At 31.9% G+C, this 144,179-nt stretch overlaps 8 protein-coding genes and 1 pseudogene across 12 annotated transcripts; 7 read left to right on the top strand and 2 right to left on the bottom strand.

The window, feature by feature from the left end:
• Positions 1–8,460: 8,460 nt before the first annotated feature.
• On the top strand, positions 8,461–14,687 carry LOC118048486 (transcription factor LHW). 2 transcript variants are annotated; one of them, XM_035058180.2, is made up of 11 exons: positions 8,461–9,323; positions 10,033–10,239; positions 10,511–10,604; positions 10,689–10,730; positions 10,941–11,000; positions 11,417–12,328; positions 12,404–12,577; positions 12,673–12,774; positions 13,982–14,128; positions 14,210–14,335; positions 14,424–14,687. In XM_035058180.2, exons 1-11 carry the CDS (start codon positions 9,226–9,228, stop codon positions 14,511–14,513), a joined length of 2,052 nt encoding a protein of 683 aa, XP_034914071.1. In that variant the 5' UTR covers positions 8,461–9,225; the 3' UTR covers positions 14,514–14,687. The 2 variants fall into 2 exon arrangements, with proteins under 2 accessions (XP_034914071.1, XP_034914070.1); XM_035058179.2 differs by having other exon boundaries at positions 8,462–9,323; positions 11,417–12,577.
• Positions 14,688–19,119: 4,432 nt separating this feature from the next.
• Positions 19,120–21,418, bottom strand: LOC118048487 (tropinone reductase homolog). Its single transcript, XM_035058181.2, has 5 exons — positions 21,263–21,418; positions 20,927–21,134; positions 20,624–20,840; positions 20,408–20,541; positions 19,120–19,495 (listed from the first exon to the last, which is right to left on the bottom strand). The coding sequence occupies exons 1-5, from the start codon at positions 21,349–21,351 to the stop codon at positions 19,316–19,318; spliced, it is 828 nt and encodes a 275-aa protein (XP_034914072.1). The 5' UTR covers positions 21,352–21,418; the 3' UTR covers positions 19,120–19,315.
• A 4,975-nt stretch (positions 21,419–26,393) lies between these two features.
• Positions 26,394–28,702, bottom strand: LOC118048488 (tropinone reductase homolog). Of its 4 annotated transcripts, none has more exons than XM_035058182.2 (5): positions 28,400–28,702; positions 28,103–28,310; positions 27,219–27,435; positions 27,012–27,124; positions 26,394–26,850 (listed from the first exon to the last, which is right to left on the bottom strand). In XM_035058182.2, the coding sequence occupies exons 1-5, from the start codon at positions 28,486–28,488 to the stop codon at positions 26,674–26,676; spliced, it is 804 nt and encodes a 267-aa protein (XP_034914073.1). In that variant the 5' UTR covers positions 28,489–28,702; the 3' UTR covers positions 26,394–26,673. The 4 variants fall into 4 exon arrangements, with proteins under 4 accessions (XP_034914073.1, XP_034914074.1, XP_034914075.1 ...); XM_035058183.2 differs by having other exon boundaries at positions 27,044–27,164; positions 27,264–27,435; XM_035058184.2 differs by having other exon boundaries at positions 26,710–26,850; positions 27,012–27,164; positions 27,264–27,435.
• A 28,936-nt stretch (positions 28,703–57,638) lies between these two features.
• LOC118048490 (zinc finger protein 10) lies at positions 57,639–59,062 on the top strand. Its single transcript, XM_035058186.2, has one exon. It carries the CDS (start codon positions 57,932–57,934, stop codon positions 58,823–58,825), a length of 894 nt encoding a protein of 297 aa, XP_034914077.1. The 5' UTR covers positions 57,639–57,931; the 3' UTR covers positions 58,826–59,062.
• A 9,204-nt stretch (positions 59,063–68,266) lies between these two features.
• LOC118048491 (uncharacterized) lies at positions 68,267–68,758 on the top strand. The gene has a single exon (XM_035058188.2). It carries the CDS (start codon positions 68,267–68,269, stop codon positions 68,756–68,758), a length of 492 nt encoding a protein of 163 aa, XP_034914079.1.
• An 8,063-nt stretch (positions 68,759–76,821) lies between these two features.
• On the top strand, positions 76,822–79,312 carry LOC118048492 (uncharacterized). Its single transcript, XM_035058189.2, has 3 exons — positions 76,822–77,763; positions 77,918–78,463; positions 78,967–79,312. The coding sequence occupies exons 1-3, from the start codon at positions 76,903–76,905 to the stop codon at positions 79,075–79,077; spliced, it is 1,518 nt and encodes a 505-aa protein (XP_034914080.1). The 5' UTR covers positions 76,822–76,902; the 3' UTR covers positions 79,078–79,312.
• Positions 79,313–93,913: 14,601 nt separating this feature from the next.
• Positions 93,914–96,222, top strand: LOC118048378 (L-type lectin-domain containing receptor kinase IV.1-like). The gene has a single exon (XM_035058027.2). The coding sequence runs from the start codon at positions 93,973–93,975 to the stop codon at positions 95,977–95,979; it is 2,007 nt and encodes a 668-aa protein (XP_034913918.1). The 5' UTR covers positions 93,914–93,972; the 3' UTR covers positions 95,980–96,222.
• Positions 96,223–111,692: 15,470 nt separating this feature from the next.
• On the top strand, positions 111,693–113,816 carry LOC118048376 (L-type lectin-domain containing receptor kinase IV.1-like). Its single transcript, XM_035058026.2, has one exon. The coding sequence runs from the start codon at positions 111,721–111,723 to the stop codon at positions 113,728–113,730; it is 2,010 nt and encodes a 669-aa protein (XP_034913917.1). The 5' UTR covers positions 111,693–111,720; the 3' UTR covers positions 113,731–113,816.
• Positions 113,817–118,506: 4,690 nt separating this feature from the next.
• Positions 118,507–120,706, top strand: LOC118048375 (L-type lectin-domain containing receptor kinase IV.1-like; annotated as a pseudogene).
• Positions 120,707–144,179: the final 23,473 nt, after the last annotated feature.

Genomic DNA, 144,179 nt, shown 5'->3' with positions numbered 1-144,179 from the left:
TCGAAATACATGCAAATGATGTTTTTTTCATTTTTAAAAAATCATTTTTGATATCAGCACATCAAAACGATCCAAAAAGTACAACCGTAACTCAATTTTAGCAAAAAAAAAAAAAATTTTGAATTTTGTCAAAACGCCGGTTTGGCAGCAATGCTCTTAGACCTGTCCCGCTTGTCCATAAATACATATATTAGATCATCCACGTAATTTGTCTATGACAAATCTCATCTAATTGTGGTAGACTCATATCTAATTATTGAGAATCACTTGTTATCACAAGTCCGACTACGTCATTAATACTGAAAAACAAAGGACAACTACTATGTAAACAATAACTTTTTGAGATTTTAATTGAATTTTATTTTTTAGTTTAGAAGTTTAACAAAAATATATATTTTAACTCATAAAATATATTAAAAAAAAAAACATAAAATTATGGTTTGTATGGGAAGTATCAACTCGGCTTGTTGTCGTACTCAGGAGCAGACCAGGACACATCCTCCTTCCAGCTCCATATGGAAGAAATTCAAAATCAGTGCCAGTGTAATCAGATATACAAGTTAAGAACATTCTGGATATAATTTCTCGGGTTCAATCCAATAACCTGAATCCCTTCCCATTTCCCATACGTTGATCATTGCTTTACTTTTCTTTTCCATGTATATCATATCCTTGAATCTTGCAACTTTGCCTGCATTCAGTATATTCCAATTTTTTAGAGAAAAAAAAGGGTATTTTTGAAATAATATTTTTGATTCAAAATTATTGTAGTAAATTAGAGAATCTTTTCTGATTTTCTTTTACCTCTTTTTTATGATTTTAATTTCATATCAATACCCTCAAAAGAGTTCTAATTAAATATATGAATTGATTTATATCCTTAAAAATATTCAAAAAACACTCTTTCAATATGAAAATCAGAAGCACAAACTTTTTTTTATTGACTATTATATCCTTAATACAATACTAATATTATAATATATTTATCACTATAAATAAGTAAATTCAACCCCACCTCTAATTAAAAAAATCAATATTTATAAAATTATAAAAAAGAAAATTATTAATTCCTAAAACAAGGCTATTTTAGTTTAATATTTTTTAATTATTATTTTTATTTATACACTACTTAAAACTCTGAAAAAACGTAAAAATAAACTACTTAAATCACTCCTAAACTATGCAATATTATATTGATATTTTATTTTAAATATTAAAACTATAAAAGACTTAAAACAACCCAATGAAGAACATAAATTATTAAAATTTAAAAATAATTAAACTTCATTAAAATTCATCAAATTATTAGAATATTGAATCCTTAGTTATTTTTTATAGGTTATTGTAAATAACCATTTTAATCAGATTTTTAGTTATAACCATTTTAGTCAGATTTTTAGTTGACTTTGATAATTAATTCGTAAATATGCGAGGGAAGTATCTTCTAATTATAACCATTTTAATCATATTTTTAGTTGACTTTGATAATTAATTCGTATTGACAATATTTTAATAACCTCCATAAAATATCAAGGGTTTATATGATGGTTTGCTCATTTTTCTTGACTTTCTAAGTTAAACCTTGAGGTTACCATAGTTTATTAATTTTTTTAAAATGCATCATGTGCTGATATAAGGTGCACCTTTAAAATCGTTTGGAGAGAGGAACTTAGTCTCATTTGATGTTTAAGCTAGCCTGTCAATATCCTTAACGTCGAAATGAAAAAAAAAAAAAAAAAAAACCACTCTAGGAATTAATAATTTCTTACATTAATTTGGGAAGATATATATAAAATCAATTGTGAATGATATCCTCCATAATTAGTGATTTTTAATAGAGTCCTTACAAGGATTAGATAAATAAATACCAGTCAACTTATCTATGGTAATCAAATCAAAAGTTATTTTTCAAGAAAAAAACCACTATCAACTTGTTTTTCAGCTTAAAAATTTTGTTTTTATACAAGAATTATATATGCAAATTAATGTTACAAAGAGATGTCAACATTAATCAAAAACTAAATTGAAAATATAAGAAATTAATACAAATTAGAAAGAATTACAACGATCCACCTATAATTTGATTTTTTTTTTATCTCTATGTTTTGAAAAATTATATTTTATATTCTTGAAAAATTTTTAAATAAAATAAAATAATTAAATTACCCTCAAATATATATATATATATATATATATATATATATATATATATATAATTCACAAACAATAGATCACACGAGTCCTCTCTTCCATCCTTTCTCTCTTTATCTCCTTTTTGTTTCAACCCTAAATCAATTCAATTGAAACTTATGGAGAACTTCTAAATCTCTCAAATTGAAGACACTCACGCCGGTCAACTACCCCATTCCAGGTAGAGCCGGCGCCTCCACTACCTGGCTTGCAACCCCATTCTCAATCCATTGAATGTTATCTAACTTTGAGTGTAGTCAATAACTTTAATGATCTTCCAAATTATTATTTTAGTGCTCCACATTTGTAATGGGTATTATTTTATTGTTTGTTTAATATAAAATTATTCAAGAGATGAACTTAATTTGTAGTGGATATTTTTTTCATTGTTTGTATGATATAGTATATTTGTTTATTTAGTCCTTCCTTTTGAATTGGTGAATTGGACACAATTGCTAGTGAAGTATCTGTACATTGTTAAATTATGCATTTGTTTTTTCTTATTTATGTCTTAATTCGTCAAGATCTCGGTACTTAGATCATAGCAATTTTAATTGGAGTTACTGACACCTTCTATAAGCATCCATATTTGAAAGAATTGTGAGTTCCTTTCCCCTTGGACAATTTTCATGCACAAGCTATGACTTTTTGAGAAGCTAATATGGAATAAGAAAATAGGGTAGAACTTTGAATACTTGGGAAATTTGCATATACTTGAGAAATTGGGTTGTGGTTGATGGCAACCTCCATGTCCACTTGATAAAATTTCTCTTTGATTAGGGTTTTTAATTAGATGGACTATTTACGGTGCCATTTTTTTGCATTCAATTTTTTAAAAACATTTGGCCATTATTGGACCAAATTATAAGTTAATATATTGGGGGGATGGTGAAATTAAAAGATGGAGGAGTACAGTAAAAAATATGTAAAAACTTAATGAGTGGTTTTAAAAGTTTGGGCAATATGTTTCTTGTAGTCCCTATACTTTATAAATTATAGATATTGGCCCCTTCAATTTCCAAAATTAAAAGAAAAATCAGTTTTGGTCCCAAACTTTATTTTTCTAATTTTTTGGCCTGTAGTGTTAGACATGTGAGAGAAAGTTGCTGGAATCCAGCACTACAAAGGGAAACTTTTCCATTGACATTGATTCCAACCATCAAAACGATTGAAATTTATGTGAAATTATTCCTTTCGACGAGGGAAGCTCACATTAGGGGTTTTTTGGTACCTTGTAGTTGTCAAGAAAAATATATATGATATTGATAATATTTTCTGTTTCAGGTTGATTTCAATTTTTTTAGGGATTTTTAGGCCAAAAATGAATTTAACAAGTTGCCTATGATGTTTTCTAGGTGTTTTGTAAAACAAATGGTTTGAAAAAACATCAACCCCTTTTATTGGGCAATATAGAAGATGTTTTGTCTAACTCTTTTTTTTAAAAAAAAAAAAAAAAAATTAAGGCACCCTAGATGCAAAAACAAATAAAAAGACCTAGTCACGTGGGCCCTAACGAAAATGGGTCCAAACAAGCTTTCTTGGCCTTTTTTTTAAAAAAATATTTTTACCATTTTTCTAAATTAACGATTTTCTATATATTTTTTTTTTCAAAATCATTTTTTTATTTATATTTATATTAATACCCCTTGTCTCTTTTATTTTGTTTAGAAAGCCTTTTTTAAATTAATAATTATTTTTTGCTTATTTTTTATGCATTTAATTATTGAATAGGTTTTCCTAATTCATCTATAATTTTTATTTTTTTTTTGTATAGATGAACTTTATTTTTAAAATAAAAAATATTTATTTTCAAGTAATATTTTCAATATGTGTAGCCTTGCATAACATTTTTTTCCCTTCTATTGTATTCAATCAATTTAATGTGTGTATCTATTTCTAATATCGTTTGATTGAATTAAAACTTATTTTAATAAATAAATTTAGTAAAAGACAATCGAGTAAACTTGTTATCTTATGAGATTAAATATCTTGATTTACACCTATCATTAATTTTACTTTTCTAGTTTTATTTTTAGTTCTCATTTATGGATTTGTGTATTGGAATCAACCACTAAAACCGATGAGGATGATGAATGAAGGAGAAGATTTAGATGTTTTGATATGTAATGTCTATGAGAAAAGAACAAAATTAGATGTGGTTCTAAAAGTGATTTTTGATTAAGCATATTATGAAGGATGTGCCTCGTATATATTTGAGGAGAAATTTTAGAATTGATAGGGTCAAAGTTGATTTTATTGTGTTTAGTTTGTATTTTTAGAGACTAGATGAAAAAGAAATAATCAATAATAAAATTTTGAATTTGAGTTTATTTATAATCCCTTTTTTTTATATAAAAAGAAAGAAAGATCATGTACTTGTTATCTTTCTCATGGCTAGAAGATGTAACATAATAAAACATATTGGTGCATGAAAGGTTGAGATGTTTATCAATGTTTTGAAACTGGCTATAGAAGATATACATAGATAAATTATAGAATTGAAAAGAAATGTTAAAAAGCTAGTGATAAAAAATATGTAGAGGTGGATTACAAAATAACTTGTCAATTGACAAAGGTAAGGAGCCCGAAATATTATGAAAAGAATAATCACGAATCCATGATTAATAATTTTGAGATCTCATTTCAAAGACATGAGAAGAGAAAACAACTTCATGATTAAGATGAATATGATGTTGAAATAGAATGTTTTGATAATTATAGTTTTTTTATGGATTGGAATCAACCACTAAAACTTGACAAGGATGATGATGAAGGAGAAGATTTAGATGAAAAATTTCTCATCTATAATGTCCATGAGAAAAGAACAAAATTAGACGTGGTTTTAAAAATGATTTTTTATTAAACATCTTATTAAGGATGTATCTCACATATATTTGAGGAAAATTTTAGAATTGATTGGGTCAAGGTTGATATATATATATATATCAAAAATACTTCTAATCAACTTTTAATAGATTTATAAAAAAAATATTTTCTTTTAATTTTTTCAAGAAATAATAATTTTTGAATGATAGCATGGAGAAAACACCTGCTCACTAACTAGTTAAGTAGATGAAGCTTCCTACGATAAGATAATTAACTCATACCATCCATCATAGATGGTCCATGCACTGTTTCAATTTTTTTGGTGGAATCCAACCGTAGCAAGGGAAGTGAGAGTATTTATCTTGATGTATTTAAGAATATGATGCAGTTATTTTTTAAAATGATTTTTATTTAAAAATATATTATATTAATAGTTTTTTAAAAAAAAAATTATTTTTTATATTAATATATTAAAACAATTAAAAAATATAAAAAAATTAATTTTAAATAAAAAAATTTAAATTTTACCTCACCCTTGAAATACAATACCAAACAAGCGGCTAAGTTAAATATGGAAATCTATTAACCAAATTAGAAACTAGTCGATTCAAAGTTTAAAGGGTAATAACATCATCAGTGACATTACCATTAATTTCTTGTCTAAGATAGCTTCAACCATCAAGCAAAACAAATTAGGATGTAAAACATCCATCCATCCATCCAAATCACGGGGATTAAAATAACATATTTGAGTTAATAATTGTAAAATCTCGGTTTTCCAAAGTCTAATCTACAATGGTAGGGTCAAATATGTGCTCGAAGTTAGACTTTTTGTGCATAAAACTGATAATAATCATAGAAAAGAAAAAGGGACTTCTTCCATTCAGCTGCTAACACGAAACTGATGATGAGTGGAGGTTTGGCACCAAAGTAAAACTTGCTCCCGTATGCCCTACGTCGGTCATCAAGAAGGCAAAGCTGTTTTGGCATCGAACTCCCTCGATAAATAATTATGAGATGAAATCTCTGCATAGTTAGTTTCTCTCAATAAAAACTGCATAGTTAGATTTTATTTGCACTATTATATATTGCTTAACAAAGTGATTTGATTCAAACTATCAATTGTTCTTGAGCAAATACTATTTCTAGTGCAAAGAATATTAAATTTTACCAAACAAAATAATATTTTCATCTTCAAACACTCAAATTATTGGCGATATCGTTAAACTATGTCTAGTTTATTTTTTAGTTTTAAAAAAAAAAAATTTAAAATTTTTAAATTTTTTTTTTGCTTTAAATTGATATATTTTTTTTGTGTTTTTTAGATCATTTTAATGCATTAATATCAAAAATAATTTTAAAAAAATAAAAAATATATTATTTTAATATATTTTTAAATAAATATTATTTTTAAAAAATAATTGCAAGAGACTACCAGCACCAGAGAGAATAAAACACAAGATTTGACTCACATCAATCCCCTAAATTTTTATTGAATCAAGCATGGTTTTTTTTTGTTTTTTTTTTGTGTGTGAATATTAAACACTATATTTAGCACATAATAAATTAAATCCTATCGAAACAGACTAAAATCCTCATCTTCAAACACCCACATTCTTGTGAGATAGCCGAACATAATTTGCTAAGGTGGTTACCTTTATAATTATAGAATGAAAACACAATTATGTAAATAAACATAGCTTAATGATTATGTATTTGATAACTTCTTTCAATAAACTAAGCTCTAATCTTATTATGTATTTAATTATTATATAATGAGAAAAAAAAACTAATGAATTATATATTTATTCCAAGGCCTAACAAATCTCGCGATGAAAGAATTCATAATGAAAATAAAACACAATCTTAGAGAGTTCCCGATCACCCATATATCATATGCATGTTTTTTGGATAATCATATATATATCATATGCATGTATATTATATTTCAGTCTTGATGAAGATGTCTGAAGTACGATAAGAGTTTTCCTAATGAAACATTTAACCTCACTATAATTAAATATTTGTCTGAAGTACGGCCGGTTTTAGTTTTTTTTTTTTTTTGCTATATATATTTGTTTTTAGTTTTAGGTTATTGAAGGGTCAAGCACAACGGCTCCCCCATTAAAGTTTTAAGTCAAGAAAGTACTTCCACTCTAGAGGGACATATTGGCTCTTCGGACATCCTAGCTATATCCTAAAATAACATGATACTATTTTTTATTTTTTTTTATGTTATTACGATTTTGACATTTTCAAAACAAACCAAGTATCGTTTGACATCTTAAATTCTGGATCGTAGAGTAGTTTGATTGATCTGGTCCAGCTTTTGGGATCACATCACTTCAAGTTCTCAAATGGTAATGTCATAATAAAGAAAATTTCCTTGTGATTTTTGCGATACTCTAATCTATATTTATGATTTAGTTTATCTATGCCGGAGTTGTATTATTAATTTAATGTGCAAGAGAGCTAGCACTACACGATATCAATACCGCATATATTATATATGTACAATCGATGGAAGTTAACAAATAACTTTTTTTTTATTATTAATATGCTCGGTCATCTTTTCACCATTTTTAGAATAAATATATATTTTTATTTTATTATTTTTATAAATTTTAAATATTTTCTAGATTTTGAAAATTTTCAAAAGAGTACAATATCCAATCTAATAAAACAAGTATAAATTTTTAGCCGATTATTAAATTAAACTGAAATTTTATTATATTATTCTAAAAGCATAAATAGAATTGCTAGCCTATCAATTGTTTTGTTTTGTTTTTAAGCTCAAATTACGTTAGAAGCTAGTGTTTGTAGGTTTTGAGTTTTTTTTTTTGTTATTTAGAATTAAATTAAAACTTTTAATTTAATTATAATTATAGTAATTATGATTTCACTTACAATATGAATACATAATAAATTTTGAAGCATGTTGTTGCTTCATAGTTAATGAGTCAACATCAAATATATATAATGATATGACAATTTATAGTATAATAATATTTGAATTTTGAAAAGCTCAAGATAGATCGAAACAAACTATTTTATTGATAAATTAGTTATTTAATTGTTGACTTCCCTCATCCTCCTCCTCCTCCTCCTCCTCCTCCTCCTCCTCATTATTATTATTATTATTATTATTATTATTATTAGGGTTAAGTATAAATTAGTCCTAATAAATTAACAAATTAATTCTTTTGATTTTATATTTTTATGTTTTATTTTTTTACCTATTCTACATATTTTTTTAGAAATAGAATAAAAGGGAAAAAACAAAGCAAGCGAGATAGAAATTAAAAATTATTATTATTATTATTGCATTTCGTCTGCAAAGAATCCATCCATCCTAGCGGTGGGCCTGGAATCCTCACGTATCCAAAGTAAATAAATTCCGACATCGTGGATAAATCTAATGTAGAAAAGCAGAGGGGGAGGGGGACACAAACAAAAGTGACGATGTAACCAGTTACCGGTGGGGGAGGTAGTAAGTAGTAAACACTCTATTTAAAGTCAGCTTTAATGGAGGCAACACACTTCATTCATTGCTTTTGTTTCGAGTGGAAAAGCATTTCATAAAAAAAGCATTTTGCCCTCCCATGTCTCTCTCTCTCTCCGTCTCCACCCAACACCATTATGGAATCCACCGAATTTGAACCTCTCTAACTCTTCTCTCGGATTCTCCAATTCTGTCGTCTTCTCCTACCCTTATACATAAACAGATATCTGGTAACCAATCAGCTGATCTTTCGTTGTTTTATTTTTTTTGGGCAGTGGATCTTGCTTCAGCCCTGCTTCTTCCATTCCTTCAATTTCAGGCAATTTGAAGAACCAGAGAGTGTTGCTTTCGTTTGATTGCAGTAAATTTCATGGAATACTGGAACAGAAAAACTGTTGAAATCAAGCCCATCTCTTTATTTTGTGTTGTTTGAGTGTTGTGATTATAACAGATTGCGTAAGAAATAGTTTGTAATTGGGAGCGAGGGAGGGAGAGAAAGGGGGTTAAGGTTTAATGTTAGAAATGAGATTTTTACTACTTAATTTGACAGGGCCACCGATAAAACGAAGAGCAGGTTTGAGGATAAAACAAGCCGGACGAGGGTCTTATCGGGGCAGTTAGTGAAGGGTTTTAGGGATAGAAATAATTATTTGGCTAGAAATTGTTGTATGTAGTAAAGATTTGTGTTTTTGTCGAAAAGTCAACAGATGGGAACTACTGATCTGAGACAGCTGTTGGAGAGTCTTTGCAATAATTCAGACTGGAAATATGCTGTTCTTTGGAAGATGAGATATGGGAGCCCAATGTAAGTTGTTGTTGCCAAACCCATTTTCTTCATCAGATGTTTTATTTGACTATATGTTGTTTTAATTCTATGGCTGTTTTTTCTGTTCTTGAATTTATGGGTTGTAATTTGTTGTAAAACTGTAAGATAAATCTGTAAATATCTTCTTGTTTCTCTTTTAATATATTGGAAACGGTTAACATGAATTTGATGTTTTGATGGATTTCAATTATGTGACTGGTTGGAAGGACTTTGTTGACATATGCAGAATCAAATGTCTGAACTAGAATGAATTACCATTGAATATTTTCTAATAGCTCGGGAGTTAGTTAGTGGATGCATATATGGCTACGATGTTTTAATTCATGCCTGCTAATCAGAACATTTCTAAGAGCTGTCCCATCATATTTGGGTTGATCTTTTCGAATGTTTTATTTTGGTTTCTACAGTCAGGGTATCCTCGGGCCAACTTTGGTTCAAGGAGACTAAGTCCCTCCTTAGTCAGGTTTTAGGCAGGCCTTCTACATGGTGTATTCATAAGAAATTTCTTAAGGAAAGTGTTTCGGCTGTAAAATCCCTGGTTATTAATTGCTCCACAATCTTGCCATAATAAATTTTACTGGAATAGACATGCATGTTTGATTCTATGTCTGCCAATGTATGTAGTCTAGTATCATTTGAAACATAACAACTGATTACGTGAAGTTAAATATCTTCATTTCTGTGTCAGGATTTTGACTTGGGAAGATGGGTATTTTGATTGCTCAAAACCACGAGAACCTTTGCAAACTATATCCTCAGATGTTTACTGCAATGGTGGAAATGATCTAGTTTCTTCCCTCCGCGATGCAAGTGCGTCTAATGCTAACTTTGGGGGACATCAAATCGAACTTGTCATGGCTGAAATGTGGCAGCTTCAGTATCCCTTAGGAGAGGGGTATAATCCCATGCTTGACTCATCTAATTCAATATAACATGCTTTTTTTTTTTCCCTCTCTGTTTTTCCAAACTCGTTTCAGTAGACCGTTTGCAATTATGTACTTCACGAATCTAAAATTAGAGGACTGTATAATTTGTCTGTTGTTTACTTCTTCCAATCTCATATATTTACTTAAGAGATAATTTGCGACTTAAAAAGCAAGGTTTTATGCATGTCATTGAAAAGTTTGAAAAGAGCATAATTGATTTTGGATCCAAAAATTTTTCAGGGTTGTTGGTGAAGTGGCATATACAGGGGACCATTTCTGGCTTTCGTTCAACAATATTTTTTCTTGTGAAATGAGCAAGAATTTAGTTCCTGAGGTGAGATAGATAATCAAAATACCTAAATTTGTTTATATTCAGAAATTAACAGAACCTAAAAAATGGAATTCTTTCCACTGGCAGTTTCCAGAAGAATGGCTACTTCAGTTTGCATCAGGTATCAAGGTAATTTAATTCTGAATTCTATTAACAATAGATCATCATATTCAGTTTGTTGATTCCTCCATATTCATGTGCGTGCTTGCGTGTGCGTGTTAGAGAGAGAGATTTTGGCACTGCTTACGCATGCTGGAAGTTGGTTGTGAACATTTAAAATTTATCATAGTCCCCCTTCAAATGGATAATGTCAGTTGTGAATATGTGATTCATGTGCAGACTATCTTGCTGGTGCCTGTACTTCCACATGGAGTTTTGCAGCTTGGATCATTTGACGAGGTATGTGTTTTTTTATCTTTATTGCACTCATATTCTGTTGAGGTATTTTACTATTTGAATTTGGTTACTATAAAGGTGTGAAAAGTTATTTTTACCGCTGTCATCATTATGCACTAGAAATGGACATGGTAATTATTGTTAGGCAGTTTCTACAGTTGTGGATAACCTGTCAAGTTATTCAAAGGGATTTAATTGTGTAATTTATTAATCTGCTTATGATATCATTTTTCTCCCTATAAAAAATAATGGATGCCGGATCCTGGATGTCAGAATGAGGTCATCAGTGTCCTATGTGCATGTATACATGTATGCATGCATGATAGCGGGTATCTACGAGCATGTGTGTGTTCAAAGCATGCATCTGCCTTGCTTTGTTTCATCTCCTGTAAGGATTTATTTTCCTCTCCTGTTCTCAGGTTGCTGAAAATATTCAAATAGTTGCCTATATTAAAGGTAGATTCAATGATCTCCACAGTACTAGAGAAAATGCAGTTCCTCTCACTTTAAAAGGGGAGTTTAAAGCTCAGTCTACACTAATCTCTTGTCCTGTTGAGCAATTAAATGCAACTTCAGCTATTTCCATTAGCCAAGTGAAAAGTGAAGATTCAAATTATTCAATACCTGTCAATAGTGTCAAGCTACATAAAGATGAGCAACCAGAAGTTTTCAAATGTGAAAGCAAAAATAATAGTCCTTTGCCTATCTTTGCTGATGTGTCCCCTCCAAGTGAATCTCTAAGTGCCAGGCAACCGGGGATGGTTGAGAGTAAGATATTTGAACTCTCTTATCTGATGGATGAATTGCAAGCATATTCTGACTGTAATGAGTACAATGTGGGATGGTTTGGAGAACCCTTGGATGGGATGATGAATACTTATCCTGCTTCAGATATGGTAGAGCATTCATTTGGAGGCATGGATGCCAATGATGTGTATCATAAAAATAGACAGAATTTTCTTAGCTTTCCCAAAGGCAGCGAGTTGCATAAAGTACTTGGACCACCTTTTTTGAGCCAGACCAATGAAAAGACATGGGAACCATCTTTATTGGTGGAGGATAGTTGCAAGAGCTCAAATTTCATCTTCAGCGAAGATCACAGTGCAAGAATTGAGCCTTCTTTGTTTGCTAGAGAAGGTGAGGTCGAGTTTCTGCTGGAACCAGTGGCTGGCAATTCATATAGCAGTTCAGATAATGCGTCTTCTAACAGATCCCATAGTTTGAAGTCATCTGAAAGATTGTCAGGACACCTTCTTGCTACTTCTCAAAACCAATTTCAAACAAGAACCTTGGTGGAGAATGATTTGGCACCATGGAGCCATCTAGCATCTGTATGTATTTCTGGAAGTGGAAATACTGATACTACAGCTGCTTTAGATAGCATGATGAGTACAATTTTTGACCAGGAACAACAGGAAAAGGATCAAAGTTACAAGCACCCTTGGAAAGGCCAGAAGATGTCAAACAATGCCAGAAGAAGGGCCAGACCCGGTGAAAACCAAAAGCCAAGGCCAAGGGATAGGCAGCTGATCCAGGACCGGGTAAAGGAGCTTAGGGAGCTTGTCCCAAATGGTTCAAAGGTGAGGTTTCTTGGGTTTCTGTGTACTTCAGAATTATCTCACATGTTTTTCATATTCTGTATATAAGTTTGCTTGGTGTGGTGTGGTAAATGCAGTGTAGCATTGATGGCCTCTTGGATCAAACCATAAAGCACATGCAGTATTTAAGAAGTGTGACTGACCAGGCCGAGAAATTGAGGCAGTGGGTGCATCAAGAGGTATGTGAAGTCACTTCAGGTCTCATAGATGCTTCATGTCGATCAGTCTCCTGGCAATGCATTGGTTTTGCCAGTCAAATTACTTGCACCAATTATTACCATTAAATGTGCTATTTTTTCCGTTGTTTTTGTGTGGAGAAAACCATTAGATGTGTTATTGAGCTGTAATCAACTTGAGAATAATTGGTGGTCCAGGAGTTTTGTTCCATCCTTTGACTTTCTGAGTTCAATTCTTGGAGCTAGCATTCAAGGAATTTATTCACCTAGAAGCACCAGATCGATGTTTAAAATTACCTGGGGAGATGATTTAGTATTGGTTGATGTGCAAGCTGGCTTAAGGATACCCTTGGCATTCAAACTAAAAGAAAAGAAAAAACTTGGGACATTCATAAGATAGCATCCTACTGCTGCAAGCTTAGTTGGTCAACATTGTAAAGGAGAATGATTTAAGTTTTCTCATCCCAGAAAATAGGGAAAAGGAAAATCGCAGAGCAATAGATCACTTCATCCAAATTGGTCTAGTCATATTCAGTGTAGATGAAATATTATTAATGGTGTTCTTTTAGTTTATGGACAGCATTGGCTACATACTCAAAATTACTTAGAGAAAAGTTGTTCTGAAACCAGGAGAGAGATTTCCTGGATTTGGACAAATTGATACTGATCTGGAGCATGGTCTTTCAAAGTCGGTAGAAGTTTGAAGTTCAAATGAGCAAATGGCTCCGATTAGAGGTGGAGAAAGCCTCAAACACCCATTTATGCACCTCAAAGCTGTGTATTATAATCGAGTTAGGTCATAAGTAGGCAATGCACAATTTCTTTTTAGGTATTCAATAGATTAAACTAAATTAACCCATACCTAGAATGTCAGCTACGAGCATCCATTGAAATCTATTGACAATATGATGCATCCCATGGACCTGATCCTTGTTTGACTAGGTCAGGTCTTGTTGGACCAGGATGAGTATTTCAATATAGTTTGTGCAAAATAACAAAGGCCAGTGAAGTCTGATGACAGTGCATGATGATGAAGCAGTTAGTTTGGGTCCGAACTCAGTTGAAAAAAAATGAAAATTAATATCAAACGCAACATACCATGCTAACAGGGAAAAACAGCTATTAATAAAAAAGAGAACTCACTGCAGTGATTAGGTTACTCTGTATCGTGCAACTGAAATTCACTATAATTGAACTGACATGCGTACAGGTTGCTGATCGCAAGAACTGCAGATTGTCTGAAAACAATGTGAATATCGAAAGTGGGAAAAGCTGGGCCTTTGAATTTGGAAATGATCTACAGATATGTCCTATTGTTGTGGAAGACCTTGCATACCCAGGACACCTCCTCATAGAGGTAGGTCCTGCAATTTTAAATTTTCTAACAACGGAAACTTTGTATGCTTTACAAGGATTTGCTAACTAGCAGCTGCTGCAGATGCTTTGCAATGATCGTGGCGTTTTCTTGGAGATAGCTCGGGTGATCCGCAGTCTAGATTTGACCATCCTGAAGGGCGTGATGGAAAGTCGATTAAGCAACACATGGGCTCATTTCATTGTTGAGGTAATTGGATTCTAATAAAATCATTCCTGACATCATGTGCATATGTAACAATTGCCAACATTATTTAAACATCTGCAAATGTACTCAGGCTTGCAAAGGTTTCCATAGACTGGACATATTCTGGCCGCTGATGCAGCTTTTGCAGAGGAAAAGGAGTTCTATATCTGGCAAGATTTGATGCATCCTTGGCCCGTTAGATGAGATTTTATTAGAAAACCTGGATATGAGGGGCAGTTGTGTTTCTCATCAAACTAAAGTCCTTTGTATTTTAAAATACGTAATTCGAACTGCTGTTGTATTATTACAAGGAGTGATGGTTTGTGTACAAATGAAGAGAGCTTGTTCTTGCAAATGTAATGCTTCGTTAGAGCTGAATTAATTCTGAGAAAGGGGAACGTAGAAGCATGCTCGCATGTTATGTACATTGTACATGAAACGTGAAATGTCACATCTATTCAAAGCAAACTTGCTTAGAAAAGGAAAGTCACAATAAAGGAAAATGATCCAGGCAAAGGAACCTAGCAAAAACTGCCAACTTTCCACCTGTTTCGACAAACCTAGGATTTCAGGGGTGTTTGAGTTAGCAATAACGTGAGCCACCAGCCACACGCAACACTTTTTGGTCGGCAACCTTCGATGGGAACTTAGAAAGGAATGTTACGATCCATTGAATCACCCGCGCAAAGCTGTACGTAACCAATATAACAAATTCCTACGATGTCAGCTTAAGGTATGCATATACCACCGCAATTTCTATCACGAAACACAGAACAGTAGTACCTGGCCGTGCTTGTTCCATCCCCAGGAAAATACTTGGCCATCCTCTTTGAAAATCGCCGAGAGAGAGAGAGAGAGAGAGAGAGAGAGAGAGAGAGCAGAGTCAGCACGTGCTTCAGAGCGTAAAAACAAAGCTCATGATATATGCATACAGCTACAAACAATAGGCCATGCTGGTTTCATTGTTGCATCATCATGGAACTTTATCAGATAAAGGATTCCTCCAATTCAAGTGAAAAGAATAGGAAAAAGCACTATCAATGCTTTGCTGATGGAACTGTGTGGCTACATCTATAAGCTCCTACCAATCACATGAATGTCTTTCACTAATTACGTGCCAGTTTACTAGATAGAATTTCTAGTGCGGTTGCTTTCTAATAAAAATCTTAATCCCCTCATCAGCATAGAGCACTGAAAAAGGAACTCTCGTGGACGATTCCAATATTGACTTGTACCTGTTAGAATAGCACTGTGTCAAGCTCCCCATGAAACCATCTTCGCCTGCTTACTCTCCAGATATGGAGCATCCAAAAGTCTTGGTATACTCTGAGATAGACTTGCAAATGCCTCAGTTGCTAATGAATTTCTTTCAATTGAATTAGTCAATACGTAAACTTTGTATGATCACAAACAAAACACTACTCAGGCAAGTTTGTTAACAGCAGCATAAAACTGCGATGTCAGTTGCATACCTCACCCTGGTCAGATCCAGTTCCCAGATGTCCAAACTGATTCCCACTAAATGCATACACACGACCATCAATGGCGATGCACAAAGTGTGCCATAGGCCACATGAATGAATGTGTTTGGAAAAGTAAAAATGGGTGAATATTGGTTAGTTTTAGGATAGATAACACGGTTAAGACTTGAATTAAAGAGATGGAAAACAAAATTTTGAACTTTAAGGTCAGCCATGCTTAGGGATTTTTAGGGGTTATAATATTTGGAGGAAATGCTAAATTATGCATATTGGTTATAGTTTGGGATGTCTATGACTTGTTATAGGGTTAAATTAGGAAAATGAAAAACCAAATATGGAGAAATTGAATTGTTTTGTGGCCGGTCATGTTGGGAAATTGGGAGATTGAGTAAATGTATTTAATTTTGGTATTTTAATGATGTTAGACATGTTTAGGTTTGATTAAAAATGAGTAAATGTGGATTTTTAAAAGAAATTACATGTTATGGTTATGTGTTGTAATATAAAAAAAATAATATAATTATGTAAATTTGATAATTGAGACAATGTTATATTATGTTTTAAATTGAATGTCTTGATGATAGAATTTATTTGATTTGGATAAGAATAACGTGCAATAATTGTAAAATGTAGTAGGATTTTAAGATGTTGATTAATTTTTTGGAATGCTTTTAAATTAAATTGTTTGCGGTTTTATTTATTGATATATATTTGTAGGTAATAAAATTTTAGGTTTGTCTCTTATATGTAAGAAGTATTACTAATTTTTTTAAAATAGGATGTAATGATAATATTATTATTTTTTTATATTTTAATTTCTTTATATGATAAAGAGAATGTCATTGGACAATAATATGGATACAAGGGGTGCTGGTTCTTCTAGCAGCACTTTTATGATGACCATAATTGTTAGTTGTTGACCATGATTAGGCACATTAAGCACATGCACTCTTTCTTGACACAAGCTTGTTGAGTGCAAGTATGATCGTCAGAGAGAGAATTTTTTTTAGTAGGATGTATATATTGGGAAGTAAATTTCTTTGAAAGTCTGTCCATAATATGTAAGTTTGTTTTTTTTCTTGCATGATAAAAAAAAAACAACAATAAATAATTTCTTAATAATTAATTTCAATGAACAAATAAAATTTTAGATTTACAAATATGGAGGCTACTCGCACGAATGAAATCATAGATGAAAATATCATTTTTTTAGTGGAGTTAGGTTTCCAAAAATCTTGAATAAAAGCATATGATTGATGTTTGGTTTAGAAAGTTTAAGGTTAGTATATAATAAATAATTTTTTTTTAATTCAATTAGTTTTTTAAATTTTAACAAACAAATTATTTTATGAAATTGACTGTAAAGAAAATTTTTATAAAAAAATTCATATTTTTATGAAAAACTACGGGGCAAATAAGTCTTTTTAAAGAAATAAAAAATAATAAAAACAAAAAAGTATGCACACGTCAGCAAATGGCCACCGCTCACCCTGTTTTTTATTTGTTTATTTTTTAATTTTATCCCCTCAACATTTTATTTCAATTATTTTTCTTTATATAATTTTGGTCCTCATTCTTTTATTTGCTCTTCTTTTATTCCTTTTCTTAGTTTTTTTTTTTCTTTCTAATTTACTAAGGATAAAAATTGATATTGGTCAAAAAATAGCCTTTTTCCATGTTTACTATCACAAGGTGTATAAATCTACAATTTAGTACTTCAGTTTTAAATTTTTTAAGTTTAGTCCCTTATGTTTTAAAATGTTCATTTAGGTCTCAAATTCATTTGTTTTGCATTATAATTTTTGAAACTCGACAAGGACCGAATTTTAACTACAAATAATTTGATTTTGGTGTTTGGAAATTCATATTTGATAGGGGAATTTAATAAAGGTTGTTTTCACTTTCAATTAGGGGTAAGCAAAAAAACTGAAAAATCAATTAAACCGAGAAAATAAAAAAAAAATAACCGAAAAAACTGAACCGTGAAAAAAAACCGATTAAAATTTTGAAAAAACCAACCGATTCGGTTCGGTTCGGTTGCGGTTTTATAAGCCTGAAAATAAAAAAATCCAAACCGAACCCAATTAAAAAAACTAAGACAAACCGGAAAAAAAACCTAGCCAAACTGATTTGAAGCGGTTTTTGTCCAAAAAACCAAACCAAAACTGGTTTTTGAACCGGTTTTAGTTTGGTTTTTATTTTTTATTTTTTAAATTTCAGTTTGGTTAGTTTTTTTTAATAAAAATCAAATCAAACAAAAAATAATGACCTCTATTTTTAATGATATCAGAAAAAAATAAAATTAAAGATCAAAAAATGTTTTCTATTTAATTTGATTTTATATTTTTGAGAGCGATTTAAATATATTTTATTGTTAGAAATGGAGTTACGGTGGTTCATGTAATTTTATTTTCATGTTTTGGGGGGTTAATAAATCCCTAAAATCTAGGTTTTTAGAGTCTAAGAACATAGAACATGATTTTCCAGTCACTGTAACCTCCTCTAGTTATCAAAGAAAAAGACCGACAAAAATTATGCATCATTTTGTGGGCAACAAATCATTTGTCAAGTTTGAAAAAAACAACAAACAAACAATTGGGTCCACCCTTTAAGAAAAAAATAAGGAAATAGACGTGGGAGTTTGGGTTTCCAGTTAAATAATTATTGAATTATGCCATTATTTTTCAATATTATATTAACAATTAATTTCTTAATATGTATATTATGGAGCTAATATGTATACTTTTTTAAATGCCTAAGAGATATCTACTTGTAGAATTTTTATTGTATTTTTTTTAATATTAGTTTTTTTATATCTTTTTAATATATTCACATCAACATTATCAATTCATCATTTATTATTTTGTTTTATTAAAACTTGTTATCAATGTCATGATAAGTTTTTTATTTTTAAATAGAACTTCTTTATTAAAAATATATTTTATAAAAAAACCCCGGTCCCATCAATAAGGAAATAAAGATTTGATTAAAGAAATACTTCTCTTATATAAGAATTATTTCAAATAGTTAGAGTTTTTTTGGATACTGATTTTAATTTCTTATAGAATAAAAATTCAAAGAGCCCGACATCATAATATAAAAAATCATCATATGTATCTATATTTTTAATTTTTCACTTTATTCTTTATTTAATATTAACAATTTTTTTATGGTTTATTAGTCCCTTCAATTTTCATTATATTTCATTCAACACATTTATTAACTTTTCAACTCTCAATTAAATTTGTTTATGATAAAAAAAAATACATTCACAATACCAACATATTCTTCTCTTACACTGAAAAATAATTTGAAATCCCGCACCCAGCTTAGTGCGAGTTGTTGGCTAGTTCTTGTATTAAACAACTTATTGAACAACATGAAACAGTACTATTTTTTTTAAGAACAACAACACCAAGACCAACAACATAAAACAGTGTTTTTTTAAAACAAAAACAACACCAACAACATAAAAGACTGTCCTCCGTTGTCCAGAAGATGGTCAAAAACCATTAGCAGTATATCCACCATTGGCGGTATATCCACCGTCAACAGAAATAATCTGCCCGGAGATATACGAGGCAGTAGGGAGGCACAGAAATGCCACTAGAGATGATATCTCATAAGGCTCCCCTAAGCGGCTGATGGGAGTTTGAGAGACAACCCGACTCATACCAGCTCGCTGCCATGGACAAAAAAAAACAATGATGTTATGGGATCATATAACATTACTTGAAATTGAAAGACTAATAAATGGATTCAAGCTTCTTTGAATTTCAAGTGTTTGAGAATTGGTTCTTCAATTAAAAAGTTGAAATTGTCTTCGTGTGATTTTGGTCCATTAAAATTAGATTTTTCATTTAGATTTTATGGGGTTGTGTCCATTAAATAATGGATTTTTGTCCGTGAAACTCACAAATTGATGTATTAACGTTTTTTTAATCTTTTAAATGAATTTGCATAAAATAAAATAAAATAAAAATATATGTATAAAATCCATGAAAAATAAATAAAAAATAAAACTTCCAATAAAAACTTGAAAAGAAAGTGGGTCCTTCTGTTATTATAAAAATAAAATAATAATTATTTTTGTTTTTGTGTGGAGTTTTACAGTTTTTATGAAAAAAAAAACTTAATTATTATTTTTCATGAATAATTCTTAGTGCTTTTTAAATCTTTTTCTGTTCAAAAATCAAATTAATTCATGAATTTCACATGTGAAAATCCGTTAATAAATGGATGGAATCCTACAAAATCTAATAGAAGAATACAGTTTCAAATGGATCAAATTAAGTTACAAGAGGTCAATTACTGACTCTTCTAGTTGGGAACATATTCTCAAATAACTTAAATGGATCAAAAGTTTCGATCAATTTATACAAATTCAAATATTTTTATATGTAGACAGGAAATTTTCAATAAGAAAATTATGCAGCCAAAAGCTTAAATTGTACAAGTTTGAGTAAAAATCCAAGCATGTTGAGAGGTTTAATTCTTGAACTAAATTTGCAGTACAAGCAACACAAAAATTTCAGACACATTAGAAACTTTAGGGAACTCTGGGGGAAACCCATGCAGAACACAAACTAATTACCTGTTCACTTGCACTTTTAGCAAGACTAGCATCCAAAAGAGGAGTTTTGATGATCCATGGCGACACTGCATTAGCTCGGATTTTGTCACGTGCCCACTCACACGCTAAGCTCTTGGTCAACTGATTAAGTGCTCCTGGAATTAAACTACAACCTTCTGAGAAAAAAGAAAAAAAAAATTGACATGAGAACTGCGGCAGATACATAGAGATCCTCACCTTTAGACGCTCCATAGAAGGAAAGTGTAGGTAAGGCTACAACAGCGGCAACAGAGGAAATAAACACAATGCTTCCATTTCCTGATGCTTTTAAAAGAGGGTGTGCAAGCTGACAAAGGTGATAAGAAGCCTCAACATTTGTACCCAAAGTATTTGCCATATCCTCCGCAGTGACTTTTGTGCAGTTCTTGCTTACAACTGCTGCAGCGTTGTTCACCTAAGCAATATTTATGAAGACTTGTTAATTTTCAATATCAAAATCAAATTAGAGACAGCCTCAAATTTGTGGGGAGAAGAACATACAAGGATATTAAGTTTTCCTTGAAAGGTAGATGAGACTTTCTCTATTAGTTTGTCTCTTTGGGTTCGGGATGAGACATCACATACTGATCCAGTCACCCTAAAACCTTTGCTTTCCCATTCTCTTATGCATTCATCAAGCTTTGTCTCGTTACGAGAACAAGTGTGGACTGCAGCTCCAAACCCTGCTAGTTCTTCTACTATTGCAAACCTGTACAACTCACGGACAACAGAAGAAGAAGAACATTCAAGTCTCTGTTTAGTGAAGCGTTGGTGTACGGGCGTGGTAAGAAGAAAATTTGAAGAAAAAAGGAAAAAGAAAAAGCTAGCATCATCAACCCTATGCCTCGTGTTCCGCCAGTGACAAGAGCAGTCATTCCTTTGAGAGACCATCTGCTTTCTCTGCTGCTGACCTCTGCTTCTGCCATGCTTATTTTCGCAATTTCCTGCTGAGACTAGTAGGATGAAGATCATCTTTATAAGCCAATGAAGCTGCAGCTGCCAAGCTTACTTGTAATTTAATTTGTCGAGGAAAAAAAAAAATGCTTTCTTGTATTAGAAGCTATCCTAGTCAAGAATTTCTGAATTTACACGACATAAACTATTGGTGAATGCCAATCGATTACGCACGCCACGCCATCTTTATCAGTATCGATTGCATGCATGATAGAGCGGGCAAGATTTCTTTACAGCAATTTTAGCCACCCCGTGTATGGTGGTTGGGCTGTCTTTAACTATCATTCTTACAGCATTACTATTGGAAGACATTTCTTCATGCACAGCACGGTTCGAATTTTTTAATTCAATTTTAAAGTCTATGGCAGTAGAAGTCTTCTTTTGCAGTGAAGATACACAAGCAAGAACAATGCCTTCTTATTTTAATGGCGTTATTTCGGACTACTAGACGCAAAAGTCTAGTCCTCCAATTTGTGTTTTTGTCTCTCCCTGCAACAGTTTAATGGAATATGACATCACCAATTTCTTTGCCAATTTGTGAAACCCAATTCAAGCCCTCTACTTTTTTTTTTGTTATTGTGCTTAAGATAGACATTTTGTGAATTCATGGATTCATTGGGTGTTTTAGTTTTCCTCTCGTAAATCTAGCAAGGGAGAAGAACAAATTAATTAAAGTACTATATTTTTGTTAAGGAACTTACATACAATTTAATTCTGTATTTTAATTAAAACAATTTACTATAGTTTCAATTGGATTTGTATTCTTAAGTTTTATCAACATGAATTTGTATCCTTAAGTGTTATTAACATTAAGAAAAATGAGATGAAGAGAGAAGAGTGAGGGAAAGGATGAAGAAGGGAGAGAGAGGGAAAAGAAATTAATATCTCCTATGTGTATTTGTATTTGTGCTATATTATTTATCAGGATATTTTTTTTTTTATTTAGATTTTGAATTGATCAAAGATGTAAACTATAATTCTATTTCATAATATTAACTTTTAATTTAATGTTTGAATATTCTATGATGCATCAGCGAAATCAATCTCAATATATAAAAAACTATGTCAGTATAACTATTAAGGATGAAATAGTAAAAAAATAAAGTTAAATAACTGAATTGGGAAAAATCGAAGGAACTCAGAAAAAACCTATGAAAATATGACATAAGTAATTGTCCAGGTAAAAGTCATAGTGTAATAAGAAAAATTGACAGGGCTAGCCCTAAAACCAATGGACTCAACCTCCACTATTCAAATTAAGACACAGCACCATAAAATTTCTCCTTGAAGAGCACCAGGGTCTATGGCTTTTGGCATCTTATCTTGTTCTAATTATTGCGCAAACTTTTTCGAGCAACTACTTCACAACATAATCAAGCAAATAAGATCCTTAAGAACATAATCAAGCAAAGATCATCAATTTAGAGGAAGTGATTAGTGACCATTATCTACGGTAGCTCTACTCAAGATTATTTTCACACCTTGCTTGATTTGGCTTCATATTTTGTTCTTAATTTGTGTTATTTATATTACAACATGTAATTAATTAGAAAAAAAAGGAGAAAGGCTGGCTACTTCACACAAGTTTTTCAATGCCATGAAGCTAGGGGAATATAGATGCAGAAGAGCCACCATTTGTCACAATCAATAATTGCACTTAATTATTGTTTATTTGATTTTGACCCTTATATTGGAATCCTTTTGACGTGATATTTTGCAGAGTCGTGTGCTACACATTGTTGGTTTAGAAATAATGCAAAATCTACTATTTCCTCGTTGCCAGATTGGCTTGCTCAAGGGTGCAATCTTTTGACGAGGATTTGGGGTGATTCTCATTTAAATAAACAACCCTAGCTAATAACTCATGAAAAAAAAATATATATGTTGAAGAATAATATAAATCACATCTTAAAATTTTACCTAACAACTTAATTTATTAGGTTGAGATTATTTTTTGACATGGTATAAGAACCTTGATGACCAAGTAGTCACGAGTTCAAATCTCATCATCCATATTTATTTGATAAAAATTAAGCACAAAATAGTATAGGCCTATGCAAATTTCAAGCCTAGAGAGTTTTTATTTTGAGACTTTAATACAAATAATATCTTGAAAGTTTACCTAATAGCTTAAGCTTTAAGCTATTAGCAAATTAATTAAGATTAGAGATGAACTACATAATTTTATGATAACTAGAAATCATAATCGGTTGTTTGACAAGATATTAGGAAATAATGGAGTGTTAGGGTACCAAAGCATAATTAATTAAGATTAGAGATGAACTGCATGTAAAAGGATTAAAAAATAATAATAAACAATTATCTAATTTTATGATAATTAAAAATCCTAACTGATTGTTCACAGATTTTATATAAAGGTCTTGTTGTGTAACAGGAAAGACAATCACCTTATACATTCTATCTAAAATAAATTACTTTCAATGTGTTTTTAATGATATAGAGATGTGGTGTGCAGACATGCTAAAAGCTTACCTAAACTAGTATGTGTATTTTTTTTTTTTATTAAAAGTTAAAAACCATGATGATCAATGATAATGATTTTGAATTTGGGCTTTGTGATAAGGTACAAATTAATTTGCATGTAATAAAGTATTTGGGTAGTCTTTCATATAGGGGAGATGCTGTTAAATTTATTTTTTAAATAAAAATATTATTATCTTTTTTAATCATTTAATTTGTGTAGATGATAAAGAGAAAAGTCATTGGTGTGCAATATGAACAAGAGCACTGCTAGTTCTTCTAAATACGCATCTAATGATCATGAGTCGCTAGGTGTCAACCATGAACAAGCACATGCACCTTATCTCAATATAGCTTGGCAAGTATGATGCTGCTTTATAGAAGGGGTGTATGTTCTGAGTGGAATGTATATATTAGAAAATACATTGCTTAGTGGAAGCCCAAGCACTCAATGCAAAAAATGCATATTTTTTTAATAATTAATTTCAATTAATGAATGGAATTTCAAGTTTAAAAATGCATAGGTTGCTTACATGATTACATCGGCGATGAAATCATCGATGGAAGTTTCATTGTTTTAGTGAAGTCAGGTTTTCTAAAAATCTTGAATGGAAACCCATGATTGATCCATGAGTTGGAAAGTTCAAGATTAGCATTTAATTTAAATTTTTTTATTTATTTATTTTTTTTATTTTAATTCGGTTATTTTTTTTTAATGTTAATGAACTAATTATTTTACAAATTTAGAATGTAAGAAAAAAATTCACTAGGATAGGGCTGACAACGTTGTTGTTAGGATTGTTTTAAAGAATCATAATGTAACTAGGTAAAATTGAACTATCAATGTTATATTTTTTATTTAAATGTTAAAATTTTATTTTTCATTATCTTAACTTATAATTTATTTCTACCATATAGGTTGCATGAATTTTTATACGAGTCATAAAAAAAAAGAAAAACAATATGCTAAATAAAAAGGTCTTTTAGGCTTGGAAGATGTGGCAATTTGGAGGGATTTCAGACCTCTACACGTCTCCAAAGCTATATGGGAAGCTTATATCCAACATATGATGTCTGACTTTTTCTTGCGATGGTCGTGGTCTAGGATGGATTCTAAGAACAAGAAAATTCATGGTTCGATTACCACACACACCAGCAGATCCATTTTTTTCTTTTTGCATACGAAGTGAATGACAAGATTATTTTTTATTATATTTATTTTTAAATTATTGTTTTATATGAAAATATTTAACTAACAATAGTTTTTTTTTTTGCAGGCAACGATTCTTGAACACAAACCAAGACCAATATAACTTTTTATAGAAACTCACATGTGAAATAATGATTGTCAAAAAATGAGTGCAACTTGTGGATATCTGAGCTCAAAAGTTCGTGGTAAGTTGGATTTCAATATTTTTTTTTCTTAAGTTATTATTTGTTTAAATTAACTCTTAGGTTTTTTTTTCTTTATTCTAAAAAAAATATACCACTCGATTGCATGAGAAATATGAAGACAATCCTTTGACCTATCCAAAACTTGTTATGGATTTGTGGTTGAAAGTTAGAACATTAGGCGGATCCAATATAAATCAGGTACATGATATCTCAAATACTACAGCTAAGGATTTACAGACAGGCCATATTGTGTTGACCTTGGTTGACTTCGAGCTCTCAATCTCTATAGTTCCAAGCGCTTGTATGAGAACAAGTTCAAGCCCAAATGAACTAACTTGCTACAGGGATAGAATGACCTAGTGATGAGACAATCAGGCTTAAGTGATTGTGCATAGAGCTATTGTTAAACATGGGTGGTACATGTGATTCATGTCATCCCTCATCCTGTCATGGAAAAGATTCATCTTCTCTTCCTCCTTCAGCACCTGTTCTCTAGAAAAATTGTATTCAAACTGCTAATTTTTAAATTTACAATAAATATTTGATTTTTTATTTTAGTTTTATTTCTTTTAATTTTTTTCTAGTATGTTTATTTGAATTTTTTTTTCTAGGTTTGCTTATTTGATTTTTTTCTTGTTTACTTATTTGATTTTTTTTAAAATGAAATAAAGTATGATGAAATTCGCGACAAACCAAGTCCATTGAAAAATTCCATAGAGTTGAAAACAATTACATGAAATGCCACTTATTAGTATGAAAGGAATTGCTGATGGACTAAATCCCTTGAAGAGTTCCAAAAAAAATTTATAAGACCTTGCCGTTAAGAATATGTAATCACCAACGGCTTCATAGTTCATCGATAACATGAAATAAATCAATGATGAAATTATAAACGGTTTTATTTATCAATGATATGACATAATCATCAATAGAAGGATGCATGTAAATAATTGTTGTTTAGCATACTTTTTCCATTTTTAAATCTGTTTGTGATGCTATCAGTAAATGTTTTCTCAACTAAATTAGTGTTTAACTACCAACATAACATTCTATCAGTAATATGCAAAAATCTAGTTGTGTAACTTCTCGAGATCTCAAATTTGTTTAGTGTGAAGTATTTATAGCTACAGCGTTGATCAATAGAAAACATTTTGTTTAATCATTCAACAATGAGAACTGTGGCAGATATTCTTACATGATTCAACAGAATTATGGAATACACTTTGACTTGACAAACACTGTCTATCATGTTATTCAGAACATGAGAGGATCTCAATATGAAAGAAAGATGGAAAAAGAGCGCCCCCGGCCCCTCCCTCTTTTTTTGTGTGTTTAACAGAGGACTTAAAGTTTGAGACACCTCATAAGGACTGGTTTTGAGCATGCGAGGCAGCTAGTTTGAATCAGAAATGAGTTGGCTAAAAAGCCTTGGCTGTAAGCCCCCCATCAACACAAATAACTTGCCCATTGATATATGAAGCAGTAGGAAGGCAGAGGAATACCACCAGTGATGAAACCTCATTAGGCTCTCCGATACGGCTGATCGGAATTCTAGAGTACATGTCCCTATAAGCCTCTCCAACGTCAGGGTCAGCCTACAGTAAATTAAAATACAAGTTAAACCTGTGTAATACAAGCTTGGAAGGCACGTGTTTCTGAAAGTGACTAATTTAAGGAAGCCTGCAAAGTTGAATAGTCTATTGATGCTTAAGGTTTTCTAACATAAATCATGTACACATGAGGGGAGAAATAGTACAGATTGATCTTGTCCAACCGTGGTTCTGATACCTCCTGGTGCAACAGTATTTGTGCGAATATTGTCCTTTGCCCATTCGCATGCTAAATTCCTTGTCAATTGGTTGATTGCTCCTGAAAATTTTGTTGATTTTTGCTATTGAAAACCAGCAATCTGTAAATGGGAAAAATTGTTCAAATTTTAAGCCATCCGACGCAGGAAGCATACCTTTTGTCGCTGAATATACAGATAGCATAGGTAAAGCTACGATACCAGCAACAGAGGAAATGAACACAATATTTCCGTTTCCTGATGCTTTCAGAAGTGGATGTGCAAGTAGACAAAGATGGTAAGGAGACTGAAGATTGGTATTCATTATGAATGAATACTCTTCAAGAGAATAATCTAGAGATTTTCGGAGTGCGACTGTAGCAGCATTGTTCACCTAATCATTCAGAGAACGATATTGTTACAAGCACAGGAAAATTTAGAATGGTACATGGAAAATTAGAGAGGAAAAAAAGAAGATGAAGAAGATCTGGTATAACAAGATTCCGAAACTTTGTGTCCAATTTTTTTGACAAAATCAAAACACAAACCCACAGATGTCAGAAAGAAAATCATGTAAACCTTTTAGCCTGGAACCATCTTATCTTGTTTTTAGATCATCGATAACCTTCAGAATTGACACGAGCATGCAAGATTATTTCCTGCTCATGTCTGGTTGTTCAACTTAAAACTTTTGGTAACTGTAGTCATAAGTATTAACTATGGTCTTACTATGACAAAGACGCAGTAAAGTTGCCTGGTAGGAAGCAGGAAAATGACCTTGATGAGTCACAAACAACCTTAAATTAAGAGAATATCTTCGGTACGTCAAAAACACTTTAACCATCCACAGTCTAGTATAAATCAAATTGTAATTAACCATGCTAATTTGTCATGTCTCATGTCTCAAGAAACATGAGAGCACTCATTGGTTATGCACCTCCCACCGAGCTTGGCCTCCAGATATTTGGTAAGTTTTCTTCTTTTTTCTCTCTCACATAGGAGATGCTCGAATTTAAAACCTTTTTGAAAAATATGGAATAGCTGGTGGACAGTGAACTTACAAGGATATTGAGCTTCCCATCGAAAGCAGAGGTGACGGAACCAATCAGCTTCTGTCTGTCGTCTTGGGAACTGAGGTCACAAACCGAGCCCCTGACATTAAACCCTTTAATTTCCCATTCTTTTATCCTCTCATTGAGCTCTTTCTCGTTGCGTGAGCAAGTATACACTCTTGCCCCAAATCCTGCCAGTTCTTCTACAATCGCAAATCTGATTCATCAAAAACAGTAATCAGCTATCTAAGGTTTGAGACAGGAAATAATTAAAAAGGGCAGAGACAAGTTAGAAAGAGAACTAACCCAATGCCTCTGGTTCCACCAGTGACTAGTGCGGTCATACCCTTGAGAGACCACCTTTGCTCCCTGCAACCCATCTCTGTTTCTGCCATGATTATTTTTGTCTACCAGTATTTCTACTTTGTTGCTCCGACGTAAGATAAAACAAAACGATGAAAATGAATGAACAAAGGAAACGTGAATCCCTAGATGAGGAGAGAAATGGTTTTCAAGCAATTACACAAGTATGATGTTTAGTGCTTTGCGTTATTTATGGTGAGGGCACATGTCGCCAAAATACCACTGGCCGGCTTCTGCAACAGAGACAAAAACTAGAACAGGGCAACAATATTTGCATTTAAAATCTATTATCTTCTACTCAAACCAACTAGGAAGTGCCACGTGTGGTTATGAAGTACCAGTTTCGGCGCAATGATCCCCCTCAGTATTAAAGGGTACTGATTTTGAACAAAATAATACAACTAGTTAAGTAATATTCTAAAATATATGGGAGCTTTTCTATGCCTTTTATTTATTAATATATTATATTATTATAATTATAGAATTTTTTTTTTAATTTTTTTTTGTTTGATTTAGTTTGTTAATATTAAATTGTTTTTATTTAGTTATCAAATTTTCATGGTACGAATCCCGAGTTTGATGGGTTAACTTGATTTGATGAGTTAACCCGAATTTTTTTTTAATTAAATTTTTTTATTTAGTTTAGTTTGTTAATGTTAAATTTTTTTCTATTTAATTATAAGACTTTCATGACACGTATCCTGAGCTTGACGAGTTACTTGGTTTGATGGGTTAACCTAGTTAATTCTGGGTAAACCCATCAATTTTTTTTTTATCTATTTTGTTATTAAACTTTCATGACGCGAATCCCATGTTTTACGGGATAACCTGGTTTAAAGGGTTAACCCAATTAATTCAATTTTTTTTTTTCTTTTTTTTCATTAGTTTTTTTCTTGCTGTTGTTTTTTTTAATTAATCTATTTAATTATCATACTTTTATGACACGATCTTATAGCTAGACCCACATCCAATATTTTTGGGTCCAATGTTGCAGTCAGATTCATTTAAACTTGAGTCATGCAAGTTTTACGTTATTATTAATATTATAAATATTACTCTTAAGTCAGGTGTTGCAGCCAAACCCAAGACTATTGGGTATAGCTTTGCAGAAAAAATCAAGACTTTTAAATCTTAATTTTTTTATATATATTTTTTATGCTAAAAAAATGACCTGCAGCATCGCGCAGGTCATGTAACTAGTTTGGTTTATTCCTCGTGCTGCATTTTGATATTAAGTTTTTCTTCTTTTTTTTCAACACAAAAAAAGTGTGGGTATTGTAAGCTTTTTTATTATAAAGAAATTTTTTTTTGTTAAAATTTTGTTTTGCTTAACATAATTTAAATAAATTATGGGTAAATGAGAATTAAATTTTAAAGAATTCTTAATTTTTTTTAAATTTAGTTTTTGATTTATGATGGCTAATCAAAAATTGATAATGGTGAGAATTAATTCTTATTAATTTTTTAACTTTTTAGCTTCTAAAATTTATTATAAAAGGGTGAAGGAAAAGTTTTTAACTTAAATTATTCATATTTGACATGCTCTCCTCACCTCTTTTTCAGTATTTTTATTATTATTTTTATGCTTAAATTTTTCTTTCAAATCTAGAGCTTATGTTTTTTTTTTTTTTTGAGATATTTAAGTTTCATATTTTTTTTAATTCATAAACTTTATTTAGAAGTGAATATAAATCATAGTGATATTGTTAAAATCTTGGGAGATATATTGTAAACATCCTAGTTATATAAGTGAGGAGCAATAAAGTCTTAAAAACATACGATTCATTATTGAAAACAACAAAGCTCCCATTATTTTAAAGTCTTTTAACAAGTAAATATCCTCATTTGTTTTAATTTAAGCATAAGTATTTATTATTATTATTATTATTATTATTATTATGCATGATAGTACTTTGAATTAATATCAATTGCAAATTTGATTATATGCTTAGAGGGTATTTAAGAGTGTGGTAGCGATTGTTTTTTAAAGTGTTTTTTATTTGGAAAAGTATCAAAATAATAATTTTTTTTTATTTTTTTAGATTTAGTTTTAACATCAACATATCAAAATAATCCAAAAACTTGAAACAAAAATAAAATAAATAAAATTTTGACGAAAAGCAGGTTAAAACTCATTCCCAAAAACCTCCTTAGTATGTATGCTAGTATTTTTTTTTTTTTTTGAAAGCATGTTTCCCGTTAGTTACGCTTTTACTTGTTTATAGCTCTAAACATGTAAAAACTCTAGGTTTTTATTGGACATCTTTTGTTTAGCATAACCATATAATGATAATCTAAATATCTTTCCTCACTAGGCTATATATATATAAACTTTGGTTTACCATTTTAACAACAAAGTAAAATGTTTATATGTGCATTCAATAAAATAAAATGAGAATTATATATATATATATATATATATATATAATTAACAATAAATGTATTGATTTCAACCAAATATATATCGAGTCATGAAACCAAGATAATAATGTTATTTATATGAAATTAAATATTAACTCAATATCAAAACTTATTTTTAACACCACGAAAGCCCCATATAAAGTCAACCAAAATAAAACATTAAACTTAATCCCTAGTTACTTTAATATAAAAGAATTAAATTGAGAATAATAAAGTCAAATGAAAAAAAAAAACACTAAGATATAAAGAAGAAAAAAAAACATTGTGGGTAATTATTGCAACCCACAATATTGTATCTTTTTTCTATGTTACATTTACTTTATTTTTTTTAATATTTTCTTTCATCATTTCATAATTACAAACATCATTTCATGCTTTTATGTAAAGTTAATTTTATGAAATTGAACTAAAATTATTAAATGGAAAGAAAAAAAAAATCCAATTAGAAAAAAAGAATGCTAATATAATTTATTTTTTTGAATAACCCAGTAAAAAAAGAATACAAATAAGAAAAGATTCAAGTACGTTGACATTTCATATCAACAGTATTTCTTACTCAAATCTTTTAATGTTCTATATATATATATATATATATATATATATATTAACTACAGCAATGTTTATAGAGCCATCAGTAGGTTGCCGGCAACCCAAGTGTGTGTGTGTGTGTGTGTTAGCTACAGCAATATTTATAATGTCATCAGTAGGTTTGCCGGCAACCCAAGTGTGTATTACCTACAGCAATATTTATAGAGTCATCAGTAGGTTTGCCGGCAACCCAAGTCATAGCATCATAACGGGAAGAAGCCATTTGTTTGATCAGTTCACCCGAGCTGCCAGAGAGCATCTTAATTTGGTTGAGATCATTGTGAAATTGACCATAAAAATATCATTAAGGGCAGGGGAAAGGCCGTCCCTTTCCTCTTTATTTTTATTCATCGTCGGTACTCGGTAGCAAATCGTCCCTTTCACAACTGCATACTTGCATTCTATGTTTAATGGAAATGTTATAGGCACAATCAATTAATTTATTTGCATGCACGTCTTTTCGATGGATCGAAATACGGATAGATATAAACAAGTTAAGGTTAATTGCCTCATTGATTGCTGTTTGTGATTAGCATCTCAAGACCCACATAAGACACATACAAAATATATAAATATATTTAATTGGAGATATGGAGATAAATCATAGAAAAAAAGAAGATAGAGAGCGACATGTTCCTTTTTTTTTTTAATCTTGAGAGATAATCAAAAGATTCTTTGAATACTAGCTAGCACTAGAATACACTTCCCTTTTTTTATGTAGTTTTTTTAACAAATGAAATTTGAGTTGTTTTATTTGTGGGGTTGATCCAATAATTCGTGTCCCTGCTTTTCAATTTTTTTTTGAATATTTGTTTTAAGAATATTGAATTTCTTTTTCTATTTATACAAAAATTAAGGAAACAAAAATTTAAATTTTTTTTTATTAGAAATGGACACTTATTAATCATATTGGTTCAATTTTAATGACTAATAGTCGATCTTGATGGAAGAATCACATCACAGACATTGTATAAATGTGTAAGGACTCAATCAAATCAAGAAATAATAAAGGAATTTAATTTTAAAAAATCAACCTCAAAATATACAAAATGAATGATCATTCATTTAGGTGGCGCAAGCATCTATATTTTTTTTTTGAATATTAATTATTAAAGAATTAGCGATAATATTCATTTTTTTTTTCATATTACAAAAAATTAGAATAGATAGATTTTATATCATCTTTCAATTCAAATTATCAGCAACAACGTCCCATGATATAAGATTGATTCTAAACATTCATGAATTGCCTTATATCCTTTAAGAGTATTTTTGATGCCATGTTGTTTGGATCGGAAAATTAGTTAGTTGACAATATATATATATTCCTCACTCATTTCTTTATATCTTTTTTGTGTTTCACTTAAATATAGACGTTTCGCTCAAATATGCCCATTATGTTTTTTTCCTTTTATCTCACTTTTCTTTAAATCTTGCAAAACTGATTTAAAAAATCTAACTTTGATACCAACTGATGCATACTTTCTTAATAATGTGATCAAGTAACCCCCAATAAAGTGGATAATAATTTGAAAAATCAAAATTTAAATACGATAGAATCTTGAATATTTAGAGGATAATTCTATACCTAAGACCCAAAGATATTGAAAATTTATATTTGTGCATTGTTTTCAAACTCCTCATATTGGCCTCTTAAGTTATATAAATTGATTGATAAGTAATCATTACTATATATCATATTGTTAGTTGGATCAACAATCCTGCTTCCGCTCTTTCTAATTAAGCCATTGTTTTAAACCCCTTCATTACTACGATCACTCTTACATATATTATTTGGATTTCACAATAATACATGTTATCGGTTAGGGTCCTCATGGATGACAGCCACATTTACATTAGAGAAGTCATTACTAAAACAGTTGACTTATACATAGTAACGTTCAAATAATTGTAAAGTTTGTCCGTTGCACTTGTAAATGCTCACATGGATCTGCCCAGAGAGCAGTGATCCAAGTTGTAAATACTCACAAGTTGTATTAAATTTCTAGCCGTTCGTCCTCTGACAGTTCAGTTTGGTGGAAAGAGTAATGGATAACTGCTGGAAGAAGGGGAAGGGGATAATGAATAGGAATTGTGAGTACGTTGAAATGTTGGCAGAGCATGCGAGCATATACATTTTTTTATTTTATTAACATTGATGTTAGGGTTTCATTTTTCAGGCCCAGTTGATCGGTTCAAGAGCCTTCTATAAGGAGGCCTTTTGCTTAATCAAATATGATAAGGCCCAGTTTATTATGTGGTGGGTTAGTTTCTGGCTCTCGATTCGAGGAAGGCACACGTCTCAGGACCAAGTCTTTTCTTCTCGAGTTTCTCGGTCAAAGTCCATGGCTTCCGCTCAACTCAATTGCCACTTGCCAACGAAAGATATACTGTTTGTTTGATGTGCGCAAACTGCTGGGCCAAAAGGAGAAAGATAGTCTTCATAATATCTTCGTTGTAAGATAAGAAATTTGTTAAGGTAATCCTTTACATGATAAATAAATGTGATGCCTTTTTTCTATATATATATATATATATATATATATACATATTGGGGCAGTTTTAATCAAGTTTGAAAATATTCGTATCTTATTTATTATCTGTAAACTAACTATTTGATTTGGATTAGTATTTATTAAGTTTGGATGAAATTGATATCTTCTAATTGATATTATTTAAGTTTTATGAGACGAACATAAATAGACATATATAACAGAAAAATAAGATTATGCTATTTTTTTTAAATTACTATAGTAATGTTTTAGCTTTTTGCTTTTTTCAACAATCTGTGTTATATAGACACATCCATATATCTACGGGCATGCATGTTTATGTGCACACACTTAGTTGTCTATATGTGCTATCGACATCCATCTTTAATTTGGTGAATGATTATTTATTATGTACATAACTTTCTATTCGAGGAATTTGAATAGTTGATCTTTAGAGGTTCTGCTGATTGATGAGAAGTTTCAAGGAATAGCGCATTAATTTGCGCACACCAACTAAAAAGATAGCATCTACTCCGCCATGATTTCATACCCCATGCATTGTGTATTTTTGTTTTCATATTGCATAGTTAACAACTGATCATTTCCCTTGATAACATGTTTTTTATCAATGAATTTTGTTTTCTGTAAAATACTAGACTCGAGTTTAATTAAAAAACTCAATTCATAACCAGTATAATGTTGAATGATAAAAAAAAAATCTTCATCTAAAAAATTTATCAAAACAAAAAAAATAACAATAAAAAAGAATGAGCACCACATCAAAAAGAAAAAAAATAAAGGGTGGAATTAAAAAAAAAATCCAATTAAAAATGATCTCAAATAAAAAAAACAATAATTAAAATAATGAGGGACCAAATTTGATAAACTAAAAAAAATTAAAGAATGATGAAATTAAAAAAAAAATCAAAAATTTAAAATTAATTACAATAAAATAAATAGGAATAAAAAAGAAGGGATCAAATCTAAAGAAAAAATACTTGAAAGGCTGATTTGTAAATTTGAAGGGCTAGACAAATTTCTAAATGAAGAGAGAAAAGAAGGGGAAAACAAAATGGGTGTCCCATGTGCTGCCCAGTGAAGAAGAGGATCCCAAGACGAATTGAATGACGCGAAAAGTATTTGAGGAGATCTCACTCGGGGAAGTTTGAGCAGAAAGGTGGGTTGGAAATGGAAGGCTTGTTCTGTGTGATTGTTATTCTTGTATTATGATTTGTGAGTAATGGATTTGTATATTATTAATGGCGGTGTTGTTTCATCTGTTTTGAGTTTTAATCTAAGATTGGATGTAGCATTATATGATACTTCCTTGTATATGGTCATTTCTGATGATTCAGGAAAAAGTATGCTTGGATAGAACAAAAGATCAAGTATTCGTAAAATGGAATGACTGGGAGATAATATGAAAGTTGATTGAATACCTATAAACAGCGAGCTTCTTGTTTGGGAATGTGTGAAACGACTCACTGCAGCTTTAGTGAATTTATTTAATAATCATTATCACATAGTTTAAGCTTGTTGGGTCTATGACACTCTACTGAAGTGAGAATATTCATTACAATGTTTGCTGAAGAAGATCACATATGAAAACAAGAAAAGAGAAATCTTGGCCCAGCAGTTGAAGGGATTTGTTCCCTTCTTCTGCATCCTGGGTTCAAATCTCACCGTGCATGCCTGTCACCCCCGCGGTGCCATACATGTTCATTGGGTTTGCAGGATGTTCAGTGAGCCGTGAGATTAGTCGTGGTGCGCGCAAGCTGGCCCGGACACCCATGTAAATAAAAAATATAAAAAGAAAAGAGAAATCTTTCTAAAGATAAGATGAACAATGGCTAAAGAGCCATGATGAAGAATGTGCAGCAGCCACCAAACAAGAAAAATGTAGATAAAATGACAAATTCTTATCTAATTAAGTCCAAGTCCAAGTACTTCCTCTCATTTGATATTATAATACTCTACTTATCTTCTCCTCTCTTTTTTTTTCCCGACAATGGTTTGATTTCTTTTTACAAGGAGGGCTGCATCTTTTTGTGTTCAAAAAAGCAGGTTACTAAGAATGGAAAAGTGGGATTTAGCTTTGCCTAAACTTGTAGCTTACTTTACATGCTAGATAACTGGACATTAGGGCATTGCCCATATATATGTTTTCTCACAAACCATATAAAAAATGTTTTGTTCTTCACTTTTTATATTTTAGGTAGATGGACTCAATTAGTATGTCCTCTTGATTTCCAAACAACAAGATTCTTAGTCTAACATTTATCCAAAACAAAATTAAAAATATTAGGAAAACTTTTAGTTTAATATCAATAAGTATTGTGAGTGAAACTCATATACTATTAGACAAATATCGAGGCACCTTTCATGGACTTTTAGGATTTAAATTAGGTTCAATGAATTTAACATAAGCTCTTGGATCATTCAATGACATGACTTGATCAATAGTTAGTCACTTGTTATGATTATGAATGATCAATTTTAAAATTATTAATTCACCAAATGTTATCTAAAGAAAATAAATGGGAGTGATAAAAATGAAATTATATCATAGAAATGGTAGATTTAACCAACAATCAAGGTTTAACTCGTTATAGTAAATTCATTATTTCCTTATAGGTATATCACCGGTAAATTATGCACAATAAATTGCAAAGAATAAAATACAATATTTACAATGCAACATATATCATGTATGATGTTTTATGGTAAATTAATCTTTCCTTTAACATAATCAATCCCCTACTTTAGATATTTATTAATCAATTAAAATTTTAAATAATTATAATACAAAGTGATGATTAATCTTTATATTTTTTTTCTAATTTTTCAAACATTAAAATTAAGCTTATTAATTTTATCAGATCGCCACGATATTAAGTATTACAAGGTCACTTGAGTTGTTTTTGGAACTTCGGTTAGGCTATCAACTTTTCTTTCCTCCTCCTCCTCCCTTTCTTTTGACCCTTAGATTTGAGAGCTTAGCTTCATCTATGCAAATATGTTTGGGTTGGACTGTTCTAGTTTATTTTTAGGCCCAATAATTTTTGTAATATCATAAACATAATAATGATGCACAAAAATTCAAAAACATACTTGACCATCACTTTATTATATAGGAAGCTGGAATGTGAACATATTCCATATGCACGAAGATAATGCAATTGCTATATATATATATTGGCATATTGGCAGAAGCTGACAACTATAAAAAATCATGGAACACTGACATCCATATATATATGCTCCTATCTTGCCGTGCCATTTAGCTTAGCTTGGAGGACTATTATCTAATTATATCTTTTAATTTATCCATCAATGTCAAACAAAGTAACCTCCACAAGCAATTTAGGGGGCCTCTCTTTCACATAATGTAACATACAGTAAATATGTTTTTTTAAGGACGAGGATGGTGATGTTCAACCAAATTCTACGTCCTAGATTTCTTTCTTTTTTTTTTTCTTTATTAATGAGTCGTCTAAATTCGGAGTATTTTTTAGTAGAATGGAACCTAAGTCTTTAGCAAGACATTAGGGTGAAAAGTTTTCTAAAGTGCTTTTTTTTATTATTATTATTATTAATTAGCGATGTTATGGTTAAATGATTTTTGGACGCGAATGAACAAAACGTCACTGCTTGTGAATATGATCAAAACTTTGGTTAATTCTTTTTCAAGCATGTTCATGTCGTGTATCCGGTTGATTAACATAGAGTGAACCATTCCTTATTCTTTTAGATACATTAATTTTTCCGCTTCACCCTCCAATTAAAATTTTCAAATTTTGCCTATTTGTTTTTTTAAATTGTAGCTTTCCCTTTACTACCAAAAAGCTGAAATTTTTCTTATTTTTAATTTACTTTTCTCTTACTTTTTCCTCTTAATTCACCAAATTTGCTATAATATCTCACATAACAATTAAAACGTAAAAAGAAAATTGATTAAAAAAAAGTACGATTTTTAACAATTGGAGAGGAACATTGGGAAATTTTGAACTTTATCATTAAAAATGGGACATTATTCAATCTATAGGATAAGAAATGAATTTTATATTTGATGAAGTCAAAAAGCTTCATATTGGATTTGGATTTTCCACTATTGCTTTTAGGCTAAGGTACATGTGTTTGGTTGTTCCACACTTTCTTGTAAAAACTAGTACCTTATCAGGACAAGGATCCTTTTGATGCTTAAATAGTAAATTGTAAGAGGAAAAGAATGTATAACAATCACAAAAAAAATAAAATATAGAAGATTATATGTTGTGATGGTTGTGTATTTATCTAGTAACCTTAAGTATTTATATACCCCTAAGGACAAGATCCATATAGATGATGATCGGTAAAGCCAATTTCCTAAGGAACTAAGCATTTAGAATAATCTGGTAAAATTTAAGGATAATCCAAATATAATCAAATATAAAGTTATTGTTATTTTTATTAATTGATCCATCAAGGCTTCTTCATGGAATTCTTTTCAAACTTGCCCCTTTAACAGGATCCATATTTATACGAGGATTATAACTATTGGCATGCTTAATTTCTCCATAACAAGATCAATTTAGCACATTATTGTAACTATAAAATAGTTATTAACATGATATCTGCTTGCAATTTTTTTTTTATAGAAACCATTTGTAATTATTTCCCGGCTAAAATTATTAAATATATACAAGTACGTGAATATTGTAGCAGTGTACGTATACATTTAATTAAACTTACCAGTTGCAACTAAATTTGTCCTTATTTTCTTTCGAAATCAATAAATTATGATGATAAGGACTTAATTAGCCGACATTTCCCCCCAAAATATATTGATTAAATATTGTAGGAGTAGTTAAGCTAGCATTTAGTTACTATACTAGAATTAAAAAAAAAACATAAATATAGTTAATAGAATTGTATTTGATAATGATGTATAAGATAAAATAACTGTTTTAATATCTGGGTTGATTATGGTAAACAAAATAAAATAAAATATAAAAAGTCTATTTTATTCTCAATACATATTCCTATCAAATTTACATATTTTAAAAATATTTATTACATATATATTTTTTAAAATTTTAAATATATATTAAGTGTTGAAATTAATAATATTATAATAACTCTAACTATAAAATTCAAACTAGCCTAACAAGTTGACCTCGGGCTTGGGCCAGTTCAAGTTTTACAAAACTAGAAAAGGACTGACTTGATTTGACTAGATCAAAACTCGGGTTAACCCAAGATAAAACATGAGTAAAAAAATCTAGTGATTTTTTAAAAATTATTTTGGTAAAAAAACACATAAGTTGTTTTGATTTTATATTTTAATTTTTTTTAGGTTAACCCAGGTTGACTCTCTTAATATGCGATCTTGGTCTAGGACAGTCGACTCCTAAGTTAGATTTTAAATCTATAATAATAATTATTATTATATTGAATTAGGTTAACCTAGGTCTTGCCTTAGTCGAGTCTAGAGTCGAGTTTTAAAACTACAATAATAACCACTTTTTATCTTTACATTGATCTGGGTTAATCCTCTTGACTTGTGACTTGCCTTGCCTCAGCTCGACCTTCAAGTCAAGTTTGATAATAAATAATTTTATTCTTACATTGATTCAGGTCAACCCCAGTTAACCCTCCCAGTTTGTAACCCGAGCTTTGCCCTAGATCGATCTTGAATTGAATTTTAAAATTATAATAATAACTATTTTTATCATTGCATATCTTAGTTGGTTAATTTTAAGATTTAGAGATTTTTACAAGAATAGTTTAGGAATAAAAAATAATAAATATTATCTCTAGAAACATGTTCTTTCTATATTTTTTATTTAGAAAAGAAAAAAATTTATTTTAAAATTATCTCATGAATAGATTTATTTTCATGTCTCTATCTCATTAACCAAGAATATTTCCATATCTACTTTCTTTGTCTTTTTTATCACAGGAAAATAACGAACACTACCTAAATATCATTTGCAATTAAAAAACAATGTTTAGCAGATGACAAGCAGAGTGATATTTGCTCGGAGATAGCTATTGTTTTAAATTCCTTATTTATTCTCAAAGGAAAAAGTAATATAAAAGAGCAATAATTCAAATTGAAGGTTTTCTTTGTACGGTTTATTTTTAATATTTCGTAGGTAGACAAGTGTCATGTCAGATCCAATATCCGTTGCATATAATTAATTCCCCACACTTGAATAATTTCTTAACCTTCATTTTCAAGGCCTTCATTCTCACATGAATTTGTTTTTTCTTCGAAATTAGTAGGTAATGAAGACAATTCCTTTTGGTCATATTTTTTCAAAGAAGTCTGTCCATATCCTGCAAATTATAGAGGTCGAGGGTCCTCTTGGTCATTTTTTAATAGGAGAATTTATAATTCTCACCTCCTTTTGTCTAATCTTTTGGATTTAATGAATGCGGGCCATATGACGAAGATTCATCCGAGCAAAGGCCGAAGAGACAAAGAATTTTGAACATGAGTGACTTATTTATTGAGAAATTATGACCTCTATTTATTCCTTAAGTTATGTAGGCATTCCCAATTGGATCCCTAATGTTTCATACATTTCTCAATTGGTCCTTTTCTCAATATTAATTAACATTTTTCTATCTAATCTGCATATTTTATCTGATAAAATTACATCATTTTGAAAGAAATTTAACAGAAAAATTAAGTCTCTCCAAAACATTAATACATGTTTAATTAATTGCATTGTTATGTCTTCAATGTATTTTCTCGTTACATTTTCACTATCAAAACTAATGAAAATAAATCACATGACTTGCAAATGAATAGAATTAAATTTTTATATATACAAAATACCTCTTATTATAAAACAAAGAGTACGAGAAAAAGATTTGAAATTTTAATTACCGTTTGATAAACAGAGGTCTAATATCCATTTTTGAAGAGTTATAAGCTATTCACACTTGACAAGTTTTGAGCAAAATAAATTATATATGATGGCATTTCTTTCATGTGTTTTTTTATAATTTTTTTATTAAAGGACATTTTGAATATATAAAATCTGAATTTTGTAATGTGTAATTAAGTCACCTCAAGTATTTCCATTAGTTTTCATGGTGAAAGAAAGTATATACTAGTGACAGGCTAACAAATGACACTAACAATATTTTAAAGATAAATTAGACGTAATTATACATAAAATAATAGGTTGAACATAAGTACTAAAATATATTCATAGAGTCATTTTTTTCTTCATCAAAAGTTTTTTTTTTCAAATTGAAAATTATTTTTTATAATTCATGCAAAATGGACTTGAACTAAATTATTTCTTTCTCACTTTTTAACCCTTGCTTGGCATTAATCTTGACCTTACATATCTAGGTTTTTTTTTTAATTGTGAATGTCCAAGTCAGATTACACACACTTCAAATAATCTCTTGAGATCCTGAAATTAACAACTAGGTAAGGTTCTTGTAATTCTGAGATTTATGACACTCGAATTAGTGACCTCTGAAAAGCAATAACGTGGATGTCTGGGTCAGCTTGCGCGTATCTTGACTAATCACACGAGTCCTAAAGTTAACGACTATGTAAGCCTCCAGTGGTTATCATATTAACAATTACAGGGCTCAAACATAAAATCAAATGAAAAGTAAATTTTTTAATCTTAAGTTTTTATTATTGGACCACCTATTAGATGATGGAACTATAATATTTTATTTATTTATTTACGTGGGTGTCCGGGCCAGCTTGCCCGCACCACAACTAATCCCACTGCCCACTGAACATCCTGCAAACCTAGTGAGCATGTAAGACACCGCGGGGATGACAAACATGCATAGTAAGGTTTGAATCCTAGTGCAGAGGAAGGAAACAAACCCCTTCCACCGCTAGGCCAAGATCTCAAGTGCTGGAACTAGAATATTCTTAATTATATGAGTGGTTGAACGGTCAAAGTGTAGAAATCTTGACAAAAAAAAAATTATACTCAAGATCCATTTTGAATAGAAATATTAATAAAAAAAGGAGGTGCAATTTTCTAGATTTGCTGCCGTTACGGATATAATCATCTCGAAGGCCACTTAAGAAAATAACATGCCAATATGTTACGTGTGATGTACAAAATGATAGAAACAATTGGACCCAGAATTCAAGGTTAATAATACAACCCACCAGCTTCGCCCCTGTTTTCTTATTATTAAATACACAGATTTATTTATTTTATATGTCTATTAATCCAATCACAGAGGTAGGTGTGCTAAATACAAAAATATGTCGAATCTAACGGTGAGTTGATTTCTATAAGAAGTTACAATAAAAATAATCTAAAATAGGAGCTGTAGAATCCGAAAGCGATTTGGTGATCTGTATCACTCAACATTAGCCTTTAACTGCTGCATAAATTAGCTTGGGACCTGAGTTTCAGGAAGGTGGAGTTTGATTCAGGAGCTCAAGTTAAAGCTTGCAAGCATCATAATATTGACCCTCACGATGACTTTTTGGCATCATAAAAATACCATTTTTTTTTTTATTATCATTTTAACTATAACTTCATCATTCATACTAGTCTTATCATCATAATTCTACTATTATCACTATCACTATAATAATTATCTTAATTAATCATCATCACAACTAGCATTACCTTTATTGTCATTGTTACCATCAACACGTCTTGTTATTAAAATTTATCATAGTGAAAATTATTATTTTATTATTTTTACTATATTACAACAATCATCCTACAACAACCACCATCATCGTCATTAATTTATCACAATCACTAAATTAAATATTACTGCCATGACCATCACTAATTAATACAACAACAATTATCATCACTACTTCTATTACTAATATCATAACTTTTTTTTTATATTATTATAATTATTAAAAAAATTACCAATGAAAAATAATTTCCTTAACACATAAAAAATAATCTAAAATAATTCATGAAAAAAAATATTTTTATTAAAAAATGTTTTCCAAATTTTTTTTTTTGTATAAAACAAACGGAACCAATTAGGGTATGCTATGCTTTGTTTAACATAAAATATGCTTTTGTAAAGTATCTCTCTCTTTATATATATATATATATATATAGCTAATCTAGAAAAAAATTTATCAATATAAAATATTTTTCAATCAAACTAAAAATAAGAAAAAATAACTTACAATTCTCAAGGATTGAAAATATTTATAAGACTAACTTTCTCATCATGAGTCAATTACTAATCAATTCTTGTCTTTTCTAACAGTCAATTAGACTAATATTTATAAGTCCTTTCTCTAAAATATTTGAATTTTAAAAATATTTCATTAAACCTAAAATAGCTCCTCTAAAATATTTGAGTTTCAGAAGTATTTCTAAAAAAAAAAAAAAGGCTAAAAAGACTCTCTTTTGTAAAGTCTAGCCTAAGGTATTGGAGGGTAATAGACAACGAAAAAGGGAGGATTTTGCTCATCTTATGCCTGCTTTTATTGTCATGAAGATAGCAGCCACGGTCACGCCCAAATGTGGGGCTGCTCAAGACTATGTGGCCTGGAAACACATATCCAATGGCGATTTGCTTTCACCAGTAACTCCTCAATAAAATATTTGTAACGATGGTAGTTAATGTCATAATGGATTTAAACTTGGTTAGAGAAAATACTCTTAACACTAAGATGGAGATGCCATCAAACTTAAACTACAGGAACCCTTAATAAATTAATAGTTTCGTAGAGTCTGACCCGTGTTAAATCCTTCCGAAGTTATGTGGTCAAATTCTTTTCTTTATAGGTAGCTGTGATTCGATCAGAAGAGAAATCAGGCAGGAGCTTAAGAAATTCAATGAGGTTTGTGGTTTGAGACGGGAAAATAGTGAGGTTTTGGATATATAAGTTGACATAAAATTCTATTTTCTCACATAAATTTCTAAGGTTGTTCACATTATCAATATTTCACGAGCAGGCCGAATTTCAAGCTTTGGAACATGAGTGGATGGTACTTAGACTTGGAGTCTTACCTGGAGGAGAGAGTTGCGGGTTCTTGATGAGCATCAGCTAACGTTTTGAAGGATTTTATTCAATCACAGATATTATCCGAAGCAAAGTCAGATAAGAAGATTTAGGAAGCGAGCAAAGATAGGATTTTACTGTAAGAAGTTGCAGTTTATTATTAGATAGAATTCTATTCCAAGGTGATGGTAACTGGAAAGCTAATATATGGACAAGTATGGCTTCCTCAAAAAACAAAAATCCTATGCTGGTTAGCTATGAAAAATCGACTCTGTATAAAGGAATTTCTAGCCCGAAGAAATCTCATCAATATAGAAGCAGCAAGATGTTCTTCCTGCAACAGATTCCCTAAATCAACATTACAGCTTCTTATCCACTGTCATTCCTCCTGGTGTTTTGGTTTAGAGTAGTTTTAATCGCTTTTCTTGAATCTCTTTAAGACCTCTACAATCAATGCCTAAGCTACAGCTCGGGAAAGTTCCAAGTCAAAGAATGGAAGTTAGTTTTCTTTGCAACCTTGTGGACTATTTGGTTTGCAAGAAATAATTTAGTGTTTAATGGTAAGCAGCTGTTGGCCATCTCTTTTTCAATTATTAATGAATCGAATTTCATTTTGGATTCACTACATAGAAGAGAGTTTTACATCTACAGGGTATGAATTGAATAGAGGATGAGAAGGTATTAGATTGAGGAATAACCTGCTAAGAAACACATGTTACTATTGTTTTTAGATTTTTACCCGATAAAATAAGAATTTCTTTACTGAGAAGGATTTTTCTTAAACCTTAAACAGACCAACAATTAGAAAACACAATAATACTTTAGTTATATCAGACAATTAAACAATGCAGTTTACCTTAGGTAAGGAGTATTAGAGGTGCTAATACCTTCCCTTTACGCACCTAACCTTGTGCTTGATCTCTAAGACCAATTAGGGTTCTTAAAGACCAATTAGGGTTCTTAGTGACCAAAATACTAGGTGACGACTCTCATTCCCACTTTCTACTAATAGAGGATAATAATTCCTTTTCCAGTCTATTTCCCTATACCATATACATATACTTTGGATATTTTAGAAGGACGATCTCCGCGATGCCATACATGTGCGACAAAGTTTATTACATGTACACTCCTTCCTTTAGAAATAATTGTTCTATAGTTAATCGGTTATCCATTATGAAAATGAAACTTAGAAGCCGTGTCCAAGTTGTTCAGGATGATAATGTTAAAGTAATTATGGGAGACAATGTATTTTAACTTGATGAGTTAGTTGATCCATGTCAAGTTGATTCATCTACTGACTTAGAAGAAAATTAAAATTTTCATGTCGTTGAGAATATTCTTGCTAATTTTGATGCTGAAAAGTTAAATGATATATTAAGAACCATTGGACATATAGAAATCGATAAAGATGATGAGATTGATAAGCTTCAATTCAATGATGAAGATTATAATGGACAAGACGATGATGAAATTAAAGAACAAGAACAAGAACAAGAACAAGAACAAGACAATTATGATTAAAAAGTTTTTTAAGTGATTTTATATGTAAAACATCAATGTGTAATGAAATTGACATTAATGTATGTTTTTAATATGTTGTTACTTTACAATAAACCATTGTTAACACAATTGGATCGTTTATTGTTGTGATTTTTTTTTATTATGTTATTAAACAAAATTGGTGTTATTGTGTTGTGATTTTATTCTATTTGTAAGTTGGATAGACAAGGAATACAAAAATATTAAGAAAAATAAATTATTTTACATTGATGAAAATATCAACAGAATGTCAAATACTAATGAAATTAATGATGGACCAAGTTCCTCGGAGAGTTAAAAAAAAATTACAAGACTTTGCCTATATTTTATATTAATGGAATTACCAACGAACTATGTCCATTAAAGATTTCAAGAGAGTTAGAAACAAAATTAAACACTTTGCCACTAAAAATTCAAATTACTAATGGCATTATAGATGAAATGAAATGTCATCGGAAAATATTAGGGGCGTTTCTAAAACAATCTTAGTGTTAATTACTAAAGGAATTACCAATGGACTGTAAAAATTATTAAATGTTTAATTTTTCGTCAGTAATTCCATCGATAATAAATGATGTGTTACTTTTACTAACAAAAGTTCTATAGGTTAAATTAGACTTAAATTTATGAAAGAATCCCTAAATTTTCCCAAAAAAAAAAAACATTCTCTCTCCCTATCTCTTATACAAAACGGTCAACATTCTCTCTCTCTTCCATCTATGATGACAACATTCTCTCTCTCTCTCTCTCTCTCTCTCTCTCTCTCTTCTCTCTCTCTCTCTCTCTTTTCCTATAAAAGATGTCACAACACTCTCTATATCCACCAATTAAGGTTTGTAAAACCTCCTTTTAAGATTATGATTCATTATATGTTTTTATCAATTTTTCTATTTTTTAATCCATGTTTAAGTTAAAGAAATGATAAGTGTAAATAGTGAAGATGGTAGAAATTTTGGAATGGTTGATTTGTGAATCGTTTTGGGTTCTTAAAAGTAGAAGTAGGTCTTGCTTTGGTTAGTGTTTTGGAGAATTTTGAGTGATTTTGATGCATGATGATTTTATTCATGACAAAGGAATGATTTATGCTACTTAATATCTTTGTGAACTTGAATTTGCTTTGTTTTTCACAAAGTTTGGTGCTTAATAATTTATCTTCCATGTGGTTGGTAGTTAGTACTAGATGTTAGGTCATTATTTTTACACAAAACTCATGTACTTAAGAAGCCTTAAAATCTACAAATTAATGTTTACACACCACAAATTAAAAAAAAGAAGAAGATGATATGTAATGGTGAAAAAATCTCTTACCTGATTCCTATTTATAGAACATATATACATGTAATGGTGAATAAATGTTGGTTTTTTGGTTTATAAGTTATGTTTCTACCCAAGTTTTTGTTTCCTTAAAATTGGAGTAAGGAAAACAAAAGGAATAAATAAAAGATCATGACAAAGAGTTTTTTTTTTTTTTTTAAATTGTATTTTATTACTTATACTTTGCTATTTACTTTAAGAAATAAAAAATATATTGATTTATTATTCAATAAGGGTATTTTTTCCCTTTTAACTCCTTTAATTCCCTACAAACACTTTTAGGTCCTATTGCTATCTCTATTGGATTGTATATAGTTGTTTTCATTGTTTTAGTTTTATTTGGTTAATAAAGGTCTATGATTAGTTTAGGTTCTTGAAAAATGCATCTTGGATTTTGTTGAATCTTAATGTTTTTATTTATTTCATTGATGCACAAGCTTTTCTTGCTCGTCTTTTAAATAGTGGAATTTTTTCTTCTAAATATATACTTAAATTAAATATTAGTCAAATATAAAACCAACTAGTTTGTAGAATGAGTTATTGATGTGTATTTGCAGGTTTTAAAACTTTAGGCAGGTTTCTATATAAAAAAGGTGCTGCTAAATTTCTTTTTATGTAGGATATAGTGACCATGTTAATATTTTCCTATCAAATTTGTTTAGATGATAGAGAGAAGGTTAGTAGAGACATTTATGGACAAAAAGTGTTGCTGGTTCTTCTAATAGTGCTTTTAATGAGCATAAGCCACTAGGTGTTGACCATGATAAGGCACCTCAGTCACCCTTTCTCAACACAAGCTCATCAAGTGTAAGGGTTGCTTATCGAGCGAGAGTCCCTTTTAAATAGGATGTATGCACTAGGAAGTAGATTACATACTGGAAGTCCAACTACAACATGTAAGTTTGTTTTCCTTTCTTTCATGATATAAAAATAAACAATAATAGATAAAGTTTGAATAATTAATTTTAATAAAGGAATGAAAATTCAGGTTTATAAATGTTAAGGCTACTCACACGATAACATCAATGATGAAATGGAGTTAGGTTTCTAAAATTTCTGAATGGAAGTATATGATTGATGCTTGGTTTAGAAAGTGCAAGGTTAGTATATACATAAACATTTTTTTTTAATAGTTAGTTTTTTAAATTTTAATAAAATAATTATTTTTATAAAATTGACATATAAGGAAAAAACATTTTGGTAGGAGGCTGACAACGACGTGGCCAAGAAAGTATGGGAGAACCATAAAGCATTAGGTAAGATTGAATTCAAATTGTGATATTTTTTCTTTAAAAGAAATATTAAAATTTTATTTTTTGTTATCTTATTTGATATTTTTTATATGAATTTTGTTGTGTGATTTCTGGAACGATGCTAAAAAAAATTAAAGAAATATTCAAAACATAAAGGTCTTCTAGGCTAGGAAGACGTGGCCATGAGGGATTTCAAACCTCTGAATGTCTCTAAAGGTATATGGGATGCTTATATCCAGCATGTGATGTCGAAGCATTTCTTGAATCGATCAATTCCTTTCATTTCGTATGCAAAGTGGATGGTGAGATTCTATTTTATATGATAATTGTTTTTTAAATTGTTGTATTATATTAAAATATTTAACTAACAGTAGGTTCTTTTTGCAGACTATGGTGTTTGGGCACGATCCAAGACCAATTGAGCTCTTTGTTGAAACCCACTTATTGAAGTAGGATATACAAAAAAAAGGGTGTGGCAGCTCGTGAATAACCAAGTCTAGAAGTTTGTGGTAACTTAGATTTGAATTTTTTAAAGTTATTACTATTTTTTATATTTGTTGATTTTTTTTTAGAAAACATATAACACTTGATTACATGAGAAATAAGATGACAATTCTTCAACCCATTTAGAACTTGATCTAGATTTATGGTTAAAACTGGATCTACTAGTGGACCTGATATAAATCAGATTTATAATATCTCCAATACTACTATTGAGGATATACGGGTGGGCCGTAGTGTCTTGACCGTTGGGACCACGCAACCTAGATCAAGCCAGAAATCACTAATCATTTATACAATCATACAAGAATAGTTCTAAGTTGAGATGGCCCAACTTAGGGTTAAGAAGACCAAATCGAGGGATAAAATAAATATCCTCGAGCAGTTCTTAGCAACTTTTATTGGTACTTATGCTCTACCTCATTGCCCTTCTTGGTTCGATAAAGATCTGCCTTTGTTTCCTCCTTCAACTTCTCTCTACTAGATAGATACATTGTATTTAACCATATTTTTTAAATTGATAATACACATTTTCTATTTTATTTTATTTTAATTTTTTTATTCTTCTTATTTGTTTTTTAAAAAATAATTACATACAATACCTACAGAATATGAAATACCAATGGAATTATCGACTAACTAAGTCCCTTAGAGAGTTCCAAGAAAAAAAATTACAGGATTTGCTATTATTAGATGTAATTCTCAAATGATTTATATCTGTTGGTAACATACATATAAATGTAATTCTTTGACGGATTAATTTTGTTGGTAATATTCCACAATTAGTAATGGATTTACTGGCATAATGATTGATGGAATATAAATCACCAACAATATGTTTTTCAAAGACAATTTTCCATTCATGATTTTGTTGGTAATTATACTTATGACAAAATTAGGCTTCAAAACAACAATGAAATATTACGTTGGTGTTTTGCTAGTTTCTAGTAGTGTGAGAAGAGGAACTTTTTCACTTATAAAAAAGTTAATGATGAACTCTTGTACATAAAAAAATTCATCAACCTCTAAAGTATTGTTCAAGCTAATATCACCAAGGGTGATCACCTTTGAACAAATTTTTGAAAAAGAATTTGTTTAACATAATCAACAATCCTAACTAGTGTTAGGTCAACACTTGTGTAAAAAAATATGTATGCACTATGAAGATAATGCTATTCACTTATAAAAAAAAAAAAAAAAAGATGGTAAACACTTGTACATGAGATATTCATCAACCTTTAAGGTAATAGCATTGGAAAAGTCTTAATAAAGATGACTTCCAGAAGCTTCTCATGTTAACAATATGCTTCATGTTATTGACATTAGGAAGAACTTCGTGTCTCACTCATTGTTGAGTAAAAATGCTATTAAGATGGTATTTGAGAGTGACAAATTTATACTCTCTAAAAAGGATATCTTGGCAATGACATTTTCAAAATGAAGGTAATTGTCGCACGTCCAGCGTGACGTCGATGGTGATTTTTTGTTCGTTTGTTATGATTTGATCTTGGGGATCGCTACCTAGTATTTGATTGAAGGTTACTAGGAAACCTGAGTGTACTTGTCTTTCTCAGAGATTCAAGGGTAAGGGATTGGTTGTGGCTATGAAAGGTGTTAGCACTCCTAGCACACTCTACTTAAGGTAATCTACTTCATGATTTGATGTGCTTTTAAAAATTAAAACAATAGCCAAATTCTTAAGGCTTTAATAAATCAGTTATCAAATCCCAAAATATATGTAGAAACATGTTCTTACATTTTCACAGGAAATACAACATGATTTTATTTGTACTTAAGATACTTGACCATATACAAATTAAAACAATAATTATTTTTTTCTTTTTATTTTATTTTATAATTCAATAACATACAAAATAAAAGTACAAACACACACACACACTTCTTTTTTTTTTTTTATACACCCACATTTACATGTTACAAATCCACAAAATTAAAAATAAACAAATAGTACATTAAACAAACCAAAAATTACAAAAATAGCGCCAAAACAAATCTGGAATTACAGAGAAGGCCTTCTACACCATCGGAATAGTGGCGGCACGTCTCCTCCACGTGCCTCCGCTATTGGTGGCACGTAGGTTCACCACCACAAGAAAATCAAGGCAAACAGGGGGGGTCTATAACGACTTCCTCCCTTCTTCCTTTTTTCGACGCTGGTGACCTGCAAAACACCAAAAAAACACAACAAACTGTTGATTTTAACTTTGCCTTTTTTTTTGTTAGATTTGCTCCTCTCTTTCTTCAGATCTGTTGAATCTGGAGCCAGGCTTTATTACAAGCGCTGCCGACAAACCAAACATGTGTAGGGCTGGATCAATGACTTTCCTCCTCCTGCTTTATCTCAGTTTTCTCCATCTTCTTTGTAATGAGCTGTTGTTAACAGTGGAGAGGAATGACGAGTGAGGGGGGGAGAACTGGCGAGGTTATGTTCAACTAAAAGAGGGAGACTGTGGGTTTATGGCCGAAGGATGTGAGAAGGGGGCAATCTGTGAGGGGGAGCTGCTACACTTAGGTTATGGCTGAAGGCCGTTTAAAGGAGATAAAGAGGTGTTGGCTGTGTTAAGGCGAAGACATTGCTGTTGGGAAGAGGAGATGAAGACGGTGGAGATGGGAATCTTTGGGTAGCTAAGGTTGCTGCGACTTTTGTTGGTTCTAGTTTGTAGGTATGGAGAGGGAAATCAGATGAGGTGAGGGGAGGACGTGCTTGGGCCAAAGGAGAAGGAAATGGCGTTGGGGGGAAACATTGATGTAGGGCGGCGACTGCTTCTTTCTAAATGGGTTTAGGTTTAGGTTTTGTTTTTTGGTTTAGGGTTTCTCTCTCTTTTTCAAAATTGCCCCTTTGTAAATTTTCTCCCTCTCGTTTTGTGTGTGTTGTGACCTCTATTTATAAGCAAAGTGACTTTGATGCAAACCTCGTGATCACGCAACCCACAATCAAGATTGAGATCTGATCTTGAAAAGTTGAAATAGCTCTGATAGGAGTGTGACAAAATAAAAACCTGCCCCAAGGCACCAACATTATTGGAATGAGTAGAATGACGCCACGAAGCAAGTTAATCTTCAATAAGTCACATTCAGTTCGTTCAAGAACTAAAGAATGCAAGAATCACTTTCACATGTTAAAACTGAAAAATTCAGAAGTAATAATCATTAAAGCTGCTGAAATTTTGGTTATATGTGTTTAAATAGTTCTTAAAAGTAACCCTAATAGATCTACCCTTGTGGGCTGAATTGATCCCTTACAAAACTGACCCAAAAACCCTAAACTGAAAAGCCCATAACCTAATCCAAACAAGCCTTGGACCCTAGCTCAAAATAAAGTTTTAATTAAGCCCAAACATGAAAGAAAATAATAAAAATAACTAATTTGTCATTAAATACTACCGACCCTTCATTCCTTGTGTAACTAGGATGAATAAGGAATCCTTATAAGAAAAGGATTCTAAAACATTAATGAATCCTTGCCACACTTGTATATTATATTGTAGCTCATTAAAGATCCTTATGGAATTAAAAAATTCCCAAAATCAGCTGCCACATTCTTATAGGAAAATAATCATAACCAAATAGGAAGTTCACAAGTCAAATGGAAGTAAGTAACAATATTTGTACAGCCTCTGTTGATCAGCATTGTGGTGCCTTTCCGAACTCCGACTGACCTGAATTTTTACCCCAAGATAGACAAAATTGTCTGGAGAGTCCACATAAAATATTACCCCGATCCTATGGTTGGATTGAAAATTATGACTGTTGTCGTAAACCTGGACTGTTGCGTTTTTTACGCCAAAATCCGAATCTGACCTTACTTGGGTCGTATCACAAGGTTGAATCGTATCAGACTTGGTCTCCAAAACACATTGGTCCCTCAACTTCTTTATTTTTTTTTGTCAATTTTGATTTTTTTTATTTTTTTTTTAAAATGAGCAATATCAACCGGACTCAATAAGGAAAATTAGTAATTGTAAAATTAACGCATTAAAAGTTGAACGTGTTGAAAATACCTTTGAAAATTTAAATTCTTCTGAGATGACATTGAAAATGCTAAAAACGATGCAAATATATAAAAAATGCATTTTGGGTTTTTTGTTGTTTTTTGCTATTTTTGGTTTTTTTTTTTGAAAATTTATAAAAAAAAAAACATGGGTTAAAAACTGGGTAGCAATAGTAATAACCGTTATAACAAAGGATGAGATGAATAATTAGAATAATAACTCTTTTTTATATGCTTGAGTCATGTGATATGTGGTATGACATGTTAAGATATATGCATTATAATATTATATAATGATTAATTAGTCTTTAACTATTACCAAGTATGGTTTTTGAGAAAAATTATAAGTGTGAGATTTGTGTAGAATTGGAATTAACAAAACCTTCAATTAAAGTAGTGAGCCTCTTGATTTAATTCATGATTTAAAGTTTGTGCAAACTAAAGATGAAAAAAAAAAATACTATGTTACTTTTATAGATTATTGTATAAGGTATTGTTATACGTATTTGCTTAGAAAAAAGGATAAGGCTTTTCAAATGTTTAAACATTACAAGAATAAAGTTGAAAATCAAATTAATAATAATAATAATAAAAAAAAGTGATACGAAGTGCTAGAGGTTGAGAATAGAAAGCATGATCTTTTGGTGAATTTTATTTCTAAAATAGTATTATCCATACTCTTTATTCACTTCAACAAAATAACATTAAGAAATGTAAAGACTTAACACTATGTGATAATATAAAAGTACAAGAACTTGTGGCCATTTTGTAATTTATAACCCATTTTTTAAATGTATTTTCAAAAATTCAAAAAGTACAAAGATTCTAAAAAAATGCATTTGAGACGCAATTTGGCTAATATATGGTCATTTTGTAATTTTCAATCTTTTTGCTTGTTGTTTTGTATTGATAATTTTTTTATAATAAAAAGAAGATTGAAGAAAAATAAGCAAAATAAATGAAAGGTGAAACAATAATTATACAATGAGAAATGGGCCAAAATAAACACAAAGTTTTGACCCTGTCCAAGTAACTAAAGGATAAAGAGATAGGGATAAAATAAAAGAGTATAAAATTGGATAATATGAAAGGAAGAAAAATAGAAGGGAATATAAATAGAGATAGAGTTACACACAAGCAAAAAAAGGGGAAGAAAAAAATGGAGTCAAAAAAGAAAAAACAAATTAGGGAAGAGAAATATTTTAGAGGAATATTTTGAATATAAGAAAAAAAGAGATAAATAAAGAGAAGAAAAGAAGATGAAGAAGTGAGAACCCGATTTTAAAAAGGAAATAGAAAAAACAGAGAGGAAAAAAGGCGAAAGAACAAAAATATGACAACCCTCTCTCTTACCTCTCTCCATCTTGAAACCATGCTTACTGCCACTGCCTTCATAATGTCAGAAACAAGCCACATCCACTAATCGCCAGCTGCCATAACAACCTTTATCAATACTAACAGAGCAGCAACCACCACCTCTTCCAAACCGGAGCCACTAACTCTAACAACCACTTGACCCTATTCACAGCAGCACATTCCACCTCTTCAAATAGCAGCAACCACCACCTCTTCAACCATCAACATACCGATCAAGCAAGGAGAGACAAAGAAAGAAGAGCCAAAACTTTAGGCAACCTGATCTCCTCCCACAACTTGCGGTGAAGCTTATAACTGGCATAGGAAGGAGGAGGAAGGATTTGCGCATCCAACCAAGTTTTCCACGCACCACCACAAAACAGTGATACATGTAACCACACGTGATAATCCTGCAATGTTGTCTACACAGCCCGACATGAGAATCGGAGGTCGATTTTGTACACTAAGTGTTGTGAGAATTTTTCAACACTTTGTTAATTTCTTTTATGGTTTTTAATTAATTATTGATTTATTGTTCATGATTATGTTAAAATATTTGAAGTGTTAGGTGCACATTATGTGAAAACCTTGGGATATGACAGTGAGATTTGGATAATTTTGTCTAAACGTGAAATTTTGATGTAGATTGACGTTGTTTTTAAATTGTTATATTGTGTTTGTAATGTTGTTTTTTGAATTGATGTATTAATATTACTTTTGATTTGTTATGTTATTTGGTGATGTTGTTTTGATTTTTCTTGTTGCATGTTCATGGTTTGAATACACAAATCATTATTTATTAATTATTTTGATTTTCATAAACCCACCTAGTATAAATGAACAATTGTTGGGCGTTATCCTAATCGAATGATCTCCGGTTAATTTGGTGCTGGTGATATATGTATTCCCTTTATTTCTCTTCCTATTCAATTTCCATATCAAATCCTCTAATTTTGCAAAAAACAAACCTTTTAATTTGTTTTTATTTCAAATTTGATCTTTATTTTTTTTATTTAAAATAATTTATAAAATTAGAATTGTTTTTTAATTTCATCATCCTTTAATTTTTTTCATTTATCATATTTGGTACTTAATCTTTTGATTGTCATTTGTTTTTATTATTTTCTTGATTTTTTTTTTTTTTTCAATTTCATTTAATATTTATATCAGATTTGGTCCTTATTTTTTTTTATTGCTGTTTTTTTGTTTTTATCATTTTATTGAGTTATTTTATTTTTCTTTTTCATCCATCATTGTTTTATTTTATTTATTTTTTATACCAAATTTAATCCTTATTCTTTTATTTATTTATTTATTTTTTATGATTGAGAATTTTGCATTATGATTATTTTGGTTTTGCCTTCTATATGATAATCTAATTTTATTACCCAGATCATAGGTTTTAATGAATAGCCTAGTTTGACTTTGATTTTTATTTTTTTTTAAATTCAATTTCATCATTCAATATTATATTATTGGAACTTCAACTTCATGAGTTTTTTCACTTTTTTTTTTCAATGGTTTTATTTAGAGCTCATATCTTAGGTCAAGGGTTAGTTAATTTAACTTAGATTGACTCGAATTTTTTTACATTTATTTTTATTTTTTCTTCAATTTAAACTTTCATTATTTTTTTCGCTTGAGGGTTGATCTCCATTATTTTATTAAATATTTTTTGTACGATGTTATCCAAACCTTATAACCAGGCTACAAATGTCAAGTTGTTTTTATTTTTTAAAATTGAATTTTTTTAATTTATTCTTTTGTATTTGATTTGTTGGTAATTAAACTTTGAATTTTTTTATTAGTCGTTGCTATTTTTTTGTTGGATTTTTTTTTATAATTATATTATTAAATTAATTAAGTTGTTAAATTTATTCAAATCAATAATCTAAATTTCATTTTTTTTATTAATTTTTTAAAATTTATATCATCCTTTCAATATATATATATATATATTAGTTTAACGTTGGTGTTCGGGCCAGCTTGCGCGCACCTCAATTAATTCCACGGGCCCTAAAGTTAACGACCATATAAATCTACAGTGGCTATCATATGAACTACCATAGAATTTGAACCTGAGACCACAGAGGGAGCAAACCTCTTGATCCAAGTTTTTACCACTGGCCAGCACCTAAATAGATTTTTATATTATAAAAAGCTTAAACTAGATTATAGAGTAGCGCAGCCGACCTAGAGAGTGGCAAGAGTAACGCGGATTTCATCAACGCAACATAATCATTAGCAAATTGATGATATCAGTATATATTCTTACTGTGCGCAATGCTTCAAAACAAATGTTATTCGAAAACTTCTAAATACAGTGGACAGGTTATGGCCACCGTTTTGTTTTGTTTCTTTTTTGTTGAAACTCTCAGAAAGTTTATAACATGAATAATGCAAGAATTATTTTCAGCTGTTTAATAAGTGCATGCAGGTTAAAGAAAAGGGTTGAGGTAGAGTAATATTTCTCGACGCTATTTTCCTAGTGTGTTTTTTATATAAGCAACAAAGTTTATGCCAACAAATGACAGAACTAATCAAAGACAAATACAACCGAGGAACACAAATAACCAAGCAAGACAACATAAACTTTTTTTTTGTTTTGTTAATAGTTGAAATTTTATTAAAAGGAAAAAGCTACAAAGATAGTAGCCTAACTTACATCAGAAGAACAAGCAGAGGAAAGGGAAGCACAAAAATTGTTGCATGAAACAGGGGATAGCAACAAAAAGAGAACAGACAAATCAAAAGAAACCAACTCCTCCCGACTAAACATTCTCTATATTAAGCTCGAAAGAGTTGGAGTCAAGCCTCAGTCATAAAGCAATACTTTGGCGCACCATGGAGAAACAGATTTGAAGGTTAAGGGCAGCGTCATTAAAAATAACATCATTTCGATGAAGCCAAAGATTCCAAACAACGCATGAGAAAAGAAGTTGCCATGAGAGATTTTGTTGCTTGCCTTTAACCATAGAAGACCATTGGTAGCACATATCATCAACAGATTTTGGAAAAACACTGCAAAAGCCCTGATTAGAAAACAGTTTCATCCATATATTCCAAGAGAAGTGGCAGTGAATGAAGAGGTGACTTGAAGATTCCAAGCTTTTATTGCAGAAAGCACATCTTGACTCCTGAAGGAAGAGGTAGTCGCGTTGAAATAGGAAATCTCTTGTGGTTACTTTATCTTGGACAAGGAGCCAAAGAAAAAGTTGTCCTTTCCTTGCAACAAAGATACAACTCCTGAAATAAGTTTATCACAAATGACTAAAGTTGTCCTTTCCATAACATTAACCTTAAGTCCAAGGCCACATCTTCTGCAAAAAAACTCAGAACATCCACTAGAAGCATTAGAACAAACACTGTTCATATGTTCTCTTAATATCACAACCAACCAAAAATATATACATGGAAGGAGTAGTGTAAAAGAAGCAGAGCATGTGCATTCTTGTCTTTGAAATATAACCCTTTTTCCTAGTGTTTATGGACATTCTTTGAAGAGGGCGATCCGCAAAGGAAAATATCAAAATAATAATTAGTATAGTATAGTAGTAGTTTCGAGTCCAAAGGTATCGATACAGGGTGTAGCAAAAATATGTGCACATTTAAAGCATCTTTTCGTCCTTTGCTTGGATCTTTCCTAGGAGATTTCAGTCAGGCATGATCTCAGTTTGTCTCTAAGCACAGATAAACAGCGCAAGCAAGGCTCATGGACCCACTCAGTGAATACGAAACGATTGTTCCCCCTTGACTGCAAAGAAAAGAAAAATTTGAGCCCTCTATACAGTAGACTGTTGAGAAGCAATTCACAAAAACCAAAAAAGCAGCTACACTAAGACAACCAAGTAGAGTACCCACCAATCTATCTACCAGACAACTTCTCTAAGCAATCAGCTAAGCCCTTCCTCTGTCCCTCTTGCATATCCCATCTCCTCTCATTTTCTATGCCTTTTTAACACTAGTTCTATAATCCTGTATACTCTTCAAACTTGGAAGGGTCACTCTCCAGATATTGTCCAATATATGGAGCAAGCTCGGTATTGGATGTTGACTAAGCAAAAGCATAGTTTGAATTCTCAATTCCAGGCTTCAACTAATCCTTCATTTGATGATTCTTGGGAAGAACAAGCTTTCGCCGAAGATGCAGCTGGGCCTCTTGGAGGGTGTATATGGCCTCCAAGATCTTATTCTTGTAGCTTTTGTAGAAGAGAATTTAGGTCTGCTCAAGCTCTAGGAGGTCATATGAATGTCCACAGGAGGGATAGAGCTAGACTAAAGCAACCTCCAAGTCCTCACAATGAAATCCTTCAACAGGAGCATCAAAGTCCTCACAGTCACCTTCAAAATCCCTATAAATCTTTCGGTTTTCAATACCCCGCTCAGCTTTGTAATCTGGTTTATAGCCCTAACCCTAATTCTGATCCTGGTCCTATTGCATCCCCACCTTCTTCTTCTAGGGTTTCAACTACACCTACTCAAGAGAATTGCCGAATAAAGGGTTTTTTCCCTCCTTTTTCTTCTTTTATTGTTGAAGAACAACAAAAGAGAGCCCCTAGATCTTCTCCTCCACCAAGGACTAAGTTAGCTACAGAAAGATGTTATCATATCTCTGATCTGAGCACTGAAGGAGAACAGAATTCAAGGAAAGTGGAATCAGGATGTAGAGCAAAAGTAAACCGTGTCAAAACAGATTTGTCTGTCAGCTTGAATTTGGTAGTTCGACGTACTCGCCCAAGCATAACGGACAGTGAGGAGGATCCTTCGAGCTGCAAGAAGCGGAGGATCGATAAATCATCATTACCTTTCTCTCTAAAGTCTACTTCAGTCGACATGTCTGAGGTGCTTGAAATTAGCCCTTGCACTGTAGAAGAATTGGATCTTGAACTCAGGCTTGGTAACCGGCCTAAGGTAAAGTAGTTGCTGAATCCCGAGTGTTATTGGATATATTACTAGCCGTCTTGCCCCTTCTTTATTATGTTGCTTGATTTCCTCTTTGCTTTTTGGTTTTCTTTTTTCCCATCTTTAATCTTGAGATCATGACCTCTTCTCTTTGATCCTTGATCACTTTGGCTATATCTAAATCCTTTATGATTTCGCGGTGCATGTAACAATAACACTATTAAGAAAAAAAATGACAGAAAAACATTAAGAGTTCATCTATCTTGCACAATATCTTGTTTATAATATATAGTAAATATTGTTGATTCCATCGACCATAGTTATTAACCACGGGAAGGTAACTAAGAATGGATTACGATAATCTCTATGACTGAACAGTTCAATTCATTGTTGTTTTGCACTCTTATTTTTCACATTTACTAATGATATTGATATCTTCGTGCATTTATTTTGAGATATTCATGTGCTCAAAGAAATAGTACAGTTCGTTTATATGCACAATCGTAATGAATCTCCCCGGTATCTTCAATGAAGAAATTTTGGTTACTACTCTTAAGTTTAGGACATGCTGTGGAAGTTTTAGCATGGACAACTGGGATGTGTTTGTCTAGAACTCTTAAGTTAAGATGGAATTAATTATAATAAACCGTTTTTTTTTCTGAGAGGGAGAGATCAATAATGGTAGTTTTGGAGCTTTGGGTGGTGAGATTAGTTAGAGCATGAATCCGGTTAAGGTGCGAAAGGTAGTGTGGCTAAAACTGCATGGAAGAACGTGAGCACTTTTTCCCATTCAGCACCTCAGTTCTGACATTCCTATCAGAGAATTAAACTAAGCCATAAGACACACACAGATTGGTTTCCAAGGACACATAAGTCAGATACATCACAACATCGATTCCCTTTTTTCTTGTATTTATTATCTTCATCATCAGATTTGTTGCCGTTTCAATATATCTTCCGCCACATAACTCCATTTGCTTGTGTTCTCTTCTATTACTTTTTCTCTCCCTGTCCTCGTGATAATCCCTCCAAAGTTTTCTACCTACTACAGGAATCTGCATTTAAGTATTACAAATCATCCATTTAAGTATTTCATATGATAATTTAATATGCCTTTAATTAATCACAAGGAGAATATTATCACGTCATGATTTTTATACATCTTCTCGATAGCATAAGCCATATGCCAAAAGAATTAGAGACTAAATTAAAATAGTGGTACCAAAAATAAGAGAAAAAAAGCCACCTGGCTGGAAACCTAGCTAACCCTAGGTTTAATTGTGCTCACATAGGAAAACCATTAACAATAATAGATTGGTGGGTATTTTTCTCCTTTATAGAACAGTGAAAAATCCATATATAGTCTTCGACTTTATGGACATTTCAGAGGAAACTGAGAGATCAGAGCTAGCTATCATACATAAGGAAATAATTCAAGTCATACATACCCAAAAAATATTATCCACAAAAGGCTAAGAATTGAAGATTTATAAATGAATTCTACAAACAAATAAAATTGAAAATTTTATAGATTTATAAAGAGGTGTGATTTACTTAGGATTCACATCTTAAAAATTAATCTCATCAACACCCTCCTCTCTCCTCCTCCCTCTCACACATAAGTTTAAAAGAAGTTTTTTTCTTTTTTTCTTTTTCTTTTTTAGAGATAATAACAAGTTAAGTAAATGATGTATTTTTATTAATTCACGTAAAACGTATTTCACAATTTTATATCCTATTCAAAACAAAAGAATTCAATTGGCAAATGAAATTAATTTCAATCTACGTAAATAGTTGGAATTACTTCTAGTATAGAATTGGTTCAAACAAGCCGTTACTGATTTGAGGTGTTTTTTACAAGTGAGTTTTGTTCCGTACGATGCATGTCATAAAAGTTGCAGAGACTGGGGGTGTAGAGAGGAAAGTGAGATTGTTTGCCTAGGTCTCAACGAAGGGCTACATCTGTGAAAGAGGGTTTAAATATGATTGGTTGATGTTTGTCTGCATTAAGGCTATGAGTTGGATAGGTTAGCGAGCAGCGAGGTCTGAAGAAGGACAGAGAGAGGGAGGTGTCAATGGAGTCAAGTGGGCAGTGGGTGCAGGGAGTGCACATGGGCATCATATGTCGTTTTTCGGTTTCTTTAAGGAGTTATCATAGGATTAAGAGAGGGAATGAGATGTTATTCTCAGCTTGCGTGGGTTTCCTCTGTCAAGGGCATTTGTCATTCCAAATTATTGTTTTAAAAGAATGATAATTTTGTACAATAATTCCTTAGTAATTGGATTGGTTATTTGGAAGTAGCTGTTTATTATTGTTTTGACAACTAAGGGTATATTTGCATGCGAAGATGCTCCCCTCGATCTCTCAGTCACGAGCTCCCTTCACACTGCCACTGTCATGCTGCTCATGCAGTAACCTCCATTAAAAATATTGAACCCCATTCATCATGGAATCAACCAAGGAAATATATATATATATATATTAGGGCTATACTCAGTACAACCATCTAAATTAGGGTGAAACAAGTCCAGCCCAGGTTTATATGGTCACTGGCCTAGCCCAACAACTTTGATAGTGGCAAAAGAAAAGGAAGAAAACTTGCCTTACTAGAATGGGGTTTAGTACAATGTTAGGCTATCATGATGATATGATATATGGTTCGATTTAGTGGGGAGAAAAAGCATTAAGTGTCTTTCAAAAATAGTCACCCAAACAGCTTTTTCAGGTGAAAAAAAAAAAAAAAGGATAAACAGTAATCAAACAACAAGTCGTATGGTTTTGCCCAGTATAAGGATTTGGGCAAAGTTCAATTTAGTCAGTTGGCTCTTGATTTCTTTTAATTGCACTCCTGACTGATTTCCAACTTTTGATTCTATGCAATTTTGCCTCTACTAAACCTCAACATTAGCTTCGAATTTCAACACTTTTTTCGTTGTGGTCTTTAGTTTTGAATTTATGCAAATTGACCCATAATTAACCATTAAACTCTCAATTTTCTGCAATTTCACCCTTGTCTTCAATCAAATTAAGTCCTTAAAATTTGATGCCTCTTCCAAAAAGATCATTTCCTGTGAATTTCTTCAATTTAACCCTTAATTGACCATAAACTTTGATTTTCTTTCAATTTTAACCCTGATTTCAACCAACTGATTATGTAAAAATTTCAATTTGGCTTTCTAAAATTTCATTTTTCTCGATTAAGCTTCATGGGCTCCCAAACTTAATTTTTCATTAATTAAGTTTCTAATAAAATTAATTTGACCCATTTTAAATATAATTAAGTCCTTGCATTTCATTATATCATTTAATTTGACCTAAGATAATTCTTAAACATAATTAAACTTTTAATTTGGCTCATGATTAAATCAAATTAGCCTATTAAAAGTCTAATTGTATCTTTAGACTTAATTTTTATGTAGATTTGTCCAATAATCATTTATTTTGACCTTGAATCTATATTGTTTCTCTAGTCTTGAGTACAATGAGGTATGATTAAGCTCCTAATTCTATCTAAAATTGCAACTTGATTCTTCTATACATTTGAAATCCTCCCCAACCTTTTTTTTTTTTTTTTTTTGCCAAATTACCAATCTTCTTGCTATTATTACTTTATTTTTTAGTTTTTATTTTAAAAAGAAAAGGGGTAAATTTTAAGGAAATAACCCGAAAAAGGGTTATGACTGTTGGAGAATAATATAAATCATATATTGGAACTTCACATAAAAGTTTAAGCTATTGAGTTGAGATGATTTTTTAACATGGTATCAAAGCATTGTTGACCAAGCGATTACGAATTCAAATCTCATCATCTTTATTTATTTGATAAAAATTAAGCATAAGGTATGTAAGCCTATACAAGTCTTAAACTCAAAGGGCTTTCACTTGAGGGAGGGTGTTAGAGAATAATATAAATCATATATTAAAACCTCACCTAATAGCTTAAGTTATTAGGTTGAGATGTTTCTTTGACAATGACAAAGTAGATGCATTATCACAACATCTTTGTGGTGGAGATTTTTATTCTTACACTTCACACATAGATATATAATTTCACCTTTGCTAATATTATTCATATTATTAAGTACAAAATTAATAAAACCCTCAACCTTTTTAAGAAAATCTTGTCTATACAACCCTTTAGAATAATCTTGATACATTCAAGAATGATCATCTATTACTTATAAAATATAAATACAATATTGATGACAATATTTATTGATAATGTAACTATCAATTCAAAATTTAATTTTTTTTTTATTGAAAATGAATTCACAATGTAAAAACTAAAAATCTTACCTTAATGTAGTTGCAAGTGAAGCTTAGAAGAAAAAAAAAATCATAAAGTATGTTAATTAAAAAAAATCCAAGAAGAGAAAAGAAAACAAGAAAAGAAGACATACTTGAGAGAGGAGGAGAGAAGAGAATACAAAGAAAGAAAAGGATGTTGATGTTTTTCACACAAGGGGAGGAAAAAGAAGAAAAGGAAGAAAAATTATAGGCCTGTTTGTTATGAAATGAGGGATTCTATTGTTAAGGCATTTTACTGATGGTTTTACAAACAAATAATTAAATATTAATATTTTAAATCATTCTATCAATGATTTTATTTGTAATATTTAATTTTAAAATATTTTCAAAAACTGTCAAATATCACTAACAACTTTTTAATCTGTCGATGATTTTATTTGTAATATTTAATTTAAATTTTCAATTTACTTGAAAATTTTTAGAAACCCATCAAATAACACCGATAACTTTTCAATCCATTGGTGATTTCGTCTATAAAAAACAATAATTAATACTGCAATTAGGAAGTGAACAATTCCAGTGCTCTCTAGAAAATACCGATGGAATATTTCGTCGGTGAGTTTTTTTGTAATTGACATGATGAAAGTGTCAGGGAGAAGTGAATAATTTACCAACGATATTACCGATGAAATTAAATATTAATATTTTAAACTATTTTGTAGGTAATTCCGTTGGTATAAATGACAAGTCATCGCATTTTTTTGCTTTATTTTAATTCTTGTTTTTTTCCACTGTAATTCCCTCAGTATATACCAAGGAAATATTTTCGTTGATAAAATTCACTATAATTTACCGACACAAATATTCTTTTAGTATTTCTCTTTGTATTTATCAATTTTCTAGTAGTGAAAGGAATGCTGACACTATTAATAGATTTTGGTCAATGCATGTTGTTGGAGGTGGCTGGATTTGTGAGAAAAATAGGGGGAGGGAATGTTGTTTTCTTTTGGCAAAAAGAAGAAAAAGAAAAAGAAAATGGGGAAGAGAGAATTATCGGGAGAAGAAAATTCAATCTAGTATATTGTTGCAAGAAAAAAAGGCTTTTATCATTGTTGTTCCTGCTTCGACACCTCGCCAATGCTGCTGCTTTCACCATTTCAACCAAATAACACTAGCATTGTTACTTCCTCTATTGGAAATTTTAAAGATCTTGCTTGCCATCCCTGTACAAGTCTCTATTGAACAACCACTCCAAATCACCACCAAAACAACCCGTGAAAACACATTGATCTCCTATAATCACTCATAAAAATACTATCAAGTCTCAACTATAACTTCGAACACAAAATTTGTTGTGATAAAAACCACTCACACAGATACACACACTTTTTTATTGTTATTTTTTATTTTGAATCCTCTATAATTGAATTTTTTTTTTTTTAATTTCTTCCTTGAACATTTAATTGGTTAAGAATTGAATTTCATGGTTTTTTCAGATAGGATATTTCAGACCTAATGACTTGGATTATGAGTTTGAAAAGTTAATGTCGGATGACATTGTTTTATATATATATATTAACAAGTGCCTTGTGATTTTCATCATTTTTTTCTTTATCAGGTTATCTCAATCTTATGACTTAAATCGCGAGATTAACGAGATAATATAGGTTAGCTCGACCCTGATTATCGGGGTTATAAATTTATCATGTTAATTCAAGTTAAATTAAGTTGCATTGATCATTTGTTCTCTTTTGAAAAAACAATTAATAGGTTATCATAATTATTATTTTATTAATTTGGTTCATCTGTTATTATTGTTTATTTTTTATTTCTTTAATTAAAATAAAACTAATTTATTTTATCCATTCGAGTTTATGAATAGAGTTGTGGATTTTTCTCTCTTCTTTAAAATGTATTGGCGGTATTTGAATATTAAAAAAAAAAAAAAATCGGGCAGACAGCTAGCAACAAACTAATTAAGACATTAGCTGAGTCCACCTTCGGGAGGTTGGAGTTTATCTTGAAAAAGTAAAGATTCGATCCACAGACAGGTGATGGATTAAAAATTAAAGAGCACACGTATAGCTTGTTAGTCCTATAAAATAACACATCTGTCGGTTGGTCTGGCACATTAATTATCCATGTGTCTTAAGCTTGTGATTTTCTAATGCTAGTTCTTCAAGAAAAACGAACAACTAATGTACATGCATGCTCTCAAAACTCATCTTCGTTCAAGTGATGATGAAAGAGTCGGTTAACCCATCAATGTACGACCGTAGCTCCTCAACTCTTTCTCTTGTAGCCATATGAATATATATGATCAAATTAACATAATCGCGAGGTCATACAAATTTGGACGGTGATGGCAGCGTGCGTATTTGCATAAGCAACAATATTTATTAATTAATAAATTACCATATGATCAGTTTTTATCTGATATTTACTAACCCACGACATTAATTATATACTTCGTTGATGAGTGTCTTTATCTTACATGTCGACAGCGAGCTCTTAAGGACCCGCTGAGCTTCAAGGGACGGTACCAAAACTATTTGTGTCCCAATTTTACTTTATTATACACTCACATTTTTTTTTCCCAAGGATAGTTGAACTTTAATCTAATAAGAGATTGAAATGAGACCATGCCATATGAGCTGTGGGACTTATTGACTAAGTATATATTATGCTTTCATGTTTTAGATTCCATCAAGTTACAATAATATGATAATTATTATACTTTCAATATTATTGAATTAAAAAAAAAAAAAAAACCCAAAGAGATAGGCTAGCAGTTAAATAAAAATTTTCCCCCCTCTCTAATGCATAAATTCAAATATTTTGTTCAACATAATTAGCTTCTTAAAGTCAGATATAACCAAAACAAGAAGCAACCAGCATTTGCACAATAAAAAGAAATTGATTGATACGATAATTTTGTTAGATCTAATTACAGTCCCATACACTTGACTTCCGTTAATTTTTGGCATTTTTTCTGACTTCAAATAACGAGTGAGATAATTAATTATATCGTCCCTCAATGTGTTGGAACAAAGAATTAATTAATATGTGTTAGAAAAAAATAAAAATTATATCGATTATAAAAATTATAATAAATATTATTTTAAATAGTAATATTTTTAAGTTTTTGTAATAAAAAATGAAACCAGAAATTAATTTGGATTGTTAAATTACCGTTAACAAGTGATACAAGCCACCTAATATATTTTTTTACATGATAAATGTATTTTTATATTATTTTTATGCATCAATCAAGACTAAATCTTTTCTAGATGATTTTAAAAGCACATCCTCCACATTAACATGATGCTTTTAGAAGATTTTAATAATTTTTCTTAGTTTGAACTTAATTAGAAAGTCAAAATAATGGAGAAATTTTTTCTTAATTATCATCTAAACTTGTTTAGATTATTATTTTTTATTTATATGATGAACAAAGAATTAAACAACTTAAACTAGATTTTCCAAACTACTCTTACTCTATTTAATAAAAAGAGCCGACAAAGCTGTAAAATATAAAAGAAAAATAATAACAACAATGATAAATAAATAAAATTACAATAAAACTTGGTGCATAACACCTTTGAAGGCTAAGAGATCTAGTTGGTAAATAATTTTTTTTTCTTTTCAGTATTATCATTCTTGTTGTGAATAGCTCTACTTAAGACTCAACGTACGAAACGGAAACTGAAACATTGGAATATAAAAACTGATTCTAAATTAATATTATTCTTTGGTGCCATGTCATAAGCAGACAGCATCAATGTCAAAATTGTAACTGCAAATTTGCAAAGAGATCCTGGATAATTAAACAAGCTGAGCTCATACTTTAAGTTTACAAGTGAAAATTACGTAGTGGTGGATGTGACATGAATATTGTATTAGTTAGAGTCAACAATATGCTCTTCGAACTCTGGAGTTTAAAAAGGATCGATCAGCCTGGCCGTACAGGAAGCTATTTTGCCACCATCTTGGTCAAAGTTTCGAACTAGTACCAGCTGATACCGTCTGTTGACATTTTTTTCTGTTTTAAATTATTTTCTTTTGCCATAGAGAAAGACAGATAGCGAGAATGAGAGACCAAAGGAGAGGGATGTACTTAGTATATATTGTCTACAAGAGGTTCAAAACGGTTTAATAAGGGCTTGGAGATATTTGATGAGATTTTAGTAGATTAAATATTCTTAGGGTTTATTATGTTATCTTGATTTACTTACTCCTAGAAAAGAATATTGCTTTCCTGATTCCAAACACTAAGATGATGCCAAAAGGGAGGCTGTATCCCTATTGTAGCTTGCAAAGTGCGAGGACTCATTAGACAAACATGCATGTGTTTTAACCTATCAAGCTGGGGTATTCCATGTTTAACGATCGAGGTTTTCACTTCAATATCGAGAAGCGGCATAAACACAAGAATTCCGGCTGATTAGTATCGGAAATCGGAAAGTAAATCTAAATTACGAAGCAAATAATTGATTTAATTCACTATATATATCACTTATTAACATATGACGTATCCCTTTTTTTATTTATTTATGTTTCAGATAAAAGACAATAATAGCATACATTTTATTGATGTCAGAAGAACTCAGATAGCCCGTAAGAGTATGGCACCTCTTTTTTTTTTCTTTCTTGTATGAACCCTCCAGTTCTTTTAGCAGTCCAGTTCTTTGAAGCTATGCAAGCAAACTCCAAAGAGAGGAGTTCAAATTTACACATCATAAGATATGCTCAGATCAACTCTCGACGATGTTGGAAAGTTGCAATATGCCCATTCTTTCAGTGTGTAAATATCCTTTCAAAAGGTCTAAACGTTGCAAATTGAGTTTCTAATAACCTTTGTATTATACATATAGGCTTCCACAATGGCATCACACCGCATGCCATCACTGACTTGTTAAACCAATGTGCTCGGACAAATAAACTCGCAGCTATTATTCAACTTTGTGTTTTTTTCGGATCAATTTTGAAGGGCAATTTGGTAATTAAAAGTAAATTGATAAAATAAAAATTTGTTGTTCGTGTATCAAAGCTACCTAGCAAGAAGAAAAATTATCCACGCCTGCTATACTTCCTCTAAATGATCAAAGCCTCTCCTGTAACCGATCATTCGACCAAGTCTACTATTGACTCCATCATTTATCTTCCTCTATTTTCTTAATCCTTCACTGTTTCCTTCCAGGCATGAAATAATGGATAGTAGTCTCACGAGCAGTACAGGAAAGTCCGACCAAATAGTATGCGATTCAGATTATCTGCAGGACACAAGCCATGTAAGGTCTTATACTTGTGCTTTCTGCAAGAGAGGCTTCTCAAATGCACAAGCATTGGGAGGCCACATGAATATCCATAGAAGAGATAGGGCAAAACTTAAACAAGCTTCCGACGAAAACTTTCTTTCTTTGGACATCACAAAGTCCACTGAGGAAATAAGTAGAGCGCCTGAAACGCCATGTGCTCTGCCAGTTGATCAACATGTTAGTGTTACTCTTAGAAAAAAAGCTAGCGAAGAAGTTCAGCCGCTACCCTTTATTGTTGATGTGAAGGCAGGTACTGATGGCGATGAAGCTAACAAGATCCAATTGAATCAAGCTACGATGCAGGCGGGATTGGACCTGGAGCTTCGATTAGGGTCCGATCCACACGAATCATCTACGAGGTCGAGTCCCAGGGAATTCCTTTGATCGTAGTGAGCTGCAAGTTGTTCGGGATCTGCAGAGAGGTTTTTTCTCTTACCCTTTAATTTTTCTAAGAAATTTTATCAAGTACTCCACGTTTTTATCATAAAACCAAGGGAGGTTGTGTTTCTTCTTCCTTTTCCATAAATTTCAACTGTTGTGTTGTAAGAGAAAAAGTTTCATATACTTCTTCTAAAGTTATTCACTCATTGCTCCATTCATTTAAAGCATCAAACTTTCCGTATATTCCACTTTGCGAATTAACTGCTGCTTTTATGACTCTATTGTTAATTTATTTGCACTATCGAACTAAATTTTGTTGCTTATAAAACTTATATCGCATATGAAATGAATGAAACAAGGATCAAAATATTGTTTTTGAGCTACCAAGTTAACTTTGCTGGTTCATATTCGAATCTTGGATAGTACCAAGAAATTTGTTGCCTACAATGACCAGAAAAAAATAAAATTGATGTCAAATTAATCTGACAATTATATGGATTTTTAAATTCAATTTGCTTGCAGGGAATTAATGCATTTAGTCATTATGCAAGCTCCACGAGATCCAAATTTCCCTATCATATAATATTGAGTTTTTATATATAATAATAATAATAAAAATTGGTAGTTGCTGCTTCTTTCTGGTTTCTATATTTATTAGTGCAATTGATGAGGCATTTTGTATCTTAAATTTAGAATTAATTTCTCAAATAAAATAGATTTTGAACATCGAACTAAATACATTGAAAAGATTGCATTATTAAAGCCAATCAGTAACGTAAGATAATTCATAGACTTTATCATAATCTCGTATCTAGAGATAGCAAGTATTCACTTTACTTCGACATAAGAAATGCTTCATATAAAAAAGAAAGTTGAAATTAATTAATAATGGCATAGTTTGCTACTCATTTTTTGTAGTTATATAATTTCATGTTTTTTTTTTACTTTCATTTGTAATCATTCACTAGTCCCTACAAATCATTCTAAAATTAACTATGCTAATAGTTGTTTGGCCAATTTATCATGAGATAGTTGGAAAGTGGATGTAAGATCTTGAGAATTTTAACTTACCTTTTAAACTTTACCAGATGCTTGCTAGATGAATGATGAACACCCAAATTCATCTAAATTATCTCTTACTATATAATATTCATTATTGTGGTACGTACGTAATTATAGTTTCTCTTGATCGAATTCAATGGATAATGAGTTTATCGTCCAAAAACTGCAAGTCAGTCCAATTTCTTGCATGCCTTTTAGCCTTGAATATTTTTACAAAAAGTTAGTTTAGGGGTTTTCACATATAGTGAAAAATGCTTTTCTCATATGATTGAGAACCAAATAATTAAATTGTGTATATATGTTGTATTGTAATGTATAAGTATATAGTACTTATAAGAAAGAATTGCATTGTAAAAGTCTGTTAGCTGTTGAACATATTATTTATATTATTCTCAAACACATTCTTTCAAGTGAAAGCCCTTTGAGCTTAAAACTTGTACAGACTCATATTACCTTATGCTTAATTTTTATCAAATAAATTAGGATGGTGAGATTCGAACTCATGACCGCTTGATCATTAAGGCTCTGATACCATGTTAAAGAATCATCTCAACCCAATAATTTAAGTTGTTAGCTTAGGTCCCAGGATATGATTTATATTATTTTCTAACAATAAACACCCAAGATCTAATTTGATGGTGTGTGATTTGGACTAATTAGGTTTTTTTTTTTTTTTGGAAGAAATCAATATATTAAAGGGGCTAACTATAAGGTAGTAAAAAATAAGATGCAAGAAAAAAATAGAAAAGAAAACAGAATAATACAAAAATAAAAAAACATACAATAAAAGATAAAAAGTCAATAAATACAGATAAGAAAAAGGACATTAGGACTGAAGGAGTTGATGCGCCACACTTGAAGTTCATTTGGTGTTGTTATATCAATATATAATACCTTTAGGCCCCATAATTAAATCAGTTCTAGTAGTCATGGAGAACTTATCTGCAAACTTGAGCCAATCTGAGAGACGATATAAAATTAAGGAGAAGTTGTCTTCGAAGGTTGCAATTCCATCATTGAAGATAACCTTGTTCTTCATAGGCCATATACTTTAGCTAACACAACAAGAAAGCATAGACCACGCGTTACACTGAAATTTTCCAAACACTAGGTTGGGCCACTAAAGTAATAGATCATCTACACAGTAGGGAAGACAATCACTAATACCCCATTAATCCAAGAATTTTATCTATAATTTCCACACTAGTCTACGATGAAGAAGAAGATCATTTGAAGTCTCAATCTTATTTTCATAAAAAATACAAACGGCTTGATCAACTGAGATTATATTACGTTAAAGTAAGAGTTTTTTAGTGCATAATCTATTTTGAACAGCTAGCCAAAGAAAAGATTGAACCTTAAAAGGGACTCATTTTAGCCATATTCAAAGCCTTAAAAGTTCTAAGCCTTGGATTTATAATTTTGTTAGTAAGTGAAGACCAAGTTTTAACTGTATAACCTTTGTTTGCTAATGAGGACTAAATTTTCTTATCTGAAGTTGTTGCCTTTAACCGAAAGCTTTTTAGAGATGAGAGAAGGTAGATGACTTGTTCAGTTTCGAAAAAAAGTAATTGTCTCCTCTAAGAATAACTCTCACTTCCATTCCCCTTGCTCCCAATTGCCCATATCAGCAATTGTGGCATTCGCTTTATAGAGTAGCGGGCAAGTGACTTTCATTAGAGAGCTATTGAACCAAACATCATACCAGAATCGAGTTAGAGTCTCATTTCCAACTATAAATTTGCAATTATTGGCTAAAGCTGGAGAGATAAAGTCTAATAAAGTCATAAGGGATGTGATGTCCCTCTAGATACAAGACAATCATCTATAAAAAATACGAAGACCATTTGCAAACACTAGATTGAATTTGTTGTATATCATTTTCTTTCATAGCTCATTACTAGGAAAACAGAGCCTCCAAACCCACTTCAAAAGCATTACTTTATTCTTGGTTATCAATGACCAAATCCCAAGGCTACCCCTATCCTTATCTCAAACGACCACACTTCATTTGACTTTGCAAATTTTTCTTATTCTGACAGTTCTTGACTATAAGAATTTGCATTGGATGAAAGTAAGCAAATAACACATGCCTTTTGGTATAAGGAAGATAGACAGGAAGTACAAACAAAAGGAGTTCAACACACTTTTCATAAGGCAAATGCAACTCGTTATGCTTAATATTCTCCCTTTTCACAAAATGAGTTTCTTTTGAAACTTATCAATGGACTTGTTAGGTTTTTTAGGGTTCTCAGTACTCAGACTGATAATCCATATTCTATAAGAATATTAGGTCACATGATACTCACAAACTCGAATAAATGTGAGCTTTATTTAAGTTTTGAATACATGGATGAGCTTCATCATCATAACTTTGGATTTATGTCCCTTATATGTATAATTTCTAGCATTATGGCATAAACCATATCCAGAGGGTCCATCACATGTTATACTCTTATTTTTTTTAACAAAATCTAAATAGTATCTTTGGTGATGTAATTTTATTTGTTGATTAATAATGAACTTTCATAAAAATTCACTAATTGGGATTAATGTGGATGATTCTCTAGTGTGAATTGCAACCTAATCTATTTCACATAAAATGAAAAAGTGATAGAATAAAATTAAGACTTGCTATATGGAAATGCTTATATTTTCATTTTAGACCAGATGACTTTAATCAAGTCAATTATAATAAATTTGCCTTTCTATCACTTATCTTTATTCAAAATTCCAAAGGGTTTAGAAAGTATATTAAGAAGATCTTAAGGTCATTTTTCTTAGTTAATAATGATGAGGCTAGCAAAATTTATTATATTAGTTGAAAACACTTTATAAAAAAACAAAGAGTGAGAAAGATCGAGGTTAAGGTATTTAATCAATACTTGATCATAACAAGATTCTTATTTAATGGTTGTAGAGGTTTGGCTCAGAAACAAATATTACAAATGGTTAATATTGGTGTTAATGAATTTTTCTTAGAGATACAGTCCAACCAAAAATGCATATTTTATTTTTTGCATAACAACAATTATGGACTGACTATGTGTTGCTTTCCCATTGAAAACAACTAAGTGTGTCATCCTGACCTTTTAGGCCTCTATGTATCTAGAATTTTTTCTAAAGCTAGGCACACCTAGCCTTCTTATGGATATTTGTTGTTTTTTTTATGTTTTTTTTTTTACAAGAAAATAATTTACATTAATTTTTTATAATAATATTTAAGTGATTCTAAAATTATGTCTTTATTTTTTATAAGATTTGGCATTTTTTTATTATGATATTATCAATTGGTTTATAAATAATTATGTATTGGCCTAATATTTAGACATCTTAAAATACTTTTTCTCATTAATATGGAATTAGAATAAAATATCTTTTATTTTTTATTATAATTGTTTTATATAATTTCCCAAATTTTTTTTTCCTAATTTTTTTTCATATAAGTGCACGAAGAATGATCGATTCATAATTTTATAATTTTCAATTGAAACCTTCTTTAACTATCATAATAAGTTTTTTACTTGAAAAACAACGCTTCTTAAAAAGAAAACATGTTTTTGTTAAAAAAAATCATGAATAAGAAATTTTTGTTTTTGATTAAAAATATAAGTTTTTCCCTTTTTTTGCTTCAGATTGCTATCACTTTTTTTTCAATGAACTATGTTCCTAATTTAAATTATAAAAACACATTTTCCCTTATAATTTTATTTATTGTCTTTCTAGTGAATATCTATTTTTTTTATTTTATAATAAAATTAAAAATAAATTTCAAATAATTACTCGTGGAAGCACGCGAGCAACTATGATATTACATTCTAAAACTGAAAGGAAAAAAAAAAAAAGAAGATAGGTACTACCCATAATGAAGAAATAATTTAATTTGACCTCATATAATGCGATCATTTAAAAAATGTTATATTATTTCAAGCTAAACATTTAATATTTAATCTATAGGAGAGAGATAGACATTATTAAAGAATAATAAAAATCATATCTTGAAATATCATCTAAGTATTTATATTTTTGGGTTGAGATAGTTTCTGATATGTTATCCAATACTAAAAAAAGAACAAGGCTTCAATTAAAAAAATATATATATACAAAGAGTATTGAGATCATATTTTGGCAAAATACAATAAAATATAATTATGTCAAATTGGATAGAAAAATTAGACAACGAAAATCTTGGAGAACTGGATATTATACAAAGACATAATAGACACGACTAGAAATGTTGAAAATTACTAGAGATTTCCCCACTATAGGATATATATATTGTGTCATTTTCCCTATAAAAATCATGAAGAAGATGAACATATGCTATTTGTCTATGTCAATTTCTAATACTTAGCCTACTTTGCATGGAGATAAGTTTCATATTAGCATATTTGTAATTAACAAATACTAAAAGAGAAGCTTGATTTATCAAATTTTTTGAATACATGTACTTTAATAAAAACAAATTCATATAGGTACTAAAATATAAATAATTATAAAGTACTTTAAATGTTATCACCTCTAAGAAAATAAAAAAAATATATATTAAAATAACCAATTTCTAATAAAAAAATTTAGGAGTTTAAATACTTAAATAAAAAAAATCAATTAGGTACTCCAACAGAAAAAACATAACCATAGAGTACATGTACTTATCATGTCATTCTCTCTTTCATAGACGTGAAAGGGGTTTTTGTCAAATCATTAAAATTTGGAGCAGTTTCCATCATTTTACAAGACTTTATGGGGTTATCTTAATTTATCAAAGTTTTAATAGACATCACATGTAATAATACTAACGACTTCCCAGTACTAAGGTACAATTAAATGTTGATGAATATTAAAAAAAAAAAAAACGATTGAGAATTTTTTTTTATATTTGAGATGAAATTGATAGAAATTATAGATCTGAGACTCAATTAAAAATGCGAAATATATTTTGGACTAAATTGAGATTTTTTCCAATTCCTTTTCTCTTTCTTCAAGGATCCAATCGGAATATCACCTATAGTCCAAGGACTTCGTAGTAATAAAACCACCAACCTCTCGCTGATTGACACGAAGTGTAGAGACAAGCACCCAATGCTCCCATTATCCCATCCACACATTAAACTTGGATATAATAGTTTTGTCGTTAAAAAATAAATTTATAAACTATATGTAATTCGCAGGTGTAATTTATGCTCATATATTTAAGAAAAAAACATGTATTGAGCAGAAAAATATTTTGGAAACAAACATAGACTGAGTTATTTTCTCTATATTATTAAAACATACGTGTGTGTGTGTGTGTGTTAAATTAGGGAATTAGAAAACCTATAAATGGGTATGGAAAAACTTGAATAAATTAATGTGATATTTTCTTTTCATGGAAATTAATGTGATTTGACAAAACGTAAAATAAGGTTTTTTTTTTTTTTTGTTAGCTTTATTATGGTTGAAGCTACTTGGATTAATGTCAGACTATTTCTATGCTATTGAAGAACAATTCATGTAATTTTAGCAACAAACCTGAAACATTAATAACCATTTGTTTTTAGCTAATTTAATTACCACAACTTAGCTTACATAAATCCACTTCATTAGTATCCTAATTTATGGTTGAAATGCACTAAAAGTGTTTCTGAAAATTTTTGTTAATATCAAAAATAAATTTTTAAAAATAAATAAAAAATATTATTTCAAATATATTTTCAAATAAAAAACATTTTAAAAAATAATCACTACTATAATTTCAAATGCTACCTTAATAATATACAACAATAATATTTTTCCTTAAAAGGAGTAACTAGCCTTTTCTTCTGTAGAAAAAAGGACCATGTCAATTATTGAAAAAGGAACATTTTTTAAAATTAGCACAATTTTTAAAAAAAATTTAGTAAAATAACATCATTTTAAGAGAAAAAAAATAGTGAAATAATATATTTTCACTTTATCGTGCTTCAAAAATCCGACAGAGTAAAACTCTAATAATTTGGCCAACTAGTGGACCAGTTGGATCTAATTGTATGAATCAGTCGATCGTTTCACACAAAAATCATAATTTAATGAACTTTTTTTTCTAAATATTTTTTACAAGTTAAAACATATATTTTTGTCTAACTTGTAGACTTAAAATAGACTTCAATTAAAATCTCAAAAAGTTATAGTAGTTATCTTCTGTTTTTTCAATGTCAATGATGTAGTTGGACTTATGATAATAGGTGATTCTAAGCAATCAGATGTATCTATCATAACTAAATAAGAATTTGCCACCAAACATGTTATGTGGATGGCCTAACATATTTATTTTTTGACTAGTGGGACAGGTTTAAACTTAAGAGGAGGTATGGTTGCACCAAACTAGACTAAAGGCTTAAAAGGGCTATAATTTTTCATCTAGTCATTGGATTATATATAAATTTTTACACGAGTTTTTGGATGTTGTTTTCTTTATAATAGACACTGTGTCACTACGCAGACCATCGGATCTTTTGATATCAAAAATCTCACTGAAACCCCCTAATTTTAGCAGTTTTAAAATTTTTCTTATTATTTTTAGAATCAGTCAACCAATTTCACTTACCATTATAAACCAGTCAACTAATTAAACCAAATATTTTAAGTTTTACTTTATCATGGTTCAGAAGTGCGATTATTACTAAATGTGGCTATTTAGAAATGTAACAATTATCTGCTTAAAAATAATAATACTTAGTAAATATCAGGTAAAAGGATGTTATTTAACTAAATTTTTTTATAATTCACCAATTATTTTGATTTTGTGTGTTAATTTTCTAATTTATCCTTGAAAAAGATCTCCTGTACCTAAGTTACTCGAATTGACGTATTAACCCTCGGAAAGACAAATGTGCCTGCCACTTCTCTGTTTGTTAGGAAAAGAAAAAACTTTGAAAGATTCTTAGTGTTATTATCATGATCAACTAATTCATTGATTTTCACTTCAAAAAATCCCCTTTAAAAAGGAAACCTTCAAGGCGACAAAAACTAAAGTACGTAATCTACTTTACATAAAACTCTTCCTTATTTTCTTCTTTATCAAAAGCCAATATCTCTCTCTGAAACTCTTTCTTTCAGGGGAAAAAATGTCATCTCCAACACCATCTATTCAAGATCCTTTCAAAGCTTGGAAATTCTTGGTTTTGCCGACGCTAAAAGTCAGTGATGTCTTTTCTTTATTTCTAAAAGCAACCATAGCTATTTGCACCTTCGTTTCAATCTCCCTCGTCTTCTACTCCTTCCTCAATCAATCTCAATGGCAACCTTGCCCTGAATGCCACAAGAGTTTAATCTCTGATCACATGAAGATAACAAACGGTAATGTTTCTGGTGATTTCTATGAGAAGACAAACATTTCACACGTTTTATTCGGCATTGGTGGCTCCGCAAAGACGTGGAATAAACGCAGGCACTATACTGAGCTATGGTGGATGCCTAACATCACCCGTGGCTATGTCTGGCTCGACCAGAAGCCTCCAGAGAATAGAACGTGGCCTGATACTTCACCCGAGTACAAAGTCTCAGCCGACACGTCAAGGTTCAAGTACACATGCTCGTATGGCTCTCGGTCAGCTCTACGGATTGCGCGGATAGTGAAGGAGAGCTTTGAATTAGGAGAGGAAAATGTGAGATGGTTCGTGATGGGAGATGATGATACAGTATTTTTCATAGAGAATTTGGTAATGGTATTAGCAAAATATGATCATAATCAGATGTATTACATCGGCGGCAATTCGGAGAGTGTTGAGCAAGATGTGATACATTCATATACAATGGCATACGGTGGTGGTGGGTTTGCTATCAGTTATCCACTAGCAAAAGAACTCGTCAGGGTTTTGGATGGCTGTATTGATCGGTATGCGTCGTTTTACGGCTCTGATCAGAAAATTCAGGGTTGCATGAGTGAGATTGGAGTTCCTCTTACTAAAGAGCTCGGATTCCATCAGGTTAGTTTCTTTATATTTTTTTTTTATTTTCTCTCTCTAGAACTATACAATCCCGTGCTAATTGTAAATTTTGTTACAGCTTGATTTTCCATACGTTTCTTTTTCCATTAATTTTTATTGTTTTCTGTTGCAATGGATGATGATTAATTCACAGGTTGATATAAGAGGAGATCCATATGGTTTACTGGCAGCGCACCCATTGGCGCCATTGGTGTCCTTACACCATCTAGACTACGTCCAGTCAATATTTCCAAAGCTGAACCGCATTGACTCAGTCAAGAAGTTAATATCTTCTTATAAAATGGATCCGGGTCGGGTTTTACAATATAGTTTTTGTTATGATTTGACGCGTAATTGGTCTGTTTCAGCATCTTGGGGTTACACCATACAGATACACCCTTCTTTGATGCCGGCAAAGCAGTTGGAATCAGCGTTCAGAACGTTTCAGACGTGGAGGAGTTGGAGCAATGGACCGTTCACATTTAACACCCGACCCATGAGTCAACATCCGTGTCTAAGACCAGTTGTGTATTTCTTGGATCGGGTTGAAAGAGTCGGGGATGGTACATTGACCACGTATAAAAGGTCTGTGCAAGAGTTTGGTCAGGTTTGCGACCTACCGGAGTATGCTCCAGTTTTGGCCGTCAAGTTAGTCAATGTCACAACTTCTACATCGTTGAAACCTGACATTTGGAATTTGGTGAGCTACTTCTCTCTTTTAGCATTCCTTGAAAAACTTTAAAACTGAAAACCCAAATCAAATGGCTTCCAATTTGTTTGGCTACAGATGATTTGGTGGGCCTTTTAGGTCAAAATTTTCAAGTCCGATAGCCTTAATTTAAGGCAGGAAAGTGTTACCCTTAATTTGGTTGGGTACTGGTCGGAAGGCAATGACTGTATCACTCCTTCTCGAAACAAATTTAACACCTTAGCAAACATAGCAAAATCTAATTAGCTTTGCAACGTGGACCCCCTCTAAGGAATGTTGGACGCACAAACGTTCAAACCATGAAAAAATAGCATGTCAATATTTTTTTATACGCCACTCGTCAATTTATGCGCAATTGGTGCTGGAAATATGAAAAGATGGGTTGAATATTTTTGTATTGATGCATGCATAGTAAACTTCGGCTGTTTGATATCTTTGATGGATCTGTAAAACCTTTAGTGTCTAACACGTTTGAAAAATAATTGAACTATCAGGCACCACGTAGACAGTGCTGCGAAGTAATCAAGGGAGAAGACGGTCTGAAAAGCGTGGTGCAGGTCAACATTAGAGGGTGCAATCAGTTTGAGAGCGTGACTCCTCCATAGAGAACATGTCGTATTTTACCACCAATTTTCACACCGAACTGAAGCCCTTGCAAGAATCCCAACCACATACCATGATTATGGGAGATCAGAGACACTCGATAGCTTACCATTATTAGCTCCAGCTCTTCATGTAAATATACTTTATATTGTATTTTATTTGCTACTTTTGTTGCTACCCTTTGGCATCTATAATGAACAACAGTTTAATTCATAAACTTACTCTTTTGTTTTCTTAGTCTGGCACGACTTGAAGCATAATTTAATTTTGACAATCTATCTTGCAACCACGCTTTACCAAACTGTTATATATCTTACCTACTTGGAACGGCTATGAAGTAGATGGATTAATTCCTTTGTGATATGCCCATAGTTGTTAAACTGAGAGTACCGGCTTGGCGGGTCGACCCGATATCTGGTTGACATGGTAATTGCACTGGTCTGGGTTTATTAAAAGACTGATTGGTGCAAAACCCGGCAAAATCCAGTCGACCCGACGGGTTGACCCAAGCGAACCCAGACATGACCTTTTTTTTTTCAAATATAGTTTTTCTCCTACACCTCTCTTTTTTCATATTTTTTTAGTTGGTTATTAACACTTTTTAAAGTTCACTATATAAATATTAAAAAATATATTTTTTTTCAATGTGAGATTTGAAACTCTTTCGTATATATACTCTATGTTCATAATAAAAAAAAGAGTTATTTTTTTTTAATGTGGGATTTGAAACCCTTTAGTATATACACTCTATGTTCCCAAGAAAAAAAATTATTTTTTCAATGTGAAATTTGAAGCTTTTTCATATATATACTCTATGTTCACAAGAAAAAAGTTATGTTTTTTCAATTTGAGATTAAAAAAAAAACTTTTTGGTTTAAATACTTTAATTAAAAGAATAACATAGTATCTTTTCAATGTGGAATTTAAAATCCTTTAATATATATATATATATATATATATATATATATATATATATATATATATTTTATGTTCCTAAAAAAAAAATTATTTTTTCAATGTGGGATTTGAAGCTCTTTTGTATATAATATACTCTATGATAAAAAAAAAAAAAAAAAGTTACGTTTTTTAATGTGGGATTTGAAACCCTTTAGTATATGTACTCTATATTTCTAAGAAAAAAGTTATTTTTTTAATGTGGGATTTGAAGCCTTTTCGTATATATACTCTATGTTCGCAAAAAAAAAATTATATTTTTTCAATGTGAGATTTAAAACCTTTTAGTATATGTACTCAGTGGCAGAGCCAGAAAATTTTAAATGAGAGGACAAATTACTAATAAATACTTAATATTATATATTATATAAACATGTGTTATATATAGAGAAATTAATTTGAAATACATGTACTAACTCATGTCAAGTAAAATTAATTTAAGAATATTTTTAAAATAAAAAAACTTATATTATAATTATTTTTTTGAGTTTTTATATTTTAAAAATGTTTTATAATGACTTTATTCTTAATTTTATTAAAGATATTCTTTCTAAATATATACAATTAAACTTTCATTTATCTATTTATAAATCTTCCAGGGACTAGTGAAATTATTGGCAATAATTCTTTGTTGACTTGTTGTTTTATACAAGTGGGTTAAATATAAATATTAATATATTTTTTAAAATTTTTTTTATTGTATCTCCAATTTTTTGAGTTGTTGAGTACTTCATTTTTAATTATTAGTAAGTTGATCACCATCATTTTTCATGTGAAATTCATAACAAAATATATATTAATTTATCAAAACTCATTTCAATTCATATTCATATACATATAATATTTATTCATGTACATATTAATTTAACAAATCTATAAATTATAATAAACTCTAATATTTTTAATAACTAATTATTAAGGAATAAAACTAAAATTAGACAATGAAATAAATAAAAAAAATGAAAGAAACTCACTTAAAACATAACTTAACTAATTAATAGTTTAGGATTTGAAGAAAAATTTTATAAAAGGAAAAGAGGGAGGAACAATAATTCAAAAAAAAAAATTTAGATCAATTAGTAATTAATAAATAAAATTAAACTTGTTAAGTTATTATATTAAAATTATATATATCTATATATATATATATACATAAAGATTAAGGGGGCAATTGCCCCCTTAATCCCCATTGTGGCTCCGCCACTGTATGTACTCTATATTTCTAAGAAAAAAATTATTTTTTCAATATGGGATTTGAAGTCTTTTCATATATATATTCTATGTTCACATGAAAAAAGTTATGTGTTTTCAATGTGAAATAATAAAAAAATTTGATTTAAGTACTTCAACTTAAAAGGATAACATAATATCTTTTCAATGTGGGATTTGAAACCCTTTAATATATATATTCTATATTCATAAGAAAAAAAATTATGTTTTTTCAATGTGGGATAAAAACACTTTTTTGGTTTAAATATTTTAACTTAAAAGGATAATATAGTATCTTTTTAATGTGGGATAAAAAACTTCTTAAAATATTCTTTTAAATATCATTATTTACAACATGTATAACCTATATTTACGTTGATTTTTTTTTTTATATGAAATAAACTATGAATATGCTTGCCTTGTAGGCTTTAAATAACCTATAACCTCTTATATATATATATAACTCACAATCCGTTGGGGTTATAAAAATTTTTTTCTAAAAAATTATCATGTGTAAAGTTACTTCAATATGTTTTTATATATATAAAAACAAAAAACTTTAAAATGCAAATCGAGAAGTTTATGTAAGCATCTAAGTAAATAAATGAAAAAAAATCATTAACAATAACCAAAAGAGAAATTAAAAAAAAAAGAGAAATAAATGTAGATCAAAATATTCAATCACACAAAATATGACATTCACCAAAATATGTTCGTTGAACTTTTTTTATTTAAATTAATAAAAGATAAATTCACACCATAAAAAACATATAATCTAAAAGATAAACACAAATGAAACTGAATGAATGAACTCGCATTCTAAAAACATAAATTACGCAAGACTGAACACATCAGAAATATTATTTAAGATCATAAGAAACCAAATCCCTAACAAATCAAATATTGACATATAAAATTAGAGAAAAAAATCAATTACACAAAAGAATCTAAAAAAGTGAGAGTGAAAATAAATAAAAAATCAGAGGGTAAACAAAAATTTTCAATCGCAGAATTAAATTGAATTGAAAATAGCTTTAACTAAAGGAAAAATCAATCAAGAGAATGAGGGTCAAATTGAAAAAAAAATAATAATAAAAACTTTGATTGAATGATGAAATTGAAAGCCAAACTAAACTTTAATAAGAGAGCAAAGAAAAAAAAATCAAAAATCAAAAGAATAAGGACGGAAATGAAAAATAAAACATATGAGAAATTGTAATTGAAGAAAGAAAAAAGTTCTATTAAGGGAATTAGAACAAAATAATAAACTAAAAGAAAGAGAACTGAAATTGATAAAAAAAAAAAAAGAACAATCATGCACTTTACTTGGCTAGAGAGCGAAAATAAAAAATAAAAAAAGAAATGATCGTCGACAACAATCCAACTACCATACATTGTCACACGCCAACCATATCATAGAGAACATGGTGGCGCATCCAAGCAGATGACGAAAGACCAGGTTTAGACACCAGGTGACGTTACACTTATTGCTTGAATGACACAGACGCCACCCACTTGTTGATATCTACTAAGCAGGTGCCAACAACTTTTTTAATTAAAAGGCAAAAAAAGTCAATGTGAAAATACTAAAACCCCTATGACCTTGATAATTACTAAAAACCCGTGTGAAAATACAAAAATACCCCCAAATGCAAACCTGATTTTTTATCTTATCTAATGTCAAAAATGCACTTTTACTATACATGAATATTGGGAAAAAAATCATGTCCAATAGCTCAATAATTTTTGGATCATATGTGTAAAGAAGTATTTTTATTGTTTAAAATTTATGAAAAGTTCAAAAAACTCATGGTCAACTACTCTATGTTTTGTTGACTACAAAGGTAAAGACTATGTAGCATTATTAACCTTGATGAGTGTAGCTTTACTAGTCAAGTCTTGGATTTATTCCCTAGAGATCACCAGTTCGAGTTCCACAAACTTCAGATCATTAGAGACTTACATGGTTAACTTCATAGCCCATGAGATTAGTCGAGGTGTGCGCCAACTAACCTGGACACATACGTTAATAAAAAAGAAACTATGTAGCATTATTTGTTAAAGGAAAAAAAAAAAAACTTTTTTGATGTTGTACATTTTAAAAATAAAATATGTATTATTGTTTGTATCACATATAAAATAAAAAAAAAAATATAAATATAAAATACAATAGCCTTGGTGAAACATTATAAAAATACAAAATCATTGAAAAAATAACTATTATTTAAAAAAAATCTGCTGAAAAATTTAACAAATAAGAGAGATGAGGTGTTAATTTAAATTCAAATAAAAAATTATATAAACTTAAAATACATGAAAGGGAGGATATTAGCTAAAATTTTAACAAAAAGTTTTTTAGATCAAAATCAAATTTATAATGACTTTGGAAATGACAAGTATTTTCTCCATGCTTTACATTTAAGCATTCTCTCTTTTAATTTTTTTTTTCTAATATAATTTCAAATTTTATTTTATCTAATTAGGTTGTAAAAAAACTCAATTAAAAAAAAATAAAAAAAATTAAATGACAGCAAATAAAAAAAATAGAGATTCAAAAAATAAAAGTTATGAATAGTGAAGCTCCACAGGAAAATTCAAATCTCTCATTTGTCTAGGTAATACTATAATTAAGCTTCAAATCCAATTGGAAAGTTAGAAAGTTCAATCTTGACCATTTTCTAGTTTCAAGGGAACATATTTGTTTTTCCTCGCAATAACTTTCCGTATGGATGCCATAGCTATCAGATCTGGAGCATATTTCCAACCGAGTTTAATTTTGAATTTTCTAAGATGATTGAAGTAACTGGTGACTCAATTAAAATCTAATTAAATTTTTTTTAATTTTTTTATCTAAAATCTTATTATTATTATTATTATTATTTGTTTTTTTTTTAAATGAAGGTGGTTGTGGCTCTATAATGTTGATTCTTCCATGAAAAGATTGATTTGGTCGGAATTGTGAATTAATTTGGTTGTTTTGGTTGAATTAAGGGGACTGGAATGAAGGGATGATCGCCTTTGTCATGTCATTATGGCCTCGTTCCTTACTAGAAAGATGTATTATTCTTTTTTATATATGGATTTATTTATTTTTCTCATTCACATGAATGCGGATCCAAGTTCTTATATGGGTCATTGGCCTCGTGGGCTTGATTAGTTATTCTAGCTGGTGGTTCCTTTTTGGACCGTTTTGCTCCTGCAATATTATTTTAGCCCAAATAATTAATTATTTGGATATGTGAAAAGTTATATGGGATGAAAGTTTGGTAATACATAGATGCAAAAATCTTAAGATTATTTTATTTTTTTTCATTTTAAAATTTTAAGATTTTGACGAGTTTGCCAGTTCATAATAACAATAACAATAACAAAAATAACTCCACCACCATGAAAACAACAAAAACATTAAGTTCAACAATATTGCAAATTCAAAATGAATGCAATTTGAAAACTCTAGCCAGTTTCTAGCCAGAAAGAGAATAGAGAAGCAATTTTCCTTTTTTACTTTCAATTTTATTCACCCTTTGTATTTTTTTTCCAATGAAAAATAAAATAAAAACATGTTACTTTCTTAAAGTTTTAGAATGTTTTTCCAACTCAAAATACTAAAAAATGTGTTCATATTATATTGTTTTCCTTTTGAGGAAAAATGGTAAAATAGAAATCATGTTCAAAGTAAACTTGTTTTCTATGACATTCTTTACATTTTGACATATATAACTTTTTTTCTTATTTTAATTATTTATTTATTTATTTATTATTTTGAAAGAAATTGTATGACACTCATTAATAATATTAATTCAAGATCATAAATAACTCTGCATTTGATTGAGTTTTTTTTTTATTGGTTATTGCTTTTTTTCTTCTTTTCCTTCTTTCATGTATTATGTGGAATTGTAATATATATCATAAAAAGAAATATAGTGTTGATGTGCCTTAATTTTTCAACCCTATATTAATTTGGAAGCAATTAAATTAACATCTTGAAATTCTTACTTCGGGATTATAGTATGGAATATATATATGTTACATTATAGAAACACATCTCTTTCATCAAAGCATAGCCTCAAATACTGTAACATATGGCTAGAAAATTTATGATGTTAGTGATGCAATGTACACAATCAAACCATGAGCCAAACTATAAATTTATAAACTATATGTAATTCGCAGGGGCAATATATATATATATATATATATATATATATATATATATATATATATATATATATATATATATCAACCAATACCGAAATTAGAAATATCATCTAATATTTATTAATGCTAGAATTAAGGGTATTTGTATTCATCAATAGCAGAATTAAGAATACTCTTTATATTCATTAATGCTAGAGTTAAGAATATTAGTACTAGATTTAGAAATAACTCTTAGCCTAGTATTCACTAACGCTAAAGTCATAAATATTAGATTTTTTTTTCTTGTAGCACTTACCAAAGCTAGAGTATGAAGTATTTTTAGTTGAATATTCACTGATTCTAGAGTCAGAAATATTACAGGTAAACCATTGATAGCATAGCACCACAAACCCTTAACAATTTAAGGTAAAACCATCAATATAGTCTATCTTAGATATGATGCTTTAGGAGTGAAAGTATTTTCCTTTTACTTTAATCAATCTCGTACCATCAAATCTTTGTTGACTAATTAGGGTTGTTAGTGATCATAATATTAGGTGGCAATTCCTTAAATAAGATTTCTTCCCTCTAAAAACAAAATATCAAATATTTATTCTTTTTTTTTAAGGTCACTGTGATGTCGGAAAGTGACAAAGGATAATGTAAGCAATTTGATCATTGACAATGATAATTGTGAGAACATGGTGTTAGTCAAGGTAATAGAGAAGTTGCAACTCAATATAGAAAAACACCTCAAACCTTACAAATTAAAATGGCTAAATCAAGATAGCATGGTAATGATGGATGAACACTGTCTTGTTTCATTTTATATAGACAAGAGATATTTTGATAATGATTTGTGTAATGTGATGTTTATAGATGCATGTCATCTATTGTTAGGTAAATCATGATAATATGATAGAAATATCATCCATGACAAATGACATAATACATATACTCTTAATATAAAAGGGAAGCTTATAGTATTAGAGTCCAATAGAGAAGGGGTAGTTGTTGAGCCCAATGATAAAAACATGTTGTTTTTATCTTAGTTTATGGAGAATAAAGAGAAGTAAGAGATGCAGTAGATTATAGAAAATAAAATGAGGTAAGAAAGGGCACGAAGTGGAACAAAAACCTCATAAATGAAAAATCCCTCCTTGATAACAATATCCCATTCCACTCACTAACAAAAGTTTGCAAGATTCCTCTATTATTTTATCATTTTATTTCGGTTGATCCAAGCAAGTTTAGTTTAAGAGACCCTAAGATTTAAGAAACAAGACTTCCTTCTTATAATCATTACACAATTATGCCGACAAAATGTAAAAACCTATTCGTTGTTGTTTTTTTAAAAATCATAAAAAAAACTAACAAAACATTTTGATTTGGTTTTAAAAGTTTTCATAGTTGGATTTAGTACCATCAACTTATGATTTGGTAGCTAGATTGGATTCAATACGTAAGGAAATGGGCTAGTATCAAGTCCAAGATAGATCCAAAATGTATTATGTTGAGCCACTTAGAGTTTAAGCCCGAACTTGGTCAAAGGCATCTGGAAAAATTCTTGAGCACTTATGGTCAAGCCAAGAAAGAGTAAGCCTTAGTAGTTAAAGTTGAGTGGAGTCCAAGGTGCCTAAATGTTAGACGAGAATCGAGTTCTGCACACCTAATGATCTAAGGCGTTGGGAGTTGAATTGTGTCTGGTCCAATGCACCCAGGCTCGGTTTATATATATATATATATATATAAGAAAAGGTAATAAATCCTGAGAAAAGAACAAACCACAACCCATAAGGACACATGGAAACAATTACATCATAACTCAAAAGACCAAGCAAAATAAAAAAGCAACCAAGGTAGAATATTGTTAGAGATTCATCTCTTACTCGATTCTATCTCTTATCAATTACCACCAATCTACTTCTTCTCGGAAATTAATGAAATCAAAGTATCAACTCGAACTTTAAAGAAGCCAAAAACATGAAAATCTCCATGGTGATCATAACATATATAAGTAACCTTGTTGCTATCTATTTTTGGGTTCCTACACAAAAAATAAGAAAATACAAGAAAATATATCAAAAAAATATTTAAAATAAATCCAAAAAAATAATAGGAGTGAGAAAAGGATGCTGGAGTGCCCATAAAATAGTTAAAAATATTTTTTTGACTGATGAGAGCTATGTTTATAAGGAAAATTCAATCCAAGGAAGAAAAGTCCAAAATAAAATGTTTATGAACTCAATTAAATTTTATTGAAGGTTTAATTGAATTTATGGAAGGTTCGATTGCAAGAAAAAATGTTTTTAAGTTAATTTGGACTTTATTAGGAAGAAATTAAAGTTCAAGAGTCCAATTACAATTTGTCTAGGGACTACCGACCGTTACTAATGCAATAATGCTCGAACACCTTTATTGTTTGAAAAAAAAACGCGTGCATTCTTGGGCTATAAAAGCTAAAGAAAGGACCAAGCAAGGGGAAAGGAGCAGAAGAACCCGAAGGGGGGAATAAAGAAAGACAAAGGAGGCATAGCGAGTAGTATGAGAGAAAAAGAGAGTAGAACAGAGGGAGGAAAAAAATATTTAAAAAGCACATAAAAGAACAAAGATGAGGGAAGACAGAAGACAGGGAAGATGTGAAAACAGTGAGGAGCTTGTTTTAAAATAGGGGAAGAACACCCGCTGGTGGCCATCGTCTTTTTCTCCCTAACTGCAAACCTCTGTCATTCTCCATCACAAATGCACCAGCACCGCCAACGCCATCGTCATTTTTCCTTAGCTCACCATCTTCTTCCCTTGCTGCAACACCATTGAAGAAAAGGCAGAAACATGTGCATCTGCACAGACGGAAAAAATAACAGCAAAACATTGCTCGCCACCGCAGAGAAGAGCCATCGTCGCTCTTCCATCATCATCACCGCCAGCTGCCACTGTCCTCCCAGTCGACAACAGCACTGTGAGAAACAAAAGAAGAAAATAGAAGTAGAAAAGAACAAAGTAGAAGAAAAAAAAACAGAGAAGAAGAAGAAGAAGAAGAAAGGCCGACCACCGTCCAAGCCATTCTCCGGTCAGCAACTGCTAGTAGCACGACCTTCATAACCACCACGGGTCGGCCCTCTTCCCCTTCATTGTCTTCTTCTTCTTCACCTCGATCACCATTGTTTGGCTAAGGAACAGTAGAGAGTGAATCATAATTCACTCTCCACTATTCATGTGAATAATGGAGAGCAATTGTTCATGGTTGGGCCAATTCTAGCCATAACTAGGTCGTCATGACCCACGTCAAAATAGTTGGGTCGGGTCCGGCCCAATCCAAAAAATACATTTTGGAAAATTTATGATTTTCCTGAGTATTTTTCTACTGAGTTTTGCTTCATATTGGTTTGTGTTTTTATACTGTAAAGATACAAATTCGGTATTAAAATACCTGGTTTCATCAAAACATTGAAAAATAAAAAAAATATTTTTTATTTTTATTTTCATGCATATAGTCAAGTCTCTCAAAGAAAAAAAAATCATATCATATTTTCATACAGAAAAAATTCAATAATATATATTAGCATGCATTTTAGCTTTAATAACTAGTCTATTAAAGTCAAGAGAACTAGACCAATATTTCAAAAAAATTCAAAAAAAATCTATTTTGTTTTCTTTTAATATTAAGGATTATGCGTTTATACGTAAGGCGTAGTCTCGATATTAAAAAGATAGCTTTTTTTAAAAAAAAACCTTTAGAATGGTTAGGTTTTTACCTGATAAGATAAGAACCTTCTTACCGAGGAAGACTTTTCTTAAACCATAGATGGACCAACAACTAAAAAACATGACAAGACCTTAGATTTTATCAAACAATAAAACAATGCAGCTTACCTTAAGTATCGTGTATTTGGGGTGCTAATACATTCCTTTTACGTAACCAGTCCCCGTACACGATCTCTGAGACAAGTTAGGGTTCCTACTGACCAAAATACTAGGTGATAACTCTCATTTCATTTTTCTACTAATAAAAGACAAGAATTCATTATCTTCCCATATTTGCCACATTAGATACTGAGATGAGGGTGGATTTTTTTTTCCATGACGCCGCACATATGCGACAAGCCTGAAAAAAGAATGGTTAAAACCAAGTCATCAATTCATAATTTCTAGTAACACCTTATTTTGCAAGGGCATCTGTCATACTGTTACCCTTCCTTAATATATATATGTGTGTGTGTGTGTGAATACTTTACCAGTTTTAAACCTGAAGAAAATATAGATGCAAGGATGAAAAACACATGGAATTTCCACAGTCTATTAGACTCTTTAATCATCCGACTGATCACGTTAGAGGAATCAGATTCAATTATAATTCTCTTCCCTGTACATTCTTCTCTAGTAGATGATAGTTCCAATGCTTTAATCACTACAATTGGCTCTACTTCATGGAATCTTTAATCCCTACTGGTATAGATTTATACATACATTGTACCATACCCTTATGATCTCGAAGAACACCCTCAGTACTAGGATCACTAGGTTTTCTAGTGGAAGATCTATCCACATTCCATTTTAGCCATTGATTTGCCCATAAAGACCATATAATAAGAGGTCTAACCTTTTAAGATTAGTCCATCAAACCAACCCATCAGCAAATATAAGCAAATCTAGGACATTATATGAAAAATTAGAAAAAAATAGCTATTAACCACATATTAAGATAAGAAGAAACAAAGTATCAGGTCATTACGAATGAGCTATAAAGACCATATAATCACACAAAAAAAAACATAAATTATACCTTTCTTTGAAATTTCCCTTCAATCATAACTTCTTATTGGTAAATAAAAGCTGATAAACTACTTGGACAACATCAGGATAAAACCCACCATTCCATGAATCTAGACCAAATTTTCTAGTGGTTTTGACAATAAATAATGAGATGTTCCATTAACTCTTCATACAGAAAACATATTGGACAAAACGCATCCTCAACTCCAATAATGCCTTTTTTGGCTAAAACTCCTATGGTGTTGATTCTATTAAGAATAGCTAGCCAACCAACAAAAAAACATCGACTTTAGTAGGGATTAAACCTTTTCATAGACCATTAAAAGAAAAAACAAGTACCATATTAAAGAGGAGATGATAAGAGCCCACACATGGACTTGACAATATACATCCCAATAGAGTTTGGCTTTTATACCAATTTATCCTTTACCTCACAAGACATTACCACTTTGGATAATAAATTAGATAAAAAGATTAATAGATTTCTCTTCCAATCTCTAAGGGGCCTTCTCCACTTAAGCTTTTAAATCTAAACTAAATAATCTCATACACATATATTTGCAATAGATGAATCTTTTTCATTATCAGGGGTGATTATTTTCGGTTTGGTTCGGTTTTTACCTATAAAAAACAACCAAATAAAAATTTGATTGTAGGTTTGGCCTGTTTACCTAAGTTTATGCGATTTGTTTTTTTTTTTTTTGTTGTTATTTTTTAAAATTGATTTCTTATAGGGTTTATGGGCTTTTTAGTCTTTTAAATTTTTTATTGCATAATGAAATAGAATAAATATATTTGTTTCTGAAAGGAAAAAAAAAAAAAAAAAAAGCTAGGTACATGTCACTTAGTATGTGTGAGCTAGGTACATATCGCATATTTTGAGTAAAAAGATGCAATAATGGGATGATAGAATTGCTTTCTTCCAAAAGGGTCACAATGAAATTAGATCTCAAGTAAGAAATATTCTACTAATGAACTTAAAAATCCTAGTGCCCTGGGCTCAAGCTATTAAGCTTAAGTCTAATATACAGTTGGGGCTCAAGGGCTCAAGGAGCATGAGCTCGAGCATGACAGCCTAAGCCCATCCTAGCCATAAGTGCATGGGCCTAGACAACATGCTCGAGCCCATTTTATGATGGGCACACGCCTATCCTACTGTGCATATTGTCAAGCCCAGCAGATTTTGGGTATACACCCAGTGCCTAGTAGAGGGGTTGGGCACCTCAGCACCTCCTTAGACTTAGGCATGCACCCAAGCCCAACATGCTCGGGATTGGGAGCACTTCTCGAGCCCAATATGTTTGGGTCCAAACAATGTGCCTGAACCCATTTCTCACTTCAAATGGACTTGAGCCCAACACCTTCCAAGGATTTTTTTCGGGATTTCACACGAGTCTTTTAATATTTTATATTGATCTAATACGTATTATTTTAAGTAGAATACAACTTAAAATATCACAATGATGAAATTACACTTTAGCCCCTCCTCTCCATAAAAGAAAAAGATTTATGAGCTATAAATACATTGTGAATCCTTCAAGTTAAAGGTTCTCAATCTCTTCATTCTTAACATATTTTTAGCATACATATTTTCAAAGTCTATCTCTTTAAAATATCATTACACCTTTTCTCTCTACAAAGTTACTGACCCATCAAAGAGTCCCCACGTCCATAACAATGGACCTTTTGCATGTGTCAACTACCAACTACCTGGTTTGCTAGGCACCACTTCGCTTCGTACTACCACAACTACCGATCACAAGATTTACTAGGCACCATCTACTACTAGCACAATTATCAGTTGTTTGGTTTACCGGGCACCACCTACTGCCGGTTACCAACTCTCTAGGCTTTCCATATCAAGTCACCAAATGCCATGACTACTTCTTTTTCTCTAGGTGCTTCACCTGGTAAGCATCGTTTATGAGTGAGTTTCAATATGCTTTTCGTTAAAATTTAAAAATTGTTTTTGTTTCAATTTTTTTTTTTGTGTTTTTAGATCGTTTTAATGTGCTGATGTCAAAAATAAATTTTAAAAAATTATTTTTATGCTTTTTTCGAGTAAAATATACTTTGAAAAGCAACCGCTACTACACTCTTAAATATTCTTATAGTCTAATTTTCTACCTCAACTTTTCTTTACTTTATTAAAAGAAGAAATGCCAGGTGTTGTTATGTTATGCAAGAGGCGGGTTGCCTTTGTTGGTTTCACGGATATTTGTTTCTTTCTAAGATGAATTATATATTATTATAGTTAAGTTTTCTATAATATTTTTTTAGAGGATATTTGGAAGTGTGATAATGGTTGTTTTTTTAAAGTGTTTTTTTATTTGGAATTACATAAAATAATATGTTATTATTTTAAAAATATATTTTTTTTTATATCGGTATATTAAAATGATTCAAAAATATATAAAAAAATAATTTTAAATAAAAAAATAAAATTTCAAAATTTGCCAACTCTTGTTTATAACGCAACAACAAAGAAGGGATTAGTATCTTAGTTTTTGCGATGAGTTGGAATTGATTTATCTCACACCTACAGTGTATCCCGGGCAAATAGCTATTCACACCTAAAGCTAATGAAATTAGCATTTTTTTTCAAGGAGGTTTTAGGCTCTTATAGGCGGGGGAAACAAAAAAGAATGAGCAACTGGTTGTATTAGTCAACCGGCAACATAAATCTGAAGTCAACACATTAATAGTCAAGTAACAAGTATGAATCCTTATACTTTAGAGCAACCTTATTGTGAGGATGGGAAGTTGAGAATATTTTTTAAAGTTTTTTTAATTTATAAATATATCAAAATATTTTTTATTTTTAAAATTTTTCACATTCACATATAAAAATATTAAAGAAATTATTTTTTTTAAATAAATCTTTAAATTTAATTAAAAAAATTATTCAACTGCAACTTAAAACCATAGTTATTAAACCAGGCCCAGAGATTGACCCGATCAAGGGGTCAGGTCTCGGGTTTCATGGGTCAATCTGGATCAACTCGAAAAAAAAAATTAAAGTTTTAATATTTTATATGAAAAAATTAAGAAAAAATCCATGTAAATATAAGTTATACATATTGTAAATAATGAAGTTTAAAAAGAATATTTTTTTAAAAAAATTATCTCACACTAAAAAGATATTATGTTAAGCTTTTAAGTTAAAGTATTTAAACTAAAAAAAAAATTTATCCCACATTGAAAAAACATAATTTTTTTACATAGAGTATATATACTAATGGGTTTCAAATCCCACATTTAAAAAATATTTTTTTTTCTTTTAAACATAGAGTATATATATTAATAAGTTTCAATTTCCGCATTTAAAAAAACAAAAAATATCAGGTCTCACCCGGGTCGACAGGGTCGCTTGAGTTGCCCAATTCAACCAGGTTTGACTGAATCGTTGCATCGACCGGTCTTTTAATAACCCAAATTAATCTAATTTCAGGTCGACCCGCCGGGTCAATCCAGATTTAATATCTACGCACGAAACCATGCCTAACAGCGAAATTTCACGGAAGAGTTGCCGAAATTGACTGGTTTTTCATATTGCCTTAAAATTAGGGTTGTGCTTTCTCATCAACCTGAAAGTTTGACAAGTTAGATCATCTCAACCATTGAATGCAAAGATTCTCTTCATTGTTTGAATAATTGGCTCTCTCATTGACAAACATTTATTTTACGGAAAGTGATTCTTAAAAGTAACTTTTCAATTTTTTTAATTTATTTATCATTAAAATAATTGGTTAATAAAATAATTGGCTCTATCATTAACTCTTGGATGGACAAGAAACTGGTGGGTAGACACAAATACAGATGCAATGTTATTCAGGATTGTCTTGATGGTGCGTGTCTTGGTTAGCTTAGCAATAGCAGCCTCTCCAGATCTGAACTTCACCTTCTCTGGCTTCCGATCAACTAATCTAAGCCTTGACGGCATAGCTGAGTTAACCTCCAATGGCCTTTTGAGGCTAACCAATGAAACCTACAACCGAATGGGTCACGCCTTCTATCCAAACCCAGTAACCTTCAAGAACTCTACAAATAGCACTGTTTTCACCTTCTCCACTACCTTTGTTTTCGCTATCATACCTGAATATGCAACTTTTGGTGGCCATGGTATTGCCTTTGTCATTTCACCCACAAGAGGTCTCCCAGGAGCTCTTCCAAACCAGAACCTTGGTCTATTTAATAACACCAACAATGGGAATCAGACCAACCATGTTGTTGCTGTGGAGCTTGACACGATATACAGCACCGGGCTAAATGATATCAATGATAACCATGTTGGGATTGATATTAATGGTTTAGAGTCTGAACGATCTGCTTCAGCTGGATATTATTCTCAACTTAATGGTAAGCTGACAAACTTGACACTAATTAGTGGCCATCCAATGCAAGTTTGGATGGAATATGATGGCATGGAGAAGCAAATGAATGTCACTATAGCTCCGATTGATGTTGATAAACCCAGTAGACCACTTTTGACTTTGTCTCGTGATTTGTCGCCAATCTTAAACACTAGTATGTTTATCGGATTCTCATCATCCACCGGTTCTGTTTTCTCGTCCCAGTACGTGTTGGGTTGGAGCTTCAAGATGAATGGCCTAGCTGAAGCACTAGATATCTCTCGCCTTCCTAAGCTTCCTCGCGTGGGACCAAAGAAGACATCCAAATTCTTAACCATTGGACTGCCTGTGCTTTGTTTAAGTCTGGTTTTAGTAGCAGTCTCGAGTATATCTTATGCCATCCGTAGGACAAGGAAGTTTGCAGAAGTGCTAGAAGATTGGGAGCTTGACTATGGGCCTCACCGATTTAAATTCAAAGATCTTTATACTGCCACCAAAGGATTTAGAGACGAGGAGCTGTTGGGTAGTGGTGGCTTTGGTAGAGTCTACAAAGGTGTCTTGCCAACCTCTAAGATTCAGATTGCAGTGAAAAGGGTGTCTCATGAATCAAGGCAGGGGATGAGGGAATTTGTGGCGGAAATTGTCAGCATTGGTCGCCTTCGTCACCGGAATTTAGTCCCGCTCTTGGGGTACTGCCGGCGTAAAGGAGAGCTACTTTTGGTATATGACTACATGCCTAATGGAAGTCTAGACAAATACCTCTATGACCAACCAGCAGTTGCCCTCAATTGGAGCCAAAGATTTAGAGTCATCAAAGGCGTAGCTTCAGGGCTCTTATATCTACATGAAGAATGGGAGCAAGTTGTGATTCATAGAGATGTCAAGGCTAGTAATGTCTTGCTAGATGGTGAATTGAATGCAAGATTAGGGGATTTTGGCCTTGCAAGATTGTATGACCATGGAACAGATCCTCAAACGACCCACGTTGTCGGAACTCTTGGGTATCTCGCACCTGAGCATGCACGAACTGGGAAGGCCACGAAAAGCACTGATGTGTTCGCTTTTGGGGCCTTCTTGCTTGAGGTTGCTTCTGGTAGAAGGCCAATACAGCCAACTGAGGATATAATCTTGGTTGATTGGGTGTTTATTCGATGGTTTGGAGGTGAAATTCTGGAGGCAAGGGATCCCAATTTGGGTACAGAATATATTGCAGAGGAAATGGAATTGGTATTGAAACTTGGTTTGATGTGCTCTCATTCTGAGCCTGCAGCAAGGCCAAGCATGCGCCAAGTAGTGCAGTTCTTAGAGGGGAATGTTCCTCTGCCTGACATTTCACCACTTCGTCTTTCTTCAAGTGGCCTAACATTTTCACCTCGTGAAGGTTTTGATGACTTTGCCAATTCTTATCCTTGTTTTATGGATAAGGCATGTGCACATTTGTCCTCGGTTACAGAGTCCCTCCTTTCAGGTGGCCGTTAATTCTTGCGTTTCTTCAAGGAACTTATCAAGAACTCATGTAAGATTTATTTGGTGAATCAGAGGAGAACATATACATTACCTTATGCAATATATACATAACCTTATGAGTGTGTTTTTTCTATATAAAAAAAATATATGTAGTAAACTGCCTTTAGGAGATGTACATGAAAGATCACCTGCAAAACAATGATGCAAATTAAATAAAATGCATAACACGATGTCTCTCCCTTTTGTTTATGTTGATGTATCACATAAGAAAGCAAACATGGTAACAAATCATGAAGCAGGAGGTAATGTTTAAAAGACATGCATAGTTATAGTTGGAAGTAGTACAGCAAGTTATCTGAATTAATCTGCCAACTACCAGGACTCTGTCTGTTAAAGAACCGATTCAAGTTGGTTCTTGGCCATTGGCGACTAGTATTTTATTATATAAGCAACTTAAAAGAGCTATAATAGAGAGTTTTGATCAAAGTATTTATATGATGAAATATTTAGTAATAAAATTTCAAATCAAAGTTTGTGGTGTGACCATATTTGACATAATTTTAGGTTGCTTGTTCTTCTATCTTTCTTGATCTTGTGTTGCTTCCATTTGCTCTTAATGTGGAACTGGGCTTGGTGGGCACCATTCAATTGAATTTCAGGTTCTCTTGAAATTCCTACTTGGAAGTGGGAATACATTCTGTACATACAGAAACTTCAGAGATGAAAAATCCCTCCTTGATAACAATATCCCATTCCACTCACTGACAAAAGTTTGCAAGATTCCTCTCTTTCGTTATCATTTTCTTTCTGTTGATCCAAGCAAGTTCAGTTCAAGAGACCCTGAGATTTAAGAAACAAGACTTCCTTCTTATAATCATTGAACAATTATGCCGACATTTTTGGTTTGCGTTTGCCCAATTCAAGACAACCCTAGTGAATGATATGAAAAGAGAAGAAAATGATATCTCACAACATTCACAGGCAAATTTACGTACTTACTACAAACACATGGTAAACCACATAGCCAATCCAAGATAGACTTATAGACTCGGTACATTCTTAATTAACACAAAAGCAAGATTAACCAATTCTAGGAGCTCTCTCGATTTTGCCGAATGAGTCAACGTGTAATCGTACTCTATTCTGTCGAAAATCCATGGTCACAAAGCAATCAGGTTGAACGACTTGAATTTGAGCGCCTGGCTTCTCCTCCTTTATCTTTCTTTCAGCTTCTTCCGCTGTTAAGCCAACTAACTCAGGCCATGTTGTTTTTGCAGCAGGACTTGACCCCATCCCGTACATTCCTAAAACTTGTCAAAACCAAAGCATTCATAAATGGAAAACTTAGATGTCATAATCGTGTGTAAGGAAAAAAAAAAGAAAAGAAAGTTAAAAACATGCCATCGTTGTTAGCAAACTAAAAATATTACTGCTAGGAAACTAATGATTGAGATTATCTGAATATAATGGTTTTGAATTACTGATAGAATCTTAGGTATATCATCCTTTCCCCTTGTTTTTCGAGAGAAACTATAATTGTTAAAATCAGGACCCGAATGGTCGGATCATATAAAATTAAAGACCTTCAAGTCCTCGATAGAATAATATTTTTTGATCTCTGCCTTCGATCGTGATCGCCAGAATCACGTGATGGTACTTCTTACAAACAACAAAACTTCAAAAAATGATTTTTCTTTATACTTAAGGGTGGCACTGCTTGATCAGCAGGTGGTTCTTGAGGGGACTTGATCTGGTGATTTTCTTCGGTCATAGCAAAGCTCTGAACAGGAGGGGACAGCTGATTTCCTTGTATTTGAGATTTTATACTTTGTTTGTTAGGAGGGTTGAAGGATGGATCAGAGGGGAGGGACTAGTGAGGAAGCATTTAGCATCATTTGGCAAAAAGGATAAAGACATAAAAAAAAAGAAAGATTGGAAGGTTCCTTCAATCCTTCCTCACTTATAATTTTCAATCCTTTTAATTTGGGTTGATTGACTCTTATCCTTTCATTCATTTAGAATTTATGTGCTTGATATTAGCCATTTTAGTTCTAAGAGGCTAATTTAAGATAAAATAAAGAATTAATGCTTTTTGTTTTATTTTTTCAGCTTTTGAAAACAAAATGTAAAAACCTATTCGTTTTTGTTTTTACAAAAATCACAAAAAAAAAAAAAAGTAACAATACATTTTGATTTGGTTTTAAAAGTTTTCATAGTTGGATTTAGTACCATCAACTTATGATTTGGTAGCTAGATTGGATTCCATACTTTCATCAATATTTTATAGAGAGCTATGGAACTATTCACTTTTCAATTACACTGTTAATTACTATTTTTTATAGATAAAATCATTAACGGATTGAAAAGTCATCGATGTTATTTTACAGTTTTCTAAAAAATTTAGCTTAAATTAAAAATTGACAGATTGAAAAGTTGTCAGTAATATTTAATGGTTTCTAATTTTTTTTTATTAAATTCAAAATTTAAATTAAATATTACAGACAGAATCACTGACGGAATGATTAAAAATATTAATATTTAATTATCCATCGGTAAAACACCACAATAAAAAGCCTACAATTCCTTTCTTCTTCTTCTTCCTCCTCTTCTTCTTTTTCTTTTGTTCTCTCCTCAACTCCTTCTCTTCTCCTCCATGCTCATGTATGTTTTCTTCTTCTTTTTTTTTTTCTTCCTAGTTTTTTTTAATTAGTATACTTTACGAATTTGTTTTTATTTTCGTCTTAACTTCACTTACAACTACATTAAGGTAAAAAAAAAATCTTCTTTTTTCGTGTTTTTTTCACTATATTTGTTTATTTTGTTTTATTTTTAATTGTTTTTGTTCTTAATAATTGTATGAATGTTGTTGTAGGAATTTATTTTTTTCATATAAGATCAATTTTTAGTTGATTTATTTATAGGATTTTTAAAAAAATTTCACATGAATTTTTTTAGTTGAATTTATTCTTTCGTGTTATTTATTTGTTGCAAATTTGTTTGAATTGATTTTCTTTCTCTTTTTTTTTGAAACATTTTGAGTATTATAGAGTGTTGATTAATATTAATTTAATTATTTTATAGTTTTGTAAAATAAATTTTTTAAAATATTTTTAAATAATTACCGATGAAATTACATACGGTATTTTTATAAGGAAATTACCGATGGAATGAAGCGGGTAATTTATTTTTTTTGCCTGCTTTTTCCATCAATAAATCCATTGATAATAATATTTTTTTTATTACCAACGGACTTATTAACGGACAATAAATTACCAATGAATGATTCACCATTGAAGAATTTTCATCGGTAATTTTGTTGATAAATTAACTACCAACAGAATAGTAGTGTAAATACCGATAGAAAATTCTGTCGATAAATCGAAGGATTATGGTAGTGATTCCATGAATATAGACCAAAGTTTCTAGTGGTTTTGACAATGAATAAGGAGATGTTCCACTGACTCTTCATATCAAAGCTCAATAGTGCTAAATTTGAAAAATTGGAACAACTTTTTGAAAAGGTTTTGTGAGACTCAGATAAAAAAAAAAAGGAAGTCCAAGCTTCTGTTAGGTAAAAACTCGTAGACCAATATCGTTTCATCTTTTTAAATGCAGCATCCAAGAAGCTGACACGACCAAAAGCTTGATGTCTTCTCCCAAGTGCAGGAGTGTCGAAGTAATAAATAACCCGGCAAGACCGGGGTCGAACCACAGAGAGGTTAATTGTATAAATTATAAATAACAAGACAACAACAACAACAATAACGATAATAATAACAATAGTAGTATTAGTAATAGTAATAATAATAATAATTCTCAGTACGTGGCATTGTTATACCTGAGAATGATCTAAATGATCGGGTCACAGGTTTCCAGCCGATATACTGAGTTTATGAACAGATAATAGTACTAATAATAATAATAATAACAACAACAACAATAATAAAGAAGAGAAGGAAGAAATTAATGAGAACTTTGAGATGAAAGATTAATGTAAGGATTAAACAACGATAAAAACAAATGTCAAGGTTAGAGGATCCACTAATGGTACTTCAAACAAGTATAATATAAACTCTTATTACTCAATTGGAAACCACACATAAAGGAGGTTCCAATCAGATTATAAATTGTTAACATGATTACATTAGTTATCTTATTCGAATAAAGCTCATACTTGTAAATATTGGCAGGCATTCATGATTATAACTTATGTTAACAACAAATCAAGTCCCTTTCATAGCTCAGGTGTCGGTTATACCATACAGTATGGGCTATGAAAGTACCAAGTATTTGTTGTACCAAGTGTTATACAACATAAATCTAGATTAACCATTTAACAAGCAAAGTATTAAAAGTGAACAAGATAACAAATATAAAACATGTTAGTATCCAACGTTAAGGTCCATGTTAAGTTTATATTATACTTATTCTTACACCATTAGTGTACCCTTTTCACCTTGACATAATTAACTTAGCTAAACATAATGAAAGAAAGAAACATAGATGAACAAGATAAGAACATAAATGAGAAAGAAGTTAACTAAGTAAAGGAAAGGAAATGAAGTGCATAAACTTGATATTAATGAAAGCAAGACATAAGCAATACAAAGAGAGAAAGCAAGAGCATGATCTTGATCTAGAAACCAAGATGCCTCAATACATGGTAAGTGCCTCCTTTTATAGGCCAAAATTTGGAACTATTGATTTGTTGACTAATTGATGAGTGGGTGGCCACATCTTGACTAGATAACAATCCTTATCTTCTTGTCTGATCAAGACGTCATTGCTAACATCATAATTTGCCCAGAATCCTCAAGAATGTTCTAGGAAATTGTCTCAGCTTTCCAACAAAAAAAAAGATGAGGTCATTTGGACTTCTAGAACTCAAGATATGGGCTGAACACTAAATAGTGTTTGGGCTGCAGGACAGCTTCGGACTTCTTCGTTGTTCCTTCAATTTGGACTTCAAAACGACCTTTTCAAATCTTCGGCTTCTCATGAAAGTTGTAGGCTTTTGTCTTACCTTTCCATCCATATAAAGTGGACCTAAATCCGAAATCTAGAGCTCCAGATATGATCCAATTACCGAGCAATGTTCCGGTTTGGACTGCACCGACATCTCTTTTCTAAGTTTGGCCATCTCTTTGTCCTTTAACTTTCAATGCTTAAACTCATCAATCAATCCTTTTATTTATGTGATAGTCCTGCATTTAAAATGAGCATTTACCATAAATTAAGGTATCTTATAATATCAAACTTGTTATTATAAAACATGCTTTAGTTAAGGAGTTATTGATACTTCAAGTGCAAAATGATGATATAAAACCTTGATAAACATGCACTTTTAAGTACTAATCACACCCCCCAACCAGCTTATTACTAGTCCCTAGTAATCTAAAGCGTTAAAATAGAGAAACAATTTGCAAGTTCCACAAAGCAAGGCATTCATCATTCAACTTCCATTAATCTATCCAGATAAACAAACTCTCATTAAATTTATATTCCTGCTTCATACTTCGTAAACAAGATATTAATAAACCTTCTTTTTGTGTGCTCAATGAAAACATAGATGATGGGGCTTTTGTTGGAAGAAAACAATATTATGTTCAAATGTTTAAGGTGAACTTCCTTGGGTTGGGATTTTTTTCTTTTTTTTTTTTTTCTCTATTTTTTTTCTCTTTTTATTTTCTTTTTATTTATATACACATACAACTTAAAACACAATGTATCTTTAACCCATGTAACGAGTTTTAGGCTAATGACTCCCAAACCAGTTGGTCTTAGGGCATTAGGTGTTGAGACACCCCTACGAGCTTAACAACTCGGGTTGCAGATACTGATACGTAGATAGTGCAATGTTTGATTCCCTTAAGCTTTTCTCCTTAACCCATGTAACAAGCTTTGGGCCAATAGCTCCCAAGTCAGTTGACTTTAGGGTATTAGGTGTTAAAACACCCCTTCGGGCTTAATTGCTTAGGTTAGGGAGGCTACGAAACCAAACTTATCCACGTTTTATTATCATCAATACTATCTTTTTTTTTTTTTCTTTGCAAATTATATACTATCCTTTTCCCTAAGTTGTTACCTTCAACAAAAGAACATAATTAATGTAATAATCCAATGTGCAACCCACAATCATATGTTAAAGTGTGTGTGTGTGAAAATGAAGGTTTAATAATACTTGTTAAATGAGTATAGGAGCAGAATCAAGTGATAACAATGTGAGAGTTTGTAAACCTGAATATTTCAAGAAGTATTATGATAGACCTTGGTAATGAAACTTACTAAGATGCGTCTCTAGAGTCAATAAAATTGATTCCATACTCTGCCATCCTAATAACAATTTTGTCAAATGGTTTTAATAATAGCAAAAACAGTTAGCAAGTTATTTTTTTTTTTTTTAAACTACTACCCTCTCCCCCCAACCAAAACGAGACATTGTCCTCAATGTCCTAAGGTAGAAAGATAAAGTATAGAAGACATCACCTGAAATAGCGAATAATGACAAACCTGAAACACACTTAAAACAAATATAAGAAGTAACAAAACAAAATAATATGCTATTAATAAAACCAAAAGACACAAGGTTTCACAAATGAAGGCTCAAATCTAATCTAAGCTTTTTACTTTATTTTGACAAAGCATGTATGTACAGGTAGTTGTGATTGTGGCTCACATCTTCCCTTGGTTTTACGTCCAAGAACGGCTTAAACGCCCTCTATGGGTCGGGGATAGGCTTCCCATCCAGTTTTCTTAAAAACTGGCAAACAGGGTCTTTTTTAGTCAGATTCCCAAGACTAAGTCGATCATGTTCTTTATGGAATTGTGTCATAAGTCATGAAATGCACAATGCACATTGCCACCAGGATATGTTGCAAAAGTCAATAAAAGATTATCCAAAGATTCCTTATGTCTTGAAATAAATTCTGACTTTTGACAATTTTCACAAGTTTTGCAGAACACATGTGTGTCTTTGAACATGGTGGGCCAATAGAATCCAGATTGTAAGATTTTTACAGTAGTCCTTTTCGACGAGAAATGACTCCCACATGCCTCAGAATGACAAAGTTTAATGACACTACTTACCTCATTGTCGGGAATGTATCTTTGAAATATTTGATCAGGAAAATTTTTGAATAAGTAAGGGTCATCCAAATAAAAGTTCTTCACTTCGTTCAAAAACTTTCCTTTGTCTTCGATACTCAAGTGAGCTGGCAAATCTCCTGTTGCAAGAAAATTGATATTTTTAGCAAACCAAGGCATTGAACTGAGAGAAAGTAAGGATTCTTCAGGAAAGTAATCATCGATTGGTGGGATGTCAAATGTCAAATCTGTTGTCACTTTTGACACAAGATCAACATCAATATTTTTGGTGCCTTTTTCATCCGTGATTTCTTCCTGAGAATAAATCATTTGCAAATCTTCAGATTCATCCAACTCAATTTTACTCAAAGTAGATTCAAGTTGATCATGAATTAATTCTTCAATAAGATCTACTTCTTGTAAATCATTATCATCTCCAGGTTGCTTGCAAATGTTGAAAATATTCATCTCTAATGTCATGTTTCCAAAAGATAACTTCATGAGTCCATTCCTACAATTAATCAATGCATTAGAAGTTGCAAGAAACGGACGTCCTAAAATAATAGGAAATGAATTACATGCTTCAACAGGTTGCGTGTCCAAGACAATAAAATCCACAGGATAAATGAATTTATCGACTTGTACTAACACATCTTCGATTATTCCTCTAGGCACTTTTACAGATCTATCGGCGAGTAAAAGAGTTACAGAAGTTGGTTTTAACTCACCTAGATTGAGACTTTGAAAAACTGAATATGGAAGTAAATTCACACTAGCTCCAAGATCAAGTAAGGCTCTTTCAATTTTATGTTCTCCAATAAAGCAAGAAATTGTAGGACAACCAGGGTCTTTATATTTCAAAGCATTATTGTTCTGAAGAATGGCACTTACTTGTTCGGCTAAAAAGGCTTTCTTTTTCACATTCAGTTTTCTCTTCACAGTGCACAGATCTTTCAAAAATTTAGCATAGGAAGGTACCTGTTTAATAGCATCCAACAAAGGTATATTGATCCTTACCTGTTTGAAAATTTCAAAGATTTCAGAGTTGTGATTGACTTTCCTTTGTTTGGTCATGGCATGAGGAAATGGAAGTGCTGGCGGGGAATCAGCCTTCTCTTTGCAATGTTCAGGTTCAACCCCTTCCTTACCCTCAGAGATAGACTCATCATCTTTCTCACAAGGTTCAAGAATGGGTTTTTCAATAACCTTACCACTACGAAGAGTGATGACTGATTTGACTTGATCCATGTGTTGGCTTCCAGAACTACTTGCATTTGCATTGTATTGCCCCTTTGGATTTTGTTGTGGTTGAGATGGAAACTTACCTTTCTCTTGGAAACTGAGAGCAGATGTTAATTTTGCAAGAGCATCTTTAAAATCGGTCATGCTTTGAGCAAGTTGAGTGTTGATTGTCTCCTGCTTTTCAATGAATGCATGCAATGTTTCCTCAAAATTTCTTCTAGGAGGTGCATATCCATGAGAATTTTGGAAATTATGGTGTGCTTGAAACGGTGGATGTGAAGTTTGTGCATTGTTGCTATCACTCTTCCAACTAAAATTTGGGTGATTTCTCCAACCAGGGTTATATGTTTGTGAGTATGGGTTATGGTTGGGTCTTTGAAAACTGTTTAAAGCATGGGCTTGTTCATGGAGGCATTCCTTGAAAGAAGGCAAAGTTGGACAATCATTGGTTGCATGCTCATTTGTTTCACAGATTTGACACACAATGTCTTGAACAGATTTTAATTGACCACTCTTTTTTAATTCTAGTGCCTCGACTTTTCTAGCTAAAGATGCAAACTTGGCTTGGAGGTCATGATCTTCCCTAAGGTTGTGCATACCCCCACTAGATGTATGAGGTTGAGTTTTACCTGGTGCCTCATAAGTACCTGTGGTGTCCCAATTTTGAGCATTTTCAGCTAGCAAGTCTAGGTACTCCATTGCTTCATTAGGGTCTTTATCTTCAAAAGTTCCATTGCACATCAATTCAACCATTTGCCTATCTCTAGGTGTTAAACCCTCATAAAAATGTGAAACCAATCTCCATGTTTCAAAACCATGATGTGGGCAAGTATTAAGCAAATCTCGATACCTATCCCAACATTGGTAAAATGTTTCTCCTGGTTTTTGAGTGAAAGTGATGATTTGTCTTTTGAAAGAGTTTGTTCTGTGAGATGGAAAAAACTTCTTTAAAAATTGTTGTTGCATATCATCCCAAGCATGAATGGATCCTGGTCTCAAATTTTTGTAGCCATGTTTTAGCTTTATCTTTTAATGAAAAAGGAAAAAGCTTTAATCGAATGGTGTTCATGCTACAATTTGAGTTATTATAGGTATTACAGACCTCCTCAAATTCCCTTAAATGCAAGTATGGATTTTCTAAGTCTAAGCCATGAAAAGATGGTAAAAGTTGAATAATGCCTGGCTTAAAATTAAAATGAGATGCATCAGGAGGGAAAACTATGCATGAGGGTGCACTTGTTCTTGTGGGATTCATGTGGTCTCTAAGTGTTCTCATACAGTTATTCTCATTATTCTCATTATGAAGTGATTGATTATCTTCTTCGGCCATATTTTCTGAAAATGATGAGGATAGCCTACAAAGTCGACCACTTAATGTACGTGACCAAACTCTCATGCACTTGTAAGAAGAGAATAAAAGGAAGAAAAGAAAAGAGAAGAAAAGGAAACAAAAGAAAACAAAAGAAACAAAGTTAAATAAAATGAAAAGTGAAAAGAGAAAATAAAATAAATATTATAATTTATACAAGAATTTACCTCCCCGGCAACGGCGCCAAAAACTTGACACGACCAAAAGCTTGATGTCTTCTCCCAAGTGCAGGAGTGTCGAAGTAATAAATAACCCGGCAAGACCGGGGTCGAACCACAGAGAGGTTAATTGTATAAATTATAAATAACAAGACAACAACAACAACAATAATGATAATAATAACAATAGTAGTATTAGTAATAGTAATAATAATAATAATTCTCAGTACGTGGCGTTGTTATACCTGAGAATGATCTAAATGATCGGGTCACAGGTTTCCAGCCGATATACTGAGTTTATGAACAGATAATAGTAGTAATAATAATAATAATAACAACAACAACAATAATAAAGAAGAGAAGGAAGAAATTAATGAGAACTTTGAGATGAAAGATTAATGTAAGGATTAAACAACGATAAAAACAAATGTCAAGGTTAGAGGATCCACTAATGGTACTTCAAACAAGTATAATATAAACTCTTATTACTCAATTGGAAACCACATATAAAGGAGGTTCCAATCAGATTATAAATTGTTAACATGATTACATTAGTTATCTTATTCGAATAAAGCTAATACTTGTAAATGTTGGCAGGCATTCATGATTATAACTTATGTTAACAACAAATCAAGTCCCTTTCATAGCTCAGGTGTCGGTTATACCATACAGTATGGGCTATGAAAGTACCAAGTATTTGTTGTACCAAGTGTTATACAACATAAATCTAGATTAACCATTTAACAAGCAAAGTATTAAAAGTGAACAAGATAACAAATATAAAACATGTTAGTATCCAACGTTAAGGTCCATGTTAAGTTTATATTATACTTATTCTTACACCATTAGTGTACCCTTTTCACCTTGACATAATTAACTTAGCTAAACATAATGAAAGAAAGAAACATAGATGAACAAGATAAGAACATAAATGAGAAAGAAGTTAACTAAGTAAAGGAAAGGAAATGAAGTGCATAAACTTGATATTAATGAAAGCAAGACATAAGCAATACAAAGAGAGAAAGCAAGAGCATGATCTTGATCTAGAAACCAAGATGCCTCAATACATGGTAAGTGCCTCCTTTTTATAGGCCAAAATTTGGAACTATTGATTTGTTGACTAATTGATGAGTGGGTGGCCACATCTTGACTAGATAACAATCCTTATCTTCTTGTCTGATCAAGACGTCATTGCTAACATCATAATTTGCCCAGAATCCTCAAGAATGTTCTAGGAAATTGTCTCAGCTTTCCAACAAAAAAAAGATGAGGTCATTTGGACTTCTAGAACTCAAGATATGGGCTGAACACTAAATAGTGTTTGGGCTGCAGGACAGCTTCGGACTTCTTCGTTGTTCCTTCAATTTGGACTTCAAAACGACCTTTTCAAATCTTGGGCTCCTCATGAAAGTTGTAGGCTTTTGTCTTACCTTTCCATCCATATAAAGTGGACCTAAATCCGAAATCTAGAGCTCCAGATATGATCCAATTACCGAGCAATGTTCCGGTTTGGACTGCACCGAAATCTCTTTTCTAAGTTTGGCCATCTCTTTGTCCTTTAACTTTCAATGCTTAAACTCATCAATCAATCCTTTTATTTATGTGATAGTCCTGCATTTAAAATGAGCATTTACCATAAATTAAGGTATCTTATAATATCAAACTTGTTATTATAAAACATGCTTTAGTTAAGGAGTTATTGATACTTCAAGTGCAAAATGATGATATAAAACCTTGATAAACATGCACTTTTAAGTACTAATCAGAAGCCTCAGTAGATTCTAGTGTTGAAGTTTCAAAACACCTTTTACATAATTTTTTAACTCATCAAGTCCTTGTCTTGAACTCTTAGAGAGCCTTTTGACAGCTATTTCTTATCCATGAATGTTCCACGCAAATAATGACTCAGCATCTAAGAAAATCCTGTGTTTTATTTCTTGAAGAATTTTTTTCTTATCACTTAATTTTTTTTAAGAAAAAAGCATGGCTTTTTTTATAATTTATTTTTTTATAGAGTTATTCTAGTATTATAACCAATGTTGTGAATTTTCCAGATTAACTCGAATTGAATTGAGTTATTTTTCATTGTTTTTTTTTCATCTGTGTTCTTTTCAATTTTATAGTTTGGCACTAGGCTGGTTAAGAACTAGTCTTTAAGTTTTTTTTTTTTTTCTATGTGGTAATCTTATTTTCATGACTTTGATAGCAAGTTTAGCTTATTTATCTAGGTTTGCGTGATTTTTTTTAAATTGAGTTTTTATAGGGTTTAGGGGCTTTATAGTCTTTTAACTTTTTTATTGCATAATAAAATAAAATAAATACATTTTTAAAAAAAACCAAAAAAATGGGTACATGTCACTTAGCATATTTTGATTAAAAAGATGCAATAATGGGATGATAGAACATCTTTCTTCCAAAAGGGTCACAATAAAATTAGATCTCAAGTTAAAAATATTCTACTAGTGAATTTAAAAATCCTAGCAGCAACTACTTGAACACATGCAAACCATACATTTACATAAATTACTGCCCTAATAACATACTACCTATTGGATTAAAAAAATAAAATAAAAAACCTTCTAGAAAATAGGCCTAAAAACACCCTTTGGGCTTAGGCTACTAAGCTCGAGCCCAATATACAACTAGGGCTCAAGGAGCATGGCAGCCTGAGCCCATACTAGGCACATGTGCATGGAGCCAAACAACATGCTCAAGCCCATTTTGGGATGAGCGCACACCTATCCTACTATGTATGTTATAATGCCAAGCATGTGCACCCAATGCCTAGTAGAGTGGTTGAGCACCTTAACACCCTCTTAGACTTGGGCATGCACCCAAGCCCAGGATCAAGAGCGCTTCTTGAGCTTAACATACTTGGATCCAAGCAATGTGCCTGAATTCATTTTTCATTTCAAATGGGCTCGAGCCCAACACCTACCAATGATTTTATCAGGATTTCACACGAGTCCCTTAGTATTTTATATCAATCTAATACATATTATTTTGAATAGAATACAACTCAAAATATCACAATGATGAAATTACACTTTAGCCTCTCCGCTCCATAAAAAAACAAGATTTATGAAATATAAATACGTTATGAATCATTCAAGTCTAAGGTTTGCAATCTCTTTATTCTTAACATTTTTAGCATAAATATTTTTAGAGTCTATGTCTCTAAAATATCGTTAGACCTTTTCTCTCTACAAAGTTACTGGGTTTACCATTAGCAAGTCCCCACGTCCATAATAGGAGACCTTTTGCTTGTGCCAACAACCAAACCACCTGGTTTACCAGGCACCACTTAATACTACCACAACTATTGATCACTTAATTTACTAGACATCATCTATTATTAACACGGTTATCCATCATTTGGCTTACCAGGCACCACCTACTACTGGTTACCAACTTTTTAGGCTTTCTATATCAAGCTACCAAATACAATGACTACTTCGTTTTCTCTAGGTGCTTCACCTTGTAGGCACCATTTAGGAGTGACTTTCAATATATTTTTCATTAAAATTTGAAAATTGTTTTTGCTTCAAATTATTTTTTTTAGTGTTTTTAGATCGTTTTGATGTGCTGGTGCCAAAAATAAATTAAAAAAAATAATAATAAAAAACATTATTTTGATGTTTTTTCTGAGTAAAATACACTTTAAAAAGTAACCGCTACTATACTCTCAAACACCCCTATAATCTAATTTTCTAACTCAACTTTTCTTTAATTGATTAAAAGAAGAAATGCCATGTGTTGTTATGTTACGCAAAAGGCGGGTTCCCTTTGTAGGTTTCACAAATATTTGTTTCTTTCTAAGTGAATTATAGATTATTATAATTGAGTTTTCTATTGTGTGTTTTTAGAGGGTGTTTCGAAGTGTTGTTATGGTTGTGGTTGCTTTTTCAAAGTATTTTCACTTGAAAATACATCAAAATAATATTTTATTATTATTTTAAAAAATATATTTTGTAATTTCAAATTTTGCCCAACTCTTGTTTATAATGCAGTACCATCATGGGATTAGCGTCTTAGTTTTTACGATGAGTTGGAATTGATTTATCTCTCTTGCATTAGATGTCATATTTTAGTCCACTTCTACATCAGTAAATAAAATTTTGATCTTTGTATAGGAATGTCTATTAGAAACCAAGTCTCTCCTTCCTTTGTCAGGAGGCACCTGTGGAAGTTGCATCCACGAAAAATTTTCAGTGGATCTATCATAAATTAATTTATTTGTTCTTAATTCTATGCTTTTTTTTTACCATTTTCTTTAAGTGGATCTATCACAAATTTATAAAATTAGTCAAGATCCTTTCCAAAAACAACTCTACCGATCATCATATCGTTTATAACATTCATACTTCAATTATTCGATTCAAGACTATTATATAACCTAAGTGTATCCAGGGCAAATTAATAGCTGCTTACACCTAATGCTAATGAAATTAGCATTTTTTTCAAGGAGTTTTCAGGCTCTCAGAGGCGGGGACAAAAAAAAAAAAAAAAGAGCACTGGTTGTGTGTAACTTAGACTTTAGAGCCTAGTGTTTGGATTCTTGTTTTATTATTATTATTATTAATTTGAGTGTTTATATCAATTTATATATATTTTAATTAATTTTATAGATTCTAAAATTTTAAAAAGACTCTACTCTTAAAAAAAAAACCTTATTGTTTCGAAGATAGTGAATAATATTTTTAAAATTATTTTTTATTTATAAATATATTAAAATATTTTTTATTTTTAAAATTTTATTTATTACATCAATATATCAAAAATAATATAAATATTAAAAAATTAATTTTAAAAAAATTTAATTTAATTTGAAAAATCTATTCAACTGCAACTGAAACAATACCTAACCGCGAAATTTCACGGAAGAGTTACTGAAAGCCTGAAATTGACTAGTTGCCTTACAATTAGGGTATTGTGCATTCACATCAACCTGAAAGTTTGACAAGTTAGATTATCTCAACCACTGAATGCAAATATTCTCCTCATTGTTTGACTAATTGGCTCTCTCATTAAGAAACATTTATTTTTACGGAAAGTGATTCTTAAAAGTTACTTTTCATATTTTTTTTATTTATCATTAAAATAATTAGTTAATAAAAAATTCAATAAAAAAAAATTTTAAATTGATTTAATTGAAAATATTTTTCTTTTATTTTAAATAGAAATACTTTTTAAAAGTTATGAAAAATTTAGAAAATTCAAGTTACTTATTGTTCTATTAAATTTAGTTCTCAAGCTTTTATTTTTGAGTAAAAAATTGTTATTTTTTTTAATTTTATCTCTTAAAACTTGATTTAATTTAATTTTTATATCAACTTTGATCCTTATTTTTATTATTATTATTTTCTTTTCTCTTATTATTTTTTTAATTTAAATTTTTTATCTATCAGATTTGATTTTCATTCTTTTGATTGTTATTTATTTTATTTAAAATAATTTATGAAATTGTAATTTTTTTTTAATTTTATCATCTTTTTAATTTTTTATATTTTAGATTTGATCTTTATTATTTTAATTATTTTTTATTTTAATTAAGATAATTTATGAAATTAGATTTAAAAAAAAAATTATTCTCATTCAACTTTTTAATTTGTAAGATTTGTTTCCTTATTATTTTAATAAACTTAAAAAAAATATTAACAATTTATTTTTCAACTTATTTTCCATAACATAACCAAATACTAAAAATTATTTTTTTAATTTATTTTTCATAATACTACTAGACATACAAAAAATAATTTAGGAATACATTTTCTAAAAAAACTACTTTTCAAGAAATAATTATTTCCCAGCACACAGACTAAATCATGGATTACGGGGATACTCCATTATAACTGACAAACATTAACAAGAAACTGGTGGGTGGAGACAAACACAGTTGCAATGTTATTCAGGAACGTCTTTTTGGTGCGTGTCTTAGTTAGCTTAGCAATAGCAGCCTCTCAAGATCTCAACTTCACCTTCTCTGGCTTCCGATCCACTAATCTAAGCCTTGACGGCTTAGCTGAGTTAACCTCCGATGGCCTTTTGAGGCTAACCAATGAAACCAAAAACCGAATGGGTCACGCCTTCTATCCAAACCCAGTAACCTTCAAGAACTCTATAAATAGCACAACTTTCACCTTCTCCACTACCTTTGTTTTCGCTATCATACCTGAATATCCAACTCTTGGTGGCCATGGTTTTGCCTTTGTCATTGCACCCACAAGAGGTCTCCCAGGAGCCCTTTCAAACAATTACCTTGGTCTATTTAATAAGACCAACAATGGGAATCAGACCAACCATGTTGTTGCTGTGGAGCTTGACACGATAAACAGCAGCAACTTCAATGATATCGATGATAACCATGTTGGGATTGATATTAATGGTTTAGAGTCTGAACGATCTGCTTCAGCTGGATATTATTCCAAACTTAATGGTAAGCTCACAAACTTGAAACTAATTAGTGGCCATCCAATGCAAGTTTGGATAGAATATGATGGCATGGAGAAGCAAATGAATGTCACTATAGCTCCGATTGATGTTGATAAACCCAGCAGACCACTTTTGACTCTGCCTCGTGATTTGTCGCCAATCTTAAACAGTAGTATGTATATTGGATTCTCATCATCCACCGGTAATTCTTATTTCGCGTCCCAGTACGTGTTGGGTTGGAGCTTCAAGATGAATGGCATAGCTGAAGCACTACATATCTCTCGCCTTCCTAAGCTTCCTCGCGTAGGACCAAAGAAGACATCCAAATTCTTAACCATTGTACTGCCTGTGCTCTGTTTAAGTCTGGTTTTAGTAGCAGTCTCGAGTATATCTTATGCCATCCGAAGGACAAGGAAGTTTGCAGAAGTGCTAGAAGATTGGGAGCTCGACTATGGGCCTCACCGATTTAAATTCAAAGATCTTTATACTGCCACCAAAGGATTTAGAGACGAGGAGCTGTTGGGTAGTGGTGGATTTGGTAGAGTCTACAAAGGTGTCTTGCCAACCTCGAAGATTCAGATTGCAGTGAAAAGGGTGTCTCATGAATCAAGACAGGGGATGAGGGAATTTGTGGCGGAAATTGTCAGCATTGGTCGCCTTCGTCACCGGAATTTAGTCCCTCTCCTGGGGTACTGCCGGCGTAAAGGAGAGCTACTTTTGGTATATGACTACATGCCTAATGGAAGTCTAGACAAATACCTCTATGACCAACCAGCAGTCGCCCTCAATTGGAGCCAAAGATTTAGAGTCATCAGAGGCGTAGCTTCAGGGCTATTTTATCTACATGAAGAATGGGAGCAAGTTGTGATTCATAGAGATGTCAAGGCTAGTAATGTCTTGCTAGACGGTGAATTGAATGGAAGATTAGGGGATTTTGGCCTTGCAAGATTGTATGACCATGGAACAGATCCTCAAACGACCCACGTTGTCGGAACTCTTGGGTATCTCGCACCTGAGCATGCACGAACTGGGAAGGCCACGACAAGCACTGATGTGTTCGCTTTTGGGGCCTTCTTGCTTGAGGTTGCTTCTGGTAGAAGGCCAATACAGCCAACTGAGGATATAATCTTGGTTGATTGGGTGTTTAGTCGATGGCTTGTAGGTGAAATTCTGGAGGCAAGGGATCCCAATTTGGGCACAGAATATATTGCAGAGGAAATGGAATTGGTATTGAAACTTGGTTTGATGTGCTCTCATTCTGAGCCTGCAGCAAGGCCAAGCATGCGCCAAGTAGTGCAGTTCTTAGAGGGGAATGTTCCTCTGCCTGACATTTCACCACTTTGTCTTTCTGCAAGTGGCCTAACATTTTCACATCGTGAAGGTTTTGATGAGTTTGCCTATACTTATCCTTCTTCTATGGACAATGCATTTGCACACTCGTCCTCGGTTACAGAGTCCCTCCTTTCAGGTGGCCGTTAATTCTTGTTTTTCTTCGAGGACCTATCAAGAACTCATGTAAGATCTATTTGGTGAATAAGAGGAGTTCCTGTACGCAACATATACATTACCTTATGAGTGTGTTTTTTCTATATAAAAAATACTATGTAGTAAACTGCCTTTAGGAGATGTACATGAAAGATCACCTGCAAAACAACGATGCGAATTAAATAAAATGCATAACACGGTATATCTCTCTTTTGTTCATGTTGATGTATCACATAAGAAAGCAAACATGGTAACAAATCATGAAGCATCTTTACTAAGCATGAAGCAGGATGTAATGTTTAAAAGACATGCATAGTTATGGTTGGAAGTAGTACCAAACTCTGTCTATCAAAGAACCAATTCGAGTTGGTTCTTGGCCATTGGCGACTAGTAATGGTTTTACAAAGAATCAGAGTGCTCAGGCCAACTTTATTCAAGTTGGCTAATTGTATAGTGTCAACACACTTGAGGTCTGTGAAGCACCTATAGGTGGATAGATGATCGTAACTTGAAAACGAGTAATTTGCTCCAACGCATGGACACTTATGTAGGAGATATTTTTTTCTAATGTATAATTTTATATTAACATGCATAAATTTTAATTCGATCGTGATCGCCAGAATCACGTGATGGTACTTCTTACAAACAACAAAACATCAAAAAATGATTTTTCTTTATACTTACTTGGCAAGGTGGTTCTTGAGGGGACTTGATCTGGTGATTTTTTTCGGTCATAGCAAAGCTCTGAACAGGAGGGGACTGCTGGTTTCCTTGTATTTGAGATTAAAAAAAAGAGTGCCGGTGAAATGAAAGCAGCATGCCGATTTATAGATCACACAACAAGGTTTCACCATTTCAATTTCTAGATGCAATTGAACACTCGGTTTTCCCGACATAAAATTTGAGCAGAACAAACAAGGCACTATATTCTCCTATTTGGCGTCAAGTCCGTCCAAAACATTTGTAAGCAAAAATATAACTAAAGGTAACTACAAGTAAATATTACGCATGTCTTTTGTAGTTTCCTATTTTGATTTGATTTTAAAAGTTTTCATAGTTGGATTTAGTACCTTCAACTTATGATTTAGCAGCTAGATTGGATTCGATACATAACGAAATGGGCTAGTATCAAGTCCTAGATAGATCCAAAATATATTGTGTCGAGCCACCTACAGTTAAAGCCCGAACTTGGTCAGAGGCATCTGGAAAAAGTCTTGAGCACTTATGGTCAAGCCGAGAAAGAGTATAGGAAGCCTGAGTAGTTAAAGTTGATCGGAGTCCAAGGTGCCTAAATGTTAGACGGGAATCGAGTTCTGAACACCTAATGATCTACTAAGAAAATCCGGTAAATTGCTAGGACAAACACAGGGATAAACCTCACTCTTCCTGCTAGAAAATCAATAAATATAAATAAAAATACTAAGAGAATATTTTTGTTGATAAATTGCCAATAAAAATATTCCATACATTGAAAAAAAAAATTTAAACAAAACAAAAAAAATAATGATGTGCCATTTTTACCAACAGAATTACTGACAGAAGCAACTCCGTTGGTAAAATTGTTTGTAAACTGTGAACATTATTCATCATATCAATTACAAAAGAATCACCAATGAAAACTTCCATCAGTATTTTACAGAGAACTCTGAAACTATTCACTTTCCAATTACACTTTTAATTACTATTCATTACAGAAAAAATCATCGACGGATTGAAAAGCCATCGATGTTATTTTGTGGTTTTCTGAAAAATTTAGCTTAAATTAAAAATTTAAATTAAATATTACAGACGAAATCACCAACAAATTAAAAAGTAGTCGGTGATATTTGGTGGTTTCTAAATTGTTTTGATTAAATTCAAAATTTAAATTAAAATATTATAAATGGAATGATTAAAAATATTAATATTTAATTATCCATCGGTAAAACATCACAATAAAAAACCTAAAATCCCTAATTTCACAAGAGACCCGTTTCTTTTCTTCTTCCTCTTCAACTTCTTTTTTTTTTTTTTTTTTTTTCTCTCCTCTCCTTTAACTCCTCTTCTCCTCCATGCTCAGGTATGTCTTCTTCTCCTTTCTTTTTTTTTTTTGCTTCCAATTTTTTTTAATTAGTATTCTTTACGAATTTTGTTTTTCTTTTCTTCTTAACTTCACTTACAACTACATTAAGGTAAAAAACATTTTCTTTTTTTTTTGTGTTTTTTCACTATATTATTTTTTTATTTTTAATTTTTTTTGTTCTAAATAATTATATGAATGTTGCTGTAGGATTTTTTTTTTTCATATGAGATCAATTTTTTAGTTGATTTATTTATAGGATTTTAAAATTTTTTCATATGATTTTTTTTTAGTTGAATTTATTTTTTCATGTTATTTATTTGTTGCAAATTTTTTGAGTTGATTTTCTTCTTCTTTTTTCCAAGAATTTTGAGTATTATAGAGTGTTGATTAATATTAATTTAATTATTTTATAGTTTTTGTAAAATAGATTTTTTAAAAAATATTTTTTAATAATTACCTGACGAAATTACAAACAGTATTTTTCTGAGGAATTACCGACGGAATGAAGCGGGTAATTTATTTTTTTTGCTCGCTTTTTCCTTCAATAAATCCGTCAGCAATAATGTTTTTTTATTACCAACGAACTTACCATTGGAGAATTTTTATCAGTGATTTTATTGATAAATTAATTATTAATGAAATGGTAGTGTAAATACGGATAAAAAATTTTGTCGGTAAATTTAAAGATGATCGGTAGTGATTCCATGATTATAGACCAAAATTTCGAGTGGTTTTGACAATGAATAAGGAGATGTTCCACTGACTCTTCGTATCAAAGCTCAATAGTGCTAAATTTGAAAAATTGGAACAACTTTTTGAAAAGGTTTTGTGAGACTCAGACAAAAAAATATAGAAGTCCAAGCTTTTGTTAGGTAAAAACTCGTAGACCAATGTCGTTTCATCTCTTTAAATGCAGCATCCAAGAAGCCTCACTAGATTCTAGTGTTGAAGTTTCAAAACATCTTTTACTTCATTTTTTAACTCATCAAGTCCTTGTCTTGAACTCTTAGAGAGCCTTTTGACAGCTATTTCTTATCCATGAATGTTCCACGCAAATAATGACTCAGCATCCTATGAAAATCCTGTGTTGTATTTCTTGAAGAATTTTTTCTTATCACTTCATTTTTTTTAAGAAAAAAGCATGGCTTTTTTTATAATTTGTTTTTTATAGAGTTATTCCAGTATTATAACCAATGTTGTGAATTTTACGCTCGAATTGACTTAAGTTATTTTTCATTGTTTTTTTTTTTTATCTATGTTCATTTCAATTTTATAGTTCGGCAATAAGTTGGTTAAAAACCGGTCTTTAAGTTTTTTTATTTGTTTTCTATGTGGTAATCTTAATTTTATGACTTTAATTGCAAGTTTGGCATATTTATCTAGGTTTACATGAGTTGTTTTTTTATTATATTTTTAAATTTAGTTTTTTCTAGGTTTTAGGAGCTTTTTAGTTTTTTAACTTTTTTATTACATTAGAAATTAAATAAATACATCTTTTTTTAAATAAAAAAAATTGAGTACATGTTACTTAGCATGTGTGAGTAAGATGTTAATAGCGTAATAATATGTATGAATATGTGAATCCTCATATTTTAGAGTAATTTTTATTTTTATTAATATAAATATTTATATCAACTTATATGTATCTTAATTAATTTTTATAAAATTTAAAATTAATAATTATATAAAACTACAATAATCCTGAAAGATTCACTCTTTAGAGCAACCTTATAAGTGTTTGGAAGGGCAGTGAAGAAGCCGCGAAATTTCACGGAAGAGTTGCTGAGATTGACTAGTTCTTCATGTTGCCTTGAAATTAAATTAGGGAACTGTGTTTTCACATCAACCTGAAAGTTTGACAACTTAGATTATCTCAACCATTGAATGCAAAGATTATCCTCCTGGTTTGACTAATTGGCTCTATCAGTAAGGCACATTTATTTTACGGAAAGTGATTTGTTAAAATCATTTTAAAATTTTTCTATATTTATTTGTTATTAAAAAAATATTAATCAACGAAAACTATTTTTTTAATAAAAAAAAAATTAGCTTGATTTACATGAAAATATCTTTTTTATTTTGAGAAAAAATCATTTTCAGAAATTACAAAAAATTTAGAAATATCATGTTATTTACTGATTTTATCAAATTTTATCCTCAAATTTTTAATTCTATATATATTTTTTTTTGAATATTTTTTTTAATTTCATCTATTCAAATTTAATTTGATTTGATTTTTATATTTGGTTCTTATTTTTAATATTGTTATTTTCTTTTCTCTTATCATTTTTATGAAATTTGTAATTTTTTTTTTAATTTTATCATTTTTTAACTTTTTTATCTATTAGATCTCTATTATTTTAATTACTATTTATTTTATTTGAGATAATTTATGAAATTAGATTTTTTTTTAATTTAACTTTCATTTATAAGATTTGTCTTTATTATTTTAATAAACTTGAAAAAAATAGTAATAATTTATTTTTTAATTTATTTTCCATAATATGTCAAATACTAGAAAATATTTTCTAAGTTATTTTTCATAATACAATTAAATATTCGAAAACAATTTAGTTTTCAAGAATTTATTTTTTAAATAACTATTTAAAAATATATATTTTTTCAGCTACCAAACTGCCGACTCCTGAATTACATGGATACTCCAATATAACTAACAAACATGAACAAGAAACTGGTGGGTGGAGACAAACACAGTTGCAATGTTATTCAGGAACGTCTTTTTGGTGCGTGTCTTAGTTAGCTTAGCAATAGCAGCGTCTCAAGATCTCAACTTCACCTTCTCTGGCTTCCAATCCACTAATCTAAGCCTTGACGGCTTAGCTGAGTTAACCTCCAATGGCCTTTTGAGGCTAACCAATGAAACCTACCACGGAAAGGGTCACGCCTTCTATCCAAACCCAGTAACCTTCAAGAACTCTATAAATAGCACAGCTTTCACCTTCTCCACTACCTTTGTTTGCGCTATCATACCTGAATATCCAACTCTTGGTGGCCATGGTTTTGCCTTTGTCATTGCACCCCACAAAGGTCTCCCAGGAGCTGTTCCAAACAATTACCTTGGTCTATTTAATAACACCAACAATGGGAATCAGACCAACCATGTTGTTGCTGTGGAGCTTGACACGATAAACAGCAGCAACTTCAATGATATCGATGATAACCATGTTGGGATTGATATTAATGGTTTAGAGTCTGAACGATCTGCTTCAGCTGGATATTATTCCAAACTTAATGGTAAGCTCACAAACTTGAAACTAATTAGTGGCCATCCAATGCAAGTTTGGATAGAATATGATGGCATGGAGAAGCAAATGAATGTCACTATAGCTCCGATTGATGTTGATAAACCCAGCAGACCACTTTTGACTCTGTCTCGTGATTTGTCGCCAATCTTAAACAGTAGTATGTATATTGGATTCTCATCATCCACCGGTAATTCTTATTTCGCGTCCCAGTACGTGTTGGGTTGGAGCTTCAAGATGAATGGCATAGCTGAAGCACTACATATCTCTCGCCTTCCTAAGCTTCCTCGCGTAGGACCAAAGAAGACATCCAAATTCTTAACCATTGTACTGCCTGTGCTCTGTTTAAGTCTGGTTTTAGTAGCAGTCTCGAGTATATCTTATGCCATCCGAAGGACAAGGAAGTTTGCAGAAGTGCTAGAAGATTGGGAACTCGACTATGGGCCTCACCGATTTAAATTCAAAGATCTTTATACTGCCACCAAAGGATTTAGAGACGAGGAGCTGTTGGGTAGTGGTGGATTTGGTAGAGTCTACAAAGGTGTTCTTGCCAAACCTCGAAGATTTCAGATTGCAGTGAAAAGGGTGTCTCATGAATCAAGACAGGGGGATGAGGGAATTTGTGGCGGAAAATTGTCAGCATTGGTCGCGCCTTCGTCACCGGAATTTAGTCCCTCTCCTGGGGTACTGCCGGCGTAAAGGAGAGCTACTTTTGGTATATGACTACATGCCTAATGGAAGTCTAGACAAATACCTCTATGACCAACCAGCAGTCGCCCTCAATTGGAGCCAAAGATTTAGAGTCATCAGAGGCGTAGCTTCAGGGCTATTTTATCTACATGAAGAATGGGAGCAAGTTGTGATTCATAGAGATGTCAAGGCTAGTAATGTCTTGCTAGACGGTGAATTGAATGGAAGATTAGGGGATTTTGGCCTTGCAAGATTGTATGACCATGGAACAGATCCTCAAACGACCCACGTTGTCGGAACTCTTGGGTATCTCGCACCTGAGCATGCACGAACTGGGAAGGCCACGACAAGCACTGATGTGTTCGCTTTTGGGGCCTTCTTGCTTGAGGTTGCTTCTGGTAGAAGGCCAATACAGCCAACTGAGGATATAATCTTGGTTGATTGGGTGTTTAGTCGATGGCTTGTAGGTGAAATTCTGGAGGCAAGGGATCCCAATTTGGGCACAGAATATATTGCAGAGGAAATGGAATTGGTATTGAAACTTGGTTTGATGTGCTCTCATTCTGAGCCTGCAGCAAGGCCAAGCATGCGCCAAGTAGTGCAGTTCTTAGAGGGGAATGTTCCTCTGCCTGACATTTCACCACTTTGTCTTTCTGCAAGTGGCCTAACATTTTCAAATCGTGAAGGTTTTGATGAGTTTGCCTATACTTATCCTTCTTCTATGGACAATGCATTTGCACACTCGTCCTCGGTTACAGAGTCCCTCCTTTCAGGTGGCCGTTAATTCTTGCTTTTCTTCGAGGACCTATCAAGAACTCATGTAAGATCTATTTGGTGAATAAGAGGAGTTCCTGTATGCAACATATACATTACCTTATGAGTGTGTTTTTTCTATATAAAAAAAAACTATGTAGTAAACTGCCTTTAGGAGATGTACATGAAAGATCACCTGCAAAACAACGATGCGAATTAAATAAAATGCATAACACGGTATATCTCCCTTTTGTTCATGTTGATGTATCACATAAGAAAGCAAACATGGTAACAAATCATGAAGCATCTTTACTAAGCATGAAGCAGGATGTAATGTTTAAAAGACATGCATGGTTATAGTTGGAAGTAGTACAGAAAGTTAGCTGAATTAATCTGCCACGTACCAAACTCTGTCTATCAAAGAACCAATTCGAGAGTTGGTTCTCGGCCATTGGCGACCAGTAATGGTTTTACAAAGAATCAGAGTGTTCAGGGCATTGATTATTGGCCAACTTTATTCGAGTTGTCTAATTGTAAAGTGTCAACAAATTTGAGGTCAGTGGAGCACAAGGGTATCCCTTTTAATGGTCTATAGTAACAACAATATAGGTGGATAGATAACCAGAACTTGAAGACGAGTAATTTGCTCCAACACATGGACACTTATGTAGGAGATTTTTTTTCTAATGTATAATTTTATGTCAACATACATAAATTTTAATCCAATTGTTAGATCAACTGTAAATTTTTGCTAGAAATTTTCAGAGACCTTGGTTTCTTTAGGGTTAAATTTTGTAGCAATTGATAAAGGGAAGACTTTATGATGATGCTTAGAAGTTACTATTTAACATTTGTTATATTTATTCTTTTTTTTATTTGGTTTTAGAAATATTTTATATTATTTTTTTCAGCTTTATTTAAGACTTTTTAGTAGTATATAAGCAACTTAAAAGAGCTATAATAAGAGTTTTGATCAAAAATATTTGTGTGATGAAATATTTTAGTTATAAAATTTTAAAATTAGAGTGTGTGAGATGACCCTATTCGACATAATTTTGTCTTGCTTGTTCTTCTATCTTTCTTGTGCTCCTTCCATTTGCTTTTTAATGTGGAACTGGGCTTGGTGTGCACCATTCAATTGAATTTCTGGTTCTCCTGAAATTCCTCCTTGGAAGTGGGAATACATTCTATACATACAGAAACTTCAGAGATGAAAAATCCATCCTTGATAACAATACCCCACTCCACTCACTGACAAAAGTTTGCAAGATTCCTCTATTTCTTTATCATTTTCATTCGGTTGATCCAAGCAAGTTCAGTTTAAGAGACCCTGAGATTTAAGAAACAAGACTTCCTTTTATAATAATTGAACAATTATGCCGACATTTTTGGACCCCATAAATTTTATGACTTGTGTGTTTTGCGTTTGCCCAATTCAAGACAACCCATAGTGAATGACATGAAAAGAGAAGAAAATGATATCACACAACGTGTAATCGTACACTATTCTGTCGAAAATCAGGTTGAACGATTTGAATTTGAGCGCCTGGCTTCTCCTCTATCTTTCTTTCAGCTTCTTCCGCTGTTAAGCCAACTAACTTAGGCCATGTTGTTTTTGCAGCAGGATTTGATCCCAACCCGTACATTCCTAAAACTTGTCAAAACCAAAGCATTCATAAATGGAAAACTTAGATGTCATAATCGTGTGTAAGGAAAAAAATAAGAAAAGAAAGTTAAAAACATGCCATCGTTGTTAGCAAACTAAAAATATTATTGTCACTACACCATTAAATAGTTTTGCCGACGGATTCATTCCGTCAGTGTAAGGCACGCAATTCATCGGTAAATTTTTAGAACTCTCTGTCAAATACCGACAGATATATTCCATTGGTAATAGTAACGATAAACACCGACGGAATATATTTGTCGGTGATTGTGGCATGGGTGGTAATTTTTTTGCAACTCTTGGTAAAATATCGACGGCCTGGTTCCGTCTGTAAGGCCGTCAGTATTTATTGAAAATATTTTAAAAAAATATTTATTAATAGTAAAAAAACTAATTAACCAAATAAATAACCAAATAAAATTGTATTAAACATTAAAAATATAAAAATAATGTTAAATAATATTCATCCAAATATTCATTACAAATTTAACGTGTTTCAAAAACAAAATTAAACTAGAATAACGATGAAGCTGGAGGAGGAGGAGGAGGAGGAGGCTGGTTGTTCTCGGGATTGTATGGTCAAAAAAGGGGCTGCACATGTATCATCACTCATCCTTGATCTAATCTCCATGACCATTTGACGGAGCTGATCATAATCCGTCGAGAGTTGTTCATATTGTTGTTTCAAGGCCATGAATTCATTAGACTAGGTGCTTGATATTGATGGAGAGCTCCCAACGGTTGAGACACTACGGGTCGACCGCAAGTTTTCAGCCATAGTGTTGGAGAGCCTATAAACCCGATTTTTATCGGGTCCACTAGATGATCCTACCTCCATCTACAAATCCATATCGAAATCCGGATGGGTCGAAAGATCGTACCCATATCTCTCCCTCAACCGGTTATTATAGGCCTCCTGAATTTTTTTTTAAAAAATCATCATATTCAATTTAAGAAAATAATAACTTACAAAATAAAATGATTGAACAAACATACCATGAAGTGTTGAGCATGGTTGTCCACAAACTGCTGCAACCCCTTTTGGCGGTCTTGACTCCACACTTGCGTCTCTACAAACAACTCCATTAGGCTCGGCTCACATTCAAGAGACGTAGCCTGTAAGGAAAAAAAATGTTGCAAGTTAAATATATTTATACAAAACAACAAATTAATTTACGATATACTTCATTTAAATTAATCTTACCATCCGCTTCGCATGTGCACTGAATGGGACGGAGCCATCGGTGTGTGTGGTCACCGAACCATGAATTTGCCGGTTCTGGTTGTCAACACCTAACTGTGAGCATCGTGCAAACTGCTCAAACGTCACGTGCTCAATATATGTTGTCCATATATCCCCCGAGATGAATGGTGGTTTGAATTCCCGCCAAACCGCCACCTCATTCCATCCTTCAAAACCATTATCTCTCACGTATCTTTTTGTTTTTTTTTGTGTGTCATACCAAAAATCACGCAATCCACTTCCATAGTAACAAATTAGAATTTATAACATAAAATTATAAAACAAAAATAAATATTATTTTCGATGTTACCTTGTTGCCGTGTGATTTTCCCGTACCCTCCTCACAACATTGTTGTTCGTGTTATCCCACTCAAATTTATGCTATGTATATAAATAATTCATTTAAAAATAAAAATAGTATAAGATATAAAATTATAAAAATAATTTATTAAAAATAAGCTGGAAATTAAAAGTTAACACCTACCTGAAATCATTGAAACCATGCATCAATATTTGGTCTCCACTCAAGATGTCTGGAAACCTGATTCCATTGAAACAATAGAATTTTCATCGATGATTTAAACGTCGATGTTATTGTCCAGACAGGCTCAATGTTTGTGAACTTGAAATTAAATAAAATTAATAAAATATTAATTAGTTGTTCATAAATTATGTTATAAGTATAAAAAAAAACTAAAACCTAAACAAACTGACATTGAAAGGTCATCCTTTCATTGTGCCTAGTACTTGAAGGTGAATTGACCCCGCTGTGAAGGCACACTGTCTGTACGATGTGAAACCACGCTAGAAGAGGCAACATCACAAGTTGGCGTAGATGCCTCGCCGTGATCAGCACCTAAGGATAAGTCCTCCTCGTTGCTAGAAGAACTAGCTGCAACCATCTGTTGACGACATGCTGTATATTTCATTCTACACATCTACACAAATTTATACGAATAATTACATAATTAACTTTGATTATTTAAAAACAATTTGGTAGCACCTCCCCTATACTGGAGACTACCCACAGTTTTCAAACCTGTAAATCTTTACAATATTCACAAACCAATTGACTCCATTGAAAAATCTTACATACAACCTAACATCTATAGAAATTCAACATTTATATATTTTCAATTAACATATATAGAAATGCATGAATAACAATTAAAATGAATGGAAATAATAAAAAACATAACAATCAATAATAGAATAAAATTGAGATAAAACAATGAAATTTAATTCTTCATTTCCAAATACCATTTCCATGGAAAATTCAATAATAACAATTAAAAGAGACTAAATTATCAAATAATTATTACAATACAAACAATAAAATAATTAAATTTTCATTCAACACATTTATACAAATTTATACGAATAATTAAATTTTCATTCAACACATTTATATAAATTTATATGAATAATTAAATAATTAAATTCAATTATTTTAAAAAAAATTCACCAGCACTTCCCCTATATTAGAGACTACCCACAAATATTGATAATTTTTACAAATATTATAAAATCAACTCTATACAACTTAACATCTATAGAAATTCAATATCTATATATTTTCAACTAACATCTATACAAATTCATAAATAACAATTAAAATTAATTGAAATAATAAAAAAACATAACAAACGATAATATAATAAAATTAAGATAAACTAACTAAATGTAATTCTATATTTCAATTAACATTTTAAAGGTAAATTCAACAATAACAATTTAAATTTAACAAAATTTTCAAGTTATTATAGCAATACAAACAATAAAATAAGTTTAACAAATTTAAATACACCTTGAAAGCAATCAACAAATTAGTATATTACGCATGTCTTTTGTAGTTTCCTATTTTGCATCGACATCTATTTGAAATTCAATCTTAATTTTTTGCCACAACAAATATAGAAATGATAGAACATACTCGTTTTTTTTTTTTTTTTGCAAAGAATTATAATTATAATTAGGTTTTATACTTTGTTTGTTAGGAGGGTTGGGTGTGCAAAAAAACCGGAAAACCGAATAAACCGAGAAAACCAAGAAAAAATTAACCAAAAAAACCGAACATAGAAAAAAAACCGATTAAACCGATTAGAATAGTTAGGAAAAATCCCGGTTCGGTTCGGTTTTCGGTTTTGTAATGCAGAAACCGGTTAACCTGGACCGAACCGAACCGAACCGGTTCAAACAAAGTCATTATAAAATATAAATAGAAAAATTATCCCCCCTCTTCTTAACCCTAGCCGTAGCCCCTCTCACTCTCTCTCCAGCAGCCTCCTCAAGCCTTCCCTTCTCCCTCTCCCTCTTAGCTGGGTTGTGGTGCAGAGAGGCTGAGTTGTGGTGCAGCTGGGTTTTTGTGGCTGCTGGAGGGAGGCTGTAGTGGGTGTCTGGGTGAGAGAGGGTTCCGATCTGTGAGGATGGGGTGAACTTAGTCAGGTCATTCATCAAACTTTCTATTATTCTAACCCTTGATCCATCCATATCTCTAAATATTGATCTCCATACAATGCTTTCAATGAATGGAACCAGATTGTCTTGGGAAATCTCATTGCCATATTTTAATTAGGTGAAGAAAATATTGGATTATGTATATTAATGCAGTTTGCTGGGTTCGGGGTTTGTTACTTTGTTTGCTGGGGAAGGAATTGTGAGGGGCCGGTCTGGTTTTTCTTTGCAAAGGGAGGGGTTGGTGACCAGCCGTAACAGGGAAAGAGCCAAAGAGGGGAAAGCTCTGGCTCCGTGTGGAAGAAATATGAGCATATAGGTTTTCTCGGCTTTTTGAAATCAAGAAACGAACCGGACCGGACCCGGACCGGTCGGTTTGACTCGGTTTCGGTTCGATTTCGGTTTTTTTTTTTTTTTAAAGAGAGAACCGGTTTGGTTGTTTTTTTCAGTTCAAAACTGAACCGAATCGAAAATGCTCACCCCTAGATTGAAGGATGAATCAGAGAGGAGGGACTAGTGAGGAAGCATTTAGCATCATTTGGCAAAAAGGATAAAGACATAAAACAAAAAGGATTGGAAGGTTCCTTCAATCCTTCCTCACTTATAATTTCCAATCCTTTTAATTTGGGTTGATTGACTCTTATCCTTTCATTCATTTATAATTTATGTGCTTGATATTAGCCTTTTACTGCACCTTATTCTAGCCATTTTAATTTTAAGAGGCTAATTTAAGATATAATAAAGAATTAATGCTTTTTGTTTTATTTTTTCAACTTTTGAAAACACAATGTAAGAACCTATTCGTTTTTGTTTTTACAAAAATCATTAAAAAAAAAACTAACAATACATTTTGATTTGGTTTTAAAAGTTTTCATAGTTGGATTTAATACCATCAACTTATCATTTGGTAGCTAGATTGGATTCGATAAGGAAATAGGCTAGTTTCAAGTCCACGATAGATTAAAATATATTAGGTCGAGCCACCTAGAGCTCGAACTTTGTCAGAGGCATCTGGAGGTCAAGCCAGGAAAAAGTCTTGAGCACTTATGGTCAGTATAGGAAGCCTTAATAGTTAAGATTGATTGGAGTCCAAGGTGCCCAAATGTTAGACGGGAATCGAGTGTTCAGATGCCTAATTATCTATCAAGACTTGTTTAGAATTATAGTAATGATAACAGTTTAAAATATTTTTTATTTAAAAATATATTAAAAAATTATTATTGATATTAGTTCATCAAAATAATTTAAAAATATAAAAAAAAATCATATTAATAAAAAAAAATTAACCTTTTTGAAAATATAATTTATATGGTGTTCCCAAAAATTTCTTTTTAAATGGTCCAATGCGCCAGGATTCAGGTAAGGGGTTGAGTCTTTTTTTGTTTATAAGCAAAAGTAATAAAGCCTAAGAGTGTGTTTGGCATTGCGGTAGCTGTTGCGGTTGTGGTTTGAAAAAAATTGTTTTATAAAAAGTACTTTTAGTTGAGGTTGGTTTGAAAAAATAGGTGTTTGGTTAAAACTGTGGTTGAAATTAAGGTTGAATAAAAAGTAGTTTAATGTGTTTGGTTAAAAATGCTTTTAAAATTGAGGTTATAAAATAATTTTAAAAAAATATATATTAATATTGATGATTTTTAATTTAAATATTATGGATTTAACTATTGTTATTATATTATAAAATAAATCATACTTTATATAAAATATTTTTTATTATTTTAAGAAAACCATCTATAATTCCATTATCTACAAAATACATCCGACAAAAACTACAATTTTCATAATTTTTTAGCATATAATAAAATTAGATAAAATATTATAATGTATAAAATTCATTCTGAATTAATTTTTTTTTTAAATTTACACACTAAAAAAAAAAAAAGGGTCTGCATGGGTCTGAACAATGCAATTAACGTGAACAGTAAACAAAAAGCAACAAATTCTTGCTTCTCAAATGCTGCGTTTCCAACGCAGAAAAAGGGTGGGTCCCAGTGAACAGTACACCTCAATTTTAATTAACCAAACGGCTGCAGCTGCGTTGTCAATAAAACGCAGCCGCAGCCGCAGAGCCACAAACTACAACCCATAAGGACACATGGAAACAATTACATCATAACTCAAAAGACCAAGCAAAATAAAAAATCAACCAGGGCAGTACTGGTAGAGTACTGTTAGAGATCCATGTCATGCTCGATTCTATCTCTTATCAATTACCAACAGTCTACTTCTTTAAGACATAAACTTTATATCCCTCACAAATTAATGAAATCAAAATATCAACCTTAACTTCAAAGAAGCTAGAAACCCGAAAATCTCCATGGTGATCATAGCATATATAAGTAACCTGAAAAAAGAATTGTCAAAACCAAGTCACCAATTCATAATTTCTAGTAACACATTGTTTTGCAAGGGCATCTGTCATACTGTTACACTCCCTCAAAATATGTGAATACTTTACCAGTCTTAAACCTGAGAAAATCTAGATGCAAGGATGAAAAGCACATGGAATTTCCACAGTCTATTAGACTCTTTAATCATCCAGTTGTTCACGTTGGAAGAATTCGTTCCAATTTTTGTTTTTCCTATATATTTTTCTCTAGCAGATGATAGTTCAAATGTTTTAATCACTACAATTAGCTCTACTTCATTGGAATGTTTAATCCTTAATTACTAGTATAGATCTATACATACATTGTACCATTCCCTTATGATCTCGAAGAACACCCTCAATATCAGGATCACTAGGTTTTCTAGTTAAAGATTCATCCACATTCCATTTTAACCGTTGATTTGCCCGTGAAGACCATATAATAAGAGGTTTAAAACTCTTAAGATTAGTCCATCTAACCAACCCATCAGCGGATATAAGCAAATCTAGGACACTATATGAAAAATTAAAAAAAAATAGCTATTAACCACACATTAAGATAAGAAGAAACAAAGTATCATAATCTGGCTTTTTTATTTATTTATTAAAGATCAGGTTATTACGAATGAGCTATAAAGACCATATAATCACAAAAAATAACATAAATTATACCTTCCTTTGAAATTTTCCTTCAACCATAACCTCTCATTGCTGAAGAAAATCTGATAAACTACTTGGACAGCACCGGGATATATAAACCTCACCATTCCATGAATCTAGATGAAATTTTCTAGTGGTTTTGACAATGAATAAGGAGATATTGTTCCACTGACTCTTCATATAGGAAACATAATGAACAAAGAAAGTTTTGGTTTCATTTTAAGAATACAATTAGCTATCCTCGTGCACTTTGCGTAGGAATCAGTTTCTTAACAAGATCTTAGTAGTGAGGATATAATTTCTACCACCTCTATTGGAGATGATTTTCAAAATTTTCACTAAGAGGTTAGAACTGCAGTTCAGGATACTATCACTTTCTTTGTTCATCATGTTTCCTCCAAGAACTCTTAAGCATTAGCTTCAATTTACTGTTGTCGAGCTAAATATTAAAGACGGAACAAAAAGAAAGCTCATAAATAGCTGCTTATGACAGAACCACTAAATTTTTACGAGACAAATGCCATCAATATTGATTATAAGACTAATTAACGTTTGGATATAATTGGTTTTGAAAAGTAAATCCGCGAAGACAGTTTTGTCATTCTCAGAACAATGAACTCCCAAATTTTGGAAGAGGTAAACAGAAAATAAGTAATTGCTTGGAAATCCATAAATGTAGAGCAAACTAAACATTTATGACCGCATTACATTTTTTTTAACACTTCCTTCACTCCTGTCTTCAAGCATTTGTATTCCGCAGTGCCATGGGCAGCCTTAAGATTAGAATCATCGCTGACTTCAATTTCGATGTTGATAATAAGTCAAATTCTTACTTGATCCATTTAGTGGATCTGAGATCATAAGGACCCAAATCCTGTTTTCTATTTCTCCCTTTTTTTTTTATCCAGCAACATGTTTTTTTCCCTCAAAACGCCTTACAAGTTCTCATGTTCCCACATTTTTCCTCAGCAAGGAGGATAAGAAATGACTGCACCCCTCGATTTTTTGCAATTGTTCACTTGTTTTACTTTGCTGGAAAGATCTCACATACTTGAGCCCTCACTGGCACTGTTTCCATATTTTACTTTCCATGATATGTTTTCTGATTGACAGAAATTATAATGCCACTATAGAGCTACCCAACCACAGATCTTTCCGAACACTAGTATCATGACCATTACCCTCTGCCACACATACTTTATGTTTTACAATCTTTTGGGTTTTCTTTGGCAATTGGGGGTAGGGAGTCGGGATACGGTCTAGTACAACGCACTCGAGGTTCAGGTAAGGATAAGTCTGTGAGATTCGACCATGTTCATTGTTGGGGGGGAGGGGGGGGGCGCAGATCTGTGATGTTCGAGGGTCTAGTCAAGAATTACATATATGGCAGAATTTGTGAGAATAAAAGTGGAGAAAGGTACTCTTCCCCTACAAAGCCACTTTCCCAAGGGCTTTGAAGGAAGATTAATGATGATGAGGGCATTGAATACAGAGTTGCTCAAATCTTTCCCAATACTCGGAAAGTGTCTCTCCATGAGATTGTCGAATCCCACATATTTCTTTTCTTATGTTGGCAACTCGAGATGCTGGGAAATACTTCTCAAGGAAGATCTTTTTCATGCCATTCCAAGTTCCAATTGAACCTGGGAGAATGGAGAAAAGCCATGCTTTTGCTGCCCCTTTTAAAGAGAAAGGAGAAAAGCCATGCTTTTGCTGCCCCTTTTAAAGAGAAAGGGAAAGCTTTTAACTTAACCTGTTCTTCGTCAACTCCATTCGGTTTCATGCCAACACAAACCATATGGAACTCCTTGAGATGAGTATGAGGATCTTCTCCTGCAAGACCATTAAATGTTGGTAGCAAATGTATAAAACCAGATTTGAGCTCAAAGTTTACACTATTGTCGATGTTTATGCACAATGGCTGATTTTCCACGTTAGGAGCAGCAAGCTCCTTGAGTGTTTGTTGTCGTGCATTAGCCATGGTGTTGAGGCGAGCTTCCTTTCGTAACCTACGTAAAGTTTTTTCTATTTTGAGATCTAATTGCACTTGACTTTGATTAGTAGAACGGGTTACTGACATAAAGCATCAAGAAAACTCAAAAGAAACCAACCACGCAAGAGATCGAAAACAATGCAAATTGTACGAAAATCTTACGTTAGAAAACTAAAACTGCCTAAAAACCCTAGAAAACAGCAGAATTTGGCCTTGATAGAGTGGGGCTAGTGGTTACCACTAGTTATGTTTAGAACATCGTTTTCCTTCAAGAAACAAAAGGCCGAAACCTAATTCCACAAAAAAATCTGTTTTGAACAGTACCGTTGCCGCAAGTGAACAGTACCGCCGCAAGCAAAAATTCTGTTTCTCTTTTTTTTTTTTTCAGAAATATAAATAACAATCACAGAAACTAAAAATAACAATAAAAACACAAGAATCAACTAAAATTACATTCCCCGGCAACGGCGCCAAAATTTGTTGCGATGTCGCGGTCACACAAATTAATTACCTTAGCTTCAAACACAACACACAAGATAATATAGAGCAAGCAAGGGGTCGATCCCACGAGGAAGATTTAGTTCAGATTTTTATGCTATACGTTATGCAATTTGGGGGGGTTGGATGTTATATAGGCTAAAGAAAAATAAAACAGAAAACTATCAAACAAAATTTAATAAAATCAGAAAATTATCAAGAGAACAAACCTTGGTCACAATCACACATCCACCTATAGAAATCAGAACTGATCCTTGAAACAAAATTCCAGTTTATATTCTGAATTTTTATCTTTTCTTAATGTTGGTTAATTAACGGATCCGCCGTATAACTAACCCTAACCAACAAATAATCACAGTGTCCGCACTAATGATTTAATCCAATGGCAGCCTTAAGATCTAGATAAATTCATTATCTTAACAACTAAGTTGTCTGCTTATGTTGCTTTGATCGAATGTTCTCCCTAAGATTAATAACGTAGATCCGCTACAATTATTAAACTCAGTTGCTTCACAAGTTCATATACCACAACTCCGGTCTTGATATCAAACTTAGCAATAAATTGTCTATAATAATAACTTAGAGTCCGCTCTAGCAATTAAAATAAACAATCATAGGAAAAATAAGCATAGGAGAAAAAACATATTCATCATATAAACTGAAAAGAAAAGGTAAAATAGATCTCACAGTTCTTGAAATCCGAAGGTTTCCGTGTCCTTGCAACCAAGAAAATGAGTTTAGCCTTGCATGTTTGTTGAACAACTAATCAAAAAGATGGAAGAATGCATGATTTAGGGTTTCTTAGAGTAGGGGGGCGTTTTTTTCCTCTTGGGTGGCTGCCCCCCTTCTCTTCTCTTATTCTTTTTATATGCTAGGAAACCCTAATCTCTATTTTACAAAATAGTCCTCCCTTAAGTAGACAATTTACATTTTAGTTCAATAACTATTTTCCTAAAAAAGGAGAAATAGATTTGCATGAAATATTCAAGCTTTGACTTAGAGGATCTACATTGCTAAAATAAAAACTTGGATGTCGGTTTAGATGCTTCGAAACGTAATCTGGACTCGTTTCTTCACGAAACCTGTTTGCTGGCAGAATTCAGTTGTCATCTTTGAAAAATCATATCTCCCTCATATGACATCTTTTTTGGCTGAAATTTGGAGCGTTTATAGGCCTTTGAGTCATAAATTCAAAACAATTTAGTTTGCATCAATTGGCCTTTTGTAGCTCTAGATATTCAAGTCGGAATGACCGAAGGTCAACATTGGCAGATTGCGAGATTTGACTTTGAAAGCTGCGATTTCCATGCTCTTCCTTATTTTATTGTCTTGCCTTAGATTTCCAGAAAGGTATGGATGTTAGATTTTTAATGCCACTGGAATCATTTCATTTCGACCTTTAGAGCTCACGTTCTGCACAAAACATCGACTGAACGTCAAATCTGCCAATTACCTTCAATTTACTCCTTTTTGCATCTTTCATCCAAAAGTGCCTTCAAAACATAAAATAAAGAATATCAAGACATTTTATATATAAAACATAGGCAAAACACTAGTTAAATGTGGGTGAAACTATCGAATAATATGGTTGCATCAATTAATAGATGGTTGAACAATTGATACCAAACTCAATATCAAACCTCAATAGTGCTAAATTTGAAAAATTGTAACAACTTTTTGAAAAGGTTTTGTGAGACTCGTTCATAAAATATAGAAGTCCAAGCTTTTGTTAGGTAAAAACTTGTAAACCAGTATCGTTTCATCTCTTTGAATGCAGCATCCAAGAAGCCTCACTAGATTCCAGTGTTGAAGTTTCACAGTATCTTTTACTTCATTTTTCAACTCATGAAGTCCTTGTCTTGAACTCTTCGAGAGCCTTTTGACAGCTATTTCTTATCCATGAATGTTCCACGCAAATAATGACTCAGCCCCCTAAGAAAATCCTGTGTTGTATTTCTTGAAGAATTTTTTCTTATCACTTAATTTTTTTTAAGAAAAAAGCATGGTTTTTATTAGTTTTTTTTTATAGAGTTATTCCAGTATTATAATCAATGTTGTGAATTTTATGGATTAACTTGAATTGAATTGAGTTATTTTTAATTTATGTTATTTTCAATTTTATAGTTCGGTAATAGGTTGGTTAAGAACCAGTTTTTTTATTTGTTTTCTACATGGTAATCTCATTCTCATGACTTTGATAATAGGTTTGGCTTGTTTACCTAGGTTTATGTGATTTTTTTAAAATTGATTTTTTCTAGGGTTTAGGGGCTTTTTAGTCTTTTAACTTTTTTATTGCACAATAAAATAAAATAAATACATTTTTAAAAAAAGAAAAAAGAAATAGGTACATGTCACTTAGCATATTTTGATTAAAAAGATGCAATAATGGGATGATAGAACATCTTTGTTCCGAAAGGGTCACAATAAAATTAGATCTCAAGTAAGAAATATTCTATTACTAAACTTAAAACTCCTAGCAGCAAACATGCAAACTGTACATTTACATAAATTATTGCCCTAATAATATACTACCTATTGTATTCAAATAAAATGGACTCAAAAACCTCATAGAAGATAGGCCTAAAAAACACCCCTTGGGTTCGGGCTACTAAGCTCAAGGCCCAATATACAGCTGGGGCTCAAGGAGCATGGGCTCGAGCATGGCAGCCTGAGCCCATACTAGGAATAGGTGCATGGAGCCAAACAACATGCTCGAGCCCATCTTGGGATGGGTGCACACCTATCCTATTGTGCATGTTGTCATGCCCAGTAGGTGCTAGGTATGCGCCCAATGCCTAGTAGAGGGGTTGGGCATCTTAACACCCCCTTAGACTCAGGCATACACCCAAGCCCAATATGCTCAGGATCAGGAGCACTTCTCGAGCCTAACACACTTGGGTCCAAGCAGTGCGTCTAAATCCATTTTTCATTTCAAATGGGCTCGAGCCCAACACCTGCCAATGATTTTTTCATGATACCACACGAGTCCCTTAGTATTTTATATTGATCTAATATGTATTATTTTGAGTAGAATACAACTCAAAATATCACAATAATAAAATTACACTTTAGTCCCTCATCTCCATAGATGAATAAGATTTATGGGTTATAAATATATCATCAATCCTTCAACTCAAAGGTTCACAATCTCTTCATTCTTAACATTTTTAGCATAAATATTTTTACAATCTATTTCTCTAAAATATCGTTGCACATTTTCTCTTTACAAAGTTACCGAGTTTACCATTAACAAGTCCCCACGTCCATAACAGGGAACCTTTTGCAGGTACCAACTACCAAACTACCTGATTTACCAGGCACCACTTGATACTACCACAACTATTGATCATTTGATTTATTAGACATCATCTACTACTAGCACACTTATAGTCATTTAGTTTATCGGGCACCACTTACTGCTAGTTACCAACTCTCTAGGCTTTCTATATCAAGCCACTAGATACCATGACTACTTTTTCTCTAGGTGCTTCACTTTGTAGGCACCGTTTAGGAGTGAGTTTCAATCTATTTTTTGTTAAAATTTGAAAATTGTTTTTGCTTCATGTCACGGGGACGTGCTGACGCGATGTCGTCCGACGACGGCGGAGGCGCTTTGTTGTGCCTCCTGTGTGAGGTTTTGCGTGTTGGGAAAGGTTGTTGGATTTAATCATAAAATTATGATTAATTTTTAGGAGTTGCCACCTAGTATTATAGGCCCAAGGTAAGCTGGGTAAGGGACTGGTTGTGCAAGGGGAAGACACATCACCCCTCGAGCACCCTACCTAAGGTAAGCAACATTGTTATTTGATTGTTTTTCTAAGTCGGGTTGGTCTTTTCTAAGGTCCAAGGTAGATCTCTCTTCATGAGAGAGTCTCTATCTTATTTGGTTAAATCCTAACCGTTCTAAAGTCTATATTTTTACACTTTGTATCTTTAATGCCCAATGGTGTACTTTATCGTGTAATTTTACACCCCACAAATATTAAAGTCTACATCTGGATCCTAAAAAAAAGATTGGAAAAAGATTTTTGACATGTTGGCCAAATCCTAATGGATAATCATAAACTAGTTATAATATCCATTTTTTTTATGAAAAATATGCTTGGAAAACTTTTAGGATTTAGCCGTATGCAATAAAATATTTTTTTTCTTTTTTTGATTTTTTTTAAAATATTTTGAAGAAAACCAGGTATTTTAATACCCGATTTGTATCTTACAGTGTAAGTATACAATCCAATATTGAACAAAATTTGTAGAAAAATATTTGAGAAAATCACAATTTTTTTGAAAGGATTTTTGAAATTTTTTTTGGAAATTTTATTTTATTTTTATTTTTACTTATAAATTAAGTAATTAAATATATCAAAGCATGTGGGTTGGGCCGAGCACAGGCCCAGAAACCAGTGTGTTGATTATAGGCCCAAAATGGTTGGGCCGGACTCGGCCCAACATATTTTCCTTCTTGTATTTAGGGACAGGCTGGACCCGGCCCAGCCAACTGGGCTCGGCTAATGTAGGTCCAGCCCCAAGCAACTGGGCAGCCCAGTGACTAAGTTGCATGGACCAGTGCAACGTGAATTATAATTCACGTTGCACTATTCACGTGCAGCGATGACAGTGAAGGGAAGAAGAAGAAGAAGAGAGGAGGGAGACTCACCTGGCACTGAAGGAGCCGATAGCCTGATTGGTAGCGCATGGTGTGACTGGAGGTGGTGAGGCCAGCGGCCGGCTGAGGCTGAGGAGAGAGCTGTTGTCCTGGCGGTCTTTGGGAAGGTCAAAAGCTTCTGGGCGAGGTGGTTGTTGTTGCTGCTACTCCTAGGGTTGTGGTGGCAAAGGAGAAAAGTTTTACAGAGGAGAGAGAGAGAGAGAGAGAAGTGGTGCAACCATCGCGTGTGATGTTTTGATGGCTGCTTAAGGTGGAGATGACGACGATGGTGGTGGTGGTGATTGAAGGCCACGACGAAGAGAGAAAGAAGAGAAGGGGCTAGTTGCAGGAAAACTGGGCAGGGAAGGATGGTTTTCGGCCAACTTTGCGTTCAATTTTCCCCTCCCTCAGATCATCAACGAAGCCTCTTTTTATAGGTGGTGGAAAAGGGTAATCTCGTCTACACTGGGGTAAAATTTCAGCCCTTGATTTGGTTGGGAAGGATCCCAACCGTTGGTTCAAAGTAGCCTCCCTGAGTTGTCAAATTTGCAGTAAAAGGTTGCCTGAGTTGACCTCTTCACGCCGTCGTCGTGCTGTCATTCATCTTGAAACGTTCACATGGGATTATAGAGGAACTGTAGGGGATCCGTTTCGTGCAAGTTTTGTTCGATTTGATGGAGAAATAAAGCATTAAATGCACCTGCAAATAAGGCTCCAACGCTGTTTTTTTCCGGGTAAAACGGGGAAGACAATGAATAGTGACCAGACAACGCATCATCTGGTCCTTTTTTTTTTCTGTTGCAAAACGGCGCCGTTTTGGGTTTGAATTAAGGATTAAAACTGAATTTCAATTTAGTCCTCTAGCTTTCAATTGATTTAAATTGAACCCTTAATTGACCATAAACTTTTGATTTAATGCAATTAAGCCCCTGATGAACTTCAATTGGAACCCCGAAGTTACGCGCCTTTTACAATATGATCCTTGTTCTCGGATTTTGTCAATTTAACCCCTAATTGACCATTAAACTTTCAGTTTCTTCAATTTCACCCCTGGATTTGTATCAATTAAGCTCCTTAATTTTGGCGCATTTTGCAGATTGGTCCTTGGCTCCGAATTTCTTCAATTTAGCCCCTAATTGACCCCAAAACTTCAATTTTCTTGCAATTTGGCCCCTAATTTCAATCAATTAACTTGGTAAAAATTAAATTTGGTCTCTTAAATTCCAATCTTCTCAATTAAACCCAAATTAAGCTTGCAAACTTAATTTTTCACCAATTAAACCCCAAATAAAAATTAATGTGACCCATTTAAAGTATAATTAAGTGCTTGAACTTAATTAAATCCTTCAATTGGACCCAAATTAATTCTTAAAATTTAATTTGGCTCATGATTAAATCAAATTGGCCTATTAAAAATTTTATTATGTCATTGGACTTAATTTTCCACTAATCAAGCCCTAAATAAAATTAATTTGACCCATTTAAAGTATAATTAAGTCCTTGCACTTAATTAAATCTGTTAATTGAGCCAAAATTAATTCTCAAACATAATTAAAATTCAATTTGGCCCATGATTAAATCAAATTGGCCTATTGAAAATTTTATTATGTCATTGGACTTAATTTTCCACTAATCAAGCCCTAAATAAAATTAATTTGACCCATTTAAAGTATAATTAAGTCCTTGCACTTAATTAAATCCTTTAATTGAGCCAAAATTAATTCTCAAACATAATTAAAATTCAATTTGGCCCATGATCAAATCAAATTGGCCTATTGAAAATTTTATTATGTCATTGGACTTAATTTTTATGCAAATTCATCCAATAATGATTTAATTTGACCTTGAATTTGTATTTTTCTCCATATTTGGGAATAATAGAGTATAATTAGGCCTTGAATTTTCTCCAAAAATTGCAGCTTGATTTTTTCTATTTTTGTAGCCCTCCTTGATCTGTTTTCTCCATATTGACAGCCTTCATTTTATTTTTTTTTATTTTTATTTTGAAAGATAAATTGATTTTTAGGGAATAACCCAGAATTGAGTTATGACAGTTGCCCCCTCTTTACAATGCTTATGATAGAAAGTCTTGCAAAAGAATTTAGATAGTAAGCGTTGTAAAGAAGAAAAAGAAGAATGAGAGATGATGGACTCATCATATTAAGGAATGATGAATCTTTATGAAAGTATTTGAAGTGAGGGTTAGAAAGCGCACTCAGATGAAAGATTAAAAGGTGTTTTTTTTAAAAAAAAAGGCTTGATGACACACTCAAAAGGAGGCAGGGTTAGAAAACACATTACTCAAGGCTCTAAGGTGCGTGCACTTAAAAGAAGGTAGGGTTAGAAAACACACTATCTAAGGTGGTTGAGGGCTTTAAGGCGCACTCGAAAGGGAAGGAAGAAAGGCCTATAAAGCGCATTAATTGAGATGGTTCAAAGACACACTCAAATGGAAGGAAGTAGGGCTATAAAGCGCATTAATTGAGATGGTTGAGGCTTCAAAAAAACACTCAAATGGAATGAGGTAAGGTCAGGAAACGCACAACCTGAGAGATTATGTCTAAAAGGCGCATATGAAAGGGATATAAGGCTATAAAGCGCAATACCAAAAGTTGAGGGACTAGGAGCTTACTTGAAAAGAGGTAATGCGTTATGATAATGGGACACTAGTATGCTAATGGTGATAATAATGCATGATGATCAAGATGCATGTATACTTACCTGTAAAATATAGTTCCCTTTCTTTGCTGATTTTCCATCTTGAAAATTCGAGTATCAGTAGTAAGCTTTAATGGCTTTTTTTCTCTGGCTTACTCGAGCCACATCTTATGATATTAACCTCTGGAAAGGGTATGACACGAGCATATCTTTTTGCCCATAAACCTTTATCTGAAGGATCACCATATCTTCGGGAATCATGGAGCCAACCCTATGTGCTTTGCTAAATTGCCCCTCAGTTTGATCATGCTCGCAAGTATTTGTTTGGGGTTTTCTTTAGGGACAAGGTTATGTGAAAGAAGATTTGGTTATTTACAAGGAGTTGTCTTCATGAAGAATTTTTGGAATTTCAAAGTTATTCCGAAAAATCATTTTGATGTTTGTTCAAAACAAACTTGTTCTGAAAAATTCAAGTGATTCTTATGGATAGGTTTGCATGAGTGTTGTTTTTGCTAAAAATAAGAAGTGATGTTTTGTTGGTTAAAAAGGTTTCTAGATTCAATCTGAGGGTTTCAAAGAATCAATTTTAAAAGCATTCATTTTGATTGCATGAATAATGACTTGTTTCGCATGGGAAAGCATTGCCCACCGATCCAGATTGCCTGCCTTTGATCAGAAAGGGCTTGATTAGGCACGTAACGTAGGCTTTGGCTCTTGGCTATGAAGAAAAAGGGTATTTATAGGCTCAAAAGGTGTTTAAGGGACTTTAAGACTAAGGATCGCTAGTGCTTATATCCCAAACCCTTTTTATGAGTTTATAGACCTTGGAATTGATTTGCAAAATGGCCCACGGTGCCCCCCTAGTGTTGGGCTTTTTCTTGTTTTGATTTTGAGCATCATTATATTGGTGATTTTTATGGCATGCTCTAATCTTTTTGGAACTCTTTCATGCCCCCCAGCTTTGTTTAGGCATTTTTTTTTTTTTATCATTGAGGATTTGCTTTCATGCCCCCCAATGTTGCTTGGGCACTTTTAACGTTGAGGACCTTTTCATGCCCACTAGGGTTGTTTGGGAACTTTTAGTCAGTAAGGATTTTTTTTTTTTTCACTTGCCACTTAGTGTAAGGTGTGATCCCAGCCAAGGTTGTTTTTCAAGAAAAAAGCATTAAGCTCAAAAAGGGACTGCAAGGGATTTTTAGAATTTATGAAAGGATGATCAAAGATGGCTTTTTTTCATTTCAACCACATGCATTCAGAATCAGCAAGCTTTTCTTTCTCTCATGCTAATATGCAAAATGGTTTCTCATTATTCATGCAGAAAAAACTCAACTTTAAAGTTATCTTATGGTGTTCGGGTTATCTTTCAAGTTTTGAAGTGTTAGGATATCACTTAAATTTTCATAATTTATTTGTTAGAATAAACACAAATTTGATTTTCTTTTATTAAAACTTTGATTTCCCAAAAATCCTTGTGAAAACATGAGATCATGTATAGTTTTTGAGGGGAAACACACTAAAGAACTCTTGGCCAAACTTCAATTTTATTGATTGAAAAAGGTAAATACATCAAGCATAGTACTTCTTTACAACATCTGAGTTTACAGGTCTGGGTATATCCTTTCCATCCAAGTTAGTCAGAATTAAGGCCCCTCCAGAAAAAGCCTTTGTAGTTTGGTGCCCACTTACTTTGATCTTCTCCTGATGCTAGTGAGATCTTCTTTAACACCAAATCCCCCTCCTTAAACGCCCTTGGTTTGACCTTCTTGTTGTAAGCCTTTGCTATCCTGCTCTAATATAACTGGTGATGGCAAATAGCTTCTAGTCTTCTTTCACCGATCAAATTTAGCTGCTCAAATCTTAACCTTGCCCATTCTAATTCATCCAATTCTGCATCCTTCAGGATCCGCAGTGATGGGATTTCTACTTCTAGAGGCATAACCACCTCCATTCCATATCCTAAAGAATACGGGGTTACATTTGTAGAAGTTCTAACTGTGGTGCGGTACGCATGAAGTGCATATGGGAGCATCTCATGCCAATCTTTGTAAGTGACCACCATTTTTTGGATGATCTTCTTGAGATTCTTATTAGCTGCTTCAACTGCCCCATTCATCTTCGGTCTATAAGGGGAAGAATTGAGGTGTTTAATCTTCCACTTGGTGCATAGTTCATCAATCAACTTCCCATTGAAATTCTGAGCGTTATTAGTTACCAATTTTGCTGGCAAACCATAACGACATACCAAATCCTTTTCAATGAATCTCTTGACTACTTTTTGTGTTACATGGACATAAGAATTGGCTTCTACCCATTTAGTGAAGTAGTCGATGGCCACCATAATGAATCTATGCCCATTGCTCACTTTATGGTTGATTGGCCCTATAACATCCAAACTCCACATATCAAAAGGCCAAGGTGAGATCATATTGAACAAAGGTGTTGGAGGTGCATTTATTATATCACCATATATCTGACACTTATGGCATCTTCTGACATAGTCTATACAATCTCTTTCCATGGTCAACTAGAAATATCCTGACCTTTGTATTTGTTTTTCCATCGTATGCCCATTAGCATGTGTAGCACAAATCCCTTCATGGACTTCTTTTAATGTTTGTTCAATCTCATTTTCATTCAGACACTTGAGTAGAGTCCCATCAAATGACCTTTTATATAAAATTTCTCCATCTAAGTAAAAATTCATGGCCATTCTCCTCAAAGTCTTTTCATCTGTCTTGGAAATCCCTTGAGAGTATTCTCGATGTTGGAGAAACTTCTTGATGTCACTATACCATGGTTTCCCATTTAGAGATTCTTCAATTAAGCAACAATGGGCTTGGGAGCTTCGAACTTCGATATCTATTGGTTGGATCTTGCTTCTAATATCGACTTGTGTCATTGAAGCTATGGTTGCCAAGGCATCAACAAACTGATTCTTATCTCTGCTTATATGGGTGAATTTGATCTCTTCAAATTCATTGGCTAGCCTCAAGAGATAATTTTGGTACAACTTTAATTTCTCATCCTTGGTTTGCCACTCACCTTTGACTTGGCAAATGATTAGTAAGGAATCCCTAAAGACCTCAAGCTTCTTGGCTTTAAGTTCTAAAGTAGCTTCCAGGCCAATAATGCAGGCTTCATACTCGGCTGTATTATTGGTACATTCAAACAATAACCTTGTCGAGACAGGATACTGTTTATTTTCTGGGGAAATTACCACCACTTCTGCCCTATTTCCTGATATATTTACTACACCATCAAAGTAAAGGGTTCATGTATCACTTTTCCCACCTCCATTCTCGATTACTATCACATCTTCATCTAGGAGGTCAAATTTTAGAGGCTTATAGTTTTCCATGGCATGGTCAGCAAGATGATCGGCAATTACGCTTCCTTTTACAACTTTGCTTGTCATAAAGACAATGTCATATTCTACCAACAACACTTGCCACCTTGCTATCCTGCTTGATAGGTAAGGTTTTTCACAAATATACTTGAGCGGATCTAATTTTGAAATCAACCAGGTTGTGTAGTACAACATATACTGCCCGAGTCTTTTCGCACCCCAAACCAAGGTACAACACAACCTTTCAATTGTTGTATATTTCGACTCACAATCATTGAATTTTTTACTCAGGTAGTAAATAGCTTGCTCTTTCCTTCCTGACTCATCATGTTGTCCCAACACACAGCCCATAGCCGTTTATGTTACTGTCAAATACAAGATCAAAGGCCTTCCTGGTGTTGGAGGTACTAACAACGATGGATTTTGCAAATACCTCTTTATTTTATGAAAGGCTTTTTGACAGTCATTGTCCCATACTCCAGGATTTTTCTTCCGAAGCAAGCAAAAAAATTGGCTCACAGGTCACTGTTAGCTGAGATATAAACTGAGTTATGTAATTTAAGCGCCCAAGGAAACTTCTTACTTCTTTTTCTGTCTTAGGTGCAGGCATCTCCTGAATAGCTTTGGCTTTATCAGGATCCACTTCTATTCCTCGATCACTTACTATGAAGCCCAATAATTTTCCTATTTTTACCCCGAATGAGCATTTTGTAGGGTTCAACTTTAATTGGTATTTTTGCAGCCTTTCAAATAGTCTCCCTAATACTTGCACATGATCTTCTTCCTTTGATTTTGCAAGTATGTCATCCACATAAACCTTCACTTCTCGATGCATCATATCATGGAATAGGGTGACCATTGCCCTTTGATATGTGGCTCCATCATTCTTCAATCTGAATGGCATTACTTTATAGCAGAATGTCCCCCAATGTGTGACAAAGGTGGTCTTTTCTTTGTCTTCTTCCGCCATTCTAATATGGTTATAACCAGAGAATCCATCCATGAAAGAATACGTAGCATTTCTCGCAGCATTATCAACTAGAATGTCTATATGGGGTAAAGGAAAATCATCTTTTGGGCTCACCTTGTTCAAATCTTTATAGTCCACACACACTCGGATCTTGCTGATTAGTACTTAAAAGTGCATGTTTATCAAGGTTTTATATCATCATTTTGCACTTGAAGTATCAATAACTCCTTAACTAAAGCATGTTTTATAATAACAAGTTTGATATTATAAGATACCTTAATTTATGGTAAATGCTCATTTTAAATGCAGGACTATCATATAAATAAAAGGATTGATTGATGAGTTTAAGCATTGAAAGTTAAAGGACAAAGAGATGGCCAAACTTAGAAAAGAGATGTCGGTGCAGTCCAAACCGGAACAGTGCTCGGTAATTGGATCATATCTGGAGCTCTAGATCTCGGATTTAGGTCCATTTTATATGGATGGAAAGGTAAAACATAGGCCTACAACTTTCATTTGGACACCAAGATCTAAGAAGGCCGTTTTCAAGTCCAAAATATAGGAACAACGAAGAAGTCCGAAGCTGTCCTGCAGCCCAGACACTATTTAGTGTTCAGCCCATATCTTGAGTTCTAGAAGTCCAAATGACCTCATTTTTTTTTTTTGTTGGAAAGCTGAGACAATTTCCGAGAACATTCTTGAGGATTCTGGGCAAATTATGATGTTAGCAATGACGTCTTGATCAGACAAGAAGATAAGGATTGTTATCTAGTCTAGATGTGGCCACCCACTCATCAATTAGTCAACAAATCAATAGTTCCAAATTTTGGCCTATAAAAGGAGGCACTTACCATGTATTGAGGCATCTTGGTTTTCCAGATCAAGATCATGCTCTTGCTTTCTCTCTTTGTATTGCTTATGTCTTGCTTTTCATTAATATCAAGTTTATGCACTTCATTTCCTTTCCTTTACTTAGTTAACCTCTTTCTCATTTATGTTCTTATCTTGTTCATTTATGTTTCTTTCTTTCATTATGTTCAGCTAAGTTAATTATGTCAAGGTGAAAAGGGTACACTAATGGTGTAAGAATAAGTATAATATAAACTTAACATGGACCTTAACGTTGGATACTAATATGTTTTATATTTGTTATCTTGTTCACTTTTAATACTTTGCT

Source organism: Populus alba, chromosome 6 (genome assembly GCF_005239225.2).
Source record: "Populus alba chromosome 6, ASM523922v2, whole genome shotgun sequence".
Classification (NCBI taxonomy): Eukaryota; Viridiplantae; Streptophyta; class Magnoliopsida; order Malpighiales; family Salicaceae; genus Populus; species Populus alba.
Note: the sequence above shows the minus strand (reverse complement) of the source record. Positions and strands in the feature narration are given on the sequence as shown.

Bases quoted from the DNA above. Each gene is read 5' to 3' on its own strand.
- LOC118048486 (XM_035058179.2), top strand. From the start codon at position 9,226: ATGGGAACTACTGATCTGAGACAGCTGTTGGAGAGTCTTTGCAATAAT. The intron at 10,605-10,688 runs GTGAGATAGATA...TTCCACTGGCAG, and splicing joins GCAAGAATTTAGTTCCTGAG to TTTCCAGAAGAATGGCTACT. The intron at 12,578-12,672 runs GTGAGGTTTCTT...TGGTAAATGCAG, and splicing joins TTGTCCCAAATGGTTCAAAG to TGTAGCATTGATGGCCTCTT.
- LOC118048488 (XM_035058182.2), bottom strand. From the start codon at position 28,488: ATGGCAGAAACAGAGATGGGTTGCAGGGAGCAAAGGTGGTCTCTCAAG. The intron at 27,125-27,218 runs GTATGCTTCCTG...CAAAATTTTCAG, and splicing joins TGTATATTCAGCGACAAAAG to GAGCAATCAACCAATTGACA. The intron at 26,851-27,011 runs GTACTATTTCTC...AATTTACTGTAG, and splicing joins CGGTTGGACAAGATCAATCT to GCTGACCCTGACGTTGGAGA.
- LOC118048487 (XM_035058181.2), bottom strand. From the start codon at position 21,351: ATGGCAGAAGCAGAGGTCAGCAGCAGAGAAAGCAGATGGTCTCTCAAA. The intron at 20,841-20,926 runs GTATGTTCTTCT...AATATTGCTTAG, and splicing joins AAGGAAAACTTAATATCCTT to GTGAACAACGCTGCAGCAGT. The intron at 20,542-20,623 runs GTGAGGATCTCT...GTTTAATTCCAG, and splicing joins CTTCTATGGAGCGTCTAAAG to GAGCACTTAATCAGTTGACC.
- LOC118048378 (XM_035058027.2), top strand. From the start codon at position 93,973: ATGTTATTCAGGATTGTCTTGATGGTGCGTGTCTTGGTTAGCTTAGCA.
- LOC118048490 (XM_035058186.2), top strand. From the start codon at position 57,932: ATGGAGCAAGCTCGGTATTGGATGTTGACTAAGCAAAAGCATAGTTTG.
- LOC118048492 (XM_035058189.2), top strand. From the start codon at position 76,903: ATGTCATCTCCAACACCATCTATTCAAGATCCTTTCAAAGCTTGGAAA. The intron at 77,764-77,917 runs GTTAGTTTCTTT...ATTAATTCACAG, and splicing joins AAGAGCTCGGATTCCATCAG to GTTGATATAAGAGGAGATCC. The intron at 78,464-78,966 runs GTGAGCTACTTC...TTGAACTATCAG, and splicing joins AACCTGACATTTGGAATTTG to GCACCACGTAGACAGTGCTG.
- LOC118048491 (XM_035058188.2), top strand. From the start codon at position 68,267: ATGGATAGTAGTCTCACGAGCAGTACAGGAAAGTCCGACCAAATAGTA.
- LOC118048376 (XM_035058026.2), top strand. From the start codon at position 111,721: ATGTTATTCAGGAACGTCTTTTTGGTGCGTGTCTTAGTTAGCTTAGCA.